The sequence below is a fragment of the Marmota flaviventris genome, chromosome 4 (assembly GCF_047511675.1).
Source record: "Marmota flaviventris isolate mMarFla1 chromosome 4, mMarFla1.hap1, whole genome shotgun sequence".
In the NCBI taxonomy this organism is placed as follows: domain Eukaryota; kingdom Metazoa; phylum Chordata; class Mammalia; order Rodentia; family Sciuridae; genus Marmota; species Marmota flaviventris.
Window position 1 is genome coordinate 11,952,038 of NC_092501.1, and position 144,179 is coordinate 12,096,216.

Here is a 144,179-nt window from a genome sequence, read left to right on the forward strand (position 1 = left end):
AAATAGCAGTAGCTAACTGTTATTTAGTGCTTAATGAGTGCCAGGCCTTGTAGAAATTTTAAAAACAGTTTTATTGAGGTATAATTCACATACCATCCAGTTCATCAATTTAAAGTACACAATTCAGTATCTTTTAGTATATTTACAGAGTTGTGCTACCAACACAGTAAATTTTACAACATTCTTATTGCCCAAAAAGGAGATGCTGTATCCATTAGTGGTCCTACCTGCTTCCTCCAGCCCCACCCACCACTAGTCTACTTTCTGCCTTCCGATTTCCCTGTTCTGTACATTTCCTGTAAGTAGAATCATGCCCTGGGAAGGAGGATTTTTGTGATTGGCTTTTTTCACTCAGTATGATGTTTTCAAGGCTCATTCTCAACGTATATCATTACTTCATTCCTTTTTTATTGCCAAATAATATTCTCTTGTATGGATATATCATATTTCATGTGTGCATTCATCAGTTGTTGGGCATTTGAGTTATTTATTTCTACTTTCTGGCTGTTAAGAACATTTATGAACAAGTTTTGGGTAGACATACATTTTCAGAAATTTCTAATGAACTCAGTCCTCAGAAACCTTGTAAAGTAGGAAACAATATATTCCTAAGGCTCAGAGAGGTTCATTAACTTGCCCAAGGACATACAACCTGCAAATAGTGGAACTGAAAGAGGAACCCTGCAGTCTCTCTGGCCTGTCCCCCTGTCCCCCAGAGGGCTGCCTGGAATAAGAAACTGGGTTAGAGGACCCTACTCTTGAGAGACTCAGAATATGGTGGTCTTCTGGGCAATGGCACCTTCTAATTTGCCTCTATTGTCCTGTGCTCTTGGGGCTGGAAAGAGGAGAGGAGACTGTTGGCTGGAAACAGCTATTCAAAAGTTGGACTTGGGTGTTTAACTGCAGAAAGGGACACTTTGAGATGTGGACGAGACTGTGGGTTTCCAAAGAGAAGAGCCAGGGCTGGGGTGCAGAGATTGGAGAAGTTACAGGAAAGTTCCTCTTCAGAGAGGCAAATAGGAAATCTGTTTACTTACAAGTTAATTTTTTGTTTTTAAAAGTTGGAGCTCATTTGTGGGCCTGGTGTCCTCTCTGCCTGAGGTCATGGACGGCCCTTCCCAGGAAAATGATGGGGATGGCTGGTTCTGGGCTGGGGGCAGCTGAGTATCTAGAACTGTATCTAGGGGGAGGTGGGGACTCTCGTCCAGGCTCCTGGTGAGCATCAGCTGAGGCCTAGGACAGAGCTGGGTCGGGCCCACAGCAAGGCAGTGCTGTTCACGGAGCCCCTGTCCGCCCTGCGTGCCAGCACTGGCTACAGTGGCACTTCTGTGTTTTGCGGGGATGGCATTGACTTTGACAAACCAGTCATCAACAATCAGCTTCAAACTCAGCCCTGACCCTTGTGTCCCCGACTCAGGTGTTCACAGGCTCAGGTGCTGGAGCTCAAAGCTCAGGCCTGCCCTCCTGCCTTCCCCTCCCCCACCTGCCTTCTGGGTTCCTATTTCTCCTCCTCCTCCTTCCCAAAAGCCCTTTTCTCTTTCACTTCCTGATCTTTGTTCAAGCTGATCAAGCTGTTCCTGCCTGGGGCTGTCCCTGGTGGACCTTGGTGGCCGGATGGAAACCTTCCTTGTCCCTCTGGCCACAGGGAAGCTCTCTTCCTCCTGAGCCACTTCACCCCTCCCCTCTAGCACCTCTCCCTCGTCTGCCTTGTGAGGTTCGCCTTGGGCAGGAGCTAAACTGCATCTGTGTCTGTTCTTTCCCCTGCTTTGGCGTGGTCTTGGCACATAGTGGGTCCTCAATAGATGGCTGGCTGGATGGAGCTGAGAGTCTGTATGAAGAGTCTGCCTTCATGAGGTCCGGTCCCCAGGCAGCTGGTGTCCTAATGCCCTGGAAGTCCAATGCTGGCCAAAGACCTGCTGCCCTTAGAAACTTCCCCCTTCCCCAGCAGTGAGCTGGCAGCAAGGAGAGCCCCGAGGCCACACTGTCTCCCTCCTTCCTCCTTCTCCTTCCTTTCTCCCAGAAGGAAAATAAAAAAGACTAGAAGGTAGGGTCCAAATTTTCCTACATAGTCCACCAGCAAAAAAATAAAGTGCGTATATCTGCACATAAGTAATGGCATATAATTTTAAACAATGACATAAGGGGAGCAGAGCGCACACACCCAGTCTTTGGCTTTTTTCCACATTTAATGGTATGTCCTCAAGGCCTTCTGCTCTCGGGCCCCAGAACCTGGCTGCCATGTTCTGACACTTTGCAGAGGAGTCGTCTATTACGTGGAGGAACCTATATAATGTGGCCAACAGTGGAATCATTCAGGTTTCTGCAGCATCTTGGGTTACAATTACTTGGGCATATCTTGATGTTCCTCTATGAGTGCATCCAGAGGGGGTGTCTAGCTAGGCAAGTGCCGAGTCAAAGGTTACCTGCATGTAAAACGTCCACTGGGCGCCCACAACATGCTTGGCCCTTGTCCTGAGCTGTTGGGAGCTGTTTTCCAGGCCCCCCTCTGCCTCCTCCCGTCTTGCCTCAGCTCCATCTCTGGTCAGGCCTTTGGGCTGCCCAGCCACCAGGCGAAAGTTAACGCTTCCGACAAGCTTGATGCCTGGCACCAAGATGCTCAGAATTTGCCTGACTTGGGGAGCTCCTTTCAGGGTGATCTGCTGGGATGTCTAAGTTGCCGTACCTCATAGCATCTGAGCTGGAGAGAGGAAGAGATCTTCATCTGGAGCAGTTGTACCACCTTGGTGGAGTGGGCTGCCTGCACCCGAGCATGGCAGGATGGACCATGGGAGGAAGGCGGGCAGGCCGGGATTCGGGCTAGGTGAGCATGGAATTCCCTGCAAGCCCCACAGGGATAAAGGACCCCAGGAGACAGGCTGCGGCTGCCGGTGTGGCCTCTCCAGCACCTGCACCCCCCCCACCATGTCGTGACTCTGTGGTTCTTCCAGGCGGGTGGTTAGGCCCGTGACCTTCCCCATGCTCTGCCTCTCCCCAGCCCCTCTCCCTCACTCTGCCCAGGTGCAGGCCCTCTGCCTGCTGTTCTGAAGGACACTCTATGGGTCCCTTCACAGCCCCAGTTTGCCATCGTGTGTTTGTGTGTTCTGCCCACTGACTGCCTTCCCCAGTACTGAGGCATTGGCCCAGTACTGTGCCCACTGGTGCCTGCAGGTGCCCAGCACAGAGCCTGGTGCAAGAAGTCCTGAGCCCACGTTTTGGACAGCTGCGTGCACCTGCAAGTGAAGGGCTGAATGAGGAGAGCGAGGGGGAGGAAGAGGTTAGTGGGCAGCTGTGGTGACAATGCGTCTCTCTACCAGGTAGCACCAGCAAGGAGTGTTGGCCTCTGGGGCAAAACAGGCCACCCCAGCCGCTGCCACAAGTGACCTGGGAGACCCTAGTCCTTGGAGGTAGAGCCAGTAGGAGGCAGGTGGGTCTGCAGAGTTAGAGCTGAGAGCTGGGTCCTGGCCGCTCCCAGCAAGGCCAAAGAGACCAAGAGAGAAATGGTGAGCAACAGAGGGGATGGGAGCCCAGGCCTCTGACCAGTGGGAAGGGAAAGCGCATTAGTGGTTGAACCCAGGGAGGTACAAGAAATCTTAGCACCCAGCAGAAATCCACCCGCTGTGAGAATCTGCTTCCCATCACTGTAACCTGAGATAATCAGCTGATAAACAGGAGAGGTTTACTTGGGCACACAGTTTTGGAGATTCCAGCCCATGGTTAATTAGCCCGTTGCTTCTGGGCCTGTGGCAGGGCAGCACACCATGGTGAGGGGCACGTGCTGGGCATAGCCACACGCCTCATGGCTGGGCAGTGGAAGGAAGAGAGGGGAAGGGGCCAGGATTCCACTCCCTCCGAGGTATATCCCTCCTGGCCTAAAGCTCCCGCTGGCCCAACTCCCTAAAGCTCTCCAGCACCTCCCAACAGCACCCACGTCTGGGAGCACACTTTAACACTGGGGCTTTTGGCAGGGGACACTTACCCAGACCATGCACTGTGGAACACTGGTTCAAGTGCAGCTCTGTCCTCAGCTGGAGACTTGTAAACATTTTGTGCACAGACACCCCCAGTCTGCCTTCCTGTGGTGACCAGTGCTGTCACACACCAGGCGCTGGAAAAGAGAATCTAAGCTGCCCCTAAATGGTGCCACCTGCAGCCACAGCTTGCTGCCGTCAGAGGCTCCTTTTGCTAAACAGTACATGCATGCACCACTGTTGGAAAATTCTATTGAATTTTGCCCAAGTTACTTTACAAAAAAAAAAAAAAACCCAAAAAACAATAAAAAACAAACAAACAAACAAACAAAAACCAAAAACTGGTGGAAAGTAGAAGGGAAAAAAAAAGAGAGAAAGTGCTAATGTTAGGGATGAGGGGCTTACTCTTTCTGTGCCTAATGCAATTGTTTCTGAGATGGAGCTCAGTTGAGGATCTTTGCCCTCAGTTGGATGCTCCTTGGACTAAGTGGAAGACTTAGTTGGTAAAGGGAAAGGACAACAGGAAAGAAAAGGCTACCCTGTAAACACTTGATTGTACAAATACTTTTGACCTCTCAGGTTCAGGACCACTAACTAATGGCTGAATGGTGTCCTGTACAAATTGGGAAAAGGGACGCCTTTTTTCCTAGATAAACACAATCCTGTACCAGCTGGATGTCAGTCCCCACTTAATCCTTGGCCAGATGTCCTTGTACAGTACACAACCCACTCAATAGGACAGCGCTGCCTCGGATAGAGCAACCACTTATCATGTGTAAGTTGTTTGCTCTACTTCCATACAGTTACTGTGATACATGTTTTCATATTTATAAAAGCAGAGGATGGCCTGCATGTGATCCAGTACTTCCTGTTCATATTAGAAGATTTGTCCTGGGCTTGATACACTCCCAGGGAAGTTGAGAACAGAGGACACGAAGTTAACTATGAAAAATTGCCCACAGGGCAAGAGCAGGGTTCGCTTTCCCTCCTCCAGAAGTCCTTCCGCATTTGTTCCCTGGCTCTCTGGACTGCTTCCTCTTCCTTCTGCTAGACTGTCGTCGGCTCTGAGGACAGGAGCTGCTGCTGTCTCTTTGTCTCTACTTTCGTCTTCACATGTCTGCTGGTTTTGCTTTGAGAGAAAAATGACAAGAATTGGGGCTGGGCTTGTGGCTCAGCGGTAGAGCGCTCGCCTAGCATGTGCAAGGCCCTGGGTTCGAGCCTCAGCAACACATAACAATAAATTTAAAAAAATAAAGGTATTGTGTACAACTAAAAAATAAATATTAAAAAAAATGACAAGAATTGCTGGAATCATTGTCGTAATACGAAGAATTGATGTATTTACATCTCTGGGCTCCTGAGGCCCTTTGGGTATAAGTGACACCCGGTGACTGTCTTGCTCCCACTTCCAGAACTTGACGGGAAAAGCTGTGCTGACCTTCAATGGGGTGGCTGCTCATGGAGCTTGTTATGCAGCTGTCTTAGGACCCAGCTGAGCCTCCTCAAAACGACGGCATCAGGGGATGGCAGGTTCTAGCTCTTTCCATGAACAGTGTGTTTTTCTTTCTTTCTTTTTTAATATTTATTATTTTAGTTATAGGTGGACACAATATCTTTATTTTATTTTTATGTGGTGCTGAGGATCGAACCCAGTGTCTCACACATGGTCGGCGAGCGCTCTACCTCTGAGCCACAACCCCAGTCCCCAGTGTGTTTCTTTAGTTGGTCCCTTTCTCGCTGTGCCTGGGAGCGTGAGCTGAGCTCAGCATGAGCTAAATAGGAGACAGAGCCGGTGTGGGGAAGTAGAGTCCATGATGATGAGCCATGAGACTGGGGGCGGGGGGGGGGGGGGCAGGGGGACAGTGCCACAGGTGGTGCCACAGAATGGACTGTCCTCTTAATTAAGGAATGCTACACTAGGGAAACTGTAGGGCCACCCAGCGGAGCCGCGCAGCCCAGTGCCTCACCAGAGAGGAACGACCTGTGTGTTTCATCACATAGGAAATCTAGTAATATCTTCTATCAGAAAAGAACTGACTATTCCTGAGCCCTCCCCGAGTCTCCCGGAAATCTTGATTTTTTTTTTTAGGGTATTCTGAGAGAAGTAGTGTCCTACGGCTGTGCCTTCTCAGCTATGCTTTGTGCCGCTGGCCTGGAGGCCATATGCTTCTGTGCTCCCTCGGTGACACCCCCACTCCCTGGAGCTGAATGCCTTTGTTCTTGAAATTGTCCAGTTCACTCCCTTTTCTTCCCATCTGAGAGTCAGGAACACAGCTTCCCTTGTTCAGCCATTGGAGCAGTCGGCCTTTAGGGTGGAGGAAGCGCATTCACCACTTACAGATAACCCTCCCTTGGTTGTTTCTGATTGGCAGGGGCTTTGACTCTTTCCACCAGGCAGACTGTTCTGGGTTGCTTTTCTCAGCAGCTTTCGGATCTCCCTGGGCTAGGAGCAGCCCCTCTTGGGGCTTCCTCCTGTTCCACCAAACAGTTAGGAAGTCTCCTAAAGCCTTGCTATTCCAAGTGTGGTCACAGGGCCAGCAGCAGCTGCATGCCCTGGAACTTATAAGAAATCCAAAACAACCAAAAACAAAACAAAACAAAACACCCAAGCTGAGGTGTACCCCAGAACTTCTGATTCAGAACCTGCATTCTGACAGTGTCCCCAGGTGGTCCATTTGCACCTGGCAGGAGAGCTACTCTGCGTCCCTCTGGCTATGAAGCTTTATGATTCTGTGGTGAGCTGTTCTGGAACAACAGCCAACATAGATCAAGGCCTTCGGTCCATGCCAGGGCCTCTTACGTTAGCACATTTTCTCCTCAGCACAGGCCCAAGGCGGGGTAATCATGATTCATATTTTGGATTCATATTTTACAGGTGAGAAACCAAGACTTGGCTCAGAAAAGCTGAGGTCACCCTACTAACTGGGGACAGAGCAGAGGCACAATCAGGTTGACCTGACTTCAACCACCCGTCTCTTCAGCACATGAGCTTTGCAGTTGCTGGACAATAAGGAGTTTGCCAGGCAGCCATTGGGAGAGAGATGTCCCAGGGGCAAAAAGACTCAGGGAAGTGGCGGCAGAAAGTTGGTGGGTGGAGAGAGTAGCCTGAGGTTCAGTTGTCTGAACACTCCCAGATCTCATTTTTTTTATGTGGTGGAAGCGTCTCTAGCAAAGCAAAAGCTAACCTGGCCCTAGCTTATCCCTGTTCAGCACAGGATGGGAGGAGGGGATAATTAAGTTATCTAAATGATCTGCAGGTTTAGATGAAATCTAATGACATTTTAATGTGTATCCTGGAGGTACTGTCTACAGAATTCAAATGCGTCATATGGGAGAGTTTGCTCCGTGTGCCAGAGATAGATCCTTCTTGTGGACTGAATTTGCTTTTCGGAGTTCAGCTGCCACCTTATAAGAAGGGTCCACTTCCCCTAGGCCACCAAAAGCACCTCCGCAGTGACAGATTCTGGGAGTCTTTCTTTAGAAGGATGGATCATTACCAAGGGACCTATGATTGTTGAACTTCTTCCGGCATTTGTGGATTAATCCAGAGTTCTGAAGTTGTCCTCAAGGGGTTCCCCCATCACTGGGCAAGACGTCCAGAGCCATATAGAGATGCCAGAGCCATTTCACTTTAAAGCCACAATGGAGCTCTGAAAATTAAATGTCAGTCATCTACTGGGTTTTATGTTCATCTTTAAAACTTTTGTTAGAATTTCTGTCCCCTTGATGAGTCACTTGGATAAAAACATGAGAAAGAAAAGAAAACCAATACATCCCTCCCTCCAACTTGGGTTTTTCCTATTCTGAGAAGTTATCTATATCAGCTTAGAAGAATTGGCACAGAGCAGCAGGGATGTGTACCAAGTGGCCCTGAGTTGGGGCAACTCTGAGGCTTGCTAATTGTGGTCCCAAGAGAGTTCCGAAAGTCAAATGCCTCACAGACTGTTTTATAAGAGGAAGGGAACCTTCACAGAAAACCCTCAGCAGACTGCTCACATCTCAAATGGGTATAACTGATATATGCTCTGTCCTCCACACATTGCCAAAAAACGAAGTTGGTTTGCGCTCATGAAGATTTGACCTCTGGGATTGAAGAGAACATGTTTCCAGACTGGGCAGAGGGTGAAAAAGTCAAGGCTCTACCAGTAGGAAAGACTGGATTTGGGTAGCAACCAATAAGATATGTTATTACTAATCACTTACAAATGATAATGAAATATTTCTTAAAATTCTGAAATCAAAGGTGTAATAGTTATTGGCACAGGAGTGCTGCATAACAAACAGCCACAAAGATTTCAAAAGCATAGACAAAAAGCCATAGATTCAGTTCATTAGTTTTGGGTCAACTTGTCACTGCCTAATGGAAAAAATGATTGGCCAGAGATGGCTCAGCTTCACCTGATTCTCATCCCCCTCCTGTGGCCAGTGGGACCAGCTTGGGCATGTTCTTCTCATGGTGATAGGAGCGAAATTAAGGCCCAATCCCAGTGTGAGCTTGCTTCCAGCCTGTGCTTACAGCATGTCTGTCAACAGCCCATTGTCCAAACCAGGTCTCCTGGGACCCTCAGCATCAAGGGACAGGAAACCATACTCTTCCCATGTAGTGGGACACACTGTGGAGTTGAATGGCTAAGGGCATGGATGATATGCACGGGGGAAGATTTGGGGTCAATATACAATTTACCACAAGAGGAAACAAAATATTGAATCAAAAAGAAAAGGGTAACTTTAATGATTTTTTTTAAAACAGCACTTTAAGTGACCAGCCCTTTCTTCAGTATCTAAAATAATTTGGGTATATTCAGGTGCACATGGGTATTTGGGTATTCAAATACCCACATTTGTGCACAAATTTGTGTGTAGAATGCAAAGGGTCCCAAAAGCAGAGTTGTCTAACTCCAAATGCCATCACTATCTGTTGTTATATTAGTGCTATAGATAGGCTATTTGCCCCCTCTCTCCTTCTTAAAAAGCAATGTGTCCAGTCCATATAAATGAGAAAATAAATGAAAACCACTCACATAAGAACATGCTAGCTATTTATTTAGAGCAGAAACTCAAAGGCAGGCAGGCAGGCAGATAGGCGGGGATGCTTTGTGGTGAAGAAACAGGAAGCTTCAGATGTGCTCTGGCTGGAGGTGGTTGGCCTGGAGAAGCTGAGGTGAGCTAGCTAGAAGTGGAGCATTTTATGTGATGGATCCTGAGTTGGAAGTGGGAGCAAAAGTCAGTTGCTGGTAAGGCCCATCTCTGGCCGATTAATTGCTGTGGTGTGGCTTTGGGCAGATTGCAGCACAGGTTGTGGGGCAGAGATCTGCTGTCACCTCGGGTCTGACCCTTGTCTGTTTTTATATTCAGTCTCTCAAAACCCATCTCGGGCTCCTTAGCATGGTGTAAAGAGCTCTTTACCCTTGACACCCAAACTTCTGGCCCCACCTCCTGACATCTGCACCACCACCATCCAAGACACAGCCCGCTCTGCCTCGCCAACGCAGCCACGACAGAGCTTCAAGGTCCCAGAGGAGAGCATGTCTTTCTCCCGCCTGTCTTTACCAGAGCCCACCCTCAGCCGGAATAGCTCTCTATTCTTTTCACCTGTCCCTCAAGGGTGGGCTCAAGGGCTCTCTCCCCTGCACCTCCTCCCAAGCTCTTTCCTCTACTGCATCCTTCTCTACTCTGAATAATTCATCGGTCCTTTCTCCGCAAGCCTGGAAACTGTATGGACCTTCATGGTTGTGGTGGGAGGTCACTTTGTGCTGAAGGCATTTGGCCCCAGCTTACCCCCTTCCCTATGCTCTGAAAACCTTGAAGGAAAACGTGATGCTTTATTTGTGCCTACAATAGGACTTGGCAGATTGTAGTCTCATAACAATGATGTTTTTGAAGGGAGAAGGAAGGAAGTGAGGGAGAGAGGGAGGAAGGACAAAGGAAGGAAAGAAGAATAGGGTGCAAAGGAAGGAGAGTCCTTATGCAGGACACCTAGTTAAACTTGAATTCCTGAGGATACAGTTTGTGGTCATTTATGACAGCTATAGGAAGCTACAGGACATAGGACCAGAGTGCTAAAGCCCAGTCCAGGAGGGGGCCTGGGGGTGGAGAAGATGCTGAATATTACATCATAGGTTTTAAAATATTAAATAAGACATACAAAAACACCACAAGCAAATTCAGCAGGACCCTTGTATTCTTATTTGCTAATTCAGCAACTCTAATCATGGACAAACACCCTGCTAAACGAGGAAGTGGTCAGACTCTGAAGCCAGGAGAAAATCTCCCCAGCCGGCTCTACCGCTGGGCTGCCAGGCTTTGCTGCCCTTGTGCTGACATGACAAGATCCCAAACAGCTGCCCCCTTCCCTGCCATCCTGGAGGGTGCCTTGAAGAATCCCTCGAGGAGAGAGATGCATGGAAACAGTGGTCGGAAGACAGGGAGAAGGAGCTGTAATGGCCCTTATGGTGCTTTTTTCCAAGTCTCAAGCATGTGGAGCCATTGCTACTGAGAAACACAGGAAGAGAGTGTTTCCCTGCATAGTAGGGACTATGACTCTCCGTCTGGGCCCCACTCCATGCGTGAAGGTTATGGAAGGACATGGGCAGTGGGTTGAGAGTTGACCTTATATGGAAATGGGATCTTTATAGATATAACTGGGGATTTTGAGGTGAGATCATCCTGGGTCATCTGGGTGGGACTGAAGCCAAAGACACCTGGACAGGCAGAGGAGATGACAGACTCGTGGAGGAGAGGGCAGCATGAAGACATAGCAGAGCGTCACAAGCTGAGGGATGCTGGCAGCACTAGGGGCTAGAAGGAGCAAGGAAGGGTCCTCCCTAGGGAGTGCAGAGCTGGCGACAACCCCCCGGAACCGTCCGAGGACAGATTTCTGCCATTTCAAGCAACCCAGTTTGTGGTCATATATGACAGCTATAGGAGCCTATAAGAAATAGGACCAGAGTCCTAAAGCCCAGCCCAGGAGTGGGGACTGGGGGTAGAGGAGATGCTGAGAAGGTCCTCCAGAGGGGCCACAAACTGATACAGATGCGAAGCCCCTTTTGGATTCGTATGAGAAAATAACCCACAATCCCATAGGCCTCCAATTTTACATTAAGAGCAAGCCCTTTCCAGGCTCAGTGGTGTACACCTGTAATCCCAGCAAGGCAGGAACCTGAGGCAGGAGGAGGGCAAGTTCAAGGCCAGCCTAGGCAACCTAGCGAGACCCTAAGTAAAATAAAAAGTAAAAAGGCCTGGGGATGTGGCTCAGTGGTTAGGTGACCCTGGGTTCAATCCCTGGTAACAAACAAAATAAACAAAAAAACCCAAACCAAAAAGCAAGCAAACAACAACAAAAATAAACAAAAAAGCTCTACATACCACTTTTATATAAAATATTCAATTATTATTACTAATGTTGGCATAAGAGATTATTTCACATTTTAATATGTGCAAAACTGCATCTGGGTATTTTTCTTTGACAAAACAAATCAGGGGTCTCTAAGAGGGGTGTTCAACAAATTCACTACATTGTAGGGAAAATATCATTTGGGAGCTGAAAAATAAGACAGCACTTGTGCTTTCCCAACCCACAAAGATTCAGATTGACACTAGTGGCTTCCTTCAGTGTGTAGAGGGTCCCCCATCACCACAGCACAGGTTCACCCTGGAAGCTCTACAATGTGGGGTCACCAGGGGGTAACCTCACCACCCCCTGCCTCAATGCCCAGAGGATTTGGGCATTGAGGTCTACGTGCCCTTGGGCAAGTGGGTTTACAAACACACCATCGACATTACTAGACTCCTCCTTATAAAGCAGAAAAACAGTTTTAACATATTTTAACATATTTTCTTTTAACATATTTTCTTATTTTTAGAAAATAAGAAATTATCAGAGCTGATGTGCTCAGTACGCGCTCCATGTCTATACATGATGGGCTAAAAATGAGAGATCCAACGGGAAGACAGCTCCTCTGCCCTTCAGAGTAAAATGATCCAGAAATGGACTTCCATGCAGGTGGACTTGAAAGATGGACTTACATCCATGTGAGAGCTCACTCTCAATGTTTACTATCCTTGGAATATTAGTTACTAACAGTAAAAAGACAAAAGTTAATACTTAATGTATTACTTTCAATCTTCAACTCTATGTCTACTTAAACATTGTAATAGAATATGTAGACAATACCTACATAAATATGTATATACTAGAGATGCAGAATTTTAAAAATTAGGGGTTTCTATGCACTGAACTGTGATTCATGTGTGAAGCCTTAATTCCTAATGTGGCTATATTTGGAGATAGGGCTTTTGGGACTTAATGAAAGTTAAATAAGTTCATAAAGGTGGGGTCCTAATATGATTGGTTTTGTAAGGGTCCGGTGAACGTCAGAGGAAGAGACCACCAAGAGACCGCGGCTCATGCAACAGCAAAAGGGGTTTATTGAGGATCCAATCCAGCGCACTGGGGCTCCGTGCTCACTCAAAAAGGGAGAGCAGCCCAGAGCCCCGAGCAGGAGTTGAGCAGCGCTTAAGTACACTTTTTGGGGAGGGCGGGGACTTTACATACATCACAGTCTCCTTTAACAAATCATCATACACCGCGGGGAAAATCAAACAACAATTCTGAGACATGATTAGTACATTCATTGGCGGGAACAGGTTGGGCGGGGGTGATAGGTCAGTTCTAAAGCAGGGTACACATTCAAACTGATTGGTTTAGGTCCTGCGATGCCTACGTGCCAGGCCGCACAGGGTCCTAGGTTATTAAACAACCAGATGGTCAGGGGGAATATTTACTGGGCAGTTCCGAGTATTGTCCTAACAGCTACAGGAATTTCAGGTTTTGCATGTAGCATAGGAACTTAACAATACCTGGTCCTTTACTTTTTAACTCAGGCCTTGCAGCTTAGAAACTTTACAATGCCCGGTCTTTTACACTTTAACTTTAATTTCTTTTACCCTTACAGTTTGATGGCCTCATAAAGAGAGGAAGAGAGATCTCTCTCCACATACATCTGCGGAGGAAAGGCCATGTGATAACACAATGAGAAAGTGGCCTTTTGTAAGCCAGGAAGAGAGCCCTCACCAGACCCTAACCATGCTGTTATCTTGAGCTTGGACTTCCAGGCTCCAGGGCTATAAGAAAGTGAATTTCTAATGTTTAAGCCACTTAGCCTATTATCTTGCTATGGCAGCCCAAGATCCATAATACAGGGCTATGTGACCCAAAACATTTAGGAAGGGCACAGTGAGGGTGACTGAGACTGCCAAACCTCCTCCACCCAATTTGTTCTTTTTTTTTTTTTTTTTAAGTATTTTTTTTAGTTGTCAATGGACCTTTATTTATTTTTTAAATTTATTTATATGCCATGCTGGGAATCTAGCCCAGCGCCTCACACGTACTAGGCAGGTGCTCTATCACTGAGCTACAAACCCGTACCCCTCCACTTTGTTCATGCTTCCCAGGTTCCATGCCCTTGGGGGCTGCCCGCCAGAGAACTCTCACCTGGGTTTGTGACGTGCTTTGGGCCGTGGAGGCAGCAGAGGCCCCTGAACCCAGGCAGAGGCGTGGAAGGGGCCTGGGAGTTGGAGTTGCCTCCTTACTGTGGGCCTTCTGCTACCTGCTGAACAAACCCACCACAGCCTCTTGGGGGTTGAGAGATCAAGGCAAGTGTGACTGCACACATCTCTGCTGAGGCCCAGGCCCAGGACGAGTGCACAAGGCCATCCTAGAACCCCCGGCACTGGCTAGCCTGACCCAGACCACAAGAACTGCCCAGGTCACTTGCAGAGTTGCGAGATATTGCTCGAAGCCACTGAGTTTGGGTGGGTTGTTGTTACACAGCAAAAGTTAAGTAATGTCTGGTGTGGGTACAGCCTGAGATCTGCTCTCTGTGTCAAACACACTGCATCCTGAGCAACAGGCAGTCCTCAGACGAGATGCGTTCCAGTGGCCCTTCCAGCTTTGATCCATCTGTATGTACATGAGTCATTTTCCTTTAATCGTTTGCCCCAGATATGAGGTAAGTACCATGAGTATCATACCCATGGGCTGAGAGAAGCTCAGGCACTTGCCCAAGATCAGACCACTGGGGACATAGGAGCAGGGATGGGCTCACTGCCTGTCCTTGCAGCAGCTGCGCAGGCTCCACACAGCCTTCCTCTCTAGGCTGACCGTCATTCCCCATGGAAGGAGATTCTAGGAAGGGAAGCAGATGCAGACTTTGCCGTCTTGTTGCTGAGTCGGCCTCAGTCATCAGCCCCTCCGTGCACAGCGGTGCGTGGTTGGGTCTGGTTTCTTAGTCCTGGGAACCAGGTTTCGCATGATGGTGGCAGCTGTGGGCCTAGTGGGCTCTGATTGGCTGAGAGGAGGTCACCAATGCAGGTTGTTAGGAGTAAAAGATGCCCAGCCAGGAGCTGGCTGCTTCCAGTAACAGTACCTGGGAGGGGAGCCAGGGTACTGCTCCAGTCTGGGCTCAATGAGAACTAATTGATTCCAGTTGCATTCCCTGGGACCCAGGTGGTGCCCATTATGGGAGGGAACAAGGCCAGCTCAGCGGAGGGTCTGTGCCAGGCAGGGCCTCTATGGCCAATCGCTTTTCTGGTAGCAGTCTTCGTGAGGCCTTCTATCCGTCCAGCCTGGCCTCCATCTGCGCTCAGATGGACAGAAGAAGCACAGATTGGATTAGCCGCGTGGGGTCTGCACACGAGCTGCCTGTGGGGCAGCTGGGCTTTGTCAAAGGGGAGCAGACTGGCCGCTTCAGGGGAGGACTCCGTGGTAACTGGCCAGTGTCCAGAGCATCATTACACAGGTCATCCTCTCAGGACTCGAGGAGGAGGATGTCCCGTTCCCAGTGGGCCCTGGCTGCTCTCCATCAGTGTGCCATTCACTGTGATGGTTCTATTGGCTTCTTTGAGTTTTGACCATCTCTCCCCCACGCTCCATGAAGGTTGACGTCGTGCCTGTCATTTTCTCTGATGTCCTCAGCACAATGTCATGCAGACAGCACATGAACAATAAAAATATGTTAGGTGGCTGGAATAATTCATGATATATGTGTTATATTCATATATATCATGAATTCTTGAAAACAGACATTATCATCATTATGTTTTAAAGCAGGAAACTAAAGTTCAGAAACGTTGGGTAACTTGCTTAAGGTTGCTTGGCTAATAAATCTTAGCAACAAAATTCTAACTGGAGTTTGACTGGCGACCACCCCATGGTAAGAGTGGCCATGTAAGTGGTGCTCACATATGTTTAGAGAATATTGAATTATAGTGCGAACATTTCTATTCTACGTATCTTTCTTTTTAATTTATTTCTTATTCTAATTTAATATGTGACAGAATGCATTACCATTCATATTACACATATAGAGCACAATTTTTCCTATCTCTGGTTGTACACAAAGTATATTCACACCATTCGTGTCTTCATACATGTACTTAGGGTAATGATGTCCATCTCATTCCACCATCTTGTTTACCCCCCTGCTCTCTCCCTTCCCCTCCCACCCCTTTGCCCTATCTAGAGTTTGTCCAATCCTCCTATGCTCCCCCTCCCAACCCCTTACATATCTTTTGGTCCTGATAATCTTAAGAAAATACTTTTTCCAAGAAAAAACATGCTTTAGGCACGGAGGCAGACTGTCAACAAGAGGGTTGGTTGTAAGAGGCAGAAAGCTGGGAAAGAGTGGTGTAATGAGATAAGGCATGTTCATCTCGTGTAAATGAACCTGAGGTAGGAGGCCTGGGGCTGCATGATTGTCAGGAACCTAGGAATCTTCCTCGGTTGCTCTGACACCCTTATCTACAGAGTCTACAGTATAGCCCAAGATAGCTGCTGCAGCTCCAGTCATCATGCTTAACTTCTTGTCATCAGAAAGAAGGAAGTTCCCACCTCTTTAGTTAAGGGTGATTTCCTGGAAGTCATATGCAATAATTCACTTCATATTTCTTCAGCTACTAGAGGACTTGAAGAAGGATGCAATAATTTGTTCCTATCATTGCAACAAGAGCCTGGCTGTCACAAAGTCTGTGGGCTCGTTGCACTTGTCAGAGTCTCCAAGCTGGAAGCTTTGATCAGAAGATCAGAGGTGCTTTGTTGTTGAACAGGCTGTAAAGTGGGACTTGCCCCTTGACTTAGGATAGGGACAGGGAGTCACTCTGCTTTGGACCTTGTATGGGAGAGACAATTTCGTTTCCCTCCTGGGGTTCATAGTGGGAGCGGCTGCTCCCCTCATTGTGCCACCAAAGCCAATGAAGGGGAAAGAATTCCTCAGAAAGATTGGGAGTTGCCTGCCGGAGGGACCGGGTACACTCCATTCCAGTCAGGTGGAGCCCAGGCTCTGGGTGTGCTCATCTCAGGACAGGCCCCATTGAGCTGAAAAAGGAGGGCAGGCCACTATTCACCATGCGTGGTCCTGGACGTCACACATGCAAGTCCCCTCGGCATCCAGGATGATGATGGGAGGTGGCTGCCTCCAGGTGAAGGCCCTAGCACCCTGTGGCTGTGGGTGTAATCACCAGGGTGGGCAGCTCAGGCAGGAGGAGTGGAACCAGGTAGCTCACATCAGGAAGCCAGGCAAGGGGAGGCTCTTGAGTCCAGGCAGACACATACCTGCACCTGCCCAGAGGGGACAGCTCAGGTCTGCCCAGGGGCTTGGTAAGCAATGGAGAAGGCAGCGGGAGGCCTGGTCAGCCAGTGACCACATGAGCTCACGGTTCCTCTGTGCAGGGCACCAGCAGGTGTGTCCGCCCATGTCAAGGAGCGAGAGGGGCAGATGATGTGAAAGGAACGTGTGCCGGCTGAGGAGCAGAGTGTTGAGGAGGCCACCGCTCAGACGAGGGGCCACCGAACAAGGCCTGTGGGCTGGGAAGGAGTCCTGTCCTGCGTGGGAAAGAGGTGTCAGGACATTGGATTCCTCGACCCTCCACTGGAGGGGGCCTAGCCAGCCTGGTGGGGTCTCCCTGAGGGTGTCAAGACCGGCTGGTCATTAGAGTCTCAGATTCACAAACCCAACCCTGGGATGGTCATCTAGTGGCATGGGGTTTGGGGCCAGGAACATTTCCTAAAACACTGTGATCATCGGAAGGTCAGAGAACCCCTGATGGGAGAGCCCAGTGCTCGTACCTGCTCCTCCCTGATACCTGCTGGATGGAGGCGGGGGTCAGAACCACAGGTATTGAGGGCGAGTCTCCATTCCCTCCAAGCACTTTGCCTGTATTATCTTTTTAAAAATATGATTCTCGTAAGGACACCCAGGTGGGTATTATCCACCTACCCACTCTTAGCTGGGGTGATTGCGAGGCAGCGAGATTAAACCATTGTTCGCGCTCACAAGGTGCCACGTGGTGGAGCCGGCTGAAACTGCCGTCCCTCCCTCTGCCCCGAGATGAGAAAGGCAAACGCTAAAAAGGGAGCTGGCCACGGAAGGCACTAAATTCCAGGTGACGAGTGGCAGTGGACCAGGCCCAATTTCAGATTTCAGAGGAGAGATAGGTGAGAGAGGCCTGCGTATTCTGTTGGGTCGGCTGGGCCATCTGCAGCAGAGAGGCCAGGCCAGCAGAGCAGAGGCTCAGAGAGGAGGACAGTCGGCAGCAGAGCCTGCAACTGTTGCCCAGAGAGAAGCAGAGACCAGAGGCTGCCTGGGCCTGGAGGGGGAGACAGCACTTGCTTTTGCATATAGTGGCAGGACATCAGAATCCTTATCCCAGGGCAGAGAGGGAAAGGGAGCCTGGGGACCAGAATTTTCCTGGAAATGAATACCAAACACATAGCAAACGAGAGGCTTCAAGTTCAGCATTATCTAAACATAGCAACTCAGTGCAAAACCAAAATAGTAGAAATTCTCTACTTCTATCTTTGTGGTGCCCCCTCGACTGGCACTCAGGGGCATGTCTCCTCCCCCTGTCCCCTTCACTGTGCCTCTGAGTTTGCAGAAGGCTCAGAGGCACTGTGTTTCCTGACTCCAAAATTCATGAGCTCTCAGGCATTTTGTGTGACTTCAGCTTCTTGTGTTTCAGTTAGGTTGAGTGTTTCCGATCTTTGTAACCATCAAATCCCTGTCCAAAGTAGAGATGATGAGTATGGTTTCTTGTATGGGCAACTTGAGATGTGCACGTGGCTCCTACATGTTGAACTCTACTAGGAAACTCAGAATGAAGAGAGGGAATGTATTAGTTAATGCCAGATGCTGTGACAGATAAAACCTTAGGGCCTTAACATGATATGTATGATTTTATTTATTGTTTAAACCTTGTTCCTCAGGCAGCCTTCATCTAAGATCAGAATCCTTCTATCTTGTGGCTTCTCTCTCCTGTGTGTCTGTGGCATCCTTAGCATTAGACCATGAATAGGTTGCACCTGTGGAGAAGCACACCTGCCCAAATGTCACAAAGTTCCCTGGTGTCATTTCCAATGGTAAGAATGAGTCACACAATCTCACCAAAATACAAGGGGGCCCATGCTGTGGGAAACAATATGGCTATTCCTTAATTACTATCTGACCCAGTGGTTCTGCTCCTAAATATGTACCCTAAAGAATTGAAAACAAGTATTCAAACAATACTTGGACACAAACGTTTGTAGCAGCCTTGTTCCTGGTAGTCCAAAGGTGGAAACAGTTCAAATGTCTATCAATGGTTGAATGAATAAACAAATTGTGGTATATCCATCCAATGGAATATTACTCAGTCATAAACAGGAAAGAAATACTGCTTCATGCTATAATATGGATGAATCTGGAAGACATTAGGCTAAGTAAAAAAAAAAAAAAAAAAATCCAGACACAAAAGGCCACGTGTTGAATGATTCCTTCTCTTAAAAAATGTCCAAAATAAGTAAATCCATAGACAGAGAAAGCAGTTTGGGGGTTGCCAGAAGCTGAAGGGAGGGAGGAATAGGGAGCAATTGATTAGCTTAATAGGTACAGGGTTTTCCTTTAGTGGAATGAAAGGGGTTTGGAACTTGATGTAAGGGTGACTGCATAACACTGGGAATGTACCAGATGCCACTAAAGGGTACATTTTAAAATGGTTAATTTTGTGTTACGTGAATTTCCCCTCAATCTTTTAAAAAATGCAAGAGGAACTGGGAAATGTAGTCCCTGGCTGGACAGCTGCTGCTTGCTTCCTAGTGACAACCCACACTTTAGAAGGGAAATATATCTTTGGTGACTGGCTCAATATATCTGTGAGCACATTTCTAAGCCCCCCTCACAGCCCCTAGGATGCCCGCCATTCACTTCTCTTTCAAGTCAGCACGTCCAGCTCAAAGCTGAGGCTGTGCAGCACACTCCCCTCCCTAGGGCTCCATGGGCCTGTCCCCTCCCCAGGGCTCCGCAGGCCTGGTGGGGCCACTGCAGTCACGAGATCTGCTCATCAGGCACAGAGTAGGTGTGTCCACAGGTTGGCATCTCTCCATGAGACCCACACTGATTTCTGGGAGGAGCTCCTGGGTCCATTGGTCTTTATGGCCCTGACATCACCCTTGGGGAGATTTCCTGTTGATGAATATCTCCTGGGCCAGAACAAAAGGGAGAGGTGGGGAGTTTGCCCCACTTTGAGGGTGCACGGCTTGTATAAGGTGACTTCCTGCCTGTGTGAAGTTGGGAGTCCAAGGGTTGTTGAATGCTTGAACGGTCAAAACTATTCCTGCTTTGGGCTCATCAATTCTTTGGCCATAAAACATCCTTGAAAGCGTAGTAGCCTTCTTACTAGATACAGAAAGTACATACTGTAAGGTTTAGTTATATGAGGTTCAAGAACAGGCAGAACAAATCAATGTGGACACTTGGAATAATGCCAAGTACCTTGCCCCAAAGAATCTTTTGATTGAAATGTGACAGACTCAGAGGGAATAAGTGACTCATTAGGCATGCAGCCACTGTGAGCAGAGGCGGGTCTAGAACCTGGGTCTTCAGATTTGCAGCCCAGGGAGCTGTTCCACACCTGGATCCAGCAGGGAGCCAACAGCCCGGCAGTTACCAAATGCAGCTTTTCCTTTTGGTGCTTTTAATTAGCATATATGAAATACACTGCCAATCTAATTTAATTATAATTAGGTAACCAGAAGGCTGATTATGTTGTAAATTTAGATTAAAGAGCTGTTATTTTCAATTAGGCTTGATTGTAAAGTACTTTGACACTTCTCCCCCGCCTCCAGGAAAGTTCATTATATGCGTAACTTCCTACTTACTCCCTTTCATTTTGCCTACAGGTTGGGGTGGTAGGAACTGGACTAAAGTTCCTAGGGCACACTCAGTCTGGCGCAGATTTGACCTGGTACTTACCCCATTGGGGGCAAAGACCACCAGATGCTGCCGGTTGTTGCATTGGGGGCTTTGGCTGTATGTAATGGAGGAACCAACTGAAAAGTGGCTCCAACCCCAAGAGGGTTAGAGTCTCATGATGAGAAGAACAGAGGTAAAACGTTTCCAGGGTTTGCTTTCAACACATCCTTAAGGACCCAGACTTCTTCTCCCTGCTCTGCCAACTTCTCCTGTTGGATTTTGCCCTCAGGCTAGTCCCTACTGGCTGTGTGGTGGTTGCTGCAGGCCCTAGCTTCCCCGTCCCCTTTCTCACATCCCTCGGCCTCCAGGAGAACTCCCATTGCTCTTTGACCAGGTTTGCAGCTCAGACTAGTTTCAAGCCAATTGCTGTTCCCAAGGGGTCACCAAGATTAGCTTGGGCAAACCAAGATTCAAGACGGGTCCTTCTTGGAGACAGTGGTTTCCTGCCAGCAAATGAATCTCAGGCTGTAGGGACAGAGAGTAGTTGTTGGCTTGGCTATCAACAGTCCCCACCTGGAACCAATGTGACCCTGGCCTAGGTGTGCCTGTCTGACGCAGCCCCAGGCTGCAAATGAATCCAGGTGCTGACGTTTGCTTTCTGACTCCCCATCAGAGGGCTGCATCCCTGTGTTGGCATGGGGTGCTGTTGGCAGTACACTTAGGTAGGGTTTGAAAAGGATGGAAAAAAGAAGGGAAGAGAGAACCTTCTAGAAGATGATGAAAGAAATGAGCCCATTGGAAGAAGAGGACCTGGGCTGTGGGGAATATTGAGATCTGCCTCTTGGAAAGAGGGTGTCAGAGAGAGGGAGACTGGCCCCCAGCACCTCAGGTAACCCTCCCGGCAGTCCTTGAGGTAGGGAGTATCTGACCCAGACTATTATTCCATTGCACAAGGCTGCCTCCAGCAGCAACCATCTTCTAGTCAGCCAGCCACCTGCAACTTCCCCAGGGCCAGCCCTGCTTCCCGATGCTGCCCTGTGTGGCCCTCTTCTGGAGTGGAGCAGGTGAACAAGTGGATAGGCCTGGGGTCCAGCTCCCTGTGCTTACATTCCTGCGCCTCTCACCATTGATCTTGGGAATTTCCTTACACTCTCTTAGCCTCAGCTTCCTTAACTGTAAAAACTCTACTCAAGGCTTCCTGTGGGGATTAAAAAGAATAATCCATAGAACCTGATTAGTACGAGGTCTGGCACGGAGTTTGCGTACAGTGGATGTTGTTATTATCATCGCTGTTATAACCTAGGTACTGCTAATGTTATCATCCATGGTATTCTGGGCACTTGGAGAAGCTGGCAAATTCTTTGGGTCTCATGACCCTCAGACTCCTTTTCTTGGCATTGATTTATAGGGTAGATCTGGGGCTAGAAGAAGGGCAGCCCATGGTAGATGGCAAAAATCTTTGATATGTGTCTGGCACACAGTAGGTACACAGTAACTATTAATCACCTTTCCTAACTTAGAACCATGTCGATGACCTCCCCATTTTGTTTCCTGTAAACCCTCAAGGATGATGCTTAAGCTGCAGACATGGCGCTCCGGGAAAGAGGCTTCTGTTCTGAAGCTCCAGGGACTGCACAGCAGGCGGGCCTCTGCTCCGTACAGCACGGGTCCCTCAACATGTTGGGACCTGTGAATGTATGGAAGTTGAATAACGGCTCTGCATGGTTGTAAGAGGGTGGACATTCTCAGAAAGCTAAAGCAATTATATAATCCTCAATTACAATAGTCCTTTTAGACAGTCCTTGGCAGTAATTTGTTGCCTTTGAACTTAATTTTGTTCTTTACAGCTGAAGACATGAGTGACCACTGACTCAAGTCCAGCGAATGACAGATAGAGGTCACAATCCTGCTTGCCTCACTCCTAGTGGTTTCTACTTGTGTCTACACTGGATTACCTTTATAGTTTTTTAAAAGATCACTGGGTGCTGGGGCTGTGGCTCAGTGGTAGAGTGCTTGCCTAGCATGTGTGAGGCACTGAGTTCAATTCTCAGCACCACATACAAATAAATAAAATAAAAGGTTCATCAACAATTAAAAAAAATCACTGGTATCAGTTCCTGGATAATCAGCGTGGCCTTAAAAGGCACCTGGGCCTCTACCCAGGGTTAATCCATGGAGAGAGGTTGTTGGTGCCAAGCTCATGAAGTATCTTGGTCCAGGCACCTGGAATGCCAGTGAGAATTGTTCAGATTGACTGGCCATGAAAAACCAGGTGTCTTGTGCTCACTGCTGCCAACCCCAGATATGCCATGGTACCTGCCAGTGCTGGGTGGTGGCAGAGGGCCAGTGCTGCCTTTCGACTCCAGGCAGGGTGTCCCTTGCAGGCCACAGCTGAACTATATGAGGCCCAGGTTCCCTGTTCCTCTCAGACTCCATTGGGGTTGAATGCACTGGATTCCAAATTCTTGCCTCTAAACTTCTCTGTAATCCTCCGACCCTGCACAATCCCATCCTTCCCTGCCTTCTAGAACTCTTGCTCCATGATCGGGTTATTCTTTATGTACCTTTTCCTTCAAATACTCCCTGCCTTCACCTGAGTTCAGCTCCCTCTGAGCACGGCGTCCTGTGTCCTCTGAGGGGACGCCTAGTTCTCACACCCAGTATCCCCCCATAGGGAGGAGGTGATGGTGTCTTCCTTTTCCCACAGCTGTTTCCATCCCATTCCTTCTCTTGCCCTGGTGAGCTCCACAGAGGCGCCCACCACCTCCTCAGAGTGCCTCTCTTCTGTCCCCTGGTCACTGTTACCCCTTCACCTTCATTTCTGGTATACCTTGATCTCCCCTCCAACTCCTACCAGCATTCTCCTGAGGAAACTTCACATCCGTATGAGTGACCCTTCCAACCTCTGGCCTCTTCTCTGGCCTCCTCACCAGGCTGGGTTCTAATAACTGTAGTAAGAATCCCAACGGAGGCTCATCTGTATGTCCAAATAGTCAAATGTTACATACCAATTAATAAATGGTTAAACATATGTTCTGTTCTCTTCTATTAAATATACTTTTATGTATGAGAACATGTGCTATTCATGGTAAAATATTGAAGATGACTGGCTATAACTATTATTATGTTTGGATGCTCTTTTGATGAGTTGGATAAGTCATAAAGTCATGCATAATTCATAAATTATATTTATTTCATGAAAGTTAATTTTCTTGCCTTCTCCTAAGTAAATTACTAATTATGTTGTTATAATCAAGACTTTCACATAATTTGTGTTCTATTGAGAGTAATGACAGATTAGACAACTTTTCTGGGGACATTGTAGTTCTTAGGGTGTTTATCATTAATTTTGAAATGGAGGAACTATGTTTTGCTGAGATCATAGCAACTGAAATTGTTAACTTCATTATTAGTGCAATATTTAGATCATAAATGAACCATGGATTTGATATATCCTGCTTGTATAAGTCCATTCTCCATTGCTATAATGAAATATCTGAGACTGAGTACTTTGTTAAAGAAAAGAGGTTTATTTTGGCTCATAGCTTTTGGAGCTCCAAGGATCTGGCTCTGACTTCTGCCCAGCTCAGTGAGGATCCCCCCAGACTACATCACAACACAGTGGGTGACATCACAGTGGAAGTGTGTGCAAGAGAGAAATTACAATGGTGAGACAGGAAGCCTGAGACCAGGGAGGGGCCAATCTTTTCTAAAACAACTTACTTTTGAGAGGCCTAACTGGGGTCTTGTAGAACTACATTAATCCCTTCTTTGTGCTGGGCCAATGCCCCAATGTCCCAATCACCTTCCAGTAGTGGCCCCACTTTTTAAAGATTCCTCTTACAATTCTGCACTGAAGATCAAGTTTCCAGCACAGGAGCTCTTGGGGGATACACTGAAATCATATTCAAACCGTAGCAATGCATAGACATTTTAATAGGGTGAGGGTGTATGTGACCAGTTACTGTCACAGAAAATAGAACAAAATATTTTAATGTCATTATATAAGTTGATGTCACTAATATAATGAATTTTACTGTTTCTTAAAGCAATATCAAGATCCATAGAGTATTTTCCTTTCAAATCTCCAGTGCTAGAAACTAAGAAGAAAATCAACAGCTGGGCATGGTGGTGGCTCAGGAGGCTGAGGCAGGAGAATCGCAAGTTCAAAGCCAGTGTAGGCAACTAAACGAGGCCCTAAGCAACTTAGCAAGACCCTGTCTCAAAATAAAATATGAAAAGGGGTGCGGACATGGCTCAGTGGTTAAGGGCCCCTGAATTCAATCCCCCATACCAAAAAAAAAAAAAAGAAAGAAAGAAAAAAGAAAATCATCATCATCAACAGCAGCATGTTATTCTATTTGTTAAAATCTTTCTCCTCCAAAATGCCTCTTAATGTTAATGGCCAAAATATAGTCTCTATAGTAATTCAAGACAATTTGGGGAAGATTATATCTAAATCTTCGTTACAGTCATGCAAATGCGTTTTTTCCTTTAACAGTTAAAAAATAATCTTTTAAAAGGTGAAACAAACTTAAAACTCTGCTTTTCTTTCATAAAGTTCACTCCATATAATGTGGATGGTGCAAATACTAAAGTAATTTCATTTTCCACTAAGGACCACAATTCACTCACATTTGAGAATCTTCCATTGTTTTCACTTAACTCTTCCAAGGCATCTCATCTGTCTTGTCTAAATTAAATCAAATTGCTTTAACACAGTGAGTAGCTCCAGGACCATGAATTAGAACACAAAATTGGACACTTGGCACAACTGGGAAATGATATTTCGTTATGCAAGAATCTATCACATTAATGCCAAGTGGAAAGGATTTGAGAAGTTAATTAATTTGTTTTCTCTCTCTGTTAAGTGCCTATGCTGCTCAGCCCCTTCCTGCATTCTGAAGCTGTCTTTGTGTCTGTGGTGGACACCACCCAGAAAACTTCATGGCAGCCGGTTTGTGCTTGCTTTTTGTTTTGAGGACACAGAGCCTAGGGACGCACTTGTAGGAAGCCGAGAGGAGCTGGTTGTCTTAATGTTTTGGTGGTGGCCAAGCCATACACACTGAGCATGAAAGCCCAAGTGGCAGAGGTGCCCACATGGCCTTTGATAAACTTGATGTGTGTGTTTGTGTTATACAGAGCTTTCTGAACTGTGGGGCCCAGGGCAGTGGCTTCTTTGGAGGTGAGGTCTCACTTCCAGAGGCTTTTGCTTCTTTTCCATGTTGGTGAACCCCTTCCACAGTCCCATTGTATCTTTCTGTATTTTTGGTTAAACAGAAAACAACTCTAAAGTAGAAGAGGAATTTACTGGAAGGACGTTGAGCAGCTTATGGAATCAACAAGAAGGTTGGGGAACCTGACCTGGAACACAGGCAGAAGCCAGGTGTAGCTGGGTCTCTGAGAACGCCGCCGAGGTCATGCCAGAGGGAGCTGGTGCTTAACATATTGCCTCAAGTGCCGCCCTTGCTGTGAGACTCAGGCTCTGCAGATGTCATTCATTATTTCCAGTGATTCCTTTGGCTTCGAGTCATTGTCTCCACACTTGAGTCCCTTGTCAAGAAGGTTGGCTGTGCGTAGGTTGTGCGACCTTGCTGTGGATGATAGCATGTGGGGAAAGAGATGTCTGGCACCCTTAGGCTTCCTGCACAGTGGTAGGTGGGGACTTGCTTCTCACTAAAGAATGCAAAATGTGAGTGTCCAAATAGGAAGGAAATCAGGTGCTTGGAAGCAAAACAAAAACCAAAACAAATCTCCACTATATCCACGGTAGGTCGGTAGGTCGACACCAGCGGAAATTTCTTTCTTCATCCTCAATGTTGAAGTCAAGTCCCATTGATCCTAAAGTGAAAACAAATGTGCAGTCTACCCCTTCTTCCTGTGTCCACAGCCGTCTCCCTAGTCCAAGCCATCATTTTCTGCTGCCTGAAGTATTGTCACAGCCCCCTGCTTGGGTTCTGTCTTCACTCTTTCTTTTCCTATATGCCACTTGCCTCAGGACAGACAGTTAGGTGCCCTTATAAAATGTTAGGGCACATCATATGCCACTTCTCTGCCTCTTTAGCATTCAAATGGAAACACAGGATCCTCAAAAGGACTTACAGGGACATACATAACCCACCCACAGCCCACTTATCCGCTGTGTGCTGAGGCCCCTGCTCTCCCCTTCATTCCACGTGGTTCTCATTTCTTTCTTCAGTGCCTGGACAGTGCCAAATACCTTCTGTCATGTTTCTTTGGCCTGGAATGTTCTCTGCCTAACTTGTTGTCTGATTAACTCCTATCTACCTTTTCATCTTAGCAGAAATATTTTCAGAGAGGTTTTCCTTGTTCTCCTAAAATAAAATAATTTTTTCTGTGATGTCCTCAGTACTGTTCTGTGATGCCTAGTATTTTCCTTCATGGTGCTTGTCGCGCTGTGGTTAACTGCTTGATGCCTGACACCTCGATGGAAACTCCACAAAGGGAAAAGCATACTATTCCAGCCATCAGCACCACAGAAATACCTGTGAATGAGTGAAAGGGACAGGCCTAAACAGGTGCTGGGGAAAGCCCCACCCCCAGCCTCCAATAGCTTAAAGTAATTTCTCTCAGCTCCTAAACTCATCAGGTTTACAATAGAATGTGCATCAGTATCTCAGTTCCCCTGCTAGGATGGACTTTCAGATTCAGGTGCTAGGATTTTTATAAATGAAAGAAAGAAAATCCAACATGGAAAGAAACAGGAATAGAGAATACTCCCCCGAGTGGCTACACATCTTCATTGTAAGCAATAATCTCAGTGTGCAACTATTGAGACTTGAGTTATTTACATGTCTCTAATCCTCTTACCTTCTAATCAAGAACATTCCAGTAGCTTTGCATTTAGATTCCCAACTGCATCATACATTCAGAAATCATTTCTTTGTCAGTGCTGTATTGGTAACTTATAATCACCTAGAGATTAAAGAAATATTCATTTTTCTTTATCCTAATATAGTTTATCTTTACAAAAGTTGCATTTTTAAAGTTTTCCATGCTAATTCCTTTACATAATTAATAGTAATTTAAAATGAAATGGCAATTAAAAGAAATAATCTTTGCACATGGTTTACTGGTCTTCTCTGACTTAATTAGGTCTTACTTCACTACTCAAAAGAGGCAACTATGGTTTGTGGATTTTTTCATACATATTTTTTCTGCTCTTCGTGCTTATCTCTGAGCAATTTCATCATTTATTAATAATGCAAGAATTAGGTGAATAGGATAAAGGGATGTAAAATAGGATAAAGGGATGTAAAAATTGCACTTATAAAACTTTACTTTTTCTTGGGAAAAAACTTATCTCAGTAAAGGCTATGTTTTAAGAGCTGACTACCAAAAAAAACCACTTGATATGAAATAAGATGACAAGTAGATTTAGGCTGATCATGTATTTATTCATTGAGAAATACTGAATAATTGTGATGAAATACTCTGTGGAAAAGTGACATTAACGTATTTAAAGTCATACAAATACTAATTCTTAGTGATAAAGTCTCCATATTCCTAAGTCTTAAATTTATTTTAGATAATTAGTCACATATGAATTTGGTAATTAAATAAGCATGTCTTTTTCTTTTTTATTAAATATTTTTTAGTTGGACACAATATCTTTATTTTTATGTGGTGCTGAGGATGGAACCCAGGGCCTCACATGTGCTAGGCGAGCGCTCTACCACTGAGCCACAACCCCAGTCTTTTTTTTGATTCTAATCAGTATATGCACAATTCTGCACAACTCTATTGATTAGGGGGCATTAAGTGGGAGGTAAGTGGAAAGGCTGGGACAAGGTTAGGTCATGGATGGTTCCAGGGGATTAGGTACTTGGGCCTGTAATGGGCATTGTTGGCTGCCTGACACCCATTGAAACCTCCCAAATTGACCCCAATATTTGTTCCTGTTATCTGTCCCTTCCCTCTCTGCCAATGTACTAAAGGAGAAACTGATCCTGCTCTGAGTTCCAAGGGTGGGCCTATTTTCCAGAGTAACTCCATGCTCTTTCTAGTACAAGGTCCTGGAATCCCGGCCCAAGTGTCAGGTAATTGGCTCAGGAATGAGACAATGAGACACTGAGAGGAAGTTTGCTGAGGGCTTCTGGGAAAAAAAAATTTGCTGATAGAGAGCAACCAGAATTCATGGGTGTTCTTCATCTTGACTTTGTTATCCACATTTAATGAGGCCTGGTTGAGGCGGCTGTTTTCCTGACACTCTGAGATGAAGCCTGGGAAGGGGTATGAAAAACATGGCAGAGGGCAGAACTAGAGGCCTGGCTGAACTGTACCTCACCTCTTCTTGCCTAGACCCCATGGGTCTGTTAACCATGAATATTTTGAGTTTTGAGCAATTTTTACTTGGGAGTTCTGTTTCTGAAAGCCAAAGCATTTTAACCTATGATATCCCAATTTATATTTCCTTAATGTTATTTTTATTTTTAAACTTTAAGGTTTGGTATGTTTGATAATAAAAATAATCAAGCTCATTGTAGAGAACAAAGAAAACATTGAACAAAACCATGCAAATTCCATTATCTCTTGAAAACTATTACCGATGTTTTAAACTAGTCTTCTTTTTGTATCAAACTTTACAAGTATAATTTACATGTATAATTTTAAAGAAACTCACAACCTAGTAGGAAATAGAAACAAATAAAAATTCAATAGATGAATATCTGGGAATGTGGAAGGTTGTCATTTTAACTGTATCCACTGTCAGTGTTGCTAATAATGATATATCCTAACTCCACACCCAGGAACAAATCATCAAAGATTTTAAGTCAAAAACTATTGAAGTACAATACACTTTAAAATAGATGTCTTATATTGATTATCTTGAAAGTACACACATAATGGGTTCAGTATTCATCAGCCTTCATGAAAATTCCTGGAACAGAGCTTTATTAGGATGAAAGTTATATTGTTATGCCAATCCCTACAGTTTTGAATGTTTTCAAATTCTCATTGTTTTTTTCTGACCCGTGAGTTCACAGGAAGAACAGAAATGTGGGGACTTACTAGTTGTCTTTTGGTTATTGGCATCTAATTTAACTGCAGACTGGTCAGAGATTGCAGTTGCTATAGCAATTCTTAGATGGAGACTTGCTTTAGGACCCAGTATGTTTGACTTTTGAAAATATGTCATATATTCTTGGAAGGAATGTGTATTCTATAGTTTTTAGGCAATATTCTATACATAACCACTACATTCAGCTTCGTAATTCATGTTATTAATTCTCCTAGTCCTTTAAAAATTTTTTTTTGGTCCTTTTGACCTATGTATTAGTTTCCTGTGGTTTTTGTAAGAAGTTACTACAAACAGATGGCTTAAAACAGAAGAAATGTATTCTCTTGCAGTTCTAGAAGCTAGATTTTTAAGTCAAAAACTATTGAAGTATAATACACTTTAAAATTGAAATTAAGGTGTTGGCAGGTTTGCACTCCCTCAGGAGGGTCTAGAGAATTCATTCTTTGCCTGTTTAAGCTTTGAGTGGCTGTTGACATTCCTTGACTTGTGGCTACATTACTCCAATCCCTGCTTTTGCGTCCCATTACTGCCTCCTCTTTCCCATGTTTTGTATACCTAACAAATCTCCCTCTGCCTTTTTCTTTTAAGGACCATTTTTATTGGTTTTATGGCCCACTGGGATAATCCAGGATGATTTCCACGTATCAAGGACTTAATTACATTTGCAAAAACTCTTTTCCCCAATATGCTCACATTCACAAGTTCCAGGGATCAAGACATGGAACCATCTTTTGTGGGGCTATTTTCAACCTGCTGCAATCTTAGATATATGTATAAAATCACCTACTCTGATAGCAGGTTTTTCTTTTTTCTTGTACTTATGTCAAATTTTTGCTTTGTATATTTTGTTGCTGTGATATGAGAGATATAATGTTCATATCTTCCCTGTGCATTGGATTTTTTATATCTTATCTGTGTATTGGAACTCTATCTTTGGACCACTCCACCCATCATCTATCCAGAAAGAGTCTATTGATGACAAAACTATGAGTTGTTTATCTTAAAAAGATATGATTTAGCTTCTTTTTCCATTTTTAAAACATTGGGTCTGTGATTCTAAGTTTATGTTTTCTTATTATTTCATTTAACTCTCTTCTACTTAATTTTTAAAAAAATTCCCAAATGATCCAAGGTCAGAGAATTAAAACATATGCAGCTGAAAAAAGAAAAAAGTCGCTGGGCGCGTGCTGGCACACGCCTGTAATCCCAGGGGCTCACATGGCGGAGGCTGGAGGATGGCAAGTTCAAAGTCAGCTTCAGCAAAACCGAGGCGCTAAGTGACTCAGTGAGACACTGTCTCTAAATAAAATACAAAATAGGGCTGAAGATGTGGCTCAGCGGTTGAGTGCCCCTGAGTTCAAACCCCGGTACAAAAAAAAAAAAAAAAAAAAATCATTGTCTTAAATTAAACCATTCCAAAATGATTGGTAAAAAAATTCCATTAGGGGCTGGGGTTGTGGCTCAGAGGTACAGCGCTCGCCTAGTACCCGCGAGGACCTGGGTTGGATCCTCAGCACCACATAAAAATAAATAAAGGTACTGTGTACAACTAAAAATAATATTAAAAAAGTTCCATTAAGCATAGTTCAGAACAAAGTGGGGAAATATTCATAGGGAAACTGAAATGAAAGTAGATACTTAAATACATCATAAGTAACAACTTGCTGAAGCAGTTCTTTGACACTAATAACTTATCTTGTGGAAGTAGACTCATTATCTACTAAATAGGGTTTTCCTAGACAACGTCCTTATTCCATCAGTGGCTAGACTAAGCTCCACAAGGAAAAAAAAAAGTATAAAACATATTCTCAATTACTACCACTATTGCTATAATTTTGAGAATGCAATTTTACTGTGAGCAATGAAAGAAATTAGAATCACGTAATTTTCGTCCGTGGGCCTCAAGACACACCTCCAGGTGACAGTTTTGTGGAGCAGTGCAGGAAGTTTGGCGTTAAAAAAAATGCGTCCGCAGCGCAGAAGAGTTAAAGAACTGGACGACACGCCCACGGGGCGAGGGAGCGGCTCAGCCGAGTTCAATCCCTGGCAGCAACACCAAAACGCATCAATATCTCGAACGCATTAATTTTCTCGCCTCCCTGCAGTGATTCGGTTTTCATTCTCGCTTTTGGGTCTCCAAGGTTGACGAATGATCCGTGAGCAGTCCGCACAAGCCGTCCGACACGTTCATAACCTGCACCCTGAAGCTTCTCGTGGCCTCACACCACTGTCTCCACTAAGGCCGCGGCTGCGAGGCACTCCAAGGTACTAAGGTCTGGGAGACGCAAGTGGGCGTAGGAAAACCGCCAAGCACTCGGGCTACCGCAAAGACGTCGGCTTGGCTCTAGTCTTCCAATGCCTTTCGGATCCTGGTCGTCCTGGTAACCAGACTGCGACCGCGCATGCGCGGGCCAAACTCCCTTATCACGTGAGGCCGGCCCCGGGGCGGGGTCGGCGAGGCTCACCGGCACCCGTCGCCCCACCCCTCTCAGAGCCCCGCCGAGGCGGGGCGAACCTTCACCTATTGCGTGGGATAGACTCAGCTCCCGCCCCTTTTCGCTCTGCTTTCTCCAAGGCTCTTCACTTGCACCACGTGCCCTTCTGGCCGCTCCCCCAGCGCTCTTTCCAACCGCCTGTTGGAAGCTGCCGTAAAATGGCGTGAGTGGCGCTGCCGCTTTACGGCTGCCTCTCCCTGAAGTACAGCCCCGGAGCGCCCACCGCCGTCAGCTGTGTCTCTAGGAGCGTCGGCCCGGAGCAGAGCGGGAGACCCGGTGTGGCACTGCTCTTCCAGCTGTGGTTTCCCCGTTCCGGTCCCCGGCGATGTGAGCTGGAGGAGCCTACGGTGCCCCCTGGCCCGGGGGTTGAGGCGGGCGGCAGGTGCCTGTGAGGCGGACGGGTGCTGGGGGACAGCAGGATGGAGGAGAGCATGGAGGAGGAAGAGGTACTAATCTACGAGGCGATGATGGACGACCAGAACCATAACAACTGGGAGGCCGCCGTGGACGGCTTCCGGCAGCCCCCGCCCCCCCCGCCGCCCCCCTCGTCGATGCCAGTCCCCGCTCGAGAGCCTCCGGGGGGCCAGCTGCTGGCCGTGCCCGCCGTCTCCGTGGACAGGAAAGGCCCCAAGGAGGGGCTCCCGCTGGGGCCGGAGGCCAATGGGGTGATCATGATGCTGAAGAGCTGCGACGCGGCCGCCGTGGCCAAGGCGGCCCCCGCCCCCACCCCCGGCTCCACCATCAACATCAACACCTCCACCTCCAAGTTCTGTGAGTCCAGCCTTTCCCCGGCAGCTCGGCTTCTCTCCTCCCCACCCGGACGCCGAATCCACCCCCCTCCTGGAGCAGCCCCGCTTCCTTTGTTCCAGGCCTGGGTCTCCTCTCCCCCCCTCCCGCCCCCTCCCCCTCGGCTGTGCCCGCGGCCAGCGCCTGAGCGGGCCTGGCTTCTTGTGTTACCTGGCCTAGGGAAGCAGCCTGGTACGTACGCCACCCCAAGTTCTGCCACGGACGCCATCCTTATCGCCACTGGCGGTCTGTCAGCATTAGCAAGCTCTTTTCTCATCTGTACCCTCTTAAAGTTTCGCCCTTCGAGGTGAGGGGAAAATAAGCCTGCCTGAGTTTCGTTAGAAGAGGCTTTCAGTCCTTTCTGCAGCCAGAGAGAAAAAAGAAATCTGGCAACTCGTGTTGCTGTGCTTTTAGCCCATCTGTGTACGTTGAACAAGTTAGGGATCGAAAGTTGTCCTATATCTACACCGCATTCTTCCACTTCTCTGTACTCTTTGCCTCCTGCTAGGGAGATGTTGTGAGTTGCTTCCTAATGCAGTGGGAGGGGCGACATCCGTTTTGAAGCTAGTGTATAAAATCACTTTCCAGAGCCGTTGCTCATAAAACTAAGCAATTCAGCATGTGTCCAAACGCAAAAGTTTGTTGCATGTTGAACTTTGTTATGTTAGTGATCAGCCTTAACACTCAGTTGCAGGCAGAAAGATTTAAGACCAAAAGTCTGTTTTGTAATCCAGAACTGACCCCAACCAGGATGTATGCTTCATAGGTAGGGAAAGAAAGTGCTTTGGTTTGAGTGTCCCCTGCCCCCGCCTCGGTGGTGGTAGTGCTCCTCGTGCTGGTGGTGGTGAAGAAAATGAATGTGAGCATCACAGCCAGGTTTTCTCTCCTGTTAATGACTGCAAGTTTTAATGGCATCTGGTAAAGCAACTGGAGATTTCATTTCTAGTTACTAATTTTATCAAGCAGTACCATTAATTGTCCACTTAGCTGTGCAGAGAAAATATTTGCTTTGATGCACATATGTAGTCACAACCTTAAACAAAAAAATTCTTATAAGAGCACAAAATCTTAGTTATTTGCCTTCAAGACACTGCTTTAGTGAAAGATTAACATCTGTAATGTTAATCTATTAATGTAGTTTATCTCATTAGTAGACAAAGAAGAAAAACCATGATTTTTTTCCATAAAACCACTTGATGCCATAAAAATCATTTGATAAAATCCAGCACCTATTTATGATAAAAACTCTTAGCAAGCTGGAAGTACAAGGTAACTAGATAAAAGTCATTACCAAAAACGTAGGGTACATATATAATAGTTAATGGAAAAAAATTAGATATGTTTACTTTAAGACAAATTAAGGATGTTCCCTGTCACAATTTCAACATGGTAGGAAAGTCCCGGCTAATACTTAAGAGAAAAAGTATAAAGTCTGGAAGGGAAGTGATAAAACCAATAACTTGCAGATAATTTAATCAGTTACCAAGAAAAACCATTAAATTAGAGAAACAGAACTAGTAGGAGTTTATAGTTTTGTTATTACTCTTGTATATATCTACTTCTGACTACCTTTACTAGTTTGTGTAAATGCTATTTTTGTAGGGTGATGATGATCAACAGTCCTTCTAAAGTCTCTAGGAAGTAACTCAATACATGAGATATTTAAGGAAAAACTTTAATTAGGAATTAGAGGAGGGTCTAAATAGATTGTATAAGTTTCCATGTTCTTGGGTCAAATTGGATATTATAAGAATGTCAGTTCTCTCCAATTTAATTTAGAGATTCAGTTTAAGTGCTTTCAAAATATTTGGTTTGACAAACTCGGTTACCTAAAACCTCAAATTTACATGGTAGATGGAATAAAGATTGTAAATAACTAAATCAGTCTTAAAGATTTGTTTTGTTGGGTGGGCTTGTGTTATCAGAAGTTAAGATAATATTTCAGAGCTATAGTAATAACAACTGGTGTTAAGTGTAAGAACAGAAATATAGACCCAGGGAACAAATTAGAGAGCAGAGAATTACCTATTTATATTTGGGAACTTAAGATAACGGTGGCATTATAAATCACTAGTTAAAGAAGTCATAGGTTTTTGAATGGCTCAGTATATAGATAAAAAACCAAATGACAACATAAATAGGATGGACTCTGAATGAATTAAAGACCCAAATGTGGAAAGAACTACAAAGTTAAGAGGAACCGTTGAAGAAGCTCTTTCCATAGGGACAGGGGAGGACTTCTTAAAGATTCAAAAGCTTACACAGATGAAAAATCAGTGGCTTTGGTTGTACAAACATTAAGAATTTTCATTTATTAAAAGACAGATGAAAGAATGAGAGAAGATATTTAAAGAGCCTAAAATTGGTAAGGGATTTGACTAGATTAAAGAACTGTACATCAATAGTAAGAGGGCAGCTACATCTAAAAAGTAGGCAAAGCATATCGGTAAGTAGTTTACAAAATAGAACATCTTAAGAATAAGAAGGGATGAAGGTATTACTGATCTGAGACATGCAAATTAAAACAGTAATGGAATGTCTTTTTTTCACCTATTAGATTGACAAATATTAAAAAGCTGGGTAGTGCTAGTGTAGGTGGGGACATGGGGATACATGAAAACTCATACCTGTGGGTAGACTGACAGTTTTAGTGGACTTGTGTGCTTATGAGATGTTCAAAGTCTCTGTGGACCAGATAGTGAAAAATAGCCCAAGTGTTGTTGATGTGGTCCTGAACCAAAACGGTGATGGAGAAAACAATTGTTGGTGTTTTTTTGAAATAGGAAACTTGATGAATATACACTGAGTGCTGGGGATGGTTGGTTTCTCTCAGTGATCAGGCCATATCTGGAAGAGCAACTGCAATTGAAGTCACTACTAGGTGTGATTTACCATAATATAGTCATTCTCCAAGATTTATCTCCTGCTCAGGCCAGATAGACTGGTGAAATTGGAATGTCATAACAATCACCATCAAGTCTTTGAAGTTGGTAGTATTCTCTATTGTTCCCACACAGATGTACTGTTTGTCACTGTGGGGTTTGTTAGTTTTCACAGGATGGGGCACACATTGGGTCATTGGCCCTTCCTCGACTATAGCCCTACCTCCAGGGAGCAGTTAACCTGTGTGTTCAGGAACTGAGGAAATTATAGGGTGGAACCTTGGATCCATTGGGCCCCTCATGAGATGGATTGAAGCCAAAATGCCATTTATCTTGTGATGTCCATAAGTCCCTGATCTTACTGGTTTACTATAGTGACATGCTGGTCCCTGAGGGTTAGTATGGGCTTAGAGCCAGTGTTCTGTAATCCTTGAAAAATCTGAGTGATTTCCATTCCCAACTGCACTGTCTCTCTAACAGATAGCCATGTGTTCCACTGGAACAGGCTAGAAGGAAGGCTTAGGTATGTTCTTGAAGCAGTTTTGGAATTCATTCTCTCCTTTGTTCCAGGGGTTCTATGTCTGAACAGGTTCAATCTGGGTATTAGGTGAGATTTCTCATGGCTCTCCATTGTGGTCACTGAAGTGAGACCTTTGTTATACTTAAAGAGTATCCAGCTCTCATTATACAGATCAAGTAACATCTTGGTATACTGCCTGCTTATTTTTTTTTAAAGACACCATAATTAGCTGCCACTAGAGATCCAAGCCATCCTGATAATCACTCTTGACCCTGCTACTCATTAAAATAATCATGCTTACTTTATAATCTGGGAGTTATTTCTACTTATCTTTTGTCATTATGGAAATTGAACTATCCCATTGAAATCAGAGAGCCCTTTTTAGTGGCAGTTTTGCTCATCTTTACCCAGAACTACAAAGAACAGCTACCCCCCACCCTATCCCCATATTAGTGCCTCCCTCACCAATATTCTTCTCAATTCCTTAGTGAAGTCCTTCTCAGAACATAGTTTGTTGGGGTGGGGTGAGGGGGTCAGATAGGATAAATACACTTTATAATTCCGGTCATTCATAAGTCTGGATTCCTTCTCTTACATACTAAGGAATTTCTGATGTCCTAATCTCCTCTTCCCTACCTCTTTTTTCTTCTCCCTCATTTTCTTCCTTGTCTGTTTCTTCTCCCTCCTCCTTAGTAAAGTGTACCCATTTTAGGTGAGTAGTTTGAATTTTAACTCATATTTCTGGTCTGAGATTTGATTTTTCTCTACTTGCAAGTTAAAAGCTAGCCTGTTACTGTTATTACTAGATGCTGACCGAAGTGGGAGATTTCCTGGGTTGGAGATAAGGAATGTATTACAGCACAGCAAACAACATAAGAATCACCATATTTTCTTAAGTTCCCCTTCCTTCCAAATTCCACAAGGATGATACATTAGCACTATGGATGCTTTTTTCAGTGTGTGTGTTTCACAGCTGAAGAACACTGAATTTGGGGGAATCCACTGCTTTTATAGAAAGCCGAAAGCAAATCAGCTGTTTGTTTAGCGGGGAGACTGCCTCATCTTTCAAGGTTACCAAATACAGAATAGCAAAGGTTTAGGAAGGGTTGCTCAGGGCCTTGTAGTCTTGGCACACTGAGCCCTGCAGGGGAATGCATGAGGCCCAAGGAGGACTTTGCTTCCTACGGTAACCACTGCATTAATCAAGAGATGACTTATTTCACCACTCTAAAATACACCTTATGCTTCTTTGCAGTTAGTAACCCTGCCTTCACCCCAGCCACCTACTGATCTGCTCTCTGTAACTAGAGGATTTTGTAAGTGTAATCATACAATTTTTATTATTTTGTGTTTGACTTCTTTCCCTCATTCTGTTTTTGAGATATTCCATGTTCTTGCATGTATCAATTATTTATTCCCTTTTATAGCTATATCTATCATACATTGTTCATTCATCTATTCATCATTTGAGTTGTCTTCAGTTTTGGCTATTTTGCATAAAGCTGCTAGGTTTGTATGAAGATAGATTGTCAAATAAGAATCTACAAGTGGAATTTCTTGGTATAATGTTGGCTATTTTTTAACTTTGTGAGAAACTGCCGAATTGTTTTTCAAAGTGGTTGCACTATTGTGCATTCCCACCAGCAATATATGACAGTGCCAGTTGCTTCAAATACTTATTGATAATTGTATAGGCCAGGTTTCATTTTCTTGAATGTCAGTCTTCTAAGTTGATTTTCTACTGGGCAAGTAAGTGCTATTTAGTTGTGGTTAACAGTGATGTTGGTTAACCAACTTATCAGCTTTTTTCTATGGCTTGTGCTTTTTGTATCCTAAGAAGTATTTGCATATCCCAAAGTCAGGAAAATTTTTTTTGCATTTTCTTCTAGAAGTTATATGGTTTTAGCTTTGAAGTTTAGATCTGTGATCTGAATTATGAGTTGATGTATGTGTGTAGTGTGAGATAAAGACAGAACTTCCTTTCTTTCATATGGATGTGTAGTTATATCAGCACTATTTGTTGAAAAAGCCCATCCTTTCCATACTGACTTTGGCAACTTTATTAAAATCACAGCCTTTGGGACAGGAGTCCCCTGTGTTTCTCGTTTGCTAGCAAAACAATAAACTTTTCTTTTTCCTTTTTCTCAAAATCCCAAACAATACAAAAACAAAAAACCTGACCATATATATGTATATCTGTGTGTGTATATCTATCTATACCTATCATCTACCTGTGTGTGTGTGTGTGTGTGTGTGTGTGTGTGTGTATATATATATATATATATATATATATATATCTTTAGTTCTATCCATTAATCCTTTATTTGGTACATCATGTTTAAGATTCTTATTTCTTCTTGGTATTTTATCATTATAGAATGTCTGTCTATATTGCTATCTATCTTACTCCGAAGAGTACTTTTTCTGATAGGCATTCTAGGTTTATCAGGATTATTTTTACATGGTACGACTTCCCCAGTTCTTTTGTTTTAACTTCTCTCTGTAAAGTATATTTCTTATAGACAACATGTGATTGGATCTTGCTTTTTTAAAAATCCAGTCTAGCAACTTCTACCTTCTAATGGCCTTGTTTAACATTTAATGTAATTACCCGTATAGTAGGGTTTGAATCTATTGTTTTGCCGTTTGAATTCACTTAGTTCATCTGTTATTCTTTTTTTTAATTTTTTCCACATCTTTTAATGACTTAGTTTTGTCTCCAGTTTGGCTTCTTAACATACTCTTTTGCCCTTGTTGGTTATTCTAGGATTTACAATATGAAAATTTAACTTATAACAGTTTACCTTCAAATAATTTGGACTGCTTTATATATAAAATATAAAAACTTAATGTCAGAATACTTCCATTTCTTCCATCCTGTCTTTTATGATATTATATATTGCTTTACTTCTGTATATGTCATAACCCCTCAAATACACGTTATTAATTTTGCTTTAAAAAGTCATTTATTGGGGCTGGGGCTGTAGCTCAGTGGTAGAGCGCTTGCCTTGCACATTTGAGGCACTGGGTTCAATCCTCAGCACCACATAAAAATAAGTAAGTAAATAAAGATAATGTCCATCTACAACTAAAAAATTTTTTTAAAGTCATTTATGTTTTTTAGAAATTGAAATTCACAACATCAAGCTAGCTGTTTTATGTATGTATGTATGTATGTATGTATGTATTTGCAGTCCTGGGCATTAAACCCAGGGTTGTTCTACCCCTGAGCTACAACCCCAACCCTTTTTATATATTTTCTAAAATTTTGAGACAGGGTCTTACACCCAGCAAAATTAACCATTTAGAGTGAACAATCCAGTGGCATTTAGTACATTCACAGGATTGTATAACTATTCCTCTATCAAGTTTAAAGATTTTTATTAAACATTTTTATCACACTGTGATAATATTTTATATCCATTGAGCAATTGGTATGTGTTCTTCCCTCCCCCAGCTCCTGGCATTCCCCCATCTGCGTACCTTCTCTGTAGGTTTACCTATTTTGGATTTTTCATATGAATGGAATCATAAGATGTGAAATTTATTTTTTAAATAATCAGAAGCTGGAAAAGAAATCTTTTACCTAAATAGTTAGCCTTTGATCCAAGTTTCCTTATCTGTTTTTCTTTTACCTCAAGAACTTCCTTTAATATTTCTTAGAGTATAGTTCTGTTGGCTTTGAATTTATTCAGCTTTTGTCTATTTTACTTTCATCTTATAAGGTGATTTTCGCTGGATATAGCATTCTACATACACAGCCTTTTTTATTCTGCTTTGTTTTTCCTGTCAATACTTTATAGATATTTCCATTTTCTTTTTTTAAATATATATTTTTTAGTTGTAGATGGACACAATATATTTATTTTTATGTGGTACCGAGGAGCAAACCAGTGCTTCATGGGTGCTAGATGAGTGCTATACCACTGAGACACAACCCCAGCCCCTCCATTGTTTTTTGACCTGCATTATTTCTTATGATAAATGTTGGAATAATCTTATCTTTGTTTCTGTCTTTGTAATAGGTCTTCTTATTTCTGTCTTCTTTTAAGATATGTGCATCATATGCATCTGTGTTGATGGCAACCATAGATACTTTTCTGTTCATTGATCGGATCATTTTCATTAAGTTTTGCACTGTCATCAGGTCAAATAGCCACTCCATTGTCTTCGCATTTCCTATTTCCATCATAATTATCACAGCCAAATTGTTTTTTTCAAGAACTTTATTCCAATTGTTCATCATTGATAGTTAAGTAACACTTGGCTGCTGCAGTAGTGCCATGCATTACTGGAACACTGTGTCATCACTGCCTTTCAATCCATCTAGATCAGAAAACCAAAGATAACTTTTAGCCTTTAGGAGTCTGTTTCCTGTAACTGTTCTAATAGCAAATACTTTGTCAGTCACAGTTCACTGCAAGAAACCATTCTAGGTATCTAAAGCAAGAAGCCATAGAGATTTGGAGTTTTAGTGCTCCAAATCATGTCTCTACTTTGCAGGAAAATTGGCAATAGTAATAATGTTTTTTTTTTGTTTTGATTTGGTCTTCCAAATATCACTTAAATGTGTTCTCTTGGTGGAACCTAATTGTTTTTTAGGGAGTGGTGCTGGAAATTGAACCCAGGGGTGCTTTACTAGTGAGCTACATTCTTAGCCCGTTTTAGTTTTTATTTGGAGAACAGGGTCTTGCTAAGTTGCTGACGTTGGCCTTGGACTTGCAGTCCTCCTGCATCAGCTTTCCAAGTCACTGGGATTATAGGTGTGCGCTACCATGCCCAACCCGAAAGTATAATTTTTAGTGTAACTTTCCATTCCACATTAGTCAGCATACTATGAAAATAACCACCAAATCTCAGGAATTTATATAACAAAGGTTTATTTCTTGCTTATGTTACATTAGTGGCTGAGAGCTGGCTGCGGCTCTCCATATGCCATCTCATTGTAAAGAGCAGGCAACTCTTTTCTGGACCTTGCCATTCTTGGAAGAGGTAGAGAAGAAATAGAAACATATGTGGTTTTTAAAGCTTTTAAGCGCAGATTAGCACATCTGATGTATCACATCAGAATGCCACATGTGCTTATGTTCCATATGTGTTTAACAGAATAGAATGGCTTTCTGTATGTGTGGGGAAGGAGGGCATGTAGGCCTGGGGCTACCTGGCTACATAAACACCCAGTGAAGGATCTTGCACTGATTGATGATGATGTTCCATGATCAGAGGAGACTTATTATCTCAACCCAGTCACTAATGGTTCTCTTTCCCAGATGAAGACACTGAGCCATCAAGATCTTACGGGGATCCGGTCTTGCTTTTTTTTATTTAAACACTTATCACGTAAAATGTCATCGATGAAACTGTAAGAGAAAGCCATTTTAGTGTTTATGTAAGCCCAGGTCAAATCCCTAAAGAAAATCAATGCTGTTTACTTTCTCTATAAACTGTGCACCATATATAACCACATTGTAAACTGTTCTGTGCTATGTAAAAATTTACTGTAGCTATCCCTTTGTAGTGTGACTTGGCAGGGCAAATTGGCCTCTCTTTTACTTTCTACTTTTGTGGACATTTGGCTGTTAACCTCTGTAGATCTGTAATATGTAGTTGTAGGTGTGCTGATTAGACATCTGAATGTCTTTTTTTTACTTAAGAAGTATTTATTTATTGTATGCCAAGTTGATCTTTTTAATATGGGAGGTGATAGACAAAGATTAATGGTACATTATGATTAAATGCTATAGTAAAGTTATGTACATACTTGGTAGCCTAGAAGAAAGAATACCTGTGAATATGAAGACATGTTGCCAGGAGGAGGTGGGTGGGGGGAATTGAGCTTTGAGAGGCCGGTAGTTAAAATGACTTCTGGAACATTTGTGCAGTGGCACAAATTAAAACTGGGTAGGTAGAAGGAACTGGATTGTGAAGGACTTGCCATGTTAGAAGGAGGATTTCTTCTAGGCATGGGGCCCTGAAGGATGTTAAGGAAGGAAGTCTACTTGCTATGTCTTGGTGTGAGAGTAGAGAGAGTGAAGCCTGGAGACTAGTGGTGGGTTATAATTAAGTCTCCACAATTGGAGGTCTGAACAAATAAAGTTTTGGAAGCAAGGAGGTTTCAGATTTTATAGATATTTAGTGACTAGAATCTACAGAAATGTGCCAGAGAGGGAGAATAAAGACTCAGGATTGATGTTGGATGACTGAAACTGGCCCCGACTTTGACACAGGTATGGAAAGAATAAAGGTTTTGAGTGTAAATGTTTCTTTTAAGAACATTCAGGTAGAGCGGTCAAGGGGCAGTTGGTAAATCCTGGGCTTTCTTTTCTCCTATGCCTTAGAATATTGGATATCCTGAAACAAAAATTTAATTATGATAGATTTTTTTTTTCCCCCATTTTTAAGAATTTGAGATTCACCAAACTTTGGCCTTAAAAAGGAATAAAGCTGGGGCTGGGGATATAGTTCAGTTGGTAGAGTGCTTGCCTTACATGCACAAGGCCCTGGGTTGGATCCCCAGCATCAAACAAACAAAGGAACAAAGCTTTGAGCTTATTAGAATAGTGCGGGGTTTTAATTTAAAAGTTCAATTTATAGGAAAAGACATACAATAAACTGTTACCTAAAGTCAATCATTTGACTATAATTGATTTAGATGTTTCTTCCGGCATTTATCCACATATCTCAGTGTGTTAATGTATTGTTATTGCTTACTTTATCATGCTTATATGTTATTGATTTCCTGTGATTTAAGATGAGAATTTAGTTCTTTTATATTTCTACACACCTCACCTCTCCAGTTCTTTTAATACCACAATTTTTGGTTTAATAAAAAACACATTTATATTATAGCTATGTAAATTGATCCCTGAAGGGCCAAAAGTATATTCAGATCCTCACATTTTCTTTCACCTAGAACTATGCTATTAGTTGCCTTATTTGTATTTACATAATTCTTATTAGATATAGTCTTAAAAGTTTTAGCAGCTTCATAGATTGACCATCTGATGACTGGTAATTTTGAAATGCTCAAACAAATCAGTTTGTTTTACTGTCTGCTTGTGAAGCTGTCCTCTTGTTCCTGCTTATTCCTTGGGGCCGTGCATAGTCGGCAACTTCCCATGTAGATGGGAATGATTGCTTCTTTATATTGTCCTTTTTGTTGGTGAATGTGTGTGTGTGTGGAACATATCTTTTTTTGGTACCAGTGATTAAACCCAGGGCACTTAACCACTGAGCCACATCCCCAGTCTTTTTTTTTTTTTTTTTGAGACAGGATCTCATTTGCATAGGGCCTCAGTAAGTCACTGAGGCTGGCTTCCAACTTACAATCCTCCTGCCTCAGCCTCCTGAGCCCCACCATGCCCAGCTGTACAGAAAGAAAGTATCTTAATATTGTTTTTATACTTTATTAACAATTCAGGTATAAGATTCTTAAGTGAAATTTCCCTTAGAATTTTGTTAAGTGTTGTTTCATTTACTTTAAACTAGCATGCTACAATGAATGAAGGAGTCAGGTAACATTTTAATTCTTGTTCTGTGACATTTTTTTCCCCTTTGAGAAAATTTGTGTGATATTTTCTTATAGTAGCATGTCAATATTTCTCTGTACATTTTCTCTATTATCCCTTTCTCTCAAATTGTTGGTGGTAAACATGGTAGTTTGTAGAACATGGTAGTGAAATGTTGAATTTCCTGTTTTGATCTTCTAAATCTTTTAACTTTTGCTATATACTGTTTCTCTTAATGCTCTGAGAGAGTTCCTGGATGTTTTCTTTTTTCTTCATCCCTGGATTTTAAACACTGGCAGATTACTACTTTTTCTTAATAGTGATCTTGATTTTTATCTTAGAGTAAGAATTATAGTGTGTTTTTTGTTTGTTTGTTTGTTTTTTTAAGAAAAAGTTTGTTCTACTTAAATTATCTTTGTTTTAGCTTGTCAACTTTTTTTTTTTTTTTTTTGGTCTTCCATCTCTAAGACTTTGTGTAAATCTTTGGAAATCCTTAGCCATCTATTCATATTTAAAACCGAAAAAGGCTAATAAGCAGTTCTGTGTGTATAGATGGCCTTGTCAAGCTTAGTTGGTCTTCACCTTTTGCTGATTAAATGCAGAGCTGCATTTAATTAGCTGATTAAAGGCAGAGCTGCATTTTGTTGAGGAACTTCCGAGTATTCATATGTGAACAAACATCTTTTCTCTGAACCATTGAGTTTTGTAGAAAAGGATCTTCTAAAAAAAGGTAGGGGTGGGAGATGGAACAGGAAGAAAAGGAGCAAGGTAGATGCAGGAGTGTTTCTTGTGCTGATGTTTGACTCTTGCTTCACCAGCCCTGTGCTTCACACATCCCACCCCTGCTTTGCATGTATCTGTGCCTCCCAAGTCTTAATACTTTGTCTTCCAGTTTCTTCATAGAATAACACTTTTCTAGCTTCTTTCTATTTTTCAGCTTACAGACTTTTGCAGTCAATCTCCATTCCACCTCTCACCCCTTTCCATCTCTTCCTCATTGTATCCTGTCCTCAAATCCTGAACCTTACAGGTCTGGCAGAGCAAGAATGGCTCCCTTTCTGTTGGGATACATGTCAGCACTTGCCTTTTGTGATTCCTTCAAAATTCATATGTTCTTGGTCTTCATGCCAAGGAGAGATTGACCTGTTTAAATCTTGGAAGACATCAGAGAATTTTAAAACCATGGCAGACCTGTAACCAGTAGTTTATACCTATATAATCTCAGTTGATAATACTTTGAAGTTTGAATAACTTTGAATTTTTTAAAATTTTGGATTAGGTGAACTTGGTACCATAATGGATGGCTTGGTAGTCCTTGGCCATTTCATATTGTTATAACATGTTCATGTTAGGAACTGTGTCATAGGTTCAAGATAATGAAATTGTAGTACAGTGTTGTGCAGTTACCATTCTAAAAGAATGGAGATCTCAGTTCTTCCTGGTTGCCCTAATAGCTAGGTAGTGTTTTTGTTTTTGTTTTGAGATAGTAGTAGTAAAGGAAGTTTCTGCTATTCTATTACATTTTCTCAAGTTAGAAAATGTGTGAATTCCTAAGCAGTAAAAGAGTAACAATGTATTTCCCATATAAGTTTTAAAGTTTACAATGGGAGAAGAGGTACTTCATTTGATACAAAGGCCAGACAGGTTAGATAGTGTCAGATATTGGTATAGTTATAACCTTACCTGGACCAAAATATTTTTTGTTTATTATGGTTTTGTTTTTGTTTTTATGTAGGGTGAGGGGTTGGTAGCATAGAACCCTTAAAGAATGTGTTAATGAGCACCTATATAAAATGACACATTAGATATATTTGATATATTGTTATTAGGAAGAATGACTTCATAATGATCACAGATATTTTAAATTGTCCAGTGTTTCAGTTGAATTGTGCAGACCACAGACCTTAATACCTAGAAATTTCCCAAACACCTAAAACTCACAGGTTTTTGAAAGGATTTACCCCACTTAAAAAAACAAGTGCTTCACTAGGAATTAACATTAGCTACCTTCTTCTATTGGCAAATCAAAGTATACCCAAGTAGACGGTGCAGGTTTTGTTTTATTCTAATAAGGAAAAGGATATTTAAAGATTTCAGTAACTTCTTTTACTATTTTTTTAAGCTGATCAGTTTCTCTGAGGATCAACTAAGTATCACTGTTTTATTTGTATCAGAGTTACTTTCCTTTTGAGAAAATATTAGCTAGGATTTTTCTGTCTTAAATAAAACTTACCTCCCCCCACTTATTAGATAAACTGCCTGGTTCAGCTTCGGGTTCTCCTCTTCCACTCTGACCATGCCCTTTCTTGATTGCCAAGGCCTTCTCCCTTTCTGAAAGTTTTGTTCTTGACCGTTAGCTTCATTCTTGTAAGAGTTCAGTCATACTTGTGTGCTGCAGGGAGCAGAATATTGTGCCCAGTGGTAATGTCTTGGACAACACAGATATACTAAGTGGTTATTGACTGCTGGGTACACATGATCACAAGAAATCACAAATTTTCTTTTACAAAGTATATGCTGGCTAGAGTTAGATAAACTAGAGTTCTTTTTGCCTACTCCGTTCTTCCTTTTTTTTTTTAATATTTATTTTTTAGTTGTAGTTGGTCACAATACCTTTATTTATTTATTTTTATGTAGTGCTGAGGATCAAACCCAGGGCCTCTCACGTGCTAGGCAGGCGCTCCACCGCTGAGCCACAACCTCAGCCCTCCTACTCCATTCTAATTACCAAATTTATAATTTTAGTTCATCTAAAAAGTTTATTTCAGACATAATTTAGCTTATTAAATTTGACTTAATTATTTATTTTAGAATTGCCATTATTGTAGTCTTTTTAAAGAGTCAATTTTAACTGAAAGTAACTTTTGGGGGGGTATGGAATAGGGATATAGAGTAGCACTTATAGAGTCTGATGTGAAACAGTTCTGGCTACTCTTTTAACATTGTCTTTAATATATACTGTTATTTGACTAATTCAAATTGTTGACAACTGACAAACCCCTTATTATCAGTACACAGAAGAGAAACTTTAATGTGACCCCCTGGCTGTCCTAAGCTACCGACGCAGTGGCATTAGTTAGTGATTCTCAAGCTTGAGCTGTCTTTGACAAGCTGGAGCAAGGCTTGTTAGATCTAGGGTCCCACCTAGAATCTAGCCTGGCAGTTTGCTTTTGCAGCAGTTTTCAGGTGATACTGTTGCTGATACTGCTCTGGAGGTCACTTTTGAGAACCACCGAAAGCAGGTAGTGATCAGCCTTTGCAGTAGACCAAGCTTATTGTAATTTCTGAATTATTCCCCTCTTGAATAAATTCAAGGAAATAACACCAAAAATCATCCAAAGGATTGTTTAGTAGGATTAACCTGATTTACTTTAGCCTGTGTGAAATCAAATATGATTTAAGCCTTAATTCTAAAACAAATACTAAGTAGTAGTATGCCTTGAACTTTTTCTAGTGGGCATTCATTTTAATACTAAATTAGTCCACTTCAGACTTAATATTGAATACCTACCATTTGTTTGGAGTTGGTACTCTGTTGGTGAATTTCTTCTCCATGGGGCTTATGTTTAGTGTGAAATGGATCAACAATAATAAGTAAATAAGTTGAGTTTTGATAAGTTATTTGGTCAAAAAAAGGATGAGTGTTTATTACTGCCTGGTATGAGTTATACATCTCGAATAGTTTCCTGTTTATTAGCAGCCTGGTATTTCTTAAACCTTAGGTTCCAGCTATTCCATGTGTTTTAGACTTTGTTTCATTTTACTTTACTAAAGTTTGGTTAAACTGTCTTCTCAGTAGGATTTAGATCATGTGAACTTGTTATCTGTTTCTAGGTTTAAGCCTTGTATAACATGATCTTTGAGGCTTACACCACGGATCTTTAAATTTTTTTTTTTAATGTGAATGTTTCTAGAAGACATATACAGTTCATTCTTTTGTAAAATTCTTGTACCAAACTTGATTTATTAACTTGTGTTTACTGGCCTAGCTTTGTAGGCATCTGATTTTGTAGAACTAGCCCCCCTGCCCCACCGCCTTTTTTATTTTTTAAGGATTTGGAGTCCTGCCAGGTTGTCCAGCCTGTTTTGGGACTCCTGGGCTCAAGTGATCCTCCTACTTCAGCCTGCCAAGTAACTAGGACTGCAGTCATGCAACACTATGCTTGGTCTTATAGTGCTTTTTAAAATTGACTTAAAAAGTAATCCATTATTTTCAAGTGGAAAATCTTAGATAAAATTTAGTAATTTAATGGTGATTTCAATTTTATCTGGATTATGTGTGTGTGTGATTTTAATGAACACAATACCTTTATTTATTTACTTATTTTTATCTAGTGCTGAGGATTGAATCCATTGCCTCACACATGCTAGGCAAGTGCTCTACCACTGAGCTACAACCCCAGCCCCAAGATTCTGTGTTTTCATTTGGATTTACAGTTGTTGATGTTGCATATCATATCCAGAAAAGGAATTTAAAAGGTAGAATTCAAGAATTTCTTAGCTCACTGGAAATCTTTTAACCACAGACATGTATGTTGAAAAAAAAGACTGGTATGCACCGTGTATTGGTGGGGAACTATGAGTGATTTTTCTTTTTTGCTTTTGTTTTCTAATATATACTTAATGCTGAACTACTAAATTCAAGACAGAAAATTGAAAAATATTGTCTAATTTATTTGGCTTTGTTAGTCTTCTGAGATTTCTCAATGTGGTCTGCACTCTGTCCTATAGCACTGCATGTTGCCTTTTTAAATTGGTAAACTAGTTGTTTTATTTATTGCATGAATTTTGACTGTAGTTTCTTCTGGTCAGTCCACATTTTTTTCAATGGTGAAAGTTTAAAGGGATTTCATTTCTTTAATCAGCAGATCTAATAAGTTCAAGGCTGCATACCTATACACATGAGGCTATGTGTTTAAACTGCCAATAAACTGAATAAACTGCTGATGGTTTTTGTTTTTTTTTAATCAGGAATGGGTTGGTATTAGCAAAGAAATAACCAGTATCTTAAAGTTCCCTGCATTGTCATCATAAATGTGGACCGAGGAGTGTGTGAGGAGCCCTCCTTAGACCAGCTTATACTCACTCTTCAGGCCTCCTCTGGCTCTGCCCATACTCGCCCAAGTTCTGCTTCTCTTGCCACTGGTGAGGATTGGCTGGCCTGAGAAAAAGGTTACATTTGTTAGCATGTGAGGCCAGCTGAATTGACTTCTTCATCTGATTTTTAAATAAAATGTATTTGAAAATAGGTGCATATTATATATGTGTGTGGAAATAGATGTAACTCTTTTTTTTCTGTATGTGGAAAGAGGCTTAAAGATTCTTTACTGTTCCTTGGGTTGTCGTCATTTTTTAAAAAATGCCCCTTTTCAAAGATCTTTTAAAAGCAGAGCATTAAAAAAAAATCAAACAGGGCTAGGAATATAGCTCAGTTGGTATAGTGCTTGCCTCCCATGCACAAGGCCCTGGGTTCAGTCCCCAGCACCACCACCAAAAAAAAAAAAAAGGAAAAAAAAAATAAGTAAAAATCAAATACAAATTTCTTTAAAAAATAAGAAAGATACCTGAGTGGCATCAGTGGTTTCTGCTTTCAAAGTTGGTCTCCATTCTGTCCCAATAGCTAGAGGACTTTTTTATTTTTTATTTTTATTTTTTAATTATTTACACACACACACACACTTGTAATAGCTAGAGGACTTTATATTTTAGTTCCTTTCTCCTCCTCCTTCATGTCTTTGACTCGGTGACTTGTTGAGGTCTGACTCCTGTGCTTGAGAAGTAGGCGCGCTCCCCACCTGTGGCCACGTGGTGTGGTTTGTTGAGCTCAGCAGGCCAGGAGCCCAAGGACTAGTGTGTGGGGTCTTGGCTTTGTGGAACTGGCAGCCTTCTCTTTGAGCATTACACTCCTGTTCTTCAGGTTTCAGCTTTTGGTGTAGAGTGTGCTTTTGGTGGTATACTGATAAGTGATTCACTAACAGTATCACATAGAATATAATTTCCTTTTCAGTTTTCTTTGAATCCTTTAGATTACATGAGCAGAAATGTAGTGTGTAACACTTTTCAACATCTGCCAATCTCTTTAACAGGGAAAGCCAACTTCAGGCTCAGAACACTTGGCAGGCAGCAGGACCTCACTAGAATTTGACAACATCGTATTATTTGTATATTGCCATCTGTTTAATGGCAAGCAATATGGATTTTCTGTTTTTAAGAGACCTTCCTTCCCCTTTTTCTTTTTTAAAAAGCACAAATAGTTTTAAGTACAAGGTAATGAGACCAGGAAGCACTTGTAAGGGAGTTGAGGAAGTGAGATAGAGAAGGTAAGGAAGCTGGCAGAGTCGGTCACCACTCTGAGCCCAATCCCTGTAGGGAACTCTGGGTATTAGTATAGCATCCATGTCTCAGTTATCTCACCTGACAGCAGAGGGATCTACTGAGGTAATGAGGCTGAATCCTCATTAGCCATTGATTGAAAGTAGCTGGAGAGTATGGCTACTTCTCTACCGCTCCCAACCTGCCTCTCTCCTCTCTAGAGCAAGTTATGGCAGCTAGACAGAACACTGAGGCAAGTAATTGTAGGTGTTGACAGTTGGCCTTTGTGGACAAGGGTATGTTGATTTCCGTTGCTGTGACAAAATATCAGAGCAAAACAACCTAAAGGGGAGAAAGATTTATTTTGGCTTATAGGTTCAGAGGTTTCAGTCCATGATTGCATGACCCCATTGCTTTGGACCTCTGGCAAGACAGAACATCATGGTGAGAAGCTTGTGATAGAACAAAGTGGCTTATCACATGGCAGCTGGGAAGCAAAGAGTTTGTTTTTATAACAAAGTCCCCCTCCATTAAGCTATGAATCCATAAATTCATTCCTGAGGTTGGAGCCCTCATGATCCAGTCACCTCCCCAAAGCCCTGAAGACTGCTATGTTGGGGTCCAACTCTTCAATTCATGAGGTTTGGGAGAACATTTAAGATCAAACCATAATAGTAAGTGGGTGAGGCACCAGCAGCATCTGCTACACCTGCAGATAAGCTAAGCTTTTTCTGCTCCTCCTCTTAGTAAACAGCAGCCCTGACTTTTGGTGCTCAGGCCAAAAACTTGGGAGTTATCCTTGAACGTTCTTTTAGATTTCTCATCCAGTCCGTTAGCAATTCTTACTGGCTTTGCCTTTAAAATATATTCAGAATCTGACCTCTCTCTATAATCTTCAAGGCCACCACTTGGCCCCAACCCTACCCTCTCCCCCAAATCACAGCTTCCTAAATTAGTTTACTCTTAACACAGCAGCTGGAATGGTCCCATACAAAATGTACGTCAGATCACCCTCCAGAGGCTCCCATCTTACTCAGTTTTTACAGTGATCCAGAAGGCCCTGCGTGATATGGCAGCCTCTTAGTTGTGTGTGTGTGCATATGTGCACACAGTTCTTTTTGTCTTTAGTTTTACATTTAATCCAATACTCTTTTCCTCTCCATTCTCTTCATTGTGAGTTCTGATTTGTAAATTATTTGGTCACAGTTGGGATTTCATTTTTACTAGTATAGCCTTGTTGATTTCTTCTTCTTTTTTTTTTTTTTGACAGTGAATTCACTTTATGGCATACAGTGTTGTTGGTTTTGACAAATGCATGGATGTGGTATCTAATACCACAGTTCCATACAAAATAATTCATTGCCCTAAAAATTTCCCCATGATACCTTTTTATAGATAATCCTTTACCACCCAGCCCTTGGGAATCAGTAATATGTTTTTCTTCCTATAGTTTTGCCTTTATTAATGTCATATAAGTGGGACTCAAAATATGGATCCTTTTGGGTCTGGCTTCTTTAACTTAAGAAAATGTTTTTTGTTTTTTTTTCTGTGTTGGGGAATAAATCCAGGGCTTCACATATGCTAAGCAGGTGCTGTACTGCTGAGCTACATTCCCAGACCCAACAAAATATTTTTAAGGTTATACTATATTGTTTTATGATTCAGTAGATCATTTCTCAAGTGTCCTTTAAAATAAGTTAAGTGAAGATGAAATTGAATTGGTTTAAAGAAAATATTAAATAAAGATGAATAAAATTGATAGATTAAAAAAAATCTTGCTGGGGAAGTGGCTCAAGCGGTAGCGCGCTCGCCTGGCATGCGTGCTGCCCAGGTTCGATCCTCAGCACCATATACAAAGAAAGATGTTGTGTTTGCCAAAAACTAAAAAAAAAAAAAAAATCTTGAACCTGAATGACCAAGGTTGGAAGTCACTAATGTGATAGACTTTCCTTTACTTGGTACTTCTGCCAGTACTTAACCATGTGTTCTTGGGGGAAGCCACCTAACCTTTCTGCTCTCCAGTTTCTGGTGAAATAAACAGCAAAATACTGATTCAGTGTTTGTAAGCTCCTATGTCGCAGGTTATCTCATATTCTTCAAGTAGCTCTTTTTTAGTATTAGCTTTCCATTGTTCCATTTAATATTAGCATTCACATTCCATTGTGAAGCAGTTGTCACCCCTGGATCTCAAAATTGTTAAGACCAGCTATTACAAATGCTTTATAATTAATGAGTCTGTCTGAAGGAATAAGGTAAGACTTTGATGTCAGGCTCCAGAACACGCACAGGTTTTCAGGTGGGCTTGTCAAGTTGCACATGGTAAGAGCCCAAGTTAGAGTTCTGGTGATAACTAAAAGGTACTTGCAGCACCATAAAGCTAAACACATTTTCTGGCAGCCTCTTTGATGACTGTTAGCATTTAGACCTTAATACCTGTAGTCCTATCATTAGGTAGATTTTCCCAGGAATATCTATAAATATTGTTGCTGTTTATTGTTTCCTAGAACCTTCTTGTGATTCACTGATAGGCCACTTATAATTGACAAAGTCTTTTAAGGGTCAGCATGTTTGAAAATACTTCATTGATGGCAGAAGCGTACAGAAAACTGGGAAAGAAACCAGTAATACTTGTTTTGTTATTTTTAAAGATGGACAGATTCGTAGCTGCTTAACTTCTCTGACCAGGTATTTTTCCCTTTTAATTGAAATGTGATGGGTAGTTAATAAAAGAATGAATTTGTGAGTACAAAATTGCTATGATTTGTGTTCATTTTATGTGGCACATAGTAATACTTATTTTACTTTTTACTTGTAGTAATGAATGTTATAACTATTGAAGATTATAAGAGCACATACTGGCCAAAATTGGATGGTGCCATAGATCAACTTTTAACCCAGAGTCCTGGTGACTATATCCCCATATCCTATGAACAGATATACAGGTAAGTCAAGATTTAATTTGCTTGGGTTTGAAAGGGTTTATTGAGGTTCAGGGCAACTTTGAGTTATGACAGCATTTGATATAAAAAATACACAAAGTGAGACTCTTAAGTATTTATGTATTCCACATTTGTGGATTGGATGTTTGATTTATACTTTTTGATTCAAAAGTGGTTTTCAAATCAAGACTTCTGCTACCTCAGCCTGCCACATCCACCATAGATAATGAAGAAACTGGAGGTCTCCAAGGAGACTAGAATGACTGAAGTGTCTGGTGTGGAAAATCAGCACAGTGACAGGAAGAAGAAATAACAACTATGTTGTTTCACACAACTAATGTACAAAGAGAATATATTGCAGACAATTTTGTCAGTTAGACACTTTCTTTCTACTGATTATTGCTTTCTTCCTGATTTTGAGATTGATTTATTTAAAAAAAAAAAAAAAAGCAAGAGAGAACCTGACTTTTAAGGAGTTATCATATTCAGACCCTTGGATCATCACCAGTATTGGAATAGCTAGTGCTGGAATGCACTCTACTCAAGATTATTTGCAGTTAGTGGTAATATCTTTTCCATCCAGACATTGATTGGGGAGGGCAATTTTTTATTAAAAGTTGTGGTCAGTCACTGGTTTCAAATCTGAATTATTTGATTAGTGGTAATATATTAAAAATGTTCTTTCACCTTAGATTGAGTTAAGTGCATCTTCATTAACTTGGTTTTTTGTTCGGTTTTACAGTTGTGTGTATAAGTGTGTATGCCAGCAACACTCGGAACAGATGTATAGTGACCTGATTAAAAAGATAACTAATCACTTAGAGAGAGTTTCAAAGGAGCTGCAGGTAAAGAACTGATTGTGTTGATTTTTGTTTCTTTGGGTTTTTCTAGCTGGTTGAAATTAGACTGTTTAATATTTGGGATCTTGTTCATTTTCTTATGATATAAATTTATAAATATTCCCTAGATGATTATTGATCAAATCTTTAGAGTAGATTCTTTGAAAATATGACGTAAATTATAGATATTTTTAGATGGAGTATATTTCAGACCTTAAGTGATCCCAGTTATTACTATGTCAACATTTTTTCAGATAAAAATCTTATTTTTCTCTTTAATGTTTAGTGACTTTTATAGCATAAATGTACACAATAGTTTGTATTTTTTTTTTTCTGGAACTTTTATTATTTTACGAGTAGTTTGCCTAATTTCTTTTACTTGCCAATGTGAAAACTGAAGTTGACTATTGATAAACTCCCTGTAGTAAATAAACAGCATGCTGGTTCTTACATTCTAGGGTGAGAGGGCTGTAGGAAATGTTCAGTTTAAGAGGCACTTGGCCTTCTGGTCCTCACCTTTCCTCTTTACTGGCCTGCCTCAGCATAGCTTCCAGTGCTTGAAGGTCAGTCAGGGTCAGATACTACTTTAGTTCTGGAGTAGAAATAACATGATATCTAGAAAGTCCTTTAGCAGTAGAGTATCAGGAATTGCTGTACAACTAGGAACTACTCCAACAATTGTGAAATAAAGCACATTTTCTGGTAAGTGCTGGGGTAGACTCTCACTTGGATAATGTTCCTCACTTACCTTGTGGTCTGAGGTATCTTATTTACTTCAAACAGTTGTTGTATTAAATAGCTTTTTAAAAATTATCACCAGAGCTAAATTTTATTTTAGTCAAATGTATACTTTTCTTCTTACTAGTGTAAAATTGTTTGGTAGAAAATATAAAATCTTCATTTAACAGATATATTTAGTGCCTAGGCATTGCATATAAATTGTAGATGAAACCCAAGACCTGTGCATTAAAACTTTGAATGATTGGCTAATTCTTGACACCACCCAGGCCCTGGATTCTCACCTGAATCCAAGTTATTGCCAAAACCCATTTACTTTTTACCTCTCTCTGGACTCTGACTATTCTGGGCATTTGCCAGTCTCCTGGTTTTGGTCACGTTATCTCTCCAGTGTTTTACTACAATGCTCATCTCAGCTGGTTGCTCTTCCATACTTTATTGTGTACCTTAATTCATTTAACCACTCTAAATAATGAATATTTAGTTGTTTTATTACTAACAATGCTACAGTGAATTATTAGTCTTGTAAGTAACATCATTTACCACATCCACCTAGAGGGTCATTAAAGTGTTACTAAGTTACACTCTAGTCATCTATGTATCAGAGTGTGTTTTCCTTGCATGTTATGAAACCAAATCATTTTTAGCAGAGGAATGGTTCTTATTAAAGATTAAAACTAGATAAGGGTTATGTCTCTTTTAATGTTAGTATTTAAAAAACAAGTGTATTATTAAATGTAAAGTTAACATGATTTGGGGAGTTTAGTTATTTTTTAAGTCACTATGTGTCCCACTTGAGTTCAACAGTATAGTCCTGTTTAAAAAAAAAAAAAAAAAAAAACTAGCTTCAAAATGATCTCTTTTTTTGTAAGATTATGAAGTCTGTAATCATTATTAAATAGCAAGAAGGAATGGTTCAAAACCTGAAGACCTAGAGCTCAACTCTGCCACTTAGCACTTATGTGCCTCTTGATTAAACATGCTAACATTGTTTTGTAAATTTTCTCAATTTTAAAACCAAATAGCCTTACTAAAATATGTGGTCCCTTTACACTAAGTTGTAAGGCTTTTTTTTTTTCTTCTGATTCCTATATGTGAAGCCTTCCTGGAACTCTTGCACTCTCCTCGAACAGACCAGAACAAATAGTTGGTGTTTCTTTGTTTATAACCCTGTAGCATCTTGGAAATAACAACTCTATTAGGGCAATGATTATGTTATAATTTTTAGTTTATACTGCTTCACAGGCCCCCCTTGAGGGTGGGGACTCCATCTCGTTTCTCTTTTTATCCTTAAGTGTCTGGTACAACTATAAGTCAGCAAATGTTTATGCTCAGCAGCTAAGTCTGACCTGTTCCAGTGGAAAGAGCAGCATAATTAGTGTCCTGTGATTGCTAATCTTTATGTTCTTCAGATGCTTGAGCATTTTATTACTCTGTGTCATCTCTGTTTTATAGAAAACTAAAGGTAGTTTTCATGGGGGACAGAACAGGAGTACTTGCCAGATCTCATGAGTCAGAAATGAAACGTTATATTTGGGTAGAGCCATTTTGTTTGCAGCTCTGATTTTTAAATGAATTTTTAGAGCCAAAACATAGGCATGGGATAGAGCTGCATTTGGCAGGTAATCAGAGCTTTAGTTGTTGAGTTTATAAATCAATGAGTTGGATCTTAAAATAGCTGCTGGATTGTATAGTTTGTCAGTTGACTTATTTATCATATCTAAAGATGTATCCTGTTGGAAATACTGAAGAGTATTATATGAAATAATGTTCCATATTCCCTAGTTATTTTTGGTGTTGATCTAAAATCTAGATACTATGTTTGCAGAAATTTTAATAGATTATGTTTATTTATCGAACTAAAATATTTTAAATGACTGTATAATCTAATTTGTGCCTCTTTTTAAAAAATCATATTTCTTTCATCTTGGAAAGAGTGACTTTTCCACCACCTCAGTAACTTTAAAAAGTATTTTTTGTTATTTTTGTAGAATTAATAAAACCCTTGGCAAATAGCTAAACCCACTTAGTATTTTCCTTACTATTATATTTCACTGAATGTATATCTGTACCTTTTTCTTTATTGCTGGATTTCTTGAACTGTGATATAGCATATTTTTACTTTTTTTGTTTTTAAATATATGTATGTATGTGTGTGTGTGTGTGTATATATTAGTTCTAGATGGACACAATACCTTTATTTTATTTATTTATTTTTATGTGGCACCGAGGATCGAACCTAGTGCCTCACACATGCTAGGTGAACACTCTACCACTGAGCCACAATCCCAGCTATTTTGACTGTGTGTGTGGGTGAGTGGGTGGTGCCAGGGGTCAAACCCAGGGTCTTAAGCGTGCTGGGTAAGCATCCATGCACTGAGCTGTACCTTCAGCCCAGCCTTCTTTTTAAACATTCTCCCTTTCCCTTTAACCTTAACTTTTTTCTCTGTCATTGTGATAATGAAATTCTGTATTTATTTTCTTTTTCCTTTTCAAAGTTTCTGGATTTCTAATTCTGATTTTTTCAATATACAAATGAATGTAAATAGGTAATTATAGAGAGAATATCATTTTAGCAATTTAGTAAATAGTATTTTGATTAGTTAGAAAATTCTGTTGAAACTTAGAAATCACCATACTGTTGGTGAGGTCTCAAATCAGGACCTTCAGTTACCTGTTAAACTTAGTTTATTACTAGAAGATATTTATGATTAAGTCTAAATTCTTCTTCACCCAATTTAGTTTTTTCCTCAGGTTTGAGATTTCATATCCATCTCTCACTCTTTTCTTGTCAGGTGTTAGTCATAGTTGGTGTAATATTGTATTGTATTTTGCTTCTGACCTCTTTTCATTCCCATTTCTGTCATTCTCTTGAGTTGCCTCTTCTTTTGGCTCAAATAGTCTTCTGAAAATCCTTATTTTTTAGGCATACTTTCTAGTTTCCTAAAGACTCCCTGTTGCCTCAGTTAATCGCAGTTGATTTCTTGGTCTTAAAAAACAAAAACAAAAAACTTGTTGGTTGGTTGCAAGGATTCCTGGTGGAAAGCCTGTAGCAGCTAGCACTTTTCTATTCAAATATGCAAGGTTCTTTCTTAGGAAGAGGAGTGGGTATATAAGACTTGTTAATTTGGATCACCCCTCCTGCTGAGAATAATGAAAAAAAGTAGACATAACAAGGAAATTATGACAACAACAACAAAATTATAGGGCCAAGGTCTGGAAGAAGGAAATTCAAGAGGAGAGCCTAACATTTGAGTCATTTCGTTACAGGGTTACTTCTTTTGAGGAGTCTAACAGGCTGTGAGCTTTAGTAGAACTTTGGTATACCTGTGTAAATATGGTGATAAAATTGGAAATCAAGACCTATCAACCCAAAGGATTCTATCCCACTATATATACTATTTTTCTTAGTAATTGAAACTTCATTCCTGATGAGATTAAGATGGTTTGGATTAGCTGGATCCTCTGGTCACTTAGAAGAAAAAGTGAATTCTCTCTGGAGAAAGATAACATTATCATAGGCCTATAGTTGTTCAGTAATTTTTCATAAACAATGTCCAGCACTCAATCACAAATAACTAGTCATGGTAGGGGATTTAAGGGATTGTAAAGCTAGGAGACATGAATTGAGATAATTCATCACCAATAGTCTCCTCACTTAAAAGGAAGAGATATTCCTTAGATAGAAAAAGTTTCTCAATGAAAAGTTGGAAATTAGAAAAGGTAAATATGTGAGTATAGATCAATAGAGTTAATTTCTTGTAGGGTATAAAAATATATAATCAGAACTCATAACAGTAGTGTGTAGGTCGGAGAAAATTGACTTAAAATGTTCTAAAGCCCTTGGTTTATTCAGAAAGTACCATAGTCCTAATTTATTTTAGTCTATGATAAGGCAAGAGTTTAGTCTATAGTCTTAGGGTAACTTCTAAAGGAACAGCACAAGGAAATGTAACTAGTAAGATAATAGAAGGTGAAAATTGGATCATCTAAAAATAATAGTCAAGAAAGAATAGAAAAAGATACAGAGAACAGATGGGACAAGTAGAAGACAAATAGGATAATAAATTTAAACTTCAGCATATCACATTTTATATGAAATGTTAAAAACTAAATGTTGCATTAAAAAAAGTAAATCAGTAATCAGACTAGACAATTCTGCAACCCTCTGAAGGTTGCTAGCCTGTCTATAGGAATACAGAAACATTGAAAGTGCAAGTTGCAAAAACATTAGCCGAAAGGAAGATGACACAGTTATACTGATATCAGAAAAAATAGATTTAGAACAAGAGGTATTATTGGCTATAAAGAGAACTTTCTATTGTGACAGAAAGTTTAGTTACTAGGAAGATAACAATTCTACATTTGTATGCACCCAATAATAGCCACAAAGATTAATAGACCCCAAAGGAGAAAATGTAACACTGTGGTGAGAAATTAATCTCTCTCAGCAGACAAAATAAACAAAAGACAGTAGGAGTATAGAAGATTTGAACTATATGAGTAATAAACTTGGCTTATTTAGAAGTCAGTATATGTTGATTGTAGAATATACATTCTGTTCAAGTAAACCTAGGTCACTTATAAAGATGATTATATATGCTGCTCATAATGTAAGTCCTCACACATTTTAAAGAATTTAAATCATGCAGAGTATGTTCTTTGGCTTAACAACAGAATTCAGTTAGAAACTAATAGTGGAAACTTTAAAAAAAAAAAAAAAGCTTGATATGATTGAACGTGTAAAACTCTACTTCCAGAAACCATTGTGTGATAGAGAAAATTGTAGTGTCAGTAAGCACCTGTTGTGCCTATTTCCAACTGAATGATAATGTTACTATTTTCTGTCAGGCCTTGTGGGATTAAGCCAAAGTCTTTTTGGAAAAAGTCAAAACTCTAAAATTCATGTTAGAAAATCAATAACTTTTACATTTATCTCAGGAAATTAGAAAAAGAATAATAGTAGAAATTCAAAGAGGAAATTAAATCACAATCCCTTCTAGTAGACCACAAGAAGGATAAGAGCTTTTCAGAGCACAGTGAGGAAATTGTCTTTGTTAAGCAAAGGTGGATGAGCTCAGTCAGGTACCAGGTTGAAGGGGAGGCAGTATCAGCAATGGCAGGGCCTGAGGGAGTGGATGGGGGAACGTGGTGCACAGAGGCTGTCCAGGAAAAACCTGGGCAGACTCTCTGATAGTGTATTCCAGGGAGACTGGGAGGAGAAAAGGCAGATTGGAGCCAAAATGTAAAATCCCTGAAATGTCAGGAATTTTAGTGTGGCAAAAGAATATAAGATGTATTAGAGTAGAAGAGGAGGAGATGTAGGGAGATGGCAATTGTGGTAGACTAGGTGAGTTACAGCAGCTACATAGTCCCTCATCTGCAGTTCCAAAAAAAAAAGTCTGAAAAAGGAATGTTTTTTCATAAATTTGGTTCCCAAACTCATGTGGTAGTAAAACATGATCTAAACACTCGAGGAACTTGATGGGAATGTTCCTATACTTTATCCCAGAAATATTAGTGTGTTGTTTCTGTGCCTAGTGGGACTGGAGCATAATATAGGGCGCATGTACCATAATACCTTCTAAATTTTGAAAGTTCAGAATTAAGGGTCACACATATGACTGCAGGAGTCTTGGATCAGGAACTGTGGACCTGATGGTAATGAACAGGGAAAAGGAAATTTGGGGATGCATTGCGGAGATGATGAGACAGTGTCAGACAGTAACTTCATGGTTAGAAAGAGAGGTAGGGTTACAGGATACAAAGATCACTTTGGTTTCAATAGAAATGTTAGGAGTTTAGTAGAGGGGACTTGAGCAGGAAAGGATAATGATAGTAATTTGAGAATGTTTAATTTAACAAGCAATGTGCCATGTGCTGCCAGGATGCTAGATGCTAAGGGCACAGAAAAAGTGGCATACAGCTTTATTTTTTAGCACCTTTTAGTGGGGGGGAGGTGTAATGATAGTTTTAATAGATTGGATGTGATGGGTGATAGGATAGGAATATGAAATGAGTTGTAAGTCTTGCTAAATTTTCCTCTTGTGGAATGTCTCATATTTATTTCTGCTGCCTTGCCAGTTTAAATCCTCGGGTAATTGTCTGGACAGAGGAGAAGATTGCTACCTTATTTCTAGGCTCTGCACCTTCCCCAATCCATTTTGTTGAATGTGCTCACAATTTGTCACCTGTTTTCTTGACCTTTTGACTGTCCATTTACCTAAAGAGCAAACACTGTGCTCCTTAATAACTTTCAAGGCTCTTTACACTCTGTACTCAGCAAAATAATGCAGCAACAGCATTTTGTCTTTTGAAATTAAGGTGACTGTTTTTCCATCTTATGTCTTTTCTCAGTTTCTTTGGCCACCACTTTTTTCCTCCTCTCCATCTGGAAGGGAGGCATTCTATTTGTTAGGGTTTGCCCAGCTTTTAATTTACCTATTCCAGGCAGGTTTAATTAATCGTATTTTCTTCTTTGCTTCTGTAGCACTTTCTGTTGTTACTGTAGTGCTTAGTTGCCGCAGTCTGGCTGGGCACAATCAGAAGCCACTTGTCAAAAGAAACTAACTTTATTTTTAGAACCAAACACGCCAAACAAAACAGCCTCTCAGGAAAAATCCTCAGAGCCTCAACTGCCACCACCGGCTTTCCACAAGCCTCTCTCCCACACAAGCTTCTCCCCACCTCCCACAATCCTCCTGCTCTTGAGGCCTATTGGCTAGGTCACGTGGGTGGAGCCAAAAAAGTCCCCCAATGAGCAGCTCCGTGGTCTGAAAGGGCAGGGAAACAGTCCAATGAGCATCACCGCAGAGGAGCCAATCAGCTAGATGTTGCTGGGGCCGAGGAGCCAATCAGCTAGATGTTGCTGGGGCCGCTGTGAGCCAATCATCAGCCGGCAGCTGGAAGTTTGCTGGCAGCTGGAAGTTTGCTGGGGCCCCTTCGGCTGTGGCTCTCAACACTTAGTATAGCACCTTGGTGCATATTTAATTACCAGTCAGGATGTCATCTTTGCAATCCTGTGAGCTCCTTGCGGACAAGGATGCTAGCTTATTAATGTTGGCTTCTTTTGGCCTGTCATAGGTTTGAATTAAGTTTAAGTACTAGGTAGATAAATGTGCTGGTCATAGTGCTCTTGACAGATGTTTCCAGTTCCCTTCTTTCTGATACTTGGTGGGATTGTACTTCTCCAACCCATTGAAGTTTGGACTTGGCCAGGTAATTTGCTTTGACACATGAATTATGAGTGAAAGAAGAGTATGTATCCAGGGCTGGTGTTGTGGCTCAGAGGTAGTGCGCTCGCCTAGCAAGCGCGAGGCCCTGGGTTCGATCCTCAGCACCACATAAACACAAATAAAGACACTGTGTCCAACTACAACTAAAAAATAAATATTAAAAAAAAAAGAAGAGTATGTATCCAAAGAGCCTTTAGGATCTGCTCTGCCACCGTGTTCCAGATGGCAGAGGTTCGTTTCCCCCCGAGAATAACAGAACAGACCCTCAAGAGAGGCATAGCACAAGAGTGAGAGAGAACCCATGCTATATTTTTATTAATCTATTTTTGGAATGCATTTTTCATTTCATACACCCTAAACCTTTTTGATATATTATTGCTTGGTGGTTTTTTAGTATAGTCACAAAGTTGTATAGCCATTACCACTAATTTCAGAACATCTTAATCACCTAAAGAAAAACTTAGTACTCATTAGCAGTCACTCCCTTTCTTTCCTTTCCTTAGACCCTCTCAACCACTAATCTGCTTTCTGTTTTGTGGATTTGCCTATGTTGGACATTTCACGCAAATGGAATCGTGATATATGGCCTTTTATGTCTCACTTAGCATAATTTTACAATGCCCACTCATATTGTAGCATGATTATCACTTCATTCCTTTTTTTAATGGCTGAATAATACTCCATTGTGTGGCTATATCACATTTTTCTAAGCTTTAGAAATCACTGGGATTTTGATGTGGTTTGTTTGTTTCTTTGAGTGATACAATAAGTATTTTAAATGACAACATTTAGAATATACTGTTTTGCCCCACTATAATGTGGGCAGTTGAATTTAATGGGTCCAAAATTTTTTACTCTTAAAGCTGTCTTAAAAAAAAAAAAAAGCTGTCTTAATGACATTCCCACTGTTGACTTTCCTTTTTTAAATATGTATTGAATTGAGAATCCACTGAAACAATTGGGAGGCATTTTCCCCAAGTAACATAAATAAATTTATTGTACATCTTTATGCATTTTATTGAATTTAGAGTATATTTTCACTTTCACCAAATGAATATTTTGATTTTGATATAATAGTTTTATAGTCAATACCCATTAACAAGTGTTTTTTTCAGTGTTTTGGAACTTAACATTTCATTACTCTAAGTCAACAGTGTTTCAACAGAGACTTGGTTTTCAGGCCAAGATAATAACATTCAAGTGTGAAGAAAAGCACTGATAATACCTGAGTTCAGGGTATTATGATGAGGAGAGACCACAAAAATGGAGGAGGAGGAAAATGCTAGAGGTTTTTAGCTCAAATGTGGCTGAATTTACAATAACCTAAAGAAGTATTTGTCAACTGTTTAATTTAGAGGAAGTTAGCTAATTACATTTAAATCCTTTTAATAAAATTCATTTGATATATTTTAAGCAGAATATATCTTAGCTTCAAGTTAAATATATAATTTGGCTCTCAAACCAATTAGTAATGGAAGTTAATGGAAACTAAGCCAGAATTAGTCAATATTACTATCTATGATTCAGTCTTTACAGACAGCAGATTGCATACAAAAGCTCTGCCAAAGGGCTGGTAAACTGAATGTCTCAGTATTTAAAATTAGTATTGCTTTGCTATCTATTTTCTATCCAGTGGGTGGCAGTGTAACTCAACCTAGTTGTCTTGTTTCATGGTCTTTGAAATTTTTTGATGGGTGTGTTTTTAAGGTTTTAATTTCTATATCTTTTGAACTACAAAGTGTTTTAAAAAAGAAGAAAAAACAACTTTCTTCCCTCAAATATACTTTTTACTATTACTCCTGATGAGAGAGAGAAAAAATTTAAATAATAAGAAATTGCCTGGTACCCTTTTTTCATAGTCGCAAGTAAAACAAATATCATTCCCCAGCTGGTGAATTAAGTCTTCACTTGTGTTTTGAGTTTTTCTGGATGATTTTTTTGGAGACCGATTTTTAAATCCAAACTAGAACTTCAACTATTGTTACTATTGTTCTTATCTCAGAGAATCTGCTAGTGAGAGACATCCTGACCCTCAGTCATGCCATCAGATCTCATTCAGACCACAGTTTTAATGTTTACTGTCAGCCTTTGAAGCCAGGGACTGTGTTGTCTTTCACATATGCCTTCATAGGGTTTGACAAAGACCAGCCCTCAAGTAGAGATTCAGTAAAGTAAGTCTGTAGAAAGCCTGTTGCTTTACAGTGGAAGTGGCTTAGAGGCGTCTCCTTATTCTAGTTGAAATAGTATCCTGAGTTTGGAACCCCCCCCCCAAAAAAAAAAAAATTAAATGGAATTTGTCATTAACAAGAGAGTAAAGTCACTTCAATAATGGGAAGTTGTTTGCATTTGTTATCAGAGTGTACAGAGTAAAATTATGAATTGTATTTTTAAAAATATTTGGGGAAAGTGCTGTGTACTTAAATTTCAAAAGATAAGGAAGACTAAGTACATAAGCATAAAGTAGGAAGTTCTCAAGTGTTATCAGCTCAAATGTATAGAAAAGTGACACATCTGATAGTCTCTCTGGCTTCTGTGGATGTTTTCTCTATTAACTAATCCTTCAGTCTTTGTAACTGTCCCATGTCACCCAGCTAGTTAAAAGCTAGATTACTTCATGCCTATGCGGATAAGCTACAAGAGTCCAGGATCATAGAAGCCAGGCTTTAACTCATTTTATTATTCAAATCCAAATAGTATTTGGAAATGAGTAACTCTTATATTAGAAATCAGAACAGTTTTCCATATGGTGGTAGTAACAACAATGGCACTTAAGTCAGAGCATTGAGACTAAATGAAAATAGCAAAGTCTTCTGCTCTCTTCTGCTAGACACACTTGGCTTTCTCTATGTAGGCTTTTATTGAAAACCATATAGCTTCCCTTAAGAGTCGTAAGTATTTGATATTCCTAAGGTTCGTTTACCTTCTGTATAACTTATATATTTTTTGGACATTGTTATACAGAAATAATACCTGTCCAGCAAGAATGGGAATGCAATGAGAACGTAATGTCAGATGTATTTGTCTGTTTAGGAAGAAATTCCATTTTTATATAGCATATCTGTAAGCTTCATTACACTGGGTGTTACTTTTAGAGCCCTGACAGGTCTGCCCATGGCAATATCTTATTCTCACAGTGATGGGATAAGCTAGTTAGACTAAAACCATATTATACACAAGTTGTTTTTGCCAAAGTTAGTCATATAGGGGCAGATTTTTTTTTAAAAAAGGAATACCTAGTTTGATTCAGAAAATATGAAGAATCTGTGAGATGGCATCTGGGTCCATTTGTACAGTATACAAAATGCTGAAGTTGTCCTTGGTAATATAGATATCAATATTTAAAGATTGTGAAGAAATTATTTGAGAATGTTTAGCATTTCTATTTCAGTTTTTTTAAATTTTTTTTTTCAAAATAGTTTTGATTTCTCTGCTGAAAACTGTCATCTTTTTGTGAGTGTTGTTTATTAGGTATGTTAGCTTTCTGTCACGATGATAAAACAGGACCTGAGAATATCAACTTAGAGGAAGAAAAGATTTATTTTGGTTTATGGTTTCAAAGGTTTCAGTTCACGGTCACTTGGCTCCAGTCTGGGTCTGTTGTGAAGCAGAACATTATGGCAGAGCAAAGCGGCATGGCGGCCAGAAGGCACAAAGAGAGGAGAAGAGGGAGAGGACGGGATCCAGGTCCCAATATACCCTTCAAGGCTGCCCTTCACTGAATTATGTCCTCTAACTATGCCCTGCCTTCTAAATTTCCCTGTCTCCCAAGAGCTCCTCCAGCTAGGACCAGGCCTTTTATATATAAGGCTTTGGGGACATTCCAGATTCACACTGTAACACTGGGTCACTGTGTATATCAATCACAGTTATTTTAAAAGGCTCTGATAATTTCATCACATGGGGTCTTTGCTTCTGGACTGTTGAATGTTTAATTCTTGACAACAGATTGTAGGGTTTATTTTGTTTGTTGGTGTTTCTTAGGATTTGATTGAATGTTAGATATTGTGTTTGGAAAACCAGTATAGACCTGCATGCATGATACTTATGCCTAGAAATAGGTATGCTTGTCTTCTAGCAGGCTGCTAGTGTGGGGAGTTAAATCTCACTGTCAGTAGTTGAGTTGGGTTTGAGTTCAGTTGTTGCTACAACTTCTGATTCCTTTAGTGGTGGGCTGTGGCTAGCTTGTTCCAGAGTGATCCAGAAGGATTCTTTTCAGTGCTCTGCTCTTCCCTCAAGTCTTAGCAGGCCCTGTTTCATGGGGAGGGGGGGGATATGTCTTTTGTTGCATCATTGTCCCTCCCTCCGCAATGGGTAGTTTTTATTGTTTGGTGCAAGAGCTAGGCTGGCAGGGCAAGTTATGTCTATGTGGAAATTTTCATTCTTTTGCTCTTGCCTCAGTCGTAGGTAGTACTTGTGTCCCTGAGCTTGGCTTAGGTGAGGGTGCTGTGTAAGTGCTCCCACCTTCCTTCTCCCCATCGTAGTTGCAGATGACTTTTTCTCCTAAGTTGAGAGTCCTGAACAGGGATTGGTAGATTTTAGTAAATAAATATCTTCATCTTAGGTGTCTAATTAGCTGGAAAAAAATAATTATTTAGGTGAATCAGCTTTTTCTCATAATTAAAAAAAAATGGTGGCAATGATGTTCTCTTAGATTTCTGCATTCTAAGCTGAGGTAGAACCTCATGGTACATTTTACTAACTTTATAATCCCTGAATTTGATATTGGTTAAGAAGCTGTTAAATTTAAAAGAAAATTCACCTTAGTCTAATGACGAGTGTTAGGGTGTCATTGGACCCTGTCTTTCTAGTCACAGTGTGGTCTGCGTTTGATGACCTCTCATTGTGCATTGGATACCTTGTGCTGCATGGGTAGGGCCTGCCCACCTGCCTGGGATCTCCAGACTTCCTTCCCACAGGGCTTAAGAGGCCTTAGGTAGAGGCTTCTAAACAGCTGCTTGGCCAGCTGTTTACAGCATCCCTTATGTTCTCATTAAAAACAGGAACCTCTGGAAAGTTTCAGAGTCAAGATTTTATAGAGTATGGCCCAGAATCTTTACCATTCACAAACATTTCAGATGATTTGCAGAGTGATGATCTTTGAGGTCCACTTTTCTGTTGTAAATATATCTTGTTTCTGAACTTGTCTCTTTTTTCTGAGGCAGGGATTGCAAAGTATCTTAATGTTTGGTGTTGCTAAGATGGTGTTGCTGAAGCCCCTCAACACCTTTGCACCATTGCAGTATTGGTCTGTGTTTAGAAGAATCTGCACAAACCTGGATACAATAAACAGCAAGGAGCAGCCTCAGCAGCCAGTGGTGAGGGACTGAAGAAGACAATGATGTGTCCAGACAGTTGGTAAAGTTTTGTTGCAGAAAGAACTTAGACATGGGAGAGATGTTGGTGAGACTTAGCTAAGCAATTAAAGCAGGCTTCAGAATAATTCATATTTGTTGAAAGATAGGCACACAACAAACAGAAAATGCACAAATGTTAATGGTGGTTATCTCTAGTGTTGGTAGTGATTATTTTCCTGTAGTTAAATTTGGGCGGGGGGTACCAGGGATTGAACTCAGGGTTACTAGACCACTGAGCCACATCCCCAGCCTATTTTCTATTTTATTTAGAGACAGGATCTCACTGAGTTGCTTAAACCTCGCTTTTGCTAAGGCTGGCTTTGAACTCATGATCCTCCTGCCTCTGCTTCCCAAGCTTGCTGGGATTATAGGCATGCATCACTGCATCTGGCTATAGTTAATTTTTTTTAACTTTTTAAAATTTCAGTGAACTATGTTACTTTTTCAAAGGTTTATGTTAGTGACCTTGTTATGTTTATAAAGGTCCCCTTTACTTCACTTGAACAGACAGATGTCTTTTATTTATTTGAAGATAACCAGAATGCTTTTGTTCAGATTAAAAAAATGTATATTTAAAGCTTTTTTTTTATGCTTCATTTTGGTGTGGGATAGGAGGGTAACTGAAGGGATATGCATAGGAGAAGGATATAAATATGAACTTGTGGAACCTGTTTATATTTTATATCTATAGTGTTCAGTTATCCACTGTTAAAAGTTAAAATTTATTAAAATGAAGTAAAAAATTGGTTTATTGGTTTCATTAAGCATATTTTAAATGCTTAATAGGCATAGATGGTAGTGGTTACCATATTGAATAGTGGAGATAGAGTTTCATTGGGTAGTACTGACCTAAATCTTGGTGTATTTAAGGTTCTTGGCTAGTAATGTTACTTAAATAAGTTATCCTCTTTTAAAATTAACATAATCCAGTGAGAGGGACTAGCCACCCAAATTTCCTTATTTAGCTTTAGATAATAAAGGTGATAAGCTTTCTGTTCCCTTCCTTCCTGTGACAGTATGGTGGGGTGCATCAAGTCAGACCTTTCCTTTCTTGCTTTAAGGCATTTCTCATGATTACCGATATACTGTCAAGGTGTACATTTTTCATTGTATTTAATAGATTGACTTACTTAAAAATAAACACTAAAATTATCTTTTTATATAATGATGCATATGATTAGACAATATATGTTCTTCAGGATCCTCTGAGATACTGAAATCCTTTCAGAGGGTCAGAAGAATCAACTCTTTTTCTACTTTTATTTGGATATTATTTGTGCTTTCTATTATGTTGACATTTAAACTGATGGTGCAGAAGTAGTGAGAATAAAACTGTGGGGCCTTAGTACAGATCTTTACTTCCATGCGTTTGTATTAGCCAGAAAGGGTGTATGTGTGTGGAAAAGCCAGTTTTACTTATATGAACGCCTAGATGAAGCAGTGAAAATTATGACTTAAGAGTCTTTTTTTAAAGTATATCAATGTGAAGAAATGGAAAACCACCAATGTCTAGTGGTGGTTTTGAGAAGAAGCCCTTGTATAGTTATATGAGTTTTGAGTAAACTAGCACCCGTCTCGCTCTGCCCCATGAAATACCATTTTTACTTGAATGACTGACAAACTGTGGTTATTTAGACTTAGGTATTTGACCAACATTTTCTCAAAAATGGGTGGAATAAGTCTGTTCAAGGAAAATAATGGACAATATTTATGGCCAATGTTAGAATTTTAGTTTATCTACTGCTGTGAGCTTAATAACTTCTGAGTATTTAAAAAAGACTTAGCTGATGAGATGGTGGTAATATTAAAAATGTATCTTCTTTTTGATATTGTATAATGAAATGTGCCTTCAGTTACAAGATTTGTACAACTCAGTGAATCAGTCTTTTTCAAATGACCATTGCATAATGGTAGAAAATAGGTGTGTTAAAAACTGTTCAAAGTAGAAAATAAAGCAGAGTTTTAATGCAATTAAGTATAACACTAAAAATGAACCTGTTGAGAAAGAAATCAGGAAAATAATCCCATTCACAATAACCTCCATCCCAAATAAAATACCTTGGAATAAATCTAACCAAGGAGGTAAAAGACCTTTACAATGAAAACTGTAGAACATTGAAGAAAGAAATTGTAGAATAAGGAAGATGGGAAGACCTCCCATGTTCATAGATAAGCAGAATTAATATTGTTAAAATAGCCATTCTGCCAAAAGCAATATACAGTATGATCCCTATCAAAATATCAGTGACATTTTTCACAGAATTGGGGATGTCCTAAAATTCATTTGGAAGAATAAAAGACCCAGAGAAGCCAAAGCAATTCTAAGCCAAAAAAGCAGTGCTGGAGGCATGACAATATATGAATTCAAATTATACTACAGAGCTGTAACAACAAAAACTGCATGGTACTAGTATAAGAGCAGAGAACAGTAGATCAGTGGTATAAAATAGAAGACAGACAAACCCACACAGACAATCATCTCATTATTGACAAAGGTGACAAAAATATACATTGGAGAAGAGAGAGCCTTTTTAACCAAGTGCTGGGAAAACCGGCTATCCATATGTAGAAGAATGAAATTAGATCCTTCTCTCTTACTCTGCTCAAAAGTCAACTCAAAATGGATCAAAGACCTAGGAATTAGAAACTGGAGCTCCTTGTAGAAAACACATCAATATATAGGCACAGGCAACAGTTTTCTCAATAGGACCCCTGAAGCTCAGTAAATAACACCAAGAGTTAATAAATAGTTGTCATCAAGTTAAAAAGCTTCTGCACCTCAAATGAAACAATTAGGAATGTGAAGAGAGAACTTTCAGAATGGGAGAAATTCTTTGTCAGTTATTCTTCTGACGGAGGGTTAACATCTAGAATATATAAAGAATTCAAACTCAACACCAAACACCTCCCCGCAAACAAAAAACAAAACAAAAACTCACAAACCAAAAAACCCAGTTAATAAATGGGCAAATGAACTAAAAAAGATATTTTTCAAAAGAAGAAATACAAATGGCCAACAAATACATGAAGGAAAAAAAAAAGGTTTCAACAGTTAGGGAAATGCAAATCAAAACTATACTGAAATTTCAACTCTAGTTAGAATGGTAACCATCAAGAATATGAACAATAATATATATGGGAAGGATGTGGGAAAAAAAGGAATACTTTTACACTGTTGGTGGGATTGTAAATTAGTACAGCCACCATGAAAATCAATACAGAGGTTTCTCAAAAGACTTGGGTTGGACCTACCATATGACCCAGCTATACCATTCCTCTGTATTTATCCTAAATAATTAAAATCATCATGATATAGGCATATCCATATTTATAGCAGCACAATTCACAATAGCCAAACTATGTAACCAGCCTCGGTGTCCATTGATGCATGAAGGGATAAAGAAAATGTGGTATATATACACAAAGAAGTTTTACTCACCCACAGAGAATAATGAAATTAATGTCATTTGCAGGAAAATGGATGGAATTTGAGAACATTATATTAAGTAAAATAAGCCAAACTCAAAAGTCAAGGGTTGTTTTTCTGTTAAATGGAAGCAAGAAAGTAAACAGGAAAAGAAATGTTGGGTTGGGGGAGGGTCTCAGAAAAATTGAAGGGGGATCTGTACAGTAGAGGAAAGGGACCAGGGAGGGGGGAAAGGGTAAAAGTTGGGGTATGGTATTGGCTAAATGACATTGTTATATTGTGTGCATGTATGAATAATGAATCCTACCATTATGTGCAGCTAATAAAAATATGGGAAGTTAAAAAAAATAGTAAAGTATAAAAAAATTCTAACAGTTTTAGATTTCATATGGCAACTAACCTTTAAGAAACTACCACTAACCAACTTTCAGAGAAAAATATAATTATCTGGAAAGGCTATTTATTAAAATAAGCCTTTTCTTCCCCTCTACATATCTGTATGAGGCTAAATTTTCTTCATTTACTTCAAGATGACACATGGAGTTGATCTAATACTGAAGCAGATATGAAAATCCAGGTGTCTTCTTAAACTAGCTCTAACAAGACTTGCCAAAATGTCAGAGTAATGATACCTTAATTGAATTTCCTTTTTTTGTGTGTAAATAATTTTTAATAAAAATGTTAAGATGTGGGGCTGGGTTTGTGGCTCAGGAGTAGAGCGCTTTCCTTGAACACGTGAGGCACTGGGCTCGATCCTCAGCACCACATAAAATAAATAAATTAGTAAAACAAAGGTAAAGTGTCCATTTCAACTAAAAAAAAAATTTAAAAATTTTAAGATGTGATGTAACACATGTTAAGATATAATAATAATCTCATTATTATTGAAAGGTTAGAAAGAATTAATACATATTTTTAAGGTCTTATTTATTTTTGAGGTGGGATCTCACACTTCTGGGTTCAAATGATCTTCCCTCTTCAGCATCCCCAGCACCTCAGATTACAGGTGCATACCACTATACCTGGCTAAATTTCTCATAGTCATCCATAGAACTCACATGTCAAGGAAAGCTTTTTGGACCTTGAATTATCTTTAAAAGTGCAAAAGATTTCAAAGAACAAAATGTTTGTGAATTCTAGAATAACATTGACATCAAGATACATTGTTAGGAAAAATGTGGATCAGTGTGGTTACACCTTATATTTGTGCCACAAGAGCTATAAATGAAGCACTGATTTTCTTGTATGGCATGAAATTCTCCTGGAAGGTTACGAAAGAATTAAGTGGTAGTTGCTTTAGGGAGAAAGGAGTTAAAAGTAAAACTCTACTTGTCTGACAGTAATGGTATCCTAATTGGAACAAGTTATACTTACTCTATGTATGTAAATACATATTTCAAAATATACTGTCATGTGAAAAGAAAATAAAACCAATTATGAATGTTAAGAAAAAAAGTAAAACTCTAAACCCATTTGAACTAATTTTAAACCAAGTGAATGTGTAACCTCCACCCTCAGGCATGAACACACATGAAAGAAAAAAGCATTCCTACTCAGCTATGTTATTCATTTCAGAGAATCTAGGCATATTATGAAATGTTGGGGCAACTTTGGGATAATGATTATTAGTTTTTCTGGCAGCTTGCTTTTTCTTGTTTTATTTGAGAAAATAATTTAATGTCCAAGCCAAATATTGTTATGTTGAAATAATGTAAATCAACTAGGTAACAGTTAATGGGGCCTGAGGTATGCTGAACTTAAGTTTGAAGGAAAAACAATTTGGGTAGACTTTTTAAAATGGCATTCATTTCTAGGTTTCTGGAAAAGTTTGAGTTTACTTTAGAAGACTTAAAATTTCTAGTCTTGTCATTTAAAAGGTTTTGAATAAGTGCTGCATGAAATGTGGAAAGAAAGTAAGTATTCTAACATTGATTCAATACAAAAAGTACTTTTTAATACTCAGAACCTTTGAGGCTTTGGAAATTCTTGAAAAAAAATAACTGAGGAACTCAATTTTATTTGTGCTGCCTGCTGTTAAATGTGCCTTATAACTTTTGGATAAAATGTCCTTTTATGAAAAGGGAAAATTATTTTAATGTAATAGCTTTTAGATTTTCTTTTCTCACATAATACTTCTAAATTTATTTCTTTGAATGCTAAAATATCATTTCCGGAGTTCTTTGAAGCGGTTTAAAAGATGATATTGTGATTGTTTTATTAATGGTAGTTTCAAGTTTGCCTATAATATGGAACCATTTTAATGCTTTTTAAAATGTTAATGGATCTTTCTAAAGAATTGGGCCTGTGTGAAGTTAATTGGAAATGAGTTTTATTTACTCTGCCTAGTTATATATACATGTACAGTAAGTACTTGACATTTTCCTAAGCACTTCCACATTATTTTCTTTGATTCTAAGCGCATCTTGGAAGTAGCACAGTTGGTGTTTTTTCTATTTAAAATGAAAATTGAAATTCAGAAGGCTAAATGATTTGCCCAATGCCAGATAGCTTTGTTAAATAGTGAAATAGGGATTTATATTTAAAAGCCACAGATGGGTGATTTCACCAAGTCCAAGTTTGTTTCTTTTGGTACTGAGGATTGAATCCCAGGGGCGCTTAACCACTGAGTCATATCCCCAGCCCTTTTTTATATTTTATCTAGAGATAGTGTCTCACTGAGTTGGTTAGGGCCTCACTAAGTTGCTGAGGCTGGCTTTGAACTCAAGATCCTCCTGGCTCAGTCTTCTAAGCCAGTGGGATCACAGGCGTGTGCCACCATACCCAGCTCTAAGTTTCTTTCTTACTGTTCTGGAGGCTGGGACATCCACTGTAAAGTGCTAGTTGATTCAGTGCCTTGTGAGGATTCCCCTCTTGGCTGAGAGATGGCTGTCCCCTCAGAAGCCCCCACATAGCCAGTCCTCTGAGCCATGTTGAAGGAACAAAGGTAAGGAATAGCAAACTCTTTGGTGTTTCTTCTTGTAAGGACACTAATTCTATAGGAATAGGGACCCACCTTATGACCTCATGTAACGTTAATTATATCCTCATTCCAAATTCAGCTACACTGGGGGACTAGGGCTTCAATATGTAATTTTGGAAGGAAAAACACATTCAGTCCTGAACACAATATATTAAGTTGGAAGTACTCTCTTGATGGCTTTGTGACTTGATATTTTATAACAAGGAGAGTTAAATAGGACACATGCATTATAATTTTACTACTTTCCAGAGCTGCAGATATATGTGGAATATATAGTTCCTGCTTTCTCTAATAATTTTATAACTGGTTAGCTTCAGAAGCTGTTTAGAACCCAGCTGGCATAGAACTTTAAATGTTACTCTGATTATTTATTTCTAATAACGTATTGAGCCTCTACTACTTTCTTGAATCTCATCCACCCATCCAGTGGTTCATATAAAAAATGTCTAAATAATTCAATGTTAATTTTTCAAATCATACTTCATTTTGATTGCACCTTTTTATGAGAGCAGGCCTTTTAATTAATGTGTTAGGGTTATATGATTTTTAAAGATAACTAAGCCAAAGCTCAGTTTTACATAGCAGACTTTGAAACAAAGTCTTAACCAAATTTCAGAGTGTAAGTAAGTGTCTCTCCTTTTCTTTCTTGTGAATCTCAGTATGAATTTTGGATTCCTTTGAAGCTTGTTTGCATTTCCGATTATGGTTGTTTCTGCATTCTGTAGCATATGTATAACTATGTGTGGAATATCGATCTTAAAAATGGTTTGCTAGAATGATCACGTTTGTGTTCTTTCTCACAGGCCAGCCCTCCAGATCTCTATATTGAAAGATTTAATATAGCTCTTGGACAATATATGGGAGCATTGCAGAGTATTGTGCCTCTTTTCATATATATGGTAAGTTTGAGTTGTTTTATCCTTTCCAAAAGAAGCAGAGATAAACATGTTCCAGCTTTTTTAAAAAAAACTATTTTGTGGAATTTTCATATTGTAAAATGAAAATTATTTCAGTAATGTTTAATAGTTGTTAACATAGAAGAATTATATATTTTTCCCTTTGTCTCTTTTGAAATTCCCTGAGTAACAATTGCTTGAATAGTCACCTAGGTATTAGTAATTAGCAGTCATCCAATGATTGTATTCATTGTATTTCTGGTCATGTGGAATGGACTGTGCTTCGTCCTGGGAAAAAAAAAGATACATAAGATTTCTTGTCCTTAGAAAGCAATTAAAACATGTATCTAAAAATATGATGTATGAAAAATGCCAAGTTAAGTCATTCCATAAAAAGTGGAAAAATAAAATGCTTCCAATCTGACGTTCTCTTTTGCTTGGAGAGTTATGCCAGAAGTATAATTTGTAGACTGTACTTGTTGATTAATTTTTTCCTTCTTTTAAATATAGAATCATTTAATGTTAGTGTTCCTAAATGGGGAGAGCCCTAGAAATCATTATTCCAACTCTTCTTTGTTAGATTAGGGAATGGGACATATTTGGTTGTTTCTGCATTCTGTAGCATATATATTGCTGTGTATGGAATATAAGTCTTAAAAGTGACTTATTCTTCATAAAATGTACTTTATTTAAAACGAAAACAAAGCTACCTCTAGTTATTTCTGATTTAGAAGGTATTTTCCAAAAGATCTTGTACTTCAAGATTTTCATTTGAATTAAATTATTCTTTTTGTACTGATAACAATTGTAAAAGTTAATAAGGGTTTATAGTTAATGCAGAAGAAGCTTGTATTTGCCTCTTGTTTTACAAAGACTTTATCTTAGGAGAAAGTGATAAAGAGGCTTTGCTTTTGGTTTAAGTGCCAGAACTTCTTTATGAATCATGATACTAGTCAAAAATATTAGCTGGCTGAAGTGTTACATACCTGTAATTCCAACTATTTAAAGGGCTAAGGCAAGAGGACCACAAGTTTGAGGCCAGCTTGGCAACACTTCAGTGAGACCCTGTCTCAAAGAAAGACTTCAGAAAAGAACTGGGGATATAGCCCAGTGGGGAGTACTTGCTTAGCATGTATCATACCCTGGGTTCAATCCCTAGTACCTCCTCCACAAACACAGACACACATAGTTAATAGTATTAGTCACCTGGGTTGGCTGGGTTAATTCTTGGGAAGGGTCAGAAAGTCTGGGAGACAGCCACGGATCATTTTGGTGAAATTCTCTAGGGTTATTCATCAGGAGTATTTGTTAGGTATAGTAGATATTTCATTCCCATTCTAGTAAATTCCTTATTTCTGCTGTTCTAAAATTTTCAGTAGAAATGATGAGTAAAATCAGAGCATGAAGGATAGAGCCTCAGGCCTAGTTGTGGAAAAGGGGAGATAAGGGTAGATGAGTAGGTTTATTTACCTCCATGTCTGCCATTTACACGGCATTTCCCAGTAAGCATATTGGCTAGGTGGGTTAGAAATAAAAATAGAACTAAATGAGCATAACTTGGATTTCGAATCAAAACTGATAGCTAATTTGTTTAAAAAAAAAAAGGCAAGAAAGTGGTATACTTGTCTGTCTACGCTGCCATTATTGCTTTCTTAAAACTTTATGGTAGGATCTTGGCATATAAGAAGATTGTATCAAGAAAGAATAAATGAACTTCACACTCTTCTACCTAGCAAAATTCTAATACAGGATACGATATTGTAAAATTAAAAAGTTTTAACTATACCTTTTCATTTAGCTTAAGAATTTGAATTTGCTTTCTGGTTATTTGTGAAAATTTGTTTAATTTATTTTTAAAAATTTTAAACTTTGGTACTCCTTTGTTGAAAAGAGTATATTATTTAAATAATAGTTTGAAATGTTAACCTGTTGGAAACATAATCATAATAGTGTTACTTGTCAACACTATTATCTTAGAATTCTATATGACTATTCTATATGACTATATGGATTGTGTCTAAGTCACTATTAATAGTGGAGATTCTTGTTGAAAGACATAGAATCAAATAAAGATATTATGTATTTTTGTTTAGGATATTGAAACTTAACAGTATTGTACAAAAAAGTCAAATAACTTGTTATTTAAATAAAGAGGTAAAATAACTTAAGAGTTTCTTAGTACTTCTGAAGTTTTCGTACTACTTCTGTTGAATGAGTCTGGTTACTTACTAAAGATTAGGGAGAGGGCTGGGGTTGTGGCTCAGAGGTAGAGTGCTTGCCTACTGCGTGAAGCACTGGGTTCGATCCTCAGTACCACATAAAAATAAAAATAAAGACATTGTGTTCACTTATAACTAAAAAATAAATATTAAAAAAAAGGAGTAGGAAGAGAACATTAAGATGCTGTGCATTAAGATCTTAAATATTTAGAGTGTGCATCTGGTGAATATTTAGGAAAACAAGCTCACGCTTTTGTTAGAAATATAAATTTGTAAAATCTCTTTGGAGGAACTCAGAAATTATATCTCTAGGAATTTATCATAAATAAACTCATAAACATATGTAAAATACTGTACATATGTAAGAATTATGCGGTATTGCGGGGGAACCTGATTATTATCAGTGAGGACTATTTAATAAGAAAGTAGGAAATGTGTAAAGATAATGATGTCTGTATGTTCTTTTCCGGAAAAATTTTGCAGTACACAACATTGGTGTGAAGAAGCAAGGTACAAAGCAGTGTGTAATGTTTCCTCATTAGCAAGTGTTTTCTATTTAGGTGAAAAGGAGAACATATCTACTTATATGAGGAACATTTTAGAAAGAATGGACAATAATTTCCCCAATACAGAGTGGGACCTTTGTGAGTAGGACAGAAGGTTTTCAATAGGAGACTTATTTTTATTGCATACCTTTTTGCATGCTTTTGTTTTTTAACCATATACATCTTATTTTTATATTTTTTTAAAGAGAGAGAGAATATGAGTCTTTTTTTTTTTTTTGTAGATGGACACAACACAATGCCTTTATTTTTTATGTGGTACTGAGAATCGAACCCAGGTCCCACCCGTGCTAAGCGAGCGCTCTACTGCTGAGCCACAATCCCAGCCCTATAATTTTTTTAAGAAGAAAAACCATTAAGAATTTAGAATCAATGAGCAAGTTCTTAACATTTTTCTTTGTGTTTTCCACTCTTGGTCATTTATATTAAAGCATGAACAAATTTGATCTTTTTTGACTTGCCAGTCACTGTAGTCATTCAGCTGCAAGAAACAGAAAACTTGATTCAACCTCGGTCTGTGAATTTTAAATACATAAGGAAAAGCATTGTGTCCTGTAATAGAACTGTAGAAAGGAGGCAGTCTCCAGGCGTTTTGAATCCATAGTTCTTTTTTGTCTCTTTGCTGACCACCACATCTATTTTATCTTGTTCTTCTTGTGGTCCTGACTACGACTCTTGCCCTCAACTCAAGCCTACTTTTTCACAGTCTGATTAGGCTACTCTGGGTGTGTCTACCTCTTAAGCAAAGATGGTCTCCATGGAATCCAGAAGCTGACTGGCTAGTGATGAAATGGCATGTGTGCTAGGGAGTCACCTGTGCCTGCTCTTAGCCTATCTCATTAGTAAATGAGGTGCCTTTAATGAGTGTTTCCCAATGTTGTCTTTAGATGATGATGTAGGATTTTAAAGGGGATATTACATGGTGATTCCATAAAGTCTCTACATTTCGGTTGAGTTGATGTTTGAGATCTTCCATTGGTCTTTGGAAACAGTTCTTGATCTTCTTACTTTTCAACCTCATGCCAGAAAGACATGGAACTCATAGTGGTGGGCTCTTATTTGATCTTTTTTTTTTAATTGATGACTTTATGCATGTCTCCTAAAATACTATTTAGTGCTTCAGTTCACAAGACTAATTATATCCCCCAGTTGATACACGAAAAATAATTTCTTTTTCAGAATAAGTTTTACATCGAAACCAAGCTTAATAGAGACTTAAAAGATGACCTTATAAAGCTGTTTACGGAACATGTTGCAGAAAAGCACATTTACAGCCTGATGCGTAAGTAATTAAATTTATTATGAGGGTGAGAGACTACTAACAATGATGTTTTCTTTCCCTTCCTCCCTTCCTATAAAAACTCAATCTTGACATCTTCTGAACCAGATAGTAGGAAGCGTTGAAGCCTGCTCTGTTCTATAGTGATAGAAGCTGAGGAGTGCAGATGTTATTTCTGGGTTGGTCATTGAACTGGGAACAGCTTAGCCAGGTCATTGAACATGTCTTGTGTTTTGCCTGATACTTGGTGCCTTTTTAAATTCTCTTGTGGCAAGGGAGAGATTTTAGGAGTTTCATCCCTGACTTTCCTACCAGTGACTCTAGAAGGAGTGCTGTGTTGTGTCTTTGAAATGTTAGTGCAGAATCCTTTCGTTTTTACTCTTTGGTGCAGCAACCCTTCTTTAGTCTGGCTGTCACTTAGTGACTGTGTGATAGGCAAGCTTCTTAGCCTCTTGTGGTCTGCATTTTCTGTTTGTGAATTAAGACTTGTAAAATATTTAACTTGGCTGTGCACTTGATTAAATAAACAAATGAGTTTTGCCTTTTTCTCCTTCCCAGGTTGCCTGCCCGCTCACAGTAGGTGGCATCTCATCCTGCCTTCCCTAAAAGAATATCTCTCTCCAAGTGAGTTAGGAAGCCCCTATCACCTCATGTCTCAGCATCCTTTAAAAGCTCATATTTTATTCAGTACACATAAAATCATTTTTAAAGAATTTGACACATATTTGGATTTGCAGTATATATTTTTTGCTTTCACATTAGTCATAATTAGTTGCTACCACATTGAACTTTTACCAGAATTTTTCCAAATTTGACCACAAACGTTTTTTTCATTTTTTTTTTTTTTTATTGAGAAATTACTAAACTTAGGGTCAGTTTCTTTTAGAGACAGGGTTTTCAAATAATAGTGTAGATGATGATAAGACATGTTTTATTATTATATTCCCAAGAGATTCCAGAATGGAGGCCCAGAATCTTGAGCATATGACTTGCTTTAAAAACAAAAGACTGGATAGATGTTTACAAACATCTTTGAACATTACCTCATGAGATAATTCCAGCTATTAATTATAGCCATTTACATATTTTCAGCTATGTTGACATTTTCTTTTGTTGCAAAATTTAGCACAATATTTTTTTTTTCTGTTAAAATTCTATGGAGAAATGCTACCATCTGGTAGAAAGTCCTCTTTCCTTTATAAATGTTTTTCTATTTACTAGCACTTTGGAAATCAATTTTATTGAACATATAAAAAAACGATAATCCAAAGAAAATACAGGGCTAGGGATATAGCTTGGTTAGTAGAGTGCTTGCCTAGCACATGTGAGGCCCTGGGTTTAATCCTCAGCACCACATAAAGATAAATAAATAAATAAATATAGGTATTATATCCATCTAATAAACACAAATAAAAAATATTTTTTTTAAACATCAGAAATTTATTAGTTGCTCAAAACATTACATTGATCTTGACATATCATATATCATACATTTGTTTCAAATGGGGTATATAAAAAATATTTAAAAGAAAATATACCAAATTTGGTGAGAGAGAAAACATAAACAGATTACTTCTTTTGTTTCTTGTATACTCTGGTTTCAATAAAAATCACACTTAATGATAGACATGCCTTTTTTTTCCCCCAAGTAAACTGAAAGGGCCCTTAAGCCTTTGTAAATTGAATAAAACATAATTTATCATATTTATTGAGAAATTACTAGGGATTATACTTAGTGAGGTATATACAAAATGTGAACACTAGTCACACTGGTTTGGATCCAGAACAAGGGACTCTGTAAATGTTTAACGGTGTTTTGTGGGTGATCATCAAAAAGATTTCAAACACACATACTGCTTATGTGTGTTAAGACCTACTCCACATACTTTACAGATATTAATTTATTTAGTTCTCATAAGGTTACCTAAGTAAGATGTTGTTTCCATTTTTAGAAAGATGTAGAGGGGAAAATGGTTGATTACAAACCTGGCTTGAGTAAAATAGGCAGATTTAAAAATTATTGTTTATTTGTTGTTAGTAAATTACAGGTGTTTGAGAGATAAATTAGAAAAATAACTTTAGGTCAGTAATATCTGTTCGGTCCACTAAATAATGCAATTTGTTTGAATCTGTTAGTGATGTTTTATCTAGAGGAATTATTTCTGTTTATTTAAAAATGTTAATAAACTGTCATAGAACAGTGTAAATGACCCTGGGAAAACTGACTGTGTTGTGATGTTTAGTGTCAGGGTTATGTTGTTAACCAAAGTCATAAACATGAGAAAGATGAATGAATCATCCATCATCTCTTGAACCTTAGCTTTTCTAAGAAGAAAGTAGATGGAGCTAGGCATCGGGAAAGTAAGTTTCTGCCTATAATCAAGTTATTAAAATTACTATAGGGTGAGGATCCTCAATTGGAAAATCTAAAATTCTCTGAAATCTGAAACTTTTTTAAGCATGATAAGTTTTAGAGCATTTCAGATTTTTACAGAGATGCTTAACCAATAAAATCTATACAAGTATTCCAAAATCCAAAAAAAAAAAAAAACCCAAAAAACAAAACTCTGAAATCTGAAACACTGATTGCTAAGTGTTTCTGTTAAGGGATGCTTAACCTTTACATGTAAAGGGCTTTAAATATGATATTTTGAAGGGAAGAAGAAATGATTGAAGAAGTTTAACTTACATTTTACTCCCCAGATGTAATGGGAGCACTTTCAGCTCACTTACCAAGGGCCATGATGCTGTTGCTTTTAAAAGGCTTACCTCTTTCCATAATTTGCCTGAGTTGGTTCATTTCCCTTGGTGCTCTAGCAGACCTTCACGTATTACCTGTGCAACTGAGCTGCTACAGGGATTTTTAAAAAAAAATTCTTAGTATATAAACTCTTGATTTTGTTCTCTTGTGCTATTGTTTTCTTGTACTTGTTTACCCTTCAGCTTTGAGAGAAATAAAATAGAAATCTTGATAATCGGCATTATGTGTTTTTTAACCTGTTCTCTTATTTCAGCTTTACTTTTAGAAGCCCAGTCAACACCATTTCAGGTCACACCTTCAACTATGGCAAATATTGTGAAAGGCCTGTATACTCTCAGACCAGGTAAACACCTGTCATTTTCATTGGGATTGGACCTGTTTATTTGTTTTATTACAGCCTTATCCAAGAGGGCAGTAGTTCTTTATGTACTTTGTGATGCCTAATGATATTTGGGTTTCCTATAGCAAAAATATTGAGTAGCTATTTATCAATGTGCAGTATAAAACTCAGAGCTCACTTAGAACTCTCTTGTGGTGAGAACCAACTAGTTTGGTTTTTGTAGTATCTGTAAGGGGGAAAAACAAGAAATTATTGTGGGATACATTTTGAATAAAATTGAATCTCATGTTTGGCCTTAATTTTAAAGAGTTCCTCCTTTACTTCCCACCCCATGATGCACATGTGCCCTGCCACACACACTCACAACTCATCTTCTTAGGCCTGGGTTCTAATTGGCAGGGAATCTAGAGTTGGTGCAGTTACCAGTCAATTCATAAGGACGTTTTGAGAAGATATACAATCAAAGTACATGGCATTCAGAGCTTGATTTGTAAATTATCCTAATGTATTTTAGAATAAAAACAGTAGATTTAAAGAAATCCCAAGGAGCCTTTGTAAGCATCTTCCTGTTTGTAAATCAGAATGTCAAATTTGTCATAAAGTTTTTTAGCCAATTAAAAAATACTGAAGGGAGAGAGATTGCAGAACTTCTCAGGGTAGAATATTGTTCCCTAATCTGTAAGCATAAAGGGTGCCTTTTTAACAGTAATTACCTTTTTGTGAAATTATTTTGTTTGAGGATTAAATGAAATAAAGCATGACGTAAAGAGCTTAACACAGTACCTGATAACATAATAGGCGTGCAAAAACTGCTTTTGCTACTATTCATTTGAGCTTGTCATTTTATTTAATTGATGACTTGATTGGTTAATTAATTTTTAAAACATGTCAGAATTTAGCTTGATGAAATGGAAACCAGGTGGAAACCGTGGAATCACAGAAATAGACTGATTCCAAAATACCTTCTTTCTCAGGCTACTTTAAACCTTTAATGATATCTGGAATATACAAATTTATTGTGATTTAAATTTGGGTCAGGTCTTGAGCTCTATTTATAACTTCTAACAGGAAGTACTGGTGTAAAGCTGCAGAAAGATTCCATTGCATGTATCCAGTAAACTGATATTTTTCATTTTCTAGTTTTTCAGACGTTTGAATTTCATTTTGCCTCAGTGTGGTGAAAATGGCTCATGAAATGTTTTTGTGTGCTAGTTTATGAATTTATTTTTTTCTTTTATGTTTGGAAGGCTTCCAAGTGCAGTATGACAAATTCTGCCTCCCAAGTAGGCAGCTCTATCAGTTCTGGCTTTTGTCAGAAGTAACAAAATTGCACAATAAAGCTAATCACTATGGGTAGAAAATATTGTAGTTACATGTTTATCTAAATGCTATTTTATCCAGATTCGAGCTGTTGTAATAGGATTTATACTACTTATGAGGAGGATTATGCATTTGAGAATTGTCCTTTTCAAAAGGTGAATCTTATCACAGACCAACCTTTTGCTGCCTTATGCATTTTCAGAGTCCCTTTTAAGCATATTTTGGCATTTACAGGTCTTGGTTCCTGGTTATATTCCTAGTTTATTAAAGCAGTTTTATTCAACTGACAGATTAAGGTTAGAATATTTTAAAAGTTGAATTTTAAAGGTAAAAATTTCTTCAGTTGTAAGGTCTCTCAGATGCTGGTCTTTTATGCTGCTGTATCTGAATAACCTCTGAAGGTTTCTAACTAGATCCACAGACCTATTGTAGAAGGTTGTGAGGACTTAACCCTTGTTGCTGTGTTTCCATCGTTTCAGAAGCTCATTCTGGAAATAGTTGGGCAGTCTCACCTTGCCTTTTTCCATTTAATACCTTTGTTTGTTTCTTCATCTTTATTTTAAAAAATCACTACCTAAAGTTCCATAAGTGGCATAGAGATATGACTTTGCATCCTCTCTGACTGGTTAGTACTTCCTCAGAGCATGACAGTGATGCTCTTTTTAAAGCCAGATTTGAGCCGGGCTGGCAGTAGGGACCCTATTGAGAACATTTTGCCTTAAGTTTGTGCAAGGGCTGATGGATTGGCCTTTGTATCATTTACAATGCTTGCTTAGTTCCCATCTGTAGCTTAACTGTTCTCTGCTGGATGTTGTTTACTTTCACTTTTTTTTAAAACTATGTTGATGTTGTTTACTTTCACTTTTTTTTTTTTTAACTATGTTGATCCAGCATCACATAGCATCAGATGTGGCTTTTTCAGATTTAGAATTATTTACTTAGGTTGCACTTTTAAAGTGAGCTTTCTGGCTTAATGAACATTGACATTTTAATGTTTTTTGATGCAGACAGCCACAGTGCTTTACAAAGGGGAAATTTTGAAAGTGCTAGATTAAAACAGTTGGAAAGGGCTAACAGAGTTGTCACTGAGCACCACCACCAGGGAAGGGAGTAGTGGTTTCATGGTGCCCTTGAGACAGGTGGGCATTATTTCTATTTAATGTTGGCTGAACATGGGGAACAGAGTGGTTCTTTTTAACTTTAATTTTTCTGAATATTAACAAGACTACCTAATTCTGTTCTCCCTGCCCCCACCTCCAAGAATTACCATTCCTATCTTTCACTCCTTTATCTGGTCTTACTAATTTGTACAAATACTTTATATTTATAAAGATACTAAAATCATTTTTGTTATGTCCAGTGCAAATATTTTCCTGTGGCTTATATTTGCCTTTTTTCCCCCTATAGATTATTCTCATGACCTTTTCTTAATAACTTGATACCCACTTCTTTTATTGTTTATATTTACATACACACACAATAATTGTTTGTAAGTTTGTTACAATTTAATGTTGAGTCAAAAACGATTTTTTTCCTAAGTAGTGACCAGTTATCTCTAGCCCACTGATCAAATTTTCATTCTCTCCACCCCTTTTTTATGTCTATTTTTCTCTTTAGTGTTTTATTCTCCAGCCAGTATATCATTTTAATATTAGTTATTTGGCTAACAGGGCTGGTATATCTTCCCAGTCCCTTGTCTCCAAGTCCCCTTTGAATCAGAATTGTTTGGAATTCTCATCTGTGTTTTCTCCATATTTAGAAATTTTTACAAGATCATTAAAAAACTTCCTAGAGATTTTCATTAAATTCTGATAAATCAGTAAAATGTAAAAATGCCAGCTTTCTTCATACTGTAAATTCTCTTTATTTTTAAAATAACTTATTTATTTAATTATTCTTTTTTTATGTGGTGCTGAGAATCAAGCCCAGTGCCTACACATGCTAGGCAAGTGCTCTACCACTGACCCCCAACCCCAGTGCTGTGCATTCTTTTTAGGAAAAAGATTTAACCACTGTGTATGTTCTTTACCAGAACAGGATTGAATTGTTCCTCCCACCCTGCCATGTTTCATATTTGGTTTAATATATATTTTGTTCTTTAAATGAAAGAAAATTTTCACTTTTTCATTTATCTATGTGATTTCCTTAATGAATCTTTTCCTTCCCTCACAGAGTGGGTTCAGATGGCTCCAACTCTATTTTCTAAATTTATTCCAAACATTCTCCCTCCGGCAGTGGAATCTGAACTTTCTGAATATGCTGCTCAAGATCAGAAACTTCAAAGAGAGCTTATACAGAATGGTTTCACAAGGCAAGTTGTTTTTTTAATTTGGTGACAAAATACGTCCTTAGACTGCTCTGGTGTGGTGGGGGAGGGATGCCAAGGGCTTAGAAGATAAAGTTACTTTCTAGGAGCCAAGGCACTGCTGTCTGATGAAGTAGTTAGCTCCTTGTTGGCACAGTTATCAAGGTTGGATTTTGAGCCTGTGGAAACTACTCTTCACTACATGCATTTTTGAAGAAGGGATTTCTCACTGGGTAGCCAATTAGGATGGACAGCTTCCAAGCTCTCTTCCCAATTTATTCATTAGCTTTTGACATACGGAAAGACATTGTAGAAATTTGATTGGTTATAATATACTTTTATGACTAACTAGAGAAGAAGCTTTAAATCCTACAATTCAGATTTTTGTTTTTTTCTCTAAAGTAAGATTGTTTATTATTAAAAAGTACAGTATCTCCTTATGCATGTCCAGAAGAGTTACCTCTCTTGCTTTTGGCATTTACACTGTGCTTGTTTTTCTTAAATTTTTGCAAGGCTTTATCATGGCCATACCTCAGAAAATCTTGGAAAGTACATTTTGAACTAACATAAATGTAAATTTTTGTGGTTTCCCTGTGGAAAAACACCGAGTTATATCACTAAATTGTTTAAGAGCATAGTGATACCTTGTATTTTCATAATTCTTAGTCTTAGCACTTTCCTGTATCTTCCTATATTTGAATTCCTGGCACTAAAGAAGAAACTTGTGGATGTCTTAGTCATAGTTGTGTCCACACATATTAGGTTGAGAGTTGACTCATTTGTCTGTCGAGGGCTGGAGAGGGACATTTCTCTTTCATAGGTTCTAAGGTCAAACTAAATTTCAGAGAAACTGGCCTTGACCAGGATCACTGTTATTACAATATCTGTTTCAACCCAGGTTAGGAAAGAAAGCAGGTAATTTTTTTGTTACTCTTCTTTGTTGACATTCCCCATTTTTATCCTGATGGCATCTGTATTTATTTATGTGGTAATGGGGACACTGAGTCACTCACTGGTTCTCTACCTTCTTCCCTGGCACTTGCGCTATAGAGGCTCAGAGAAGCTGTGTGACTTGACCTGACTTTCTTGTAGTTAGGGCAAGGAAGAACCAGAGAGAACTGCTGGAATGTTTCTCTTTGATGTTGAAGGATCTAGAATTATTTGACTAATTGTATTTCTGGCAGAAATAGGGTGGTTTTATTTGTTTATACACAACATGACTGTCAAATGACATATTAATCTTACTCATGTGGTTTAAAATAAAAATGATACAGAAAGTATACAATGGGAAGTTTGGCTCCCATTTGTCCCCATATCTAACCTCACCTAGTTTAGTAACTCTTACTCTGTGGTTTCTTGTAATTCCTTCCAGTTTTTTTTTTTTTAATACACAGATAAGAAAACATAAAATATGTCTTTATTTTTATTAATTTCTTTATACTTTCCATTGTGTGGATGTATTAAATATACTATAGCTTATTTAACCAGTCCCTAGGAGTTGGCCTTTGAATTATTTCTGGTCTTTTGAAGTTTGGGACAATGCTACAGTGAAGAACCTAGTACATGTATAATTTTGTACCTGTTACATATATATCTAGAGAGTGAATTCTTGGAAGTGGGAAAGCTGGGTTAAGGTAAATGCAGTTATAAATTTGGTTAATTTTGCCAGTTGCCTTTCATAAGGGATGTACACTTTTTTGCCTATCTACCACCATCAAAGTTTGAAAGTGCTTATTCTCCAAGACCTTGCTTGTACAGTATTGTTGTAACACTTTTGAGTTTTTGCCAGTCTAGCAGATGAAAAAGAATTACTCAGAATTGGTTTAGTTTGTTTTTCTTTCATAAGTAAAGCTAAGCATATTTGTTTGCATTTGTCAGTTTATATCCTTAGCTTATTTTTCTATTTGTTAGTCTTATTTTTTTTCTTCTTGATTTCTAGGAGCTCTTTCTGAAGTAAATAAATTGATGCTTAGTCCAAGATAAGATCTATTTATAAATATTTTGAGTATTTTTAGATTTAGAGATGAGTTTATTAATATCTTCCAAAAGATCAGTCTCCTGAAAACTGATATTTGTGAAGCAGTAAAGGAATATAGCTGTTTTGGAATTCTGAGCATCTTGAGTTCACCTTCCAGAACAGGATGTAGAACTGTTTAAACATATCCAGAAGCATTTCCCAATTGTAATTTTGAATCTGGAACAAGAGAGTAGAGTTAGGAATGCTTGGTGTATAGTAGCTCTTAGATCACATTTGCTTGTGATGAGATGGACAACTGATTCCTTAGTACTTGAACTTAACACCATTCAGCCAACGTCAGCAGGTCATGTTCAGGGAAATGCCTTGGATTTTGGTGTTAAATTAGAATTTTTATTACTCTTAGTGGAATTCTTTGGTGCACCTTCTGGTTGAGATTTAAACATTAGGCAATATTCCAAAAGGTGATAAAATTAAAATGTTTTATTTTACAAACTTAATTGGACCATTTATAGTTAAATTAACACTTTATAGGCGGGTATGGTGGCTCTGATCCCCATAATTCAGGAGACTGAAGCAGGAGAATCACAAGTTCAGCCTCAGTAAATTAGTGAGGCCCTGAGAACTTAGTGAGACTCTGTCTGAAAATAAATAATAAAAAGATAAAAAGGGCTGGGGACTTAGCTCAGTGGTGAAGCACCCATGGATTCAATCCCTAGTACCAAAAAATAAATTAATTAATACTTTATTATGCCTTGCTATAAAGATTAAACTCTGGTTCATAAATTTCTGACAGGTGCTTAGCACAGAGTACAAAACTGACATTTTGTACCCACTCTTTTTTTAATTAATTTTTTTATTTATATATGACAGTGGAATGCATTACAATTCTTATTTCACATGTAGAGCACAATTATTTATATCCATGGTTGTATACAAAGTATATTCACACCAATTCGTGTCTTCATACATGTATTTGTACCCCACTCTTGAGCTCATGCACCTTCTACATTCTGTCAAATTTAATTCTTTCTTTGATCAGTGTTTGGCTAGGATTGTTTTGGAAGAAACAGTGTCCACTGATGGTATGTTATTTAAATGTTTTTCTATCAATAAAAATTCTGTTACTGGTTATTCTGACATGAGCAGTCATTTTTTGGTTTCGGTGTTACAAACTGCTTTTTCATTTAAGATGATGTTCCACTTATGTGATTAGGATCCCTGAATAAACAGCTCATAACTTTAATGTGACCAGTGCAGAGGAAGTCTTTGAAATGTCATGAAGTAATATGAGAATGTTGTCAATCATCCTCCTCTGCAGTTAGTGGTCAGATTCTCATCTGACCAGGAGTTGTTGTGAAATATGATATAGGGTGTTTAGCTGGGTTTGTGGCTCAGCAGTATGGAGCGCTCACCTAGCACATGTGAGGTCCTGAGTTCCATCCTCAGCACCACATAAAAATAAATAAAGGTATTGTGTCCAACTACAACTAAAAAATAAATATTAAAAAAAGAACTATAGGATATACTTATTTCAAAGCTAGAACTAACATAAGCTCAAAGCAATAGTTTTCTCTTACATGAATAATTGAATTGATTGGGGAAAAGCAGAAATTCAGTGTCTCTTATCAAACAAAAATCACATGAAGATAGGCTTATTTGGGAACATATTAAAAAATGCAGGTCCCAGCAGGAGCATTCTCATCCAGACCAACCTATGACCCCCTACTGAGAGTGTTCCAGGGAGTTTATAAAGGCAAATAAGATGTTCATTCTGAGACATGGTTACCCACATTTCTGGAACAAAGTAGAACCTTGTAAAGGTATTGCTCGTCTTTTAGCTGAGAGGGTCACCCCAAATTTGGGCTTTTTGTTTAGTAGCAGGGATCTGGATTTGAGGGCATCTTACAGCTTTGAAGACTCATGGGAGTAGATAACATTGATGGCATACATTAATTCATGTTCTTTCTTCCCGCCTGCTGTTGTTTTCACATCTGTATTTTTCTCCTGTTGTTTGTGCACGTTTGGCTTTTATTTAACTGTTGAGGGGTAGTGATAAAGGTTGCATGTAGAAGTTAAGTTTCCATATATAAAATCACTTGTTTTCATTTTTAGTTAGCATTAATTTATTTCTTTTAGAATATTTGTTGAATGGTACTCAAATGATACCAGTATAAATAACAGTGTAAGTCACTCTACTGGCTTTGGCAAGGTGTTAGGTTAGCAACAAAACTATTTAGAAAGTGGTGTGAGGGCAGACTGCTCAGAACTCTGCTAGCCCAAGGTGGTCATGATTTTCCTTGAATGATCAGCAGGAGAACCTTCTGGGTATCAGGTGGTGTGGTCTTTGCCAATCATGAAGGCTCCTCACCCAGCCTACCAAGAGGTGTCTGCCCTTGTCCAAAACAACCAGAGAAAGAAGGGGTGTGTGTGTGTGTGTGGGGGGGGGGGCTTTGGATACTTTTTAGATTCTTTGAAATCTTCCATTACTGTGGTCTTTCAGAGTAATTGGTAGCAGTGGCTTTGTGTTAGGAATATTAGGCTTCGTTGTTTGGGTAATTGAAGTGATGGTGTAAGACATACTCAGGCTAGCATTTTAATAGTCCATCTGTGAGCTCATGTCATTCACTAATTTGTTAGTTCAACAAATATTAAGTGTCTCTGTGCTATAATTCTTCTAGGCACTAGAGTGTATAAGATAGGAAAATTACCAGCTTTTCTGGAATTTCTGTTCTAATGTTATAGGCAAATAATAAAATAAGTACTAATAGGTGCTGTGAAGAAAATTAAACAGGGAATGAGATAGTGTGAGGGGCTGTTCCAACTGACCTAATGGAATGTCCTCTGAAGGGGAGATGTTGGAGCTGGGCAGAAAGGAGACAGCTATGTGACTGCCTGAGGGCGTCAGTGTTGCAGATAGAGAAAATCCTAAGGACAAAAGTGTTGACATGTCCAAAGGGACAGAGAGCCAGGGTGGCTATAATGTAATGAACAGAGGTAAAAAATGAGGTTGGAGAATCAGGCAGGAGCCATGTCACCAGGCTGGGAAAATGAATTGGAATTGATTTTTCACTGTAATGGGAAGTCATAAAGGACTTTAATCAAAGGTGTGAACTAATCTTAGGTTTGCTTTTACCTAAGACCAGTGTGGCTTTTGTCTAAACTTAGTAAGTCTCATCCAATTGCAGAGGGGAGGAGAGGTGATAGTGGCTTGGATTGAGGCTATAGCGGTGGACTTGGAGACAGTGTTTGACTCGGGATTGTATGTGGAGCAAAATACCCCAGGGTAAAGGGAAGAGAGAAATCAGGGATGACCTCGACTGTTGGCCTGAGAAACTGGGATGGATGGTAGTGTTATTGAGATGGAAACTGAGAAAGAGGTGGGGATGGAGTGGAAATGGCACTGTTTTCTGCCATGGTCAATTTACAGTGCACAGATACTGGTGATGAGGCAGTTGGGCTTACAAATGAAGAGTGTGGCAAAGAGAAGCAGCTCAAATGATGATCAAGGAGGAGAGAGAGTGAGTGAGTGAGTGAGAGAGAGAGAGAGAGAGATACCCACTCTCTAGATACAAAATATGTATCCCAATGACCCACCTCATCCAGCCACACCCTCCCAGCCTCCAGCTACCAGTTAATCCCATCAAGGGGATTAATTCACTGATTGATCATTTCACCTCTGGAATATTTTTACATTGTCTGACCCACAAGCTTTTGAGGGATACCTTATATCCACACAATAACAGAGATCAGTGCTTTATATTAAATCTGGAAGCCACTGGCTTGTGAAAGATTTAAAGTCATGGGTTCTGAGAGTTTTCAAAGGCTTTAGGAGTTTTTGGTTCAGTGGGGCTTATGGGGAATAGCTAAAATTTTAAATTTCATATTTGAAATTTGCCCTAGTATATGCACGTCACTAGGGAGGTTGATAGCAGAACCCAGATTTGTCTTCAAAGATATTTTAATATGAACTTATTTTTAGAACTCAGTGTAAACCATTCTTATAGATGATTCTTCATATTTAAAAGACTATACCCTTAGTTAAGAACATTCAGGGTACAAATCAGCTTATGTTTAATGTATATTTTAGTTTAGTTTTTGTTTTTAAATAATTTTTTGTTGTAGATGGACAGAATACATTTATGTATTCATTATGTGGTGCTGCTGGGGATGGAACCCAGTGGTCCATATGCGCTTTGCAAGCTCTCTGCCACTGAGCTATGGCCTTCAGCCCCTAATGTCTATTTATAACAGGTAGTTGGGTTAGAATTGAAATATTTGCTATGAATTGTGCTGATTTGTTTATTCTCTTGTGGTGTGTCAAGAAATCAGTCAGGTCTGCTGACTGCCTTCTTTTTCCTTTCCCCAGAGGTGACCAGTCCCGGAAGAGAGCTGGGGATGAATTGGCTTACAGTAAGTGGCAAAGTTCCTTCCCTTTTTGGGTGGTCTTGTGCTAGGGCAGCCAGTAGGATACCCACACAGTGTGTCATGTCCCTTGTGTTCTTAATGGTGCTAAGGTGCCATGTGTGACCAGGGTCAGGCTATTGAGGCAGCTGTCAGGAGGCCACTGGATTCCTTAATATCTGCAAGGATGGGGCAATGACCCAGGGTCAGTTTCTGATGCTCTTGGCCCCCTTTTGACTTTACTCAGAACCCCATGATTTTATGGGGAATTTTTCATAAGACCTCTTGGGGGAGAGGATTAAGACATATAAGTTGGATAAACAGACTCCTGCCATCGTCATATGCTGTCTGCTCCTCATGTATTTTTCTGTTCTGACCTTTTTTCAGACAGCTCATCTGCATGTGCAAGTTCCAGGGGATACAGATAGTGAATGTGTTGAATGTACTTTCCTCCCGAGGAGAGGACACACTGGAGCTGCAGAGACTGTGTTCTGAGCACAGCGGGGCCTTCGACACTCAGGAGCTCTGTCACAAGGCTGTTCTTGGGAGAGAATGCTGGACTTCTTACTTTGGTTTGTAATTTTAAAAAAACAAAAAACTAACAAGAAACAAAAACGAAAACAGTTGCTGCTAGACTTGGGGGTGATTTTGAAATGGGACAATCTTTTAATGAGTTTATCTACAGATTCTATGAGGAACAAGCTTCGGGGAAATTGACTATTGCTGAGTGAAATCTGACAGCCAAAATCAGCAGCTTCCTCCAAAAATATAAGGGCAGAAGAATCTTTTTTTTTTTTTTTTTTTTTTAAGCACTTGTTTTGTTCATTTGTGGACTTGGGACTTAACAGCATATTGGTTTCACATGTCAAGATATCTTTTGCTTTAAAACCAAGCAAATGGTTACAATACAGTATTTTCACCCATAACCCAAACAGCTCCTTTAAAAATAAGAGTTGATCTTTGTTTAGTATTAGGAAGTCTTGTTCAAGGAGAATGCTAACTACTTTCATTAGAACTTTTCCCTCATCAGTTCACAACTTTCTACTCTGTGCCTTGAGCTTTGTGCACTTTGCAACTGTGTGGCAGTGTTGTCAAACTCACAAGTACTTCCTGGAGAAGGTGATGGTATTCCAAACCAACCCACTAAGATGGTGGGTGACTTATAGGATGCTAATTAAGTGGGAGAATGGAAACGTGTTGCACATTGGTCAGATTTCCCCTGCTGCACCAGGCGTGTTCATGTTTGTGTGGGGACCAACTCTTGTAGAGCATTTGCATTCCTGCCATCACCTTACCTGTTTCACCAGCCGCTCTAGCATGGGCAGCCGTAATTCAAGGGTGGGCAGCCCTGCAGTACTAATGCCCCTGCCCCCTTTTAATATTGTGGAGATTTTCCAACAGCAAGAGCTGCTTCCTACGACATTCTGGGAAGTGATAGTTATTAAAACCAAATATAATCCATGGTGTGGAGTTCCTGATCCATTTCATTTTAATGGGTGATAAGTACTTTAAAAAGGTAGAATCTGTGCTCTGCATCTTTTAAATATTATATTTGACATTTGAGCTTAGTAGGGAAGAAGTTCTGCTCTTTTTTAAGGTCCCCTTCCAGCTGTAGCAAAGCCGTGTTTTCTGTTTCACCATACCTGCAAGGCTGTTTAGTTCTTCATAAAAGTCTCTGAAGCTAATTCTGTTTGGCTTTGAAAGTCAAATAAAAATAGAAAGTGTGGCAAGGGGAGAATATTTTTCTACTCAGTTTTTCTTAAATGTAGATTAAACGTAGCCTTCACTTTCCTGGGCCTTATCAGACTAGTCACACTGGTCCTGATCTATCCAGAAAACTTGGCAGGGAAAGAAGACACACCTGATCTGCAAATTTTTCATAGAGCTGCCTCTGCCAGTTCAGCATGTCCTTTTTTGGGGAGTGTCATGGGTGGAAGAGCTAGAAGTGCCATACTGGGCGCATGGTATGTTATCTAATAGAAAGTCCTTGATTTGTAAAAAATTATTCTGCAGAGGGGTAAAATTAAGCGAAGGTTCTCAGATATATTTTTAAGTACTTATCATCCAGAATGGGTGGATTTTGTGGAGGGCTTTAATTGGACTCATTTCACTCTGTTTGCATCTTAGATTGTGTAATGAACACTGAATTACTGTAAAAACACATACAGGCCTTCACTATGACCTGTATAGCTTGATTTGCTACACCAGTAACATTCTAGTGTCAAGAAAGAATTCCATTTTATCATGAAGCCCAAATTTTACTTTTCTCAATGGAGTGCTTTCCGTAGGCTTATAAATATACCTGGAACTGAAGTCTCTCCTGAGTGGCTTTAATGATATTTCTCAAAGGAATAAAATTGAAGCATTTCTTTATACATGGGTGAATTCTTCAGTATCCTGATAATATAACCAAGTGCTTTTTTCTGGGAGAGAGCATTCATTTTTGGCCAAGATCAGAACTTTCCCTATGACAGCACTGTATTATGATGGGAATTGGCATTAATATCTTATGTACGATGTTTTTGCATTATAAGTTAATGGAAAATACTTTAATTCCTTTTATTGTTGTGTATGTGTTAACAAAAAAGTAGGTGAAGGAATGTCTGCAGAATTTAGTTTCTCTAATTTTTGCACAATGGCTGCAGCCAGCTGTGGGTTAAGGTTTGGTACCACAAAGCCATTATTGGAAGGCATACAGGAAGGCTGTGCACATTCCCCAAGGCATGTGTCTTGGTGGTGAACACATCTTTAGCCCCTTGAAGTATGTTGCAGTGTAAAAAAAAAAAACCAAAAAAAAAAAAAATTACTTTAAGTTGAAAGTGACCTTGCTTATTAATTGAAATTCTTGACATTTTTTTTTTTTTTTAGTTTGCAGCATGAAGAAATACAACTTGGCCCCTTCCATTTTGTATTGACTGTGTACGGTTTGCCAGGAAGTATGTTCTTCTCATGTTTCCTTGTATTCTTCTTGCCAGCACAGTGTATAGTTTTTCCATGCCAGCTAAATACTGGCTTTTGTATCAAATCATTGAAAACCCAAATCATTGAAGATAGAATATTGTACATGCTGGTTGATTGGTTAGACAACACATGCAGTTGATTTGGCAAAACTGACTAGTATGTATGTGCAACCTGAAACTAGATCCTTAACAAAAAAGCTGGGTCAGTCATCTTGAGTTAATAACATGTAAAAGTAAATGGGTGATAATTAGAGAGATGGTACGTATTTTAAAGGTTAGCCTTAAGCCTCAGTAACAGTGTCCTATCTCTTGAATTCTGTTGTCACTGCTGCACCCTAACCCGACAGGAAGTACTGCTTCATTTTCTTTGGGGGTAGAAAGCAAAACCTGATGTCGTGACTCTTAGCCCAATAGTTCCTAGGCAGAATCAGTGAAAAGAAGCACCAAACTGTTGTATGACTCCTGCTTTATAACTTTCATGGCAAAGTCACATTTTTTCCTGTTCCTGTTAAAAAATTATAGCAGTTTTCCTCCCTTTCATTAGAATGGAAGCTAATTTGTGGGTGGTGGGATTACAAAGGAATGGATGCCCATGACCAGGAACAGTGCACACGTCTCCAGTGCTCAGACTTGCCCAGCAGCCCCACTCCCCTTGCTGTATGTATACCAGGCATTCTGTTGGGTTGCAAATTTGCACACATAAATAATTCCTCAGGAAGAGTTTGCACGTGCATCACCTTGCAATATTCTGTACTGACCAAACAAGGAATTTGAAGGTTTTCAACACAAAAGGGTAACTTCAGAGTGGTCTGTACACCTATTGGCAAAGGTAATGGTGATCTGGCAAACCCAATTGGTTTCTGCAGTTATAAAGTAAGCAGGAGCATTTGTACCATAGTATTTAAATAATCCTCTTGAATCTCCCTGTATACAGTAAATAGCCCTTCCATATTTTGTCTTCTTATTGAGGCAGCCTGTGTTTTCTCCCCCCATCCCACCCCGTCTTATAGCAGTTAATTATTTCTGTGATTATTAAGAAAGAGGCATTGCCCTTGAGCTAAAATTCAATTGTTCAATAAGCAGCTATTATTAAACTAACTGAGCATTGTTTTATGGATATACACTAATCTGAGATAACAAAAAATTTACAATTAAAAAGTAAAACAAAAAAGCCTTCTTTAGCTATCTAGCCATTGTTTGGATGTTTTGAGTTGATTTTTGTGTGTGTGTCATTGAACTTTAAGCTTGGGATATTATGTTTACTTTAATCCAATTCTAGACCTCTTAAGGGGACTTTGAAATTCAAGGTCAGAATGTGAATCCTTTGAAACCTATAACAGATTTAGAGGACCTTTTTGGGTGTGATTACTGTTTTCAATAAGTTTGTATAAGATGAAGTTTATTTTTATCAGAAGCTAAAATGGAAGTCATAGGAGTTGGTGGAGAAATAGCTTTCCTATTACTTTCATTACTCTGTCAAAATTTGCCTGAGTTTCTGGCCACCATAATATATGAAAAGAGCTCTGTTCTTCTCAAGGGAAATGATTCCTCTTCTTCCCCTGTAATGATTAACTAGTCCCTGGCACCTCCCTCCTCCACTCTCCAAGATCCTATTTTGAACATCTCTCCAGAGTCGAGTGGCACAAGTATAGGTGCTGTTTCTGCTCGTGTTGCTGGGGCGGCTGGGGGAGAAGTCAAGAAAATGCTAATCATAGATCTTTTCTCATGGGACTCCAGTATACATTGCACCCCTGCTAGTTGGAAATTATCTTCCTTTCAGATTGGACTGCATTGTTCAGAAAAATGTTAATGGATTACAAATCTGGAAAATTTATAGGATGACTTTGGGGCTGAGAATTCTGTGGTTTGGAAAAAAATAAATATTTTGTATTGAATCTCATAAGTCATTTCAGTGTTGTGACTGGGTACCTGTGCAATAAGTCTGTGGATAGTCACTTAGAAGACAGCAGTTTACTCACTTAAGAGCCCTATTTGTCAGTATTACAACCATGCAATTCAGGTGAAGTTGTGGGGGAGCTGTGGCTAGAAACAGAAATGTGTCTATGTAATTTGGAGATGAAATGCAGGCAAAAGGTCTTTGCCACCTACCAGGACAGCCAGGACAAGGATGTGGCAATGAAGGCTTGTCCCTGGTGGTGCTAGTTGTCAGAAGGCATGGCAAGGCCAGAGCAGGTGCTGTGCATGTGAACTCATTCATTAGTCCAAGAAAAACCAAACAGTGGGTGAAATACTTAACTGACCTTGATACAAAGTCATTGACTTTGGTTTTGACCTTTAACCCTTGGTGGATTTTGAATCACTCCTTCTGTATTAGGGTATATACTATACTATTGTAGTTAATGAAATAAATCTTGTATAGATGTCCTTGGCCTTGTTATGTTATAAACCTTGTACAGAGGTCCCCAGCCTTGATACCTGGGTCACTAGAACTTTATTATAATATAGATATTTGATCTTTGCTTAAAAAATAATTGTGGTATAGAGATCAGGACTGACACATACTTTGCACGCACTGTTGCCACAGTTACTCAGCCTACAGGGTGTCAGTCCTGACTCTCCCTGCACCAGTGATGGAAACTCTGTGTGAATATGTTGGGGGGGCGGGGGTGGGGGTGGGGAGATTCTGTAGACATATGGAGTACATGCAGAGGTATATATCTAGCATGTTTAAAAAAAAAAAAAAGTTTCTTTTGTAGACCTTAGGGCTCTCTGGCTTGGGAATTTTTGCATGGATTCTACCATGCTTTCTGTATAATGCTTTGTTTTCCTGCTGTGAAATCAGTAGAAGGTTTTTTAGCCTTACTTCACAATTGTAGTTTTTCTTGCTGTTTCTTTAGAAATATCCTTTCCTACAGTGTTCTAAGAATGCCAGTTCTCACCATCACCAAACCACCACCACCACCACTCCTTTTTTTTTTTTAATGTAAGCCCTGTTGTGATAGTATCTTATGTTTTGGTTACCAGGTACAGCAGGTTTCATTGACTTTTTCTTTCTTTGCATTGGAATCGTCTGACAGCTACCTTTGATTTCCTTGTAGCCAGTAGGGAACTATTTAAACACTCCCTTCTGTGTGTTCCTGGTGGGTTATTATTTTGAATCTTCGTTTCCCCATATTAAGTCCTCACCTCCCCAAATTGCTAGTGATAGCCTAGAGAGTATAGCAATTTAAAACTTCTTAGTTACTGAAATGTTTTAATAAAATACCTCAAAATGAATGCAACTACAGGAAGTGGACGAAGCTACCAACACAGTGGGTATGTCAGTACATTGCCCTCAGCAGCTAACAGATGGTGCAGAAGACCCAGTGACTAAGATTACGTAAGGACACAGAAAACCAAATAGCACAGCTAATAACTTGACCTATGGGGGGGGGGGGTGTTTGTGTAAAACACATTGCACCCTTTAATTGGAAGCACTGTTTGTAAACCACATCTAACAGTGTACAACAATTGGTCACCAAATTGGGTTTATCTCAGGGATGCAAGTTTGATTAATATTAGAAAATCAATGTGGTTGATATTTACTAGATTAGAGTTGTATGATCAAGCCAGGCATGGATACGGCACATGCCTGTAGTCCTAGCAACTCAGGGCTGAGACAGGAGGATCGCAAAGTTCAAGTCCAGCCTCAGCAATTTAGATCTTGTCTCAAAAAGGATTGGAGGTGTAGCTTAGTGGTAAAGCACCCCTGAGTTCTGTTTCCAGTATCACCAAAAAAAAAAAAAAAAAAAGTAGTAGTAGTAGTTATGAGATCAGATTGTTTATGAAAATCTAAAGAATGCACAAGGCGGCCAGGCATGATGTTGCAAACCTGTAATCCCAGCAACTCAGGAAGTCTGAGGTTGGAGGGATTGTGATTCAAGGGTAGCCTCAGCAATTTAGCAAGACTCTGTCTCAAAATTAGAAAGAAAAAGGACTGGGGATATAGCTGAATGGTAAAGTGCTCCTGTTCTTTCCCCAGTAACCAGAGAAAAACCAAAAGAAAAAAAATCTATGAGGCAAATAGAATAGTTAATAGTTTATCAGGATTATAATTATTTTTAATTAAAAATCTTGACTGCTTCTAAGTAGATATAATTTTTTATAAAAAATACAGTCGGAGTGCTAAGTAAATACAACTTTTCTTATTGAAAACGTGAATGCTTCTAAGCAAGTAGATTTTTTTTCCCCCCCTTGAAGCTTATCAGGGTTTCTGGGACAAAATCAATAGGCAAGTGTGAGTTTCATTTTCGGGTACCAGGTACAAACAGGGATGGTTTTAAAATTTTTAAGACATAATTATGTACAATTCATACGAGGAACAAAAAAATATTACGTACCTAAGCATAAATCTTAAGTATATGGTGTTAATGAGGGGACAATTTAAACAAATGCAAAATTTTATGGATCTTCATAAATGGATAAAAAGTGGTGGATGAGAAGACTTGATTTAACCTTAACCAAGATCCCAATTCTTTCTCCAAATTGGCCAGTAGATTCTGTGGAGTTCAATAAGAAATCCCAGTGGTCTTCATTGTAAAACTTGACAAACCAATTTTAAATTTTAATGAAAGACCAAAGGGCCAAGGATGCTCAAGACGTTTCTAAGAAAGAATGATGTGTGAGGGGAATATAAACTAGCACTGTAGGAATGTAAAACTTAGTGTAAATGCAGTGATTGAAACAATGACTTAGGGTTGGGGAAGGATCTCCTGCACAAGATAGTACAAGCCTCAGTCAATAGAAAAAATTTGGCTTCATTGATAGTGAATAGTTTTGTTTTCCAAACAGGCCATAGAGTGAAAAACTTACATACATCCCTGGTAAAGAACACCTGGATGCAAATTCATACTGAAAACACCCTGGAGAAATGGAACCAAACAGGCAGGAATTTCAAGGAAGAAGAAGAAGTGGCTTATAAACATGAAAAGCTGTTTGGCCTTATTTAGTCTTCAGGAAACACATTAAAACCATAAATTTTTCTAGCCATCCAATTAACAGAAACTATAAAACGTCAGAAAATACCAACATTCAGAGACATTTTGGCAACAGTGACTACCTTCTGTTACTATTGGTGTGACAGTTGGAGCACCACTTAGGAACAGTGTGGCCTGGTGAAATTGCACAGTTCATCTGATAGCCCCTCTGCACTTCAGAACTCATGCACATGTGTGCCGGAGATGTGCAGGAGCAACTCTATCAGTGTTAACTGAGCTACACAGGGGCCAGAGATATGTGGTAAAGCGCTTGCCTGGTATGCACAGGGCCCTGTGCTCCATCCCCAGCACCACAAAAGAAGGAAGGGAAGGAAGAAGCCAGTGCCCACCTGCCATACAGTGGGTAAAGAGGTCTCTGTGCAGTGGAGCTCTGTGGAGCAGGATGGGCATCAGACAGCTGTAAGGGAAGCAAGCCCAAGGAGAACCAGCATGGGCACCTTTATGCAAATGTTCAAAATCAGAAAACAGAATATCACTAAGGGACTCATTCACAAATAGTAAATTTACTAAGAAAATGACTAACATCATTCAGAATCATGATTTCCTTAGGGGAAGGGGCGGTAGAGGGAATGAGTTCAGAGAGGAGCCCAGAAGCTCATGAGAACTTGATAATAACCTTTTGACCCTATTAGCATGTCAGTTCCCCTTGAGTTACTGTATAAATTCAGTACAAAACCAAACCAAAGACTACTTTTAAATATAATTTAAAAATTTACTAGAAGTATAAACATGAAAATAGGAAACTCTTCCTTGAAAGAAGAAAAAAATAGAAGGAACTTGCTGAACCAAACATCCCATTCTTTAAAAGCGCAATTAAAATGGCTACACTGGTATAAATAGCAAGTTAATGGAAAATAGTTTTAAAAATAGAAATGAACTCAATTACTTTGAAGTATTTAGAGTACATTAAAGATATCTTTTAAAAATCATTCTGACCATGATGATTCAGTGAAAGGTGCTGGTAACTGCTGGAGAAAATTAAGTTTAAAAGCATTATAAAAAATAGAAAACAATACAGTTCTTTGTTGGGGTTAGAGAAGTTTGTTCTAAGAACTCAAACAATGGCCTGAGACCCAACCCTGTGCACAGTCACCTGCCTTTGAAATCCATGGAGCACTCGCCCCAACGTGCATATGTGTGTGTGTGTGTGTGTGTGTGTGTATACTGGCCACATGTGTGTTTAAAATTCATGCTTAAATTGGAATATATGCTCTTACTAATTCACAGAAGAAATAGAACATTTTTTAAATGAGTTTAAAATGTTTTACAATACTGTTGGTGGTATTTTTGTTTTTAAACCTGCTTTTTCTTTCTAAAGGTTTTTTCTTTCGTTAAAGCCACATGATTATAAATATTCTCTGTTTTTGAAACTCCTAGTTTAAACACTGTATGAGAACACCTCAAGTTCTTGTTGGTCCTAAGGTAGGTTTACTTTATTGCTTGATTTTAGTGGCTATTGTAACTTAAAAGGCCACTTCATTGATATTTGTGTTCTAAATTCTAAATAGAATTATTCTATTCCATCTGCCAGTTTTACAAAGATGTAGAAATCTTTTGAGTTTCATCTTACCCAGTGTCAGTAACTGTTCTTGGTGAATAATTAGCAGAGTTGCATTTTTACTATTGGTATCAATGGGATGAAAACCTACTGAAACGTTTTTTAGATTTCGTTTTCCAAGTTAGAGAGTATACTTTTTTGGGGGGATAGTTTGGGGCAAAATATTTTTATAAAGCTGAATACACACTTAACCAACCTTTCACAGGGCTCCTAAGGCAAATTTGTTTTGGAACAAGGTTTTTTTTTCTTCTTTTTAGTTTTTTCTTCTTTTTCTTGAAGGGTCAGATAAAGCCTCTTTTTTGAATCTGTAAAAACCTGCCCAGAACATCTTTAGGTTGACAGTATTTTAAGAATGTTGCTGTGAGAAAAGCAGCCCGCCTCTTCAGGGGTTTAAACATCCTTGTCTCATGAACTGCCATATGCTCTTAGGTAAGATGATGACATCTGTAAGTCCAGTGGACACAGGGATCGCAGCATTCTGCAAGAGAACAGTGTCCTGCAGAGCTCTCCCAGTCTTCTGAGGATCCCTCACCTGTGTGTGTCCCCTGGCCGCTCTGCACGGGAACTGAGAGGGTATTCAGTGTTGGTAAAGCTTCTTTACTCAAACAGGTAACTCGTGGCTTCTTCCTGTGGGTCATCTTGTTCACTACAGAGACTGCTGACTTAAAATATAAGGAGGAATTCCCAAGAATTGGGCAACTCCAGATTATTGGTGTCATTGGAAACATGTTTCTTGCAGCTTTCCGCCTGGCCAGCTTCTGTCTTGGTCCTTGTGTTGCTTCTTCCCCCTGGGTCTTCACCTAATTGCTACATTTGTCAGGCCAGTTGAAGAAGAGGGCCACTCTTGCCCAGCATCCCTCAAGGAGCAGTGAAACTACCCAGACACCCACTACTGTTCCCTTCCCTTTCCATTTGGGGAAGTCAGAATACATGAACACCCCCAAACTAGTAACTGTGAAGGAGAATGGGGCCATTTGTTTTGAGAAGATTTAAATGTTTATCTTAAAATCAAGGGTCTGAGCTGTTGAACTCAGCCTGATGTAGGAACTCAGCTGTGTTTTATTTACAGCGTTGTCTTGCCAACTTTCACAGTACATTTTTGGCTTCCAGTTAGGGACTGGAGAATTGAACTGAATTAGTATAGCTTCAGCTAAAATGTCCTCACAGTCATTCAGGTGAAGCTTGGAAGAGGGTCATTTGAAGTCCTTGTTAGCTGATTTCCTGCAGCTGGGAGTCTTCTCTGGGCGTGGAAAATGTTCTCTTCTGACAGTGGACTCTCTGTGCTCAGACTTTTCAACAATGACCTGGTTACAGTCACTCCTCACAAATGAAGTTCCTGAGTCTACTGAAAACCATGCTCAATTAAGCTAATCCTTGGTGGCCATGAAAGTGAGGAATTGCTTCCAAACTGCAAGAATGGCAAGGAGAAGATTAAAGGTGCTGAATCTGTCTGCTAATGCAGGGAATGACATGAAAAGCAGGAAGGCTTTCCCCTGTGGGGCCCCAGTCAGTCAGAGTGCAGGTCCTTGGGAGGGATGAGGGACAGGTGCTCTGGGGAAGATTGGATGTAAATGCATTTCAAGAGATCAGACTGCGGGTCAGATTAGGCCCTGGCCATGTTTAGCTGACCAGGACTCCTGGGTGGAAGCACGCTGCAATGCAAAAATGCCAGCCTCAGACTCAACTATCTTGGGGCCAGCTGGCACCTGGTCCTGCATGGGTCCCTCTGCAGCTCACTTCAGCTTTCTATGCCAGTTTTCCTCCACTGTAAAGCTAGAGTACTCCTGCTTACTGCCTTCTGGTTGCTCATCCTTCATGTGTCAGAATTGCCACCACCACTGCTTCTGGTCCCATTTACACCCTTACTGCTTGCTCACGGCATGCCCTGCAACTTGGCAGAGCATTCTGCCTGTTGTCACAGTGAACCTGACAGCAGCCCTGCATTCCAGTGAAAGCCAGAGCTCTCAGATGTGAAGGGGCCTGTCTGAGATCACCCAACTGTAGCAGCAGCTGGTCCTTAACAGTCTCACACTGTCAAGGGTTGGTGTCAGGCTTCAGGATGCAGCCACAATGGCCCAGCACAGAGCAGGTGCCAGGAAGTGCACACTTGTCACAATTTGTCACACTTCATCAGAGTGTGCTTCACAACCGCTTAGCTGCTGGCATCATGGGGCAGCAGTGACGGACCCTTTGCTCTGGTGGCTGTCCCCATGTCAGCAGCACACCTTGGTGGACAGGAGCCCTAAGCTTTGGGCCCACAGATGGCCCAAGTGCCCCAATACGTGGGAGGAGCAAGACCATATTTCTAGGGCACGTGGAGAGGAAGGGCCAGAGATCCCTAAGCTACAGTGACTGTCCTACCAATGAGACAAGAAAGCACCATTGTTTGCTGATCAGAGGGAGGGATGCCAGCCAAAGTCCGATATACTTGGGGGTGGCTGAACACTGTGGCAGGGAGAATTCTAGAATCTGGATCACTGGGACTTTGAGTTCTGCCATTCATTTACCAAGCAAGTCAGTGAGCTGCTCTTAACCTCTAGTCTTTTAATAAAAGGAACTGGCCCATGGTGTTTGGATCTGCTTAACTTCACTTGCCCTCCTTCACTTTGCTTGGGAGAGTGTCCCTGTGTTCAACACGGTCTTAGGGAGACTGCTGGTGAAGGGATCCTGCTTCACACCACCAGTGGAGAGTAACCCAAGCCAATGAGGCCCTCTGCTGGAGCTGGAAGTGTCTAGGCAGCTCACAGTCTGCAGAAGGTGGGAGCAGCCTTCCCAAGAGCAGAGACTCCACAAGGCTGCTGGGGCTCTTGCTGCTGTGGTCTGGTTCTGCCTGACGCCTGCCCTCCCAAAGGCTTTAGCTCTGCATTGTTCCACCAACCACAACCTTTCCTTCTTCACCTTAAGGGGTGAGGGTCAGTGTTTGTTGCTTTCAGGCCACTTGCCTTAAGAACTCGCCACCCTCCCCAAGAATCTCCGGGGGGCTCTTGCTTTCCATGTAACCCTTTTCCTGTGAGGTTTTTGTTAGCCACTTTGGGGCATTTTTTAAACTAGATATTAACAGAGGAATATATTTAAAAGACAGTGACACAGTTTATTCCTTCCTCTGCACTCCTTTCTGGGAAGAAAGAAGCGACTATCTAGGTTGATTTCTGGTTTTGTCCATTCTGTGTTGCTACAACAAAATACCAGAGAATGCAAAGGTATCAAGAAAAGAGGTTTAGTTAATCCATAGGTACAGAGAAAGGGAAGTTCAAGACCAGGGCCCAAGCATCTGCTTGGCTTCTGGTGTTAGCACCCACTGGCTCATGGCAGAGAAGTAGAAGGGACCAATCAAGTGGGGATAGCCTCTCTACAGCAACCCACTCACAAGAACTAATCCATTTCCATGAGAGAATGAGAGGGGCATCAATCCCCTGTAATGACGTGGCTTAATCACCTTTTCAAGGGCCCATCTTCCAACACCGCCACACTGAGGAATTAAACCCTAACATAGTTATGATGGAGACAATAACAGTTCCCAGTCCAGGATTCCCAGGGTGGAGAACCCAGCAATACTGTCCCTGAGAGTGAGCCTTAATCAGCCACTGGCAGAGAAATCCAAGAGCCCTGTCACCAGCCCCTGCCGTGGCATCACTAGGGCCCTTGCCCATCCAAGCTGAGCCTCCCAGCAGGCTCTGAGGGAGCAAATGCTTCTGCTCAGTTTGGGCAGGTGTCTCGAAGCCCTGCTCTTCGCTGTTTAATGAGCCGCCAAACACTTCCAGCTGTGTCTCTCCTCCGCTGACCATCTGTAAATTTCCTTTGCCCTGGAGCCCCACGGGGTGAAAAATGCATTTGCCATCTCCAGGCAGCAGCAGGTGTTCCCAAGCCTGGCCTGAATGTCCTGGGAGGGCAGGAGCCAGGCCAGTCCCGGGAGGGAGTAGGTGGGCATCAGGCCTCACTTGCCCCCACAGCAGGCTAGTGATGACAGAGGTGGCCTGTTTGCCACCAGACACATGGAATGCTGGAATGAGTCCTTGACGGGTGGGAGCCACAGCAGCCTCAGTGTCCTGCAGACACTGAACTGCAGGCCTAGATTGGTTCTGCAGATGGGGCCCCACCAAGGCAGCCCTTGCTCTGTGCTGGGCCCTTTTCACACTGTTGCCCCGCAGAGCAATGGAACTAGGTGCTTTGCTCCTCGGCTCCATTTTCTACAAGGTTCTGCTGTTGGGTCCTAATAAGGCTTCTGGTACCCGTGGCACTGGGGGCCCAACATGTATTTCCAGTCCCTCCGCCCCCCAGCTCCCCAGGGCTGTCACCTGCATACATCTGGGCCCAGGTGGTGCCATGGGAGACTACCTCCTGGGGGGGGCTGTGTTGAAAGAAAGAGCCCAACTACCAGAGGATAGAGCTGAAAGGGTCTGTTCCCCTTCATCAGTGAGCTGACGGGTGGGAGCCAGAGGCTCTCGGATCATGTTCCTAGCATTCGGTGCAGGTGCTAGTTAGGAGCACGGGTGTCCAAGCTCTGCCACTACAACAGTACCCTGAGGACACATCCTACTAGGAGCCCGGCTAGACTAGCACTGGGGAAAATGATGGTAGCTACAAGCACAGTGAGTTGAAATGACTGTTTTCTGGAAAGCGGTTCTTAGTAAGTATTGAAAAAACAGCAGCAATTATTAACATGTTGTCTAGCCAAAGCCCGTTATTCAAGTTGTCTTTTAACTTGCTCTTTTGGGGGCAAAAATTAGATTCTTGTTTTCTTTTAACTCAATCAACAGCCACTGGGCATCCTCCGTGTATTAGGCGATCTCCATGGTAATTCAAAGCACCCACATCTTATTAAATCCATACCTAGGCCTGTGTCCAAGCTGCGTCTCTGAAAGGATGCCCTTGGGTGGAAGCGATAGCTTTCAATTATTGAGCGCATCCGTTGTCAGGCTGTGCGCTACGGTCCTGCAGACGCCTGGCATCTGATTGCCAAGATGGTCTCACTGGGGGACCCGCTAACATTTGCAATCCCGGTTTACACTTGGGTGAGTGATTCAGAGAAAGCCAGTAACCGCAACTACCAGGGGATAGAGCTGCATCCCACTTGGGTCTGACCCTCCTAGGCTTTGTACTCATGGTCCTGGGCCGTTACAGACCTAGAGAGTGTCCGAGTTGGAAGAAGGGCTGAGCCCCAGCCCCCAACACTTCAGGACACTTCACAGGAACAGACATTTACCCGTAAAGGTTACCAATCAGTGGCTTCCTCTGGCTGGAGCTGAAGTGCTGGTCACTGGAAGTGGCAACCCTGGGAGTCTCATGCTGGTTGAAGTAGCCCTGGTGGGCAGTTAAAGATGTGCCAAATAAAGCAGAGAACAAGTTAGCCCCTGATCTTGCTGCTTCCAGAGCAAGGAGTCAGGCTGGTGAACTAGGGGATGGGAGGGCTGTGTCCCCGGGATGGGGTGCAATGCTTAGGTCTGAGAGTGGAGCAGGAGGACGAGTTCCACCCCCCTCTCCCTTATCTGCTCAGAAAGGGAGTGGTGAGGGTGGGGACCTTGAATGTAGCTCCAGAGAGTTGGGGAGAACGAGGGAGGCAAACAGCAACCTGCACATCTCAGCCCATCCCTCGGGAAGTAGACCCCTGGTTACTCTGCCCTCCCAGAAGGAGCTGAGCTCAGGGACATGCTCAGGCCCACACAGCAGCAGAGTTGAGTTGGCTAGATCCAAATCAGGATCTGAAACCAGTCCCCAGACAGTGACCAAGTTTCTCCCTGAGGACCCCACCCTGCTGATGCTCTGCTGCTCTGCAACTGCATCATTAGTTAAAAGAGCTTCCTGCCAGGAGCCCAGGTCCCCTGAGGGACAACAGATTATCTGTCGCTAAAATCCAGGGCCTTGTGTCACCTCTTAAACAAATCAAGGGCTGGACCAGCCCCAATAGCATCTGCTAGAGCTGGGCCCCAGGTCTTGGCATTACCTGCCTGGGTCCTAGCCACCTGGCCGCCCCATTTCCTCTCTGGCAAGAAAAGGGATCCCAGAGTGCAGGACTAGCACTAAGGGGGCTTGTCAGTAATGCATTTTCTCCTGCCCTGCTGATCCCTCTCCCAAGATTCTGATTGTGCAGATCTACAGCAGGACCCAGACACACACATTCAGCCTCATGTCCCAGTCACCTGTCATGCAAGGGACATGTAGACTGGATCAGGTCTCAAGTTTCCAATTTCCATATCGTGTAGTTGAAGGCTAATTCCTAAGTTATCTTTCATGTTTTCTGATCTTGGACTAAAATTAGAACCCTAATTTGGGTGACCTTTTGATTCAGATCTGACGTTGTGCTCTGAGCACGTGGTGGAGGACTTGAGCAGGGCTGATATGGACACAGAATAGTCCCTGTCCCTTGGCAGCAGCCACGAGAAGCTGAGTGCTCTGATGGACAGGGATCCAGAGGGCAGGGCATGCAGGTCCCTGCCAGAATTCATGCTGTCCCTCTGCCTGAGCATGTCAACCTCTGACAGGGATCCCAAGGCAGTCCTGGTCAGGGCTGCCTCCTCTCCCTCAGTGAGCTGCACAGAGCTCAGGTAGGGTGGCCATATCCGGATGCTGCTCAGCCCTGGGATCCTGATGCCTTTTGGCTCAGCCAGGGTGGTGGGTCCAGCTAGCTGATGATGGGCTGTATGCTTTGCAATGGGGCCCCCCACCCAGTGCCCTCTACAGTTGAGGGCTTAGATTAATGGGCATAAAGAAGATTCTTGATTTCCTCAGATGGATGGATTTTGAATGGTTACTCTGGCAACCAGGACTGGCCTGTTTGTTATCCAGAGGAGGGAGGCTTAGCTTGGTAGGATCTCTGGTTTTGCCCTTATATTTTGCAATCTGTGAGTCTGGTAAGTGGGTTGAGGAGAGTTGTCACTTTAAAGGTTCTATTGGCCCCTCAGCATGAGGTCAAACCGTGATAAAAAGTACAGCAGTTCAGGTGGGCACTTAGGTGTGACTGGGCATCCCAGGCCACTGACTCCAGGCCAGTGGGCCGGACAGGAGGGCAGGGCTCATCCTCAGGGGCCTTGCATGCTAGAAGCAGTGATTCTCAGTTATACAAGGACCAGGCATGGACCATTGACCTGGGCGGTGTCCTGCTAAGAGGGCTCAAGGGCTAGGAGGGCATGGAGGGGAGGCAGGAGAACCTGATGAGGTTCTTGGGACCTTTTGGGGAGGGCCTTGCCATGCAGCACTCTCCACGCTGCCTGCACTCAGGGTCCCAACTGGCTTGTGAGAGCAGAGGACAGCAAGAGCTGGGGAGGAGAGATGATACTCTATGGAGGTGGGGCAGGGGACCAGGAGGAGGTCCTCTGGCCAGCAGACCCCAGGTAGTCTCCAAGCCACTTCACAGCTGCCCAGAATCCTCACTGAAGACACACTACTGACCTGGCATAGACGGTGGGGCCAGATGGTACCAGGGCAGGTCAGATGGAACTTCTCGCCCAGAGACAGGAGGAGCCCTCATCCACTTTCTCACCAGCATAGACTTTATGCTAGCTTTTCACGTAAGATATTTGTATGTAAGATTTTTCAGTTCATCTGAATAATTTGGTACTTGGCAGAATGATTCTCGATGATGCGCTGCTTAAGGAGTCCATAGAGGAGACTCTCACACAGCTTGGGGGCTGAGGGAATAGGACCACAGAGGGAGTTCTTTGGGTGAGCCCCCAACTCTCAGAACCTCTCAAACCCATCAGGCTCTGCCTCCGCCTCTTTTACATTGAGTGATTTGCAATGAGAAGTGTTTGAAAGCTGGATCTTTTTTTTTTTTTTAATCAAAATGTTGCATTTGACATTCAAGAAACAGGAGGCTCAGTGAGTTAAGCAATTTGCCCAAGATTGCACAGCCCAGTCAATCAGCCCAGATAGATGCTTTATGTCCTGCAGTGGTAACTCAGGGGCAGAGCCAGGTCCCTGGCTCAGCAACCTCTGATGCCCAAGGCTCACCTTCCTCAGGGAGGGATCACTTGGCTGACAGTCCAGAAGCAGCCCCGACTGAGGGGGGATTCATTCCCTTTTCATCCCCACAACCCTGTCTTCCTCTAAGGAGTCCCCAGCCCCATCTCCCTCCATGGCAGGGGCAAAAAAAGGGTGCTTCTTAAACTTGGACCATCAAGGGCTTCAGAGGCCAGAGAACAGATGCCAGAGTCTGCCATTCCCCTGCTTCCCTGTTTCCAAAAGGGGACGGACGATGTGCCTGCAGCTGTGAGTGGCCACTGAGCCTGAGCCGTGCTAACACCCGGCAGCACTGCAAGCAGGAGTTGAGAAGCCAGGAGCGCCACAGGGAGGACCAGCACCCATCCTGTGGGTGGGGCTGCCCCCCATCCTGGGGAAGTTTTCTTAGCTGGCACAGACCTGCTGCAGCTGGGGGCGGAGGGTGCACAGGTGTCTTCACTATCTGATAGCACCAGGCCCTGTCTAGGAACTTGGGGAGGTGGGATTGACTGCAGCCTTCTCTGTGCACCTGTGGGCCTCTGCCCTGGCAACCAGCCCAGGCAGGACATTCAGAAAGTCATCTGGTCCTGGCCTCTGCCTTCAGGCAGGTAGGAACTCATGGTCCTTGCAGAGAGAAGGCAACAGCCCCAGGAGGTGAGTGCTTTATAGGAGGAGACTGGCCTGGTTTATGATTGGGCTGGAGAGCCAGGGCTGGGCCACTGTCTCCAGGCATCCTTCCCATCTTACCATCCTTTCCTCTCCCCTGCTCCCCACATGAGGAACAGGCAGGAGAGAGGGCTAAGAGTGGAAATGACCAGGAACTTTCTGCTGGGAATTTGGGGAATGCAGCAACTGCTAGGCTGTAGGGCATGGGCTGGGCATTACCCCCACCACAGAGCCCAGCTCCCTAGGTGGGGAGGCTTGTGATGATGAGACTGTGGGCCCAGAACCCTAAGGGGGCATAGGCAGGGGGAGTAGTCACAGCCTCCCAGCTTTTCTGTAGGTAGTGTCTTGGCATGAGGCCTCAAGGTGGATGTACAGAGACCCATGGCAGATGTGTGTCACTGCTGTGCTCCCAAGAGCAGATGAGTGTGGGCACCTCCCTCTGTTCTAACCACTGACCCAATCAAGTGTCCAACAGGGTGAGGTTGGAGCACCACACTCCCACCCTGGTGGGGTGCTCCTCCTTCACCCTCTGGGTCCAGGCCACACCACTCCATGAGACACTAGCCTCATGCTCAGGATCTGGCCATCTGGGCTCAAACCCAGCTCCAACTTCCTGGTGGGCGGTTTACTGGGACTCTGCTTCTCATTGCCCCTCTCTGTGGAGCACTGCCTGGTGCCTCGAGGCAACCAGACACGCTGAGCCTCAGTGAGACCACGCATCTGAAAGGCTTGGGAGGGGTACAGCTGTTCAGTCTTTGTCGTTGCCTTTGGGAGTGGAGAGGAGGAGGATCTTGGTGGCGCGTGTTCGCCCAGGGCCGGGAGGGATGGTGCTGGGGAAGGGGGGAGATCCGAGGGCCCCAGACTGCAGGGAGGAGGAAGCCCAGGCAGGGAGCCGGTCTCTATGGGAAGTTCTGTCTATTCTACAGGACAAAGACTGAGGACCTCTGCCAGGGGTGCAGGCGGTGCCCAGCAGGGTGGCAGGTGGCTGGCATCACGTTTTCTTCAGATCCTCAGAGCAGGGCTTTGGACGCCAGTCTCGCCACCAGCGGGCGTCCGCGGCTCTGGTGGTGTCGCGCCTCCCGCCCTCTAATTGGAGCTGGGGTTCTCTATTTTTGAGAGGCGGCGGCGGCTGCTAGCAGCCAGCCCGGGGAGGGGGCGGGTGGAAATGGTTTCTCAACCCTAATTTGAAAAACAGCTGAAAAACAGACCTCCTCTGACTCAGCGCCATTATCCCTGATCGCACCGAGGAGGCGCCGACCTCCCACGGCAGCGCCAGCGCGGAGGGGCCAGGGCGCTGCCAGCACCTGCTTGCACCGCAGGTGGGTCGCGTGCCAGACCTGTCCCCAGCCGGCGGTGCCTTCACTTCTCAGCCCATGTAGCTGTCAGGATGGGCCCGAGGGCGGAACAGGTCCACTTGGACACACAAAAAGCCCCAATTTTAGAAACATTTAGTATCTGGCTAAAGGTGGGCACCCTAGCCAGGTGCAGCTGGGCGCGCCCGTCATTCCACTTATGCGGGAGACTGAGGCAGAAGGACCACAAGTTCGAGGCCAGCCTGGGTAAGTTGGCAAGGCTTTGCCTCAAAATAAAATATAAAAGGGCTGGGGTTGTAGCTCAGTGGTAAAGTGCCCCTGGTACAATCCCAGTAACTAACACACACACACACGAAAATATAGTCATATAGGAATGGATGTCTGCCATCTACTATTAGTGAGTAAAAATCCAGTTTATAATATAAAATAATGCATAGAGTGTGATTTAGTCGGCTCAGGCTGCTGTAACAGAATCCCACAGACTGGCACAGCAGATGTTTATTTTCTCACAGTTCTGGAGGCTGGACATCCAGCATCACAGTGCCCTCCCTCCTAGCTTGCAGAAGCCACTTTCTGCTGTGCCCTTGTGGCCTTTTCTCTGTGCAAGGGGAGTGAGACCTCTGATATCTCTGCCTCTTCTCATGAAGACACCAGCCTAACCCTGAAGTGATGGCCTTAGGAAGTGAGGCTTTTATTTAGTGATTAGCTCGGTGTGTGTGTGTGTGGTGGGGGGGGGTGTGAAGCCTTCATGGACGGGATTAATGCCCTTATACATGAGGCCCCAAACAGCTCTCTTGTCTCCTCCACCATGTGGGGACACGTAAGGATGAGGAAGCAGGCTGTCACAGACACTGAATCTGCAGGTGATCTTGGACTTCCTAGTCTCCAGGACCGTGAGAAACATATTTCTGTAGTTAATGAGCCACACAGCATAGTAGGTCAGCTGTTAAGCACCCACTATGTGCTAGACACTGTTGTGGATGCAGGGATCAACCAGATGGGCAACTTCCCTCATCTTACATTCTAATGGGCAAGGCAGACAGCAAGCAAGCGCATTTGTTCTATAATGCAGTGCAGAGACATGTTCCATCAAGGGGTGTTCAGGGACAGCTTAGCCTGTAGGAGTTTCCTGCAACAGACCAGGTGGCTTCAACAATAAACATTTGCACAATTTGGGAGGCTGGAAATCCAAGATGGAGGATTCTGGTGAAAGCTCTCGTCCAGGCTTGCAGGCACTGCCTCTGACTATGTGTTCATGTGGCCATCCCTGCTGCGTGTGCACGTGTGCATGCGCTGAGAGGGACATTTTGAGCTCTCTGTTGTACCTTCTTGTAAAGACACTAATCCTATTGCACCAGGACTCCACCTTTAGGCCCTCATTTGCTTTATTTCCTTAGAGGACTCCATTCCCAACGTGGCCATATTAGAAGTTAGAGTTTGAACATATGAATTTACCCCATAACAGAAGCAAGTCCTGCACCAGGACCCTGGCTCTTGCCAGCTCCTTCATTGATAAGTTGAGTCATTTGGGTAAATGATATGACTTCTTTGAGGTCTAAAATTTCCCCTTCTGTACTCTAGGAAGGATCATGCCACCTTCTAGGGCCATTATGAAGATGAGAAAGATGAAGAAATAGTTTCGTAAGTTGTGAGGTGCCCTGCCCAGAGTGGCCCCATAGGAGAAAGGGGAGTTGGAGACAATGCTATGGAGCATGTGAAACCCTCAGGATCACCTCTAGTCTAGAGGGGGGCTTCCAGAGGGGCTCCGGGCTTGAGGTTTCAGGCCCAGCATTGACAAAGAGGTGAGGTGGTCCCATCAGTCAGGGGAGTGGGTGTGTGGGGGTGGGGCGGGGGATGAGAGGTTGCTATGGTGACCAGATACCAGTGTTGGGAAGCTCTAACCTGCCCCAACAGGAGAAGTCAGCTCAGTTTCTTCCATGTTTCTGAATTATCAGGATGAGATGGACATCAGAATTGTTCTGCCAGATGCTAATTAAATAATTTAAAATATTAGCAAAACAGAAGAAACAGGCCTGATTTGGCACATAGCCCCGCAGTTTTGGACCAAGGCTGTCAGGGTTGCTAGTGAGATGGGCAGACTGTGGCTTCCGAAGGATAAAGGAACAAGAAATATGCCACCAAACATCCTCTAATGCATAGGACAGCCCCCAACAGAGAGCCATCAGCACAGACTGTCAATGGTGCTGAGGGTGGGGAGTTCTGCCCTGCCAGGCTGGGTGCTTCCTGCCTGTTTGAGATTGTCCAGTACCTTACAGAATGTGTGCACATGTACCCCTGCACTCTTAACCCAGAGTGATTCAGTATGAGATTGTCACTTAATGTGTAGCGGGTGCCACCACTTCACCCAAAACACATTCTGGCCAGTTCTGAACTGCCTCCTCCTGTTCCCAAGGTAATTCTCAAATCAGAGATGTTTTTACAAGTACTGCCTCCTCTCTGCCCACCCTTCCTGCTTGTTCCCAGTCTTTCTGGGAGAAAAGTGCAGCCTAAATATTAGTTATTATCATGGTGACAAGATTACCAGGGGATTGTATCTAAAATGTTTTATTCCAAGTATGATCAATGGGGCTCTTCAGGAAAGAAACAAACAAGCTCATTTTATTTATGCTGAAAGCTCCCCATTTAGAACCCAATTTCCTGCCTCCATAACCCCCATACTCTCCCCCAGTCCTGAGGTTTCTCTCCTGTGAAGGGCGGCCTTGAGGGCAGTGTCTAGGACTCAGAGTCCTTGACTGTACCTAGTGCTCCTTCCCCAGGAGCCAGGACTCTTGGGAGTGTGTCTGCCATTTATTATCTGATTAGTCTCTCCAAGGGCATCTTCATTTGTCCTTCCCAGGCACGTTTCCATTCAGACAGTTTGAGAAATAATGTCTCTGGGCCTGCTCTAATAAGACAATTATTCCAGCAGTGTCCCATAGCACAGCGGCAAGTCCTGAGCTTGGTCACACCTTGATTTCCATCTGGGTTGAAAAAACACAGACATTTGGGAAGCTACAGCTTTCAGATGACCAGTGTACCGAAGCAAAACTCAGGCGGGCCTTCACCCTGTTGGTGATGTTTCTTTCCTTGGCCCTACTCACAGGCTGAGGAAACTTGGGGATGGTGAATGGGATGAATCCAAAATGGAGCTGGAATCTCAGTTGTGCACTCTGTGACCCTAAGAAAATTATTTAAGCTCTCTATGACTCGTTTTCTTTATCTGTAAAATGGGTTCGATTATATTCCTATATGTTTGGAAGATATTGGCTGTTCAACATATTTTCTTCCTCTTTTGGTAACAGCTCCTTAATTATCTTTTGGGAAATCACCTTCTTCACTGTTTACAACCTAAGGGGTAGAAATCAAGGTGTCCTGCCCTCAGGTGCCAAGGTGGGCACATAACCAAACTGGGCCCATCAGAGTGATTCCAGAGACACTCTTAGGATGATCAGGGCTCCTCATTCTGGCAGCCACCCACTGCTGAGACTCTAGAGAGGCTGCTCTTCAGAGCCTGGGGTCTGCCCAGTTCCTGCCTCCTCTGATGGCACTTCTCCTGCCACCTTGTCTTCCATGAGCTACCTGGTCTCCTTTGGCTAGACTCCTCTTGCTTACATTCTCTGGGATGTTTCTCTTGCTTGCAACCAAGAGTCCTAAGTCACCCACAGGCTTGCTGGGGGACAGGAAAGTGAGGAACCTTTTCATGGATAACACCCTGACTCAGAGCCCAGAATGTGAGGGAACCCAGGCAACAGGTTGTCTCCATTTCTGCCCAGGAGAGCAGCATTCATGAACATGGACAAGCAACCAAAGTGCGGTGGGCATTCCCTAGTGAGCTGAGGCCTGTCCATAGTGAATACTGTCCACCTCCTGCCTGGGTTAACCTCTTCCTTGGGAGACCACAGCTGCCTTTCCTTAGGGATCCATTTTCACTTCCTTCTGAGTTTGCAGGGTGAGGGCAAAGTTTAGGGGGCACTGATCCTGAGGGTGTCCCTCCCTTCTGCTAGGGAGGTGTAGCTGGGCTTGAGGGACCGGGGTGGTGCCCACTCACCTGCCTCAGCTGCCAAGTCTGGCCACCTGCTCTCCTCCATAAGAACAGAGCCATGATGATTTAAAATTGCATCTCTGTCTGCGGAATGAGCTGCCTGAAGCCGCGTCAATTTGCTAGACCTCAGGAGAGCAGCGTTTGCTGGGCCGGGCCCCACTGAACAGCAGATGCAAACGTGTCGGCAAGAAACTGATGGTCATTGAGTTGCATTAAATGTGCAAAACCACTTCATCCTCTTTTCTTAAGAAAAAGCACTCATCCTCTTTTCTTAAAAAAAAAAATCATGAGAAATCAAATTTCATAGAAAAGCGCAAAAAAGGATTTAACCAATAATCATTGTTGCCACTTAAATTAATAGCTGTTAACATCTTATTCCTATTTTCTTCTACAAGCTTAAAAGAAATTATTATACATGGGGATAAAGTCCTTTTAGGCTGTGTTGCCCAGTTCCATTTGTTCCCTAATGCCCCTGAGCCAGTTAACCTCAGGAGGTTGCCATGGACACGTCCCGTCTGCACTGAGCATGCCTCCCGCACGCACGTGCACACACATGCAAGGTGTCCACTAGGAGGGTTCACGTCTGTGTGCATGCTTTAAAAATGACACAAATAGGGGCCTGGGGATATAGAGCTCAGTTGGTAGAGTGCGTGCCTCACATGCACAAGGCACTGGTTCAATCCCCAGCACTGCCAGGGGGAAAAAAGACACAAATTGTATCATTCTATATGTATCATCTATTATCTTGCTTTTTTCACCCATTTTTTAAATATATATTTATTTAATTTATTTATATGTGGTGCTGAGGATCAGATTCAGTGCCTCATGCATGCTAGGTGAGCACTCTACCACTGAGCCACTAGCCCAGACCCTCAATCTTGTTTTTTGAAATCTATGTTGATATACAGGCTGGGAATATACACACACATGCAGGTGGAGCATCCCTAAGCCAAGTATTTGAAATGCTTCCAAATCTGAAAGTTTTTGAGCACTAATGTGAAAATCCCACACCTGTCCTCCTGCAATAGATTGCAGTCAAAATAGAGACCATAGCATGGTTTGTTCAGCATCCCCAAGGGGAAAATCCCTCCAGACCCCTTTCAGTTGCAACAAACTTTGTTTCATTCACAAAATATTATTATTATTATTATTATTATTATTATTATTACTACTACTACTACTACTACTACTACTACTGAGGATTGAACCTAGGGATGCTTAACCACTGGGCCACATCCCCAGCCCTTTTCATTTTGAGGCAGGGCCTCACTAAGTTGCTTAGGGCCTTGCTAAGTTGCTGAGGTTGGCTTTGAACTTTTGAACCTCCTGCCTCAGCCTTCTGAACCACTGGGATTACAGGCATGCACCACTGCATCCAGTTTCGTGCATAAAATTATTTAAAATATTGTGTAAAATGACTTTCAAGCTATGTGCATAAGGTGTATATGCAACATGTGAATTTTGTGTTTAGACTTGGGTCCCATTCTCACAATATCTCTTGCTGGGAATATAGCTCAGTTGGTAGAATGCTTGCCTTGCATGCACAAGGCCCTGGGGTTCAATCTCCAGCACCACCAAACAACAAAACAAAACAAAACAAACAAACAAAAACCCAATATCTTTTTATATAGACATATACAAAAATCCACAAATCTGAAAAAGTTCAACTCCCAAACCCTCCTGGTCCCAAGTATTTTGGATAAGGGACCAGCTTATGCTTCCCTGGACTTGTCAAGTGTCCCTCCATGAAGGCTCTGCTTTGGAGGACTCATGTGGACAGCCGGATGGTTGTTTCTCCCAATTCTGTGAGGCTGTGTCTGCACCTGTCTCCCTGAGTCTCCTTGATTGTTAGTTCCCCATCGCTGTGAAAAAATACCTGAGATAAGGCTTATGGTGGCTCACTGTCCTAGAGGTGTCACTTACCACGTCGCTTTGGCCTGCAGTGGGCAGTGCATTGTGGCCGACTTTACCCCACGATGACTGGGAAGCAAGGAGAGAAATGGGAAAGGGGCGGGTCTCAGTGACCCAGGTTCCTTCCACTAGGCTCTGCCTCTCAAAGGTGCTACCACCTCCCTCCCCATAGTGCCACCGGCTAGGGACAAAGCTTTGAGCATATGGACCTTTGGAGGGAAGAGCCACACTACACCACGGCTACAGTGGCTGCCTCTGTTCTACCCCCTCCCTCTAGCTCTTCCTGTGCTGCTCCCCGTCTCACAGGGGTCCTTCTGGCCCACTGCTGATGGACCTCACTCCCACACCCCTGGGTTTTCTATCCCATGCTCTGGCCTTTCCCGCTCCCCATCCGGGCCTCTCTTCCTTGCATCCTTCCCTCTTGGTGTGCTCCCCCAAAGGCTCTGCCCCAGTCTCTCTGGCCTTGGTTTATACTAGGAGCCTCATGTTCACTGTGAGGTAGATGTGACAGAGATGGGTCTTACCTGGCCAGAGTGATGTCCTTGAGGCATTTTGAACCATGTGCCACCCCATTGTCTTACACCAATCACATTGATGCCTCCTTGGCGTCTGAAGTGGAAATGTAGGTTGGCTCCCTCCACGTCTGTCCCAATCTCCTCACACGATCCCTTCCTCTCTGGAGGTGGCTGGAGAGCTGAGATTCCCCAAGCCCACAGGTGTGGCTCTGGATGAGCTTCAGAGCCACTGCAGATGCGCCTGCTTGGGACTCTCTTCACAAGAGAGTTAAGTAGGGAGCATCACATCACTGGCCTTCTTTGGTGGATTCCAGCAGATGCCACGTGGGTCTGGAGCCAACAGCCCTTGGGGCCACTTCCTGATCCCTGGCCACCAGAGGCTCAGACCTGGAGCCTTCTGCTGCTTCCTGTGTCCTTGGCTTCTGCACTAGGGCAGAAGTGGCAACTCCCTCCCTTGGTGGCCCAGTTCTGTGGGTGTCTCTGGAATCTCTTCTCACCTAGAGATGACTTTTTCCTCTGTCCCTTCTGATAATTCTGTAAACACCCGCATTAAATTCACTTCTGCTTCAACCAGCTAGGGTGGTTGCTATTCTCTGCAAGGGCACCCAGGCCAATAGAATCCCTGAATGAGAGGAGTCCTTGACTTCTGATTTATTCCCTCTCTTCCTTTCTCTGAGAGCACACTCTGACTGCAATTACATTCCATCATTTATTGCACCATCCAAAAATATGTATTAAGCATCTACTAGGTGCTTATTACCATTGCGTGGTTCATGAAGTATACCGTAGTGAAATAAATCGCTCACACCAGGGCTGGGGGTGTGGCTCAGTGGTAGAGCATTTGCCTGGTGTGCCTGAGGCCCTGAGTTCCATCTCTATTTTTCAACTCACATCCTGAGGCCCATCTGAACTCCTAGCATCATAGTGAGCATCCTCGGTAAGTAGGTGATTGATACAAGCCCAGAGGAAGGAGGGCATTACCCGAGAGGGTCACTTGTGGCTTCCAAAGGGCAGCATGAGCATCTGCCTTACCAGTGCGGTCATCCAGGAGCCCTGGGATCTGGGCATCAGAGGTCTGAGGAGCTGTTGCTTCCTCCCAAGACAAAGTGCCTCATCAGCCCTGGGGACAGAAATGGCAGCTGCTTTCCCGGCAGCAGAGCTGGAGTCACATCTGGACGGTTGTAACCACATGGACCCTTTGTTTTTGCACAAAAGGATGCTCTAAATATCCAGATCAATCCTGCCGAAAGGGAACAGTGACAACAAATGTCTGTGACTGTCAATGAGTCAGGACAAACAAGCTTCCTTTTCTTTATCTCTTTGGAGTCATAAGGAAGCCTATGATTTAGCCTAGACTTCAAAATAATGAATATTGGCAGAGATAGAAGGACCCTTGATAATGATTTTTTTTAAAAAGCCAATCCATCAAGAGACATATTATTTGTAACTGTGCATGTACCTAATAACAGAGCTCCGAGAAAAAAGAAACAAACAACAACAACAAAAAAAAAACAACAACATTGTAGAGATGAATGTACTGTCATAGGAAATTTCTCTTAGCAGTTGATAGAGCGAAGGATCTTTGGTAGACAAAAGCGGTGGGAAGATGTGCACATGCTAGCAACCAACTTGACCCCACGGACATCAGGGAGCCCTGTGCTAGGGGCAGCAGCGCATACTGTCATTTTTTCCATGCAAATGGGATATTTGCCAAGACACACCAAATGCTGGGCCACAAAACAAAGCTTAATCACTTTTGAAAGGTTAAAATCATATGAAGTACATCCCCTAATCCAAATGGAATTACACTTGAAATAAGAAACCCAGAGGATCTCCGAATGTTTGAAAATGAAGCAACAGTTTTCAATAATGCATCAGTTAGAGAAGAAATCACAGGGGAATCAGAAAGTATCCAAAATCGGTGACAAAAGTGGCCCTCTCAGGAGGGATGTGGCCAACCATTCCTGCCTGCCCAGGGCCATGCAGTCTTGTTACTGCAAGTCCCTTGTCTTCAGAAACCCCTTACTGTGAGCAAAGCAGGCTGGTTGGTCAGGCCATGGAATGTTCTGGTTTGGCTACAGTGTGAGTCATGTGCTAACCTTGGGGACAGGGCTTCAGGGCTTCTCTCCTTTTATGTAGGAGGCCTCTGTGGCATAATGAAAAGATTTGGTTCCAATTCGGGCTCTGCTGTGTATTAGCTTGGCACATTCCTTCATCTCTCGGCCCCAATTATGTAATATACCAAATAAGTGTTCATATTATCTACTTTAATAAGATTACTTCAATGAGAAATAAATGATGTGACCACAGCGCCTGGCTTGCTAAAAACATGTTCAGCTACAAGACAGGAACAGACCTTGGAAATGGGTCAGTCCAAAGGCCCTAATTAACATTGCCATTGTCACATCAATATCAAAATAGTTAATGTCACAGCTGAGGCTGTCACTGCACCAGCAGTTTTTGAAGCACCTTGTGAAGAAAGTTAGACCCGGAGAAGGGCAGATGATGTGGCAACCACTTCCAGTTCTCTTTGGCTCAAGGATCCTTCTATGATATCTTGGAGAGGGGCTTCCTAGTTTTAGAGGGCATCAGAAAATAGAGGGCCAAGGAGGTTGGGCAAGTCCCAGCAGCTCTGGCATGGATCCCGGCCTTTCCAGAGCTGCTTCCACTGTGTTCTTGAGATGACTGTGGGAGCAAGCTGGTCAGAACAGTCTCCCTGACCTACCTTGCCAAAGCCCAGGGAGGCCCAGGTGTGGGAGGGCACAAGGCTGCACTACCTCTAGCTGGGTCTCTGGTGATGTCCCTCTTCTGTCCCTCTCTGACACAACCTATTTTCTCAACATGAATGAGGATAACTGTCGATGAGCAGGGTATCCACGAGTAGGACAGTAAGTAAGACGTCAAACATTAGTTGACAGTTTCCTTGATTGACAAAATCAGAAGAAATGCAGCATTTCAGCTTGAACTTGAGGAGAGAAAGAAGTGGAGGAGGAAAGGAAACGAAAACCAGGGGAGACGGGAAAATGTCAGAACTGGGTATTAGACCACGCATCTGAACTGGATGCATTTATTTCAGGGATTTCTTGAGTGGGAGTCACTGAGGAATCTCCAGCAGTGAAGTTGACAACCATGGACCTGCCAGCAGTTAAGGTGGTCACTTAGGACAAGACCAAACTGAAAGTGACATCCAAACGTGCATTTTCTTACTGTGCCTGTGTAAGCAAGAAGTCCCTGGGAGAAAGGTACCAGTTGCCCACAGATTGGCACTGGGCGAGGGTGGTACACTAACTGTGGGGGACCTAACTGTGCTGAGGAGCCCTGTCTCTATGGGCCAGAGAGGATAGGGGAGGGCTGGGCTTGGACAAGCACTGAGTCAGCATGCAGAAATGTCTTCACCAAGAGCCGCTCACAAGGAGGCCTCTGAGCCATGGTGCATCACGGGTGTGAACCTGGCACATGTTCATTCAGCCAAATTTTTAGATATTTGCACCCAAACTTCCTGTGATTGTGATGTTAAATTTTTACTTAATTTTTTAGTGTGGCATAAAAATATAGTAATTATTTATAACGGTAGTGGGAAATATGTAAATGTAAGGTGACTATGGAATTGAAACTGACATGTCAAAATCAAATTGTATCTTTGCCTTTTGGGGGCTGATTCTTGAGGAATGTGACATAGTCAATATGGTGGAAGATACGAGCTATGGAGGTTGTTCTGTGCACATTTTCTGGGTGGAGGACTCAATATTATTTTGGCTGGCACACGTATAATTTGGGGTCGACTAAATGATGTAACAAATTTCCCAAGTGGCCATGGCTTAGTACGGTGGAATTTTATTTCTTGATCATGCCACAGGCCAATGTGGGTCGGTAATGGTCATTGGGAGGTAGAGGACAGGGCTTAGCGGACTCTGTACTGTTACTCAGGAACCCAGGCTTCCTCCAAGAAGTGGGCCTTTTAACTTTTATGTTCTTGTCCTCTGCACCCCGCCAGCAGATAGCAAAAGAAAGATCATAAAGAGGCATTTTAGGGGCAGACTTAGAAGCCATGGTCAACTATTCCACTCATATTCTAATTATCAAGGCCTGTTCACATGTCTCACCAAACTGCACAAAAGCCTGGGAAATGTGGTCCAGTTTGTGTGCAGGAGAAAAAAGGAGATGGAGTTTGGGCAGCACAGGACAGTCTCGGCCATGTCACATTTCTTAGACGACTTTGGATATTACTTTGATTCCCTTTTGGGGGGGGGCTATCCCCAAATTTTGGTGAATTTAAGGAATTATGGGCCAAGAGCACTAAGGTAGGATGGGTATTTCCATGTTCCTTAGGGAAACTAGATCACAGAACAGGGATGGGAAGGAATGATTGGCAAAAGCAAAAAACAGATTTAAAGAAGAGAAAACATTCAAATATGGAGCCAAAGTGGGAAATTAGAGGAGTTTTAAGCAAAACTTCAGGAGCTGATAATCTCCTAAGCTCTTCCCTTTCATTTTTATCTTTTGCCAAGTCCCCTGGGCTCTGTACCAAGGGCCCTAGGGAGAGATTTGGACGTCTCTTTGCAGATAGGGGACACTGGAAGGCACACTCTGAAGTCAACCTCAGCAAACTGAGCCAAGAGTCACAACAGGCAAGGAAGTCCTTGGAAAAGTGTGACCCCTGAGTTCTGCTCGTTTACCTAGGAGACTACTGGACCACACTCCAGGGGCCGGTGGGTGGTTTTCAACAGGATGCTGCATTGTGGGCGGACAACATGTAAAAGGAGGAGGTCGTTGAGTAATGTGTCTGGGGCTCATGTGAGCTCACTGGTGAGCAGTGCTGGTGTCAATTGCAAAAAGTCACCAGGTCACAGGGGTCCCACCAATCATCTGGGATGCTATAGCAGAGCTGGGCCAGAAGCAGGTGTGGGGCTGGATCCCACTCAGTTCTGCACAGAGTGGTAAAGGAAGTAAGGTCATTTCCCATTTCCCTGCAGGGAAATGAAAGCCCATCTCGCTTCTCAGCTGGGACTTAAAGCAATGGCCCTGGGAAGAACTAAGATACCTGTGGGAAGGCCCAACAGGCTTGTCCTAAGATGCTGTGTGGAAACCCCTTAGTCCAGAGGCCTGTTTGTCACCGACCCTGTTGGAGAACATGTGCCCCATCCCAGGGTGACCCCAGGGTAGGTCACTAGGGGAGGGGTGTGTGAGGAGCTTCTCTATGGAGAGTTTTGTCCAGGGTGCCACTAGTCACAGAGTGTTCTGAAGCGGCTGGTATGTGTTCCTGTCCCTCGGAACAGGAGCTTTCAAGCACTGCACTCTTCACATCCCAGAAGGCCCCGAAAATGCAAGGGAAAAAAGGAACTTGCTTTCTCATCTGGAAAGCAGCCGACAGTTACAATGGACAACACAGCACTTTAAAAACCATTATGGCAAATGGCAGATGTTATGAGCTACATGGATCAAAGGGACAAAGAAGCCAGTCAAAGCCCTCTCCCTGCAGTGGTGGAAAAGAAAGAAGTTTCTGCATTAAAGCAATTGGAGGAGAGGAGAGGTTGCCCTCCAGAAGAGGCTCAGAGTTGATTATATAGCATCATAAAGAAGATCAGGGACTGGGGTTGTGGCTCAGTGGCAGAGCGCTTGCCTTGCATGTATGAGGCACTGGGTTCAGTTCTCAGCACCACATAAAAATAAATAAAATACCAAATAAATAAATAAAATAAAGGGCCATTGGTAACTAAAAAATATTAGAAAGAATGTAAGAAAGAAAGAAAATCACATTAGCAGAGCTACCACTGTTTCATTGGTATTATATTTTAGCCCAGAGCAATATGAGGGAAGAATGTAACCAAAGGGGTTGGGGTGGGGGCGGAAATCACATCTGACTCCTTTTCTAGACAGGCATAGAGCATAGAATGCCTCTTATCAGACGTGTAGGAGATCTGGGCAGAAGGGTTTCGGTCCAGGGCACATTGGTCTTAGGATTAGGAGGAAGAGGAGGAGTGCACTCAATTTTGCTAGAGATCCAGAAGCTAAATGAGCAAATTCAGGAGAAAAATATTGACCTGGGAGACCTTGAGGAGCAGAGAGAGAGGATGAGATGAAGGGGAAGAAGCCAGAGGAGGCAGCGTGGGCTGGTGCTGTGGTTTGGATATGAGGTGTCCCCTGAAAACCTCATGTTAGGCAATACAGGAATGTACAGAGGTGAAATGATTGGACAATGGGAGCTGTAACCGAGTCAGTGGGTTAATCCATTTGGTGGATTAGTAATCTGAATGGACACTGGGTGGTCATCGTAGGCAGGTGGGCATGGCTGGAGGTGGGGGTGTTTCCTGGGGGATTAAGTCCTTGGCTCCTTGCTCTACTTCTGCCTCCTTCCTGCCATGAGCGGACAGCTTGCCTCCACTGTGCCCTTGCACCTGAGGCTCTGCCCCACCTCACACAGCGATGGAGTCGCCAATCAGGACCTAGACCTCTGAAACTGGGAGCCTCCACAATCCTCATCCTTTCTTGTTCTTGTGAGGTATTTTGGTCACACCGATGAAAAGCTGACCCACATTGCTGGACAAAGGCAATGGTTTGCATTCTGCTGGTGGCCACGGACATGGTGTTAGTCAGGCCAAGTGCAGAGTTAACAGGTCAGCTCAAGGCTGCCATTCTTCATTGTCCTGGCAACAGATCCTCGTTTCTCCACCATGGCTCCGAAATAGAGATAAACCAAGAAAAGCAAACCCTAATTAGGGGCAGGTCCCCATGTGGTGTGAGCACCTCCACTTTGGGGGGACTCCCTGGGGACAGGAATTTGGGATGGCTTATGCTATAGACAAAGAATGTGTCCAGACAGGGATCAATAGGTTTTGTGCCTCTGTCCAGAATGGAGAGTCCTGACCTGGGAGCCACAGGCCTGAGGTGTTCCTGTCAGCTCTGCCGAGGTCTTGGAATACGTATGCAGGAGTCTGCTGTGCCTGAGACCACCATGACTGGTAGGGGTCTAGCATTGCCACTCCCCCCACCCAGAAGTTTGGCCCATGCGGAGGTGGGAAGGGTTGGGAGTGGGTAGTACAGGGACTTGACAGCACCCTCCTGTCACTTTTCCTGACCATTTGAGCCTCCTGCCCTCTCCATGGACCTTTGCACACCTTCCATCTGTGTGCCCAGCTCCCACCTTTCCATGCTTCGATTTGTCCTCAGCAACACTATTTGGGACTCACCAATGGGTCCCGGTTCTTACAGAATGAAACTCAAACTCCCTAGCCCAGTTACAGGTTCCTGCCAGACCTGGGCCTGGGCCCGCCTCCCCGGCCATTGTCCCCATTCACCTGACTCTCCTCACTGCCAACTCTGCTCAGGCTCCTGCCCACTGGCCCTTCTGACCTAGGCTGCATTTCCTTTCTTTTGCATTTCCATTTGGTCAGATTCACTCCAAACATGACCTGACCCATGGCTTCAGGTTGGGCTGGACCACCCCTTCCTGTGGGCACATCATGGCTGCAGGAAGAGCAGGATCCAGGTGCCTCAACACCATTGAGCCTCTCCTCTGCTCCATGTCTTTTGCCAGTGAGCTCCATTCTGTCCCTGCAGTGGAACCTTGCTCCACCAGGTGGGAAACAAGCCTGCCCTCTGTTTTCCTGCCTCGCTTCCCAAGGCTTCCATCTTTTTTTTTCCCCCCTGGGGATCGAACCCAGGGCCTTGTGCATGTGAGGCAAGCACTTTACCAACTGAGCTATATCTCCAGCCCCAAGGCTTCCATCTTAATGAAGCCTCACTCTCTTTCCCAGTGTCAATTTGAAAAGTGTTAGTGAAGTGTTCTGACTGGCCTTGCGTGGGTCAGCTGACTTTGTGAACCATGGTCAAGGTCACTCATCATTATCGCTACTAATGTTGCCTGAATATGAATTAGCTTTCCTGTTCCTTCTCACAGTGCACGAGACTAGGCCAACCGAAAGCTCTCATGCCTTTGCCTTTGTGCCTTGGCCACAGCCTCGCCACCAGAATTCACAGGAAAAGAAATTTGCTGAGTGCTCCGCCATCGTCTCAGTACAGTTACTAATAAAGCAAAATGAAACAAAACTGTGGTTTACATTTACTGGATTTCCTTTGTCTGCATAGGACAAATAAGGAATATTCAACTGGCTTTTGTCCTGGCTCCTCGTTGCCGAAGCCAGAGGCGGAGAGGGAGAATCGCAGGGGAAGAGAAGGGGCGAGTGGCAAACACACCTGGATGCATAAGAACGTATCCCTGGGATGAGGCCTCCAAGCCAATCTGTTCATTGGATATAATTAATTCATTCAGAATATATTCAAGAAAAATATATTCATAAAGAAAGTTCCCGGCTATAATCTTCTTATGAATAAATAATATGTTAATAAGGAATATATTTGTAGAAATCTTCATATTCAAGATAATCTTATTAATATATTTTTCTTGGGCCCCTGAGTGTTTCCCCCCCACTCTGATCCAAAGTCTAATTAACTGCTGTTCTACCGTTTTTTCTAAATCCTAAACAGCCTAGGTGCCTGCAATGTCTCCTCCTGGGTGACATGTCGTCCATCAGTGTGCACGTCTTCTTGTCATTTAGAGATGGCTTTCCTCATAGCTTCCTTCCAGACTGGGTCTAGTTCCAGCTGAGTCCTATGTAAATAAGTAGAATAATTGTACAGTCATCTTAAACTCATGCCCTTCGCCTCTACTAGCCATTATCATAATTATTATTGTTCATGTTGTCTGCGTGTGTGTTTATTTTCTTCCTAACTATTCCTCACAGCGAGTTCTTTCTGGGTTTGCGGTCAGATAAAACTCCTCACACCTTGCACAAATAACTTGCTACTAGCCTGGGGGAAAGATTCTGTGGACACATCAGGGAAGCTGGGCTTCAGGAAGAGCAGGACTTGGGACTCTTGAAAAATAGAAATGAGACTCCATCTTAGTCTAAGCCCTTATAAGTGTCTTCTGTTTCTATAAGGAAATACTTGAGGCCTGGATACTTTATAAAGAAGAGGTTTACTGGTTTGAGTTTTGGAAGCTGAAAGTCCAAGTGGGTGGCTATCTCTGGTGAGGGCCTCATGGTAGCTGGCAGCGTGGTGGGAGTGTGTAGAGGGAGCGATCACAGGGCGAGACAGGAAGCCAGGGAGCAGGGAGCGACTAGTGCTCTTTTATAACAACATCTCAAGGGAACTAACTGGGGTCACAATCAGTTCCCAGGGCAGGTCTCTGGTGACCGACTCACCTCTCAATAAACTCTGCCACTTAAGATTTCCTCACCAGCTCCCAATATCACCACACTGAGGACCAAGCTTGGTCCCCCTTTGGGGACACACACACAGACCGTATTAGGAAGCAAGGGCCTGGGCTCTGCCATCGTTTGAAAATGAAAAGTTGGTCCCCCTGACGTTTAAAATGTCTTTGGAAACACTGAACAGCTTTTCGCAGTGTGTCGATAGTTCTAATACCTGTGATATGTGCTTGATACCAACTTTGTGTGAATCCCAGCAGCCCTGCATCTTGACAGCTTGATCTGTGTGTGATCACTGCATCGTTCCTGTCCCCTGTTGAGTAATCACATCACACCCTCATCAGAGTCCTCCAGGGCACATTCTGTGACTTAATTAGGTCTGTGTTTAGCCAGAGGAAGGAAGAGCATATTATATTTCCAGACAGAGTTTGCACTTGAACTTGAAAGCCTTGCCCATCAGGGTGTACAATTGGCATGTGCTTTCTCCAAGCTTTCAACCTGTGTAAGGCATCTGACTTCTGTTGCTCAAGGCACATGTCAAAATTAGCCTTTAAATGCTGATTTAATCTCTGTCATAATTACAAGGCTCTTCACCCCTGAGGCTTTTAATTCTTGATTGTATGCTAAAAAATGACAAAGCTTCAGGAACTAAGAAATACATTTATTTAATATTTTAAAAAGCAGCTGGTGGATTACAGAAGGAATTGTGCCTATATTGGGTTAGAAGGTGATGGCTGAGCCATCTAAGATGCTCCAGTGTCCCCAGCTCTTTGGATCCCTTGGCAAGGGGAGGGGCTGGGCTCCTAAGGGAGGCTGAGAGGGATTCCCGACACTGAGCCCACAGCTTCTGCCCCTAACACACAGGGTTTTTATCTGGAAAATGTGGATAGTAACAGCCCATGTTGACCAGGTGCTTATTCTGCGTTACATGCTATTCTACACACTCTGGTCATTCAATCTGATCATGCAGGTATAAAATTACCATGCCCACTTTAGAGATGGGGAAACTAAGTCCACCGAGAGGTTAAGGAGCAGCCCCAGTCATCTGGTAAATGATGGAATCTGGATTTGAACCCAGGCGTCTGGCTCCTCAGCCCACACTCTGACCCCCAGCTGTACCTTGCGAGCACCGGGTCTTATGAAGGAGTCAAATGTGTGACCTTTCCAGTTGCTGCTTGAACTGCTGGAGCTCGCGAACAGTGGTGATCGGTAGAGGCCATGACCTGCCCTCCAGCCGACGGTCCTCAGGTAACTGTCAACCTCTCCCAGCCTCAGCTTCCCCATTGGTAAAATGGGCAGAAGAATCTCACCCACTGGGAGGGGGGCTGCGAGGTGGTAAACGGGTTAGGAGCACCAAGAAAACTGGAGGGCCGACCGTGTGCCCAACATACACCGAGCGCTTTCCACCGCGAGTCTGGTTGAGACTCACCGAGGGCTGGGACATGCGGCCTGTTAGGGACTCCACGCCACCAGAGGAAACAGGCCCAGAGACCAAGGGATTCCTCCCTGCCCATCACACAGCAGGAAGGGCCAGATAGCCAAGCCTAGGCCCTGAGCCCCTGCGTGCTCTCCCACGCAGACCTCCACTTTTGGGGTTCTTTTGAAGGGCCTCTGCCCCTCCCTGCACGACACCTTAGTGTCCCCGCTCCCCCAACACCTCTCTGAACTTATCTTTCAACCACGTCAAGTTTGTGTCTGCTTCCTCTCCTTCTCCGGCCGCTGCCTTCACTGGACGCTGCTTTCGGGGGCCCCTGTTTTGGGTGCGGTGAGGTACAGTGTTTTTCCTGCCCCTTCTGCTTCCCCTGCACCTGCCTCTGATTTGTTCCTGGAACTGCATGGGGTTGGGTGTTTGAGATCCGTGATCCAGAGCTTGTGAGGGAGCCGCTCTGGGCACAGAGAAGATGAACCAGGGCAGGCCCAGAGTGTGCAGCAGAAAATGCTGATTGCCCCCTGGAACCAATTCAGAGCATGTGGTGCATGATGCCACAGAGCCACCTGTCACCTGGGGACACCTCGGGTCATCCTGGGACACAGGAAGGGAGTGGGACTGAAGACTGGGTGACAGAACCTACCAGCGCTTTTGTCGGGGCTGGCTCTTTCAATGTCTTAGGGAAACCAACCCCCAGGCTCCAAGTCACTCCTCTGCGAAGGCTGCTTCCACTCAGAGGCCATTGTGAGCGGAAAAGGGGGGGGGCGGTGAACAGACACTGTGCACATCAATTTTTTGTCCTGTAAAATCAACACTCTGCCTTCAAAGAATCCAAGGAAAGAAGCCAAGGCTGAATTAACACAGCAGATACCGGGCCGTCTCCCTTTCTCCAGGGAAAACCTGTTTCCTTGTCTCGTCCCCACTCGCTGGAACGAACAGCGTGTCTTGTGGGTATGGTCTTGCTCACAGCTGGCTTCAGCTAATTCTGGAAGTTATCAAGTCTAGATTTAATTTAACCAGAACTTACGGAATGCTGTGGGGAACAGGAGAAGGATAAATCACTGTCCCTGCCTGTCTCCTGGGGGCAATTAAACCAAACAAACAAAACCCCAGAGGAGGATAAAGCATTCAGTGCCACCGGAGCTAGACCAGGGAACAGCAGCAACAGGCTGCAGAGGAGGGGGAGGGGGAGGGCTGCGTGGGCCGAAGTGGGGAGAAGTGGTCACATTGTCTTGGTTTTGTAAGATGAAGAGGATTTGAAAGAACAGAATGATTGAGGAGGCCCTTGGCCTACAGGGGGAGCCCGGCCTGGGCCAAGGGGACTGAGTTGGGGATAAATAAAGCTCCATGAGCTCCGGCATGGACCCCTCTCTCCTCTCTTTTCACTACTGCATGCACAACCCATGTGGGGTTCCAGTTTGAATGAGCAGAAGAGACACAGCCTAAAGTCTGGGAAGCCAGGGGGAATCCAGGTACTTTTTCAGGAGGTCATTAGTGTCACAAGAACACTTCACTGTAGATGAAAAGGCACCCGAGTGCCGGGCCCTGGCCTTGCTTTGCTACTGAGTAATTGGGTGGCCGTGGCCTGTCCTTCAGCCTGGCCTCAGCCTCCCCCTCCGTAGGAATCCCTATTCCCTGGCAGCCAGCTCACCAGGAGCCCAGGTGGTCCGACAGCACTCCGTGTGCTGTAAGCCCTCATTTCACAACCTCCTCCATGACATGTGGCACTTCCCCCTGGAATGACTGGCTCCCCCGGATAGCACCTGCTCTGCCCCTGCGACCACCTGACACCACAGCGTTTTATGTCAGGTCCTCCTAGCCCCAATATCAAATGACAAATGCACCGGAGAGGTCTAGGCTTGGGCCCAGCTGAGGGGGAAGGAGGGCTTTGCCTCTCCCCTACTCCCTCGGGATATCTTGGCTTCCCCTCTAGATTCCGCCCATCTGCCCATTTCCTCCATCTAGGGCAACTTCTTCCCCTTCCTCTTTCTTTCTTTCTTTCTCCTTTTCTCTCCCTGTTGAGCAAACAAAGAATTCCTTTTTTTCGGGAGGAAGCTCTTCTCTTTAAAGTGCAGTTGGATTGTAAGTTAAAAATCATTTTCTCATCACATGAAGAGCAGGGTGAAGGCCAGCAAGGCTCGCGGAGCCACATGAGGGCAGAAATGCACCTCATACCCACAGAGCTGCCTGCAAGCCCCAGGCACCCACGAGAGCTGGCCACAGGTGGGGCTTTGGGGGCCCTGGGAACCCGGTGTATGTGCAATCAGTTGCACAGTTCGAAAGCTGCTCACCATCTCTGGGGCCATGCAGTGCTGCCAAACGTTAGCTGTCCCCAGTAGACATCTCTCGTTTATCTATAAGGAACAGACATGTAGCAGGTAAGTGACTGGATTCCCACACTTCCCTTGGAGCAAAGGGTGACTGCAGGTTGGGGGCAAAAGTGGTTTCCTACTTCTGGGTGTTTCCACGACAATGTTGAGTGTGCGTCCATGGGTCCTCCCTTTGTTCTGGGGGTGGGACACTAAACCCAGAGACGGACACCACCTGTGCAGGATGGCAGAGCCCTGCCAACCCTGGACACCTACCTCTGGGTTGTTTCTTGAAGGAAAAGAAACTTTTCTCTATAGAAGCCACTGTATATTAGGGACCTTTCTGAAAAGCAGCTTGGCCTGGACTCAGTGCGGTAGCTACTCCTGCGCTAAGCAAGACGGTGTTTACCCAGGTCACCCTCTCCACCCTGACTGGAAGTGTCACATTCATCATAGGTGGAGCCGTCTTCACTGGCATACAAAGCATCAGTTAGCAGCGATGAACTGCACACACATGTTACAAAACAAATAAGCCTGCAAAGCACGGAGTTGGAATGAAAAAATGAGTACCTGGAACAAGATTAATGGCACAATAACATTTATGTAAATTAAACCTCTCTCCAAACCCACACTACTTTGTTTCAGGGATATTCATGTATATTCAAGGACACATATAAAATCATTAGAGTAGGTGTCTAAGAAAGGGGATAAGGGAGGAAAAAATTGATATTTATAAGAGAAGGGCCAAAAGCCAGGTGCAATGGCAAACTCTTGTAATCCCAGCACCTCGGGAGAATGAAGCAGGGGGATTGTGAATTCAAAGCCAGCCTCAGCAACTTAGGGAGACCCTGTCACTAAATGAAATATAAAAGGGCTGGGGTGGGGGTGCTGGGGCTGTAGCTCAGTGGCAGAGCACTTGCCTAGCATGTGTGAGGTACTGGGTTTGATCCTCAGCACCACATAAAAAAAATAAATAAAGGAATGCTGTCCATCTACAACTATAAAAAAAATTTAAAAGTTCTGGGGATGTTGCTCAGTGGTTAATCGTGGTTAATCATCCCTGGGTTCAATCCCTGGTACCAAAATAATAATAATAATAATAATAATAATAATAATAATAATAATAATAATAATAAATAGAAGGGCCTTGTTCAGATGCATGAAGATACCAGGTATGAACTGAGGAGTCTGCTGAATCTCCACTTGATTTGAATACACACATACAGATGGATTACATGCACACACCTGCCTACACACAGACCCCTGATGTGGAGAATAGGAATAAGGGAGGATTTGGGTGACCAAAAGGCCATCTGTGCTCTGTAATGTGGACATTTTCATTAGAAAAACCAGAATAAGTTTGGAACAAACCCTAGACAGATTCAGGGATTTTCAGGACCTGGGCTACCTTCCTCTCTCTCTCTCTCTCTCTCTCTCTCTCTCTCTCTCTCTTTCTTCCTCTCTCTCCTCCTCCTCTCTTTCCTCTTATTTTTTGTTATGAGTTGTTATCTAATAATCATAAACTTAACTGTAGTTCAGAGTTAAGAATTTCCTCTTGGAGAGAAATAAGCACGATATGGAACCCAGAGAATGCCAGTGAGCGTACAAAGATTATAGGGCTTTGCAAGCAGATGGGTGGAAAGGTGCTCTCCTGAGCTGCAGAAGGAATGGCCTGGTGTTAACATAAAACAGAGGTCAGCTACAGTAGAGGTGTCCACCGTTGGCAATGGTGGTCTTGCCCATCCTGGACCCAAAGTGCTCCATGTTTTCATGATGTTCAAGCCATCTTTTACCTTCCTACAGACCACATGCCAGCCATCCAGCCACAGTCTGGGCAGGGGACCATTTGTGTTGGGTCCAGTATTCTCCATGGACAAGATATCAGGACATGGATGCTTCAGGATAAAGTTCTCATCATCAAATTCCTCACTGTAGATCTTGCTACCAGAGTCATTATAGCATGTGAAGTCATCACCCTGGCATATAAATCCTGGAATAATTCTGTGACAACAAGAATCCTTATAACCAAATCTCTTCTCTCTAGTGCTCATATCCTGACAGTTTTCTGTTGCCTTTGAAACTATGTCTGCAAACAGCTCAAAGGAGATGCATCCCATTGATTTTTCAATGATACTCATTATGGTTTGGATAGAAGGTGTCCACCAAAGGTTCCTGTGTTAATTCAGGAAGTGAAGTGATTAGATTATGAGAAGTGTAACTTAACTGGTAGATTATTTCATTGGATAAATTAATAAAAATATTTGAATGAACTAACTGGGTGGTAACTTTAAGCAGGTGAGACATGGATGGAGGAGAGACTAGGGCCTCCCTTTGGCATTTATTTCTTGGCCCTCTGGTTCCTTCCCCCCCCCCCTCCTCTCTCTTCTGTGAGCTGAGAGGCATCTCTATGCTGGGCCTTTCTGCCATAATGTTCTGCCTCACTTTGGACCCAGAGCCATGGAGCTGACTGACCATGAACTGAACCTCTGAAACAGTGAGCCAGAGTAACTGTTTCTTCCTCTAAATTGTTCTTGTCAGGTATTTGGTCACAGTGATGTAAAGTTGACTAACACAATACCGTGTGTCTGCTCAGATGCAGGATGAGGGATGTAGTTCAGAGTATACCACTGAAGGCAAGATGATGAAGCTTCTAGCACAGCTCATCTCAGATGAGAACCGGGTGCCAATCCCCTGCAATCTTGTGAAATGCGGATCTGGATTCAGGAGGCTGGACTAGGGCCTGAGAGCCTCACTTCTAACCAGCTCCCAGGTGCTGCTGGCTCATGCACCACCCTTTGAGTATTGAGCCCCTGAAACATTAGACCTATTTTTGGTAGGCCAATAACTAGAACTAAAAAATAAAAGAAAGAAATGGAAGCCAGAAGGTGTTGAGTCCTGTTGTTTTCCTTGGATGGGCAGCTGCTTAAATAGTAGATTTATAACAGGCCGATTTCCAGGGAAATACTTTATTTTGTCTCATCCTGTGTACTTTCTTTTTTGTTCATGGAGATACTTACGTAAGAAGTGTCTCAGGGAGCTCTCTAGTTGTGTTTGTTTGTAAAAAACAAAAACAAAACCAACCCTATCATAACCACGAAGTATTTTTATGAAATTTATGATATGAAAGAAAATTTGTTGAGAAAGGACTAGACAGCTATTATACGACTGTTTTTAATCTTGCATGCAAAAGCATCTTCGTAAGCAACAGAGCCTCACCTAGCTGGAAAATGCCCGAGGAGTGCGTTAGTAATTGTTTCAATTGAATCTGGTGAATCACAGAAATTGAACAAAACACCATTTACTAAACTCTGAAGACTGCTGATGATTATGTGGTTTCTTTCCTCTCAGTACATAAAGCTTGAGAGCGGAAACATTGCTAGCAGTGCATCGTGGCCTAAATTATTTCCCTCTGGATTCTTCCCTTAGGGAATTGCGAATCTAAGGCCCTGGGGTTATTTCTTAGACTGGAGGAAGACCAGGCCTGTAGGGAAAAAAACCGAATGTGAGACTGAAAAGCATGTAGGTGCATTGGATATAAAGCAGACCACCTTTTAAAAAGGTGGAACTGGGAACAAGAGGTAGCATTCAGGTGTATATGGACAACAGATGCCATCCAGGAGTGTGGATAGTTGACAGGAATATCTCAGAATGACAGCCTGTGAGCCCTGAGGCCAGCAGAACTCATGGTGACCTCAGGGATTGTCTAGTTGTCCTCCTAGACTGTGTGCACACACATGCAATGCCTTGATCAACACCCCAAGGACTTCTCCAGTTCTGCTTTTTGAAAAAGAAAGAAAGGAAGGAAGAAAGAATAAACGACATAGGTACATGGTCTTCTCATTCAAGATCATGACACTAGAACAAACTTACATGTGTATGGAGAATGGTTCAGAGGTTGGCATATGAGATGTGGTTTATCTGAGGAAGTGGGGATCCTGAGTTGAAGAGAATCCCCACTGGCGACTTGGGTAGCTATCATCAGTGTGGGGACTGGCACACTGATTGCAAAATAAGAACTGATTTGCAGGCCTGGGAACATAACTTAGACTTCATTCACCAGCTCGTTTTTACAGGAGCCTGGCCAAAGATCCCCAGCCTGTCTTATTGAACCTAATTCATCTGGGGAGTCCAGGGACTTGAATGAAGTCTCCCCTGGACATCTACATTTAAAAGCAGATTAAAGGAGAGGTTCCTCTGTTGGGCCAGAACCACCAAGACAGCACGCTTAGGGCAATGCATGCACGGGACACAGGTCCTGCTGGGAGATCAACATCCCTCCCAGGAGTGCTCATGCCCCTCAGCAGCCTCATGAGCCCCTGATTGGCAGAGTGCTGTGTAAAAACCATGGCAGCCTGTGTCTGTGGGAGCCTTGGACAAGTGTGGATGCTCACTAGAAGGCAGTAGAGTATACAAGGAGGAACAAGTTTGGGGGGAAAACATGGAAGGTCTTCCCCATCACCCATGAAGAATGAGTCCTGGTTTGACTGCAGCAGTCCTTCCCACACTCCAGAACTCAAGCCATATACAATGAGCTCATAGACTTCATTAAGCAAAATTAAATGCCCAGTGGGGCTAGTAAGGGTGAATTGGGTCATCACTGTGACTTATAAATTTTTCTTTGCTGAGTCTCCCTTAGAAAAACTCTTCCCACATAGGTGTCTGGGCACACGTCTATGATGGTTAGAGTTGTAGATGCAACCTAAATGCTCGTCAGGACTACCCCTTTTCTGTAGGTTCAAATTTGTGTGTAAACACATATGTCCAGAAGGCCAAAGGTAACTTCTGAGCCACAAACTGGGATTGAGGCTGTGGGTAGAGGGGACTTTAGGTTTATCTGCTTTTTATGAAACAGGAGAATGTGCTCATGTGGTGCTAAAATCATTCAAAAAGAAAAGGATAGAATACACAGACAGCACCCAGCTACTGCCGTGCATGGTCTTCCAATATCTCTCATAGAAGGAGGGCAGGAGGGCAGAAAGCCTCACTGGACGCTTCGGGTGAGAGGGAAGGCTGGGCTTGGCAGCTGCTCTGAGCCCCCTGAAAGGCAGCCAGGACCCCATGGTTCTCCACCTAACGGCAGGCCATAGGACAGTGCTCTACACATCTGAGCGTGAGTCAGAACAACCCACACTGCGTGTTATCAATTCACTTCCCCAGGCTGCGCTTTCACCAGCTCCGACTTAATGAGTCTGTTTTGTGTTCCAGCAATCTGTGTCTTTTAATAAGCACCAGAGATGATTCTGATAAAGGTAGCCAGTGGGGCACACTGAGGGGAGAATACTGGCCTGTTATTTGCCCTTTACTGAGACATTGCCTCATGATCTCCTTCAGGATGAAAGCCAGGCTGTTTCCGTGGTGACAGAGGCCCTCTTGTGAAGATAAAACACGAGGAGGACACACCATCCTAGACATTCAAATTGCCAAAGCGCCATTCCTGAGCGGCATGTGTGTATGACCACATGTTTGTGATGGTTTTGAAAAACACTTTGAGGACCATTTCGGTGCTGTACTTAGAGAGAGAGAGAGAGAGAGAGAGAGAGAGAGAGAGAGAGATACAAGTAGGACAAGATTTTCTTACCCTAGATAATGACCCTGGAACAAACCTAGATGTGTCTGGATAATTATCTAGAGGTAGGCATAACGAGATGTGGTTTGGGTTCAGCACTGTGTTTTGTGGTGAGACACATTAATGGAAACCTAAATGAGGGGTTTCTTCAAGGTCAAGGTCCCCACCTGAATGTGACTGCAAAGAGCTCTTCGCCGCCAAATGCCACCATGCAGATGCCAGATGATTTTTGCCACCCATAAAAGCCATTTCTAGTTCATAATAAGGGAGGGCTGGAATCTAAATGTGAAAGCAAATTGCCTTGTCCCTGCCTTTGGGAAAGAATGTAATAGAAATGGCTTTTAAGTGTTATGTTTTGCTCTCCATGTTTATTTACATAATTGTGTATTTGTGTGGATTTTCTATTTCTAACAGACTAGGCTGAGATGTGCTATCCATGCTGCTAATGTCTGACTATTGATAAGAACCCGATCAAAAGTTAAAAAATAAAGACGTGCTGGGATCCTGAATTGGAGGGATTGGTCAAGCTTTGTGTCTTTAGGGAACAGTCTATTTATACTGTGTCTTGAAAGTCGGTGCCCTGGCTGGAGGCTGGATTTTCAGAGATAGAGTGAGGCCTAGGAATGGAGAAAGGGCTGACTGCCTGTGACTAGAGCACCCAGACAAGCTGAGGGCAGGGGACTGGAGCCCCAGAAACTCATCCCACCTGCATCTCCTCCTGGTCCTGGATAATCACATCAGAACTCAGCCCTGCCGCAGTCTGGCTGGGCACAAATCACAAGCCACTGAAGCAGGAACAAACTTTATTTCTGAACTCCACCAGCACACTCCACACACGCTCCTGGGAAATCTGCAGAACAACACGCGGCTCCTCCAGCAACCTGCAACCGGAAAATCCCTCCTCCAGCACTTCCCCAACCAAAGGGAACTCTCCGGGAATCCCCGTGAGAGCTCAACTGGAACTCAACGGGAACTCCGCGAGAACTCGCTGGCGTCACCTCTCAACCACTACTTCTGGCAAAAATGCCATGCATCATCCCGACTCGGCTGTGGCCCTCAACACAGCCCTGTAGTCAGCATCCTTCACCGGCCATGTGGGATACTAGTAAAGACATACATTACAAAATTAAGTGACGTGATCAGGAAAGACAGGAGATAGGCAGGGCCATGCAGTAGTTTACCCCATTGTTCTACCCTGGCCTGATAGAAATGCATGAGATTTCTGGGAGCCCCTCCCCAGGAAGAAATAGTGCTGATTGGGTGGCTGGAAAAGCAGGAGAGGAGGTTTCCTGACAAAGCATCAGCCTGAAGAACATTCCAGCCATTCAAAGGACATAAGGAACTCTCCTCCTTGACATCTGAGCACTTAACTCATGGGGATCCATGATGGGACCAACTTGTTGGTATGTCACACACAGTCATAGAAAGGGAGATGCAGCTAAGCAACGCGTGCAATGCTGATATGGTCGAGTAAAAGCTGTTATGAATACCGTAAAGACTATCATGCATTTAAATAAATACTATCTGTTAAAGTGAACTAACGCTAATTTAGTAAAGCTATTAGTAGACTTCCCAGTGATCATTAATCTCTTTCTTTCGTAGCATGTGGTGGTAGCATTTATCATGGTTCATACAACAGTGATTTTCTTTTTTGTTTAGGTACCAGCGATTGAACCCAGTGGTTTTCATAGACTTCCTTTGCTCTCACCAGACTGCAAAATTTTAGGCAATAATACCTGATTCCCTCCACTGTATCTGGACATGGGCTTTGAATGACTGGTAAATAATGTTCAGATGAAATAGAGTGAGAAAACAGCACATTCTTCTCACCACAAGGCTGTCTTGCAGAGTAACTATCTTGTGAAAGAGTTGGGAATAGCACCCCAGGAACCTCCTCGACAAAAAATAGTGCCCTAAGGCAGGCGAGAGGGTCTTCCAAGGGTAGTGCCAGCTATGCTGGGAGCCAACGATGTTCCTTCACACGTGATACATCACCAGGTCACCTCAGCTTCTTTGGAAGTGGGCACTATTATGATCTTTTTATAAATTCCAAGACTGGGGTTCTTCCATGATAAGGATTTTGCACAGTGACTCTCATTTAACAGGAGCAGAGCTGCTACTGAGGCCTAAGAGCTGGATGCTATTCCTTGTTTTGTCTGCAGGCTTTGTGACTATTTTCTCTTCCTTTGGTAATTCATTTTTCTTATCCTAGAGTTTTCTTTTTTTAAAAAGCATCATCTTTATCCATATTCCCTGTTGCTATTTCAGGAAAGATAGAGGATAGCAGGAAATAAAGTATTTCCACGATATTGTTCTAGGGTCAAGGTGTCTGCAGAGAGCTGACTCCGAGGGTTGCTTGTGTTCTCATTTCTGAGAGATTACTCTGGGAACACGAAGGGCTGCATCAGGGTCGGCAGGGAGCCATGTTGCCTGCGCCCTCTGAGGAGGCAGTTGGCAGGGCCTAGAAATGCTTGTGATTGTCACAACTGGGTGTGGAGGGCACCTGGAGGTGGAGCAGGGCTGCTGCTAAACATACTACAGTGCAGAGGATACCCCCCCACACAGAATTAGCCACCCCCAAATGTCACAGTGTGCAGCATAAGAAACCCTGGTGTCGTTACATGTCTTATATCGTTGAAAGCTTTATTTGGGGGGCTTTATTTCTCCTTTGTTTTTTGTGGTGCTGAGGATTGAACCCAGGGCCTTGTGCATGCAGGGCAAGCTCTCTACCAACTGAGCCATATCCCCAGCCCCTGGGGGCTTTATTTCTCATAAAGTAGAACACATAATATCATATATATTAAGGCCAACTAAGTTAATACAATATGAAATATATATACATCTATAGAAACTTTTATATCCTTAATCATGTTTTTCTCAGATTTTATTCAAAATGATGAGCTGAGGAGGAAGGGTAGCAATGGGTGATTTTTGAAATAGGCATCTCTGCTCTTAAAGACTGAAAACAGGGTATAGTGGATAATTATCCTAATTATGGCTACCTAGTATCTGCTTAGAGTTGGGGAAAATTCCTCATTATCTTACCAAAGTGGAGGGTGGAGCCCAAATTCTTATACTTTGCAGTTAGAACTCAAGGGTGGATTTGGGCTCTGCCGCCCAAATGTCCATGAGTGAAGCATATTGATAAATGAGGCACTTGAGAAAATTGGGGTCTCCTTTTGCCGGATGAGTGTCTGGCTTTGGGGAACACAGTAATGGCTGCAAGACTGAGTTTCCAATGCAGAAGTGGCAATGGTGGAGGTGACAGTAGCAGTGACAACGTAGGCAGGAGTGTGTGGGTGGAGGTTTGTTCCTGGGGGGTGGTTTTGGAAGCTTGGTGTTGGTGCCAGTCCCTCAGGTGTGTGGGCACCTTCCTTACTACAATAGCAAGAAGATGAGCTCTTTTCCTACTATGACACATGCTTTGCCTAAAGAAGCTTTCTATATTTTATTTTAACTTTACAAATCAATTATATTTTCAATGCATGAGGGAGGGAACCTTGTGCTTTTGTAGAATGTCTTTTGAATTTATTTCTTTAAGAATTTGGGTAATAAAGAAACATATCCAGAGGTGGCATGTGGCATTCACCCAGGTTTGATTCAATATGCCCATCAGGATGGAGCGCACGCATGCATCTCTCTTTTCTTATGCCTTGCTGCTACTTCAAGGTCTTATTTTAGTTGAGTGGGTAATTCATGTACAAACCATTAAACCAAAAAAAACCCCACAAAGATTTTGAAAGAAACAGCTATAATAGATATTTAAGTCTGAGAAGAATTGGAAATCAAGAATCCCAGATATAATTAGTATGTCTGGGGTCTGTGACAAAAATCACTTACTCAAAGTCATCTAGAAAAATACATGGTGCTTTCTTTGCTTTTGTCTGAGATGTTATGTCAGTTGTTACACTGCCTGTCAGCGGTGGTTCTCTGACCTAGGTAGCTAGCCCTGCCGTGTGGGAGAGGCTTCTACAGCTGGAGCATGGCTCAGCCTGAGGAGTCAAGAGGGTGCCTGGCTCTTGGGACACTCACAGGACAGGCTTGGAAGACCAAATACATTTCTAGGGGAGCTTCTGCCTTATTACCGCCTGGACTTAGAAGACAAGTTCTAAATAATTGCTTTCTTCTACTAGTATTAAAGATGATCTCTAGCGTTTTCTCAGATGTTTGGGTTAACTTCAATGTAGCAGCATGAACTTAACTTGTGTCAAATTTTTGGATCCCTCTAATCAACTTTCCCAGGCCCCTAATTCCAGTCTTTACTTCTATTGTTTCTGTCTAATGTTTGCCACATTACATTGCTTATTGTTTTTGTGTTAGGTAGCTCTCTGTTACTGTAATAAAATGCCCAAGACAACCAAGTTATATAGAGGAAAAACACTTTGGTTTGCAGTTTCAGTGCATGGCTTCTTGGCCTTGTTGTTTTGGGCCTGTGGCAAGGCAGCACATCATGACAGGGAACATGTGGTGGAGCAGGTTTCCAGGAAGGGGGGCAGGGAGGAAGAGACCAGGTTCCCATAATCCCTTTCAAGAGGGATTATGGGAATTTCATCTGAAATTCAGATGGCCCAAACTTTGTTTCCTCTATGGGATAGAAGCGAGGAGTCTTTTGGGCGAGACATAAAGATCATTTTAACTTAAACACAACAGGGCTAGAGTTGTACCTGAGCTTTCTAGAGCATCCTTTAATAAACCACTTAATTTTCTGGAGTTCTATGGAGGATTACACTTAATTTTCCTTGAAGAAGCCTACATTTTTCCTGTTTGAATCTCCCATTTGAAGGTACACCTGTCATTCACTCATAGGCAGTATAGTGAAGCAGTTGAATGGTTTGGCTCTAGGACCAGGCAGATCCTAGACCAGCCCCTCTGACTATTGGCTATGTTATTATGGTTTAATTATTTGGAACCCTTACCAGACTTAGCTTGGAACTTGGCAAATGATGGACTCTCTTCCCTGGGATTTATACATGTGAAGTACTTAGCCCAGTGCCTAGCATGCATAAAGCCCTCAATAAATGGTGGCTACTTTAATTTGTTCAATCAAAAGAAACATGCGTTGGGTATTGACTGGGTTTGTGACACATTATAGGTACAAACGTGCTTTAAGACATTGATTCTGGCCATTACGGAGTTTACAGTCAGTGTTGCTGGAGACAGGGAAGCTAACACTTCTGCAGTTTCAAAGGTAGAAAGTAATAAAGGACAGAATTATGAAAGGTGGAAGTCTTTTTTTAATATTTATTTTTTTAAATATTTATTTTTATGTGGTGCCGAGGATCAAACTTAGGGCCTTGCACATGCTAGGTGAGTGCTCTACCGCTGAGCCACAACCCCAGCCAGAAAGGCAGAAGTCTTTGAGAAAAAGGTAATCTTGGAGTTGGATCTTGTAGGATATGAAGGATGTGAACACCTAGAGTAGAGTGGGACAAAGCAGCCAACATTCTAAAAAAGAAAACCCTACGAGAGCTATTGGGCAGAAATGGTGAGGGCATGCCAATAGCTAACCAAGTGAGGCCTGAGGAGAGGGAGTGACTTGGACAGCATGGGGAAGCCCTCCATCCCCACACATGACGGAGCACCAGAATTCAAGGACTGCTGGTTGGAAATGCCAAGCTCAGGGGCTGGCCTTGGTTTGATGGGCCATCCAAAGCTTTTTGAGAGTGGGAGAAAACAAAATCCTTAGTTTGCTGTGTGGTCTAAGAAGGATTACCTTAATTTGTCTTCAGGGTTCTTTGTTTATTTTTGACCTTTCAGGGTTTTGGAGCAGTATTAGCACAAGACAGTCTGGGCATTAATGTGGAAAATGATCCTCTCTCTTCTGCGAAGGGTACGCTAATGTTGAACTTTGAAACCCCCATATTTACATGTTCTTTATTCCAAAATACGATTTTTTTGATTGTCATCTTCTTCTGATTACTTTTACTATGTATGTATTGAGCACAGCAATCGCTCTGGTGATGAGGCCTAACTACATCCCAAATCCCTTTTTACCTACTTTGCCACAATTTCCTCTCCTAAGGCATTTTGAAGCTAAGCATCACCTCTGCTTTCAGATACATACAACCCTGCCAGCGAGCATGATGGAAAAATTACTCAGTGAGAGATAAGGCAAGTGCAGATTGTATCTTATCTGGAGCTTCAAAAAAATTCACACTGGCTTTAGCTAAATTGTAACTCAGGGAGCACAGGTGCTTACAATCGATTGTTTTGTGCCCAACACTGACTTTTCTTCCTGTATGAATGACTCACTTGAATTGGAAGGTGCAATAATTTGCTATTTCTTTCCAGTCTAGCTGGAGTAGTAATATCTATAGCCTCGAGGACCAAGCACAGGACTTAGCAGAAAGGGGACAATGAAGCTCTATTTTTTGAAAAAAAGGAAAAGAGAGGCAGAAGAGCTGAGATGGAGTAGATGTAGGAGTTTACAAAGCCCCATTCCCCTGATAATGAACCCTCTATGGTCCAGATAAATTTGCATTTCAATGACGACTGAATACTGCTAAAGATTTTATGAAATGTTTTTTGCAAATGTTCATTACATTTGTTATTCATGCAGAAATTCTGCGATTACTAGTATTATTTTTATCCTTAAATAAAAAACGAGGAGGGCGTTTATTCAAGGAGGAAAAGGATGGACGACTGGTCCAGAAATTTTACATTTTGTACTGGAAAAATCAGGCAGAGAAGGCATGAAAGCATGAGAGAAAGTGAGAGGGAGTGGTGGGGCCAGACACGGTGTCTGTGTAGGTAATTGTCGAGAGGGCTGCATTTTCTGACTCAGAGAAGTAAAAGATGGCGTTGTCCCATGTGTGATGATCTGCAAAGGAGCAAGTCACCAACCCCTCCGGAGACCAGGCTCGTCTTCCTTCATCCCCTCGACTCTTCTAAGTCGGCAGCCCCAGCTCAGAAAGCAAGCAGGGAGGCAGCTCTTTAAAGCAGGCCTTCTCCGGACGCCTGGGACTCCTAGAGGGAGGGTTTTCCCTAATTGTTTTCTGGAGCGGGGCTCGGGCTACACTCCAGGACCAGCAGGCGGTCTGGCGGGAGCTGTCCGTGGTGCCGAAGCCTTCCGGGCTTGGAGGGACCCTGCGCCGGCGAAGCGCGCTGCAGCCTGGGCACAAGGCTCAGTGGGTCCGCAGTAGGGCGAGAGCCCCAAGTTCCGCGACGAACTCCGGGCGCCACGCTGCCACCCCCTGCCAGAACCCTCCAGCGCCCCGGTCAGCCTTGGCTGGGACTCTCCGCAGGATCCGGAGCTGAAGGGCAGGTCTGTCTTGACTCCCCCATCTCCCCGGTGCATCTCGACCCTCACCCCCACTCCCTCCCCTGCGCCTTCCCTCTTAAGACCGCGCCACGTCGTCCTGACAGCCAGCGCCTCCCGCTTCTCCTCATCTCCCTCGCGCTCTTCGTGTGCGGGAGTCTCAGAGGCGCAGCAAGCTCCGCAGCCGAGCCTACCCCGCGCCTCTCCAGCCCCGGCTGGCCGGCCCTCCCCCTTCCTGGCTCGGTCCTCCGGCACTGCCCTCCCCACTAGTACTCTGAGCGCAGAGTTGGGAAATGCACGCCCCGCCCCCATTTTCCATACAAGGGAGCGCTGGAGTGGAGGGCGGGCCAGAGGGGAGGCGCTCCCAGCCCCTCTCAAAAGCTTTGAGCCCACTGGGAACCCCTGGATCCGTTCAGCCGCGGCAGAGAAGCCAGAAGCCCGGGCTGCCGTCGCGGGCGGAGGGCCGCTAGAGGACAGCGCAGGTCCTGCCCCTCCCTTCCTCTTGGGAGCGCTTTCCCCTCCGCCAAGCCCCACTCCAGGTAGGACCTCGCTCCTGGGTCTGGACTGCGTAGACCTGAAGGGCTATAAATGAAGTAGGAATAGTTTAAGTAACCCGTGCATGTCTAATCACGCTTGGATTTATTTCACACAGGAAGAAGGACTGCAATTTTTATTGATTTTGGTGTTGTTGGGTGGCCAATTATTCCAAGGGGAGGAATTGGGTGGTGAGGGGCTGGCGCGATTGATGTAGAAGGGGCGGATGGAGAACAGAACGTGACGGACTTCAATTATCTTCGAACAGGTGGCCATGACCTCACTGCCTGCTCGAAACCCCAGGGTCCCTGACTTGTTTTCTGGGCTGCCGGCAGCAGCCACAACTCCGGCTAACCAGAGCACAGAGGCCTCGCCGGGCAACGGGTCAGCAGCAGGCCCCGGCGCGCAGGCCATCACGCCATTCCAAAGCCTGCAGCTTGTGCATCAGCTGAAGGGGCTGATTGTGCTGCTCTACAGCGTCGTGGTGGTCGTGGGGCTGGTGGGCAATTGCCTGCTGGTGCTGGTGATTGCGCGAGTGCGCCGGCTGCACAACGTGACCAACTTCCTCATCGGCAACCTGGCCCTGTCAGACGTGCTCATGTGTGCCGCCTGCGTGCCGCTCACGCTGGCCTACGCCTTCGAGCCACGCGGCTGGGTGTTCGGCGG

At 42.3% G+C, this 144,179-nt stretch overlaps 2 protein-coding genes and 1 long non-coding RNA gene across 5 annotated transcripts in view; 2 read left to right on the top strand and 1 right to left on the bottom strand.

Moving 5' to 3' along the window:
• Positions 1-9,094: 9,094 nt before the first annotated feature.
• Positions 9,095-32,951, bottom strand: LOC114088511 (uncharacterized). Its single transcript, XR_003582012.2, has 3 exons — positions 32,687-32,951; positions 27,023-27,127; positions 9,095-9,168 (listed from the first exon to the last, which is right to left on the bottom strand). It is a non-coding gene; the product is annotated as an uncharacterized lncRNA (long non-coding RNA).
• Cacul1 (CDK2 associated cullin domain 1) lies at positions 31,807-96,166 on the top strand. Of its 3 annotated transcripts, none has more exons than XM_071610864.1 (10): positions 31,807-32,500; positions 52,553-52,679; positions 53,419-53,521; positions 74,053-74,148; positions 78,107-78,209; positions 78,765-78,830; positions 81,221-81,310; positions 84,863-84,938; positions 91,277-91,320; positions 91,699-96,166. In XM_071610864.1, exons 1-10 carry the CDS (start codon positions 32,149-32,151, stop codon positions 91,737-91,739), a joined length of 1,098 nt encoding a protein of 365 aa, XP_071466965.1. In that variant the 5' UTR covers positions 31,807-32,148; the 3' UTR covers positions 91,740-96,166. The 3 variants fall into 3 exon arrangements, with proteins under 3 accessions (XP_071466965.1, XP_071466964.1, XP_027785956.2); XM_071610863.1 differs by having other exon boundaries at positions 31,812-32,500; positions 84,800-84,938; XM_027930155.3 differs by lacking the exon at positions 78,765-78,830 and having other exon boundaries at positions 31,816-32,500; positions 84,800-84,938.
• Positions 96,167-143,787: 47,621 nt separating this feature from the next.
• The window catches only part of Prlhr (prolactin releasing hormone receptor), a 1,113-nt gene continuing 721 nt past the window's right edge, over positions 143,788-144,179 (top strand). The window contains exon 1 of the mRNA XM_027930408.2: positions 143,788-144,179. This exon is cut by the window's right edge and continues 721 nt beyond it. Coding sequence (XP_027786209.1) covers positions 143,788-144,179 — 392 coding nt within the window.

Bases quoted from the DNA above. Each gene is read 5' to 3' on its own strand.
- Cacul1 (XM_071610863.1), top strand. From the start codon at position 32,149: ATGGAGGAGAGCATGGAGGAGGAAGAGGTACTAATCTACGAGGCGATG. The intron at 52,680-53,418 runs GTAAGTCAAGAT...TCGGTTTTACAG, and splicing joins TCCTATGAACAGATATACAG to TTGTGTGTATAAGTGTGTAT. The intron at 84,939-91,276 runs GCAAGTTGTTTT...TCCTTTCCCCAG, and splicing joins ATACAGAATGGTTTCACAAG to AGGTGACCAGTCCCGGAAGA.